The 116,720-nt window shown below is 37.5% G+C and overlaps 2 protein-coding genes across 6 annotated transcripts; both read right to left on the bottom strand.

Moving 5' to 3' along the window:
* Positions 1-17,544: 17,544 nt before the first annotated feature.
* Positions 17,545-19,506, bottom strand: sf3b5 (splicing factor 3b, subunit 5). Its single transcript, XM_038296132.1, has 2 exons — positions 19,350-19,506; positions 17,545-18,157 (listed from the first exon to the last, which is right to left on the bottom strand). Exon 2 carries the CDS (start codon positions 18,129-18,131, stop codon positions 17,871-17,873), a length of 261 nt encoding a protein of 86 aa, XP_038152060.1. The 5' UTR covers positions 18,132-18,157; positions 19,350-19,506; the 3' UTR covers positions 17,545-17,870.
* Positions 19,507-24,246: 4,740 nt separating this feature from the next.
* phactr2 (phosphatase and actin regulator 2) lies at positions 24,247-99,792 on the bottom strand. Of its 5 annotated transcripts, none has more exons than XM_038296133.1 (13): positions 99,616-99,790; positions 45,954-46,136; positions 42,136-42,210; positions 41,384-41,527; positions 38,917-39,171; positions 35,538-36,072; positions 34,012-34,190; positions 33,269-33,425; positions 32,875-32,930; positions 32,107-32,168; positions 31,841-31,978; positions 27,909-27,985; positions 24,247-26,855 (listed from the first exon to the last, which is right to left on the bottom strand). In XM_038296133.1, exons 1-13 carry the CDS (start codon positions 99,752-99,754, stop codon positions 26,840-26,842), a joined length of 2,016 nt encoding a protein of 671 aa, XP_038152061.1. In that variant the 5' UTR covers positions 99,755-99,790; the 3' UTR covers positions 24,247-26,839. The 5 variants fall into 5 exon arrangements, with proteins under 5 accessions (XP_038152061.1, XP_038152065.1, XP_038152064.1 ...); XM_038296137.1 differs by lacking the exon at positions 99,616-99,790 and adding an exon at positions 87,783-87,923; XM_038296136.1 differs by lacking the exon at positions 99,616-99,790 and adding an exon at positions 61,400-61,622.
* Positions 99,793-116,720: the final 16,928 nt, after the last annotated feature.

Genomic DNA, 116,720 nt, shown 5'->3' with positions numbered 1-116,720 from the left:
AAAAGAAAAGGTAAGATGCTAACAGATAATTACATTCATAACTTTCTTACCTCAGATGACATTATGCTTTATAGCAAAAGACCTTGGCAGTCCCAGCAAAAAACTGCAATGCTTCTCTTCTTCTTCAGTGCACAGGAACAACACTGACTTGAACTTATGAAAAAACAAACTTTCACAATGCTCCTTTAAAATCAATCTTTCATCTCTGGATATCTTTGAAATGTTACAATTGGTCTCTGCATGTTTCTTTATAATAACTTACCTTTTTCTGGTAAATTATGGAAATAGTTTTTCTTACCAAAAATCTCTGATAGATACCTAAAAAAGTCTACCTTGCACCAACGCATATATGATCATGTGAGAATATTTCAAGAATTAGTGGAGTATTTTATATCCCAATTGATTTCTTGTTTTATTTAGGTCACTGCTATGATCCAAGAACTGTTAAAATATGTTTACGACTGTATTACATTGATTTTGGTACATTTCTCCATAAAGGGTCCTATCAACATTAATATTTTTGGTTATTTTTGGTACATGCACAGCATCTAAAGCACAGTGCACGTTTAACCTAGGAGGCGCTAAAAACAAGAAGCTAATACTATTAAAAGCTTTTATGTTTTTTATTGGTGTTAAAACTCTTTAACTCATATATGAGCAGAAGCTAAAATATTACTGCACCGTTCAGATAGCTGTATTGTTGATGTTAAGGATTCTCTTGGATTTTTTTGGGGGTGTCGGTATCTAATTAATCTGATATAAAGAAGACACAACATCCATCAGGAAAGAGGAGCATCATCAGGGACAAGATGGACTCTGACCTCATTCCTTTTATCGTCTCTTTAAGACATGTACACTTTGAAAAAACACACAAAAGATGAAGTAATAACTGAGTTATATTTTTGTTAAATTATTAAACTACAGAGGGTGTTAAATCAGAAAAATGTTTCTTATAATAGAGTAGGAATAGGTCATGTTTAATCATATTAATATGTTTATAAGTGAAACGTTTAATGTTATAAAGCTCTTTCATGGCCTGTTGTCTCCCAATCCACGTAGCATATAAACACTTCATCCCTAAAAAAGATAGTGCTTCTTCTTTCTTATAAACTGATTTAAAGTATATATGACTGACAAATACCAACAAAGGTTAGAAATTACATTTCTTTATTTATTTTACGACTTACTGTGTCAGATAAATCTTTACAACAACAACAAAAAAAAAATATATATATATATATATATGTGTATATATATATACTGTATATATATACATATATATATATATACATATATATATGTATGTATATACGTGGGCAGAGAAATGAGAAATAAACAAAGAAATACCCCTTCTTGGTTCCTGGACATTTTTTTTTTCTTCGTCCCATTTTGACATTACTTTAGGAGTTGCAAATTTTGATGAAAAATGACATACAGTTGTGCTTGAAAGTTTACATACCCTCCAAATAAAGAAAATTATAAATTCACACCAGTAATTTGAATGTAGTAAAAGTAATAATAAATAAAAATACAAAATTATATTTATTAAAATCAAATAGGAATTTTAAATTTTTATTAACAAAAAACTGTCCCAGACATATTAAAGTACCGTCGTCATGAACAGTGAACCAACATACATGTCAACAGATGCAGGAGTCTTACTGACCAAATCCTGAACTTTTCTGTCATGATTTTCATCTTTTATCATTTTTATTTATTATTAATTTTGTCAATTTCTATTTATTTTACACGCAGCTGATTTTTCTGTCTGGTTTAAATTTTCAAGCACAACATTTCAATCTTCTGGTTTATTCCCTTGCAAATAAAATTTCTTCAAAATGTTATGCTTATTTTCCTTGAAAGAAAATACTTTGTTTTTTATGTGACTCATTATTGCTGCCAATTAAGCGGCTATAAGGGGTTTTTATTTATTTATTGTGTATGTATGTAGGGGGGGATTTTTCTTTATTCCATAAAAATGGCATTAAAAGTGAATTAAAACCTCAGAAATACTCTCTATGGTGAGGACATAAGTAATAGTGTTAACTACAACACTGAAGATTTGAAAGAGATTTATTTTCATTTTTTGTCAAGCGACTAAGTGCGAGCATAAAATGATTGAGGACTGGGGGATTATAAGCTGGTTTCAAATGAAAAAATGCTTTAGAAACTATTAACATTATATCCTACATTTTAGGACCATATTTTGATTATTTACAAATGACAAAATATAACATAAAAAAATAAGGATAATGAAATTCTCCACATTAAGCTATGATGGCTTATATCAAATATGAAGTTACGGATCTACATTATAAGCCTGCTGTTTCCTGTGAATAGTCTAAATAGCATTGTTCCAAAATGATTAAAGTAGTTTCATAATCAGCAGTATTTAATGATGTGAGCCACACAGATGCACAGACGTAAAGCTTGAAAAGCAGCAGGAGACAATATGAAATGGGACTTTTGTAATGATGTTGTATTTTATTCGAACACAATGAAGATGACTATCATTGGAAAGGCAGGATGGAGTTGTGCATCTCATCTGCTACACATTTAGAAAATAGTCGTAAAGTCAATTCTGTGACCTTATTCTACCATGTGATACAGTCTTGCAACTGCATGTGATCTGTTGTACCAAAACCAATGTCTCATTAATGAATGCTATTTTAAAAAGCATTAGTAATAGTATTAAGCTTTCTATGGAAAATGAGTAGATATAAATGTCACTTAATGTGTTCATTTTGCTTCTAAATAAAGCTGCTGTGAAGTTTCACTGTTTTGTTTAATGCATAAATAATGCTTTATCCTGGACCAAAGTGCAATATCTTTTCTCAGTGCACGCAGTGAAAAGAAGGAATAATATTAAGTAACATCAAAGAGTGTTGGAGCTCATAATATAGCCAGCAACTCCTTAGATTGAAGCAGTGAATACAAAAAAATATTAATATTAATATATATATATATATATATATATATATATATATATATATTTATATATAATTCTGATATGTCCATGATCCAACAGACTTGGAACAATTGAACTCCTCTCAACTGTTTTTGGCATTTACTCAATCATATTTAGATACTTTAACACAACTGTTCCATGTTAGCAGGGTAGAGGGTAAAACAATTGTGTTTAAGTAACTAGATATGATTAAGTAAATGCCAAATGCAGTTGAATTATTTTATACTGTACAGAGATTTGTTGATGACTTCATCGTTTGATTACTTTGTGCTTAAGCAGAGACACAACTTGCAATTGCAGAGTTGGACGTCATTAACTTTACTAAATTCTCCTGCTGTTAACACAAGTGTGCTGAAGCAAAAAGTCTCTAACTGACAACTGCATGGTGGAAAGCAGTTTAATGATACTCTGAATACTGATGTGAGAAAAAGAAAAACCTTTATAAAAAAAAATACTAAAACCCTATTCGGCAATCCCTTTTTATGCATTATCAGATCAATTTAAAAACAGATTTCTCATACAGAAATGCTAGGATATTGCTGCATCATAGCCTGCACAATCACGGAAAGACAGACAGTCGTCCAGGACACTGTGACTGAAACCTGCCAAAAGAGGCTAAGCCACAGAAGAATCCTTTTTAGAGTGCTGTGCTGTGCATGTCAATGAAACATTACCCAGAAAGAAGAAAAAAGTGAAAACATCAGTAGAACTGCAGCTTGGAGAAGATTATGAAACGGATCCAATTCATGAGCTTCTGACAGCGGCCCTAAACAAAAGGAAACAAATAAATGAAGGTGAAAAGAACCAAATGCTGACTGTTTATACTTCTCAGTACAATTTTAAAATGATCAGAATGAACTTGATTAGTCACTAATGGTTCACTCTTGATGCTAACCCTAACCCTTTTCAGTTTATATAATTAAACCTTCCCTTTGTTCTTCTTAAATTTCTATTTACATGTTTCTCCTGCTTTCAAAAACACTAAACAAACCAAGGAGGAATTCAATCAATTAGTATGTTAAAACTGTGATGTAGTTTAAAAAATAAAATATTTTCTTTTTCAGATTTGATTTCATAAAATCAAATTACCTCTCACTGTCTGTTTTCATAGTCAATTTCACTCTAGAATTGCATTGCTTAAGGTGGCTGCATGTTGGAGTATTTAATTCCCCTTTCTGACTATTACAGCATTTGTGTTGGAATTGAATTGAATAGAATTAACAACATGCTTCTGGCTTAGAACATTAGCTTAGTTTATCTATAGCACCAACTTAAACAAACAAACAAAAAAACTCACAATCTCAAGGTACAAAACAGAAAAAAACTTCATAGAAATCCCATCTGCAGGCAGCAAACCTCAGTCATTTTCCATTGAGCTAGAATTCCAAATTGGTAGTTGCAAACCGTACAGCTGAATGACATCTCTGCAGCTATATTGCAATTTAAAAACATTCTGCCTTCTGTGATTATAGCTATTAAATTAAGCTCCCATTGTCTGATACTCATGCATCATATAAAGGGACAAGCTGAGTTTCAAATGTTTTTTTTTATATAACTCATAACATTTCTATTAAATCATGCACAAGCACAACACAGAAAACAATCTGTCCTACATTTCCATTATATCCAAGAAGAAATTCAGAACTCAGGCTGTAGACAAAGTGGGTACATGTTCAATAGCCAAACAAGCCCTTACCAATTAGTTTTTCCTTTTTCTCTTACATGATATCTGCTCTGATAACTCTTGTAAAGGTTTTCAAAGCTACAAAATGAAGGATTTTGCATGCCAAATAGAAGTTCCTTAATTGACTATTGTTATATTGTTTTTTTTTTTTAAAGCATAAACACATTTATACATTACAGTCATATTCATAAAATATGAATAAAAATGTTATTTTCTTAGTTATTCTAAGCTTTTACAAGTTGCATATTTTCCACATATGATAAGGGTAGTTGAAGGAGGATGTAAATCTTTTTGCCTTGTTTACTTCTGACAAAAGTAGTAGAGAACTTTTCACATAATTTCCAGTATCTTTAAAATAAATGAATTTCGTTATAAAGAAAAAAAAATAAGATCAGTGTAACTTAGAAATGCAAGGAGATATGTATTGCATTCAAATCAAAGACAACTCTGTTTGTGTATATTGCTGCTGTACAGACGTATCTCATCTAATAAGAGCTGGCAGTATGATTACTCCTGTCAAAGCCATTATGATCAACTGCTTGTTGGCTTTACCCTATTTCTGCTTGGCAGCGCTGACATTCAAACTTGTTGCTGTGAAGGCCCCTTCCTCTCTAGCTAATCAGCTAAACCAACGACAATCCTCCAAATATGACCTAAGTGATCTTTTGTTTAAAAGGTCAAGAGTCATCCTGAGGGAAAAGTATCTTTGAAAATATAAAGGATCTTGTTTTGGAAATCTGTATAGACCAAAGATTTTCTAAATACTCTTTCCAGAGAGAAATAAAGGCCTTAGAGTATTCCGACACATTGAGTTTTCATAGCTAAACTGAAGTTCAAGTTTTAATTTCCTGGTATAGTAAGAGTACAATTTAAACTTTGGCAGATATCCGGGTACCATGTCTTGTCTCTGTCCCTATCAAGCACTGAGCCCGCCTGTCTCAATCTGAGCGTGTCTGTCTGAGCTCACTGTTGGACTCTTAGAACTCTGAACCTGCCTGAACGCCCTGTGGATTCCTTGAACCCTGGATCTGTCTGTTCCTGTTCGGATCAAAAACCTTGACTGGCCTGCGGACTCCTGGATTCCAGAACTGTCTGGTCTGATCTGTTGTCCCTGTTCCTACCTGCTCACTGAGGTTACTGCATCGGGGCCACTCTGGGCAGCTCTGCACCGCAGCGTGTTTGGCAGTCCATTGGCTGAATCCTACCTTCCTTGGAGAGGATGGACTGAACTGTTAAACCAGGTAAGTGACTCACCTGGATAATCAGCTCCCATCAAATGAACATCAGATGATGTCCTGAGTGTCAGTGAGTGGGTGGTGTCCTGCGAACCCTCTGCAGCCGCTGCAATCCACAGATCCACAGCTCTACGTCAGTTATGTTTTTTGTTAATAAATGCTTTGAACTTTCCAACAGGCTCTATGCACAGCTCCACTACTTCCTGAATTTAAAGCAGCTCCTTTGTTTCCTGTCTTTCATGATTGGATGCACTAATTAATCCAGGTGTGTATGACCTAAGTAACTGGCCAGACACACCTAGATTAATCAGTTCGTCCAGTAATGAAAGACAGGAAACAAAGGAGCTGCCTTAAATTCAGGAAGTAGTGGAGCTGTGCATAGAGCCCACTGTCTATCTGGCCTGAGTACTGGGTCCATCTGTCCCATTTTATGACAATTAAGTACATTATGGAAAATTCTGTTTTAGTTTAGAAGTAAAATGACAATAAATTAGGCAATGTTCAGATTTAAATTATAATTACTAAAAGGTTCTGCACATTTGCCGTGGTAGCATGTTGTCATGCAGGAAGAATGTCCTGGTGTGGGGTCCTTCCACATATTATGTAATTTTTTTTTCTTTCTCTATGCATGGGTTCTCTCTTGGTTCTCTGGCATCCTTCCACAATGCAAAAGCTTGACCGTCTCTCTGAATTGTACTGTGTATCTCCGTGTTGCCCTAAGCTGCCTGCTGTATAATGATACATGACCTTGTATGAACAACCAGGTGTGGATGCATGAATTTTAAACCAAAATAGTATAGGTCTGCTAATACTCATGTGTATCTTTAATTTACCGTAATAGCAACTTTATAGGATCCACTGAGTGGAGAGACACATAGAACAGGCAATGGTAAGGTATTTTTCATCAATGCAGACAGAGCATCTGCATAGCACAAGATTACATTGGTATTAATGGGCCATGGGCATTCACACTGGGTTTTTCTCAAATATAACTTCATTTTTGCCCATGTTGTCTATACCCAAGGGCATTGTGACCTCACCAGCTTCACAAATTGGTTCCCTGCTGGTCAGCAAAAGAGACAACTGGTACATTTAAAGTTATAGAGGACAATCTTTTATGTCTGAATGGATCATCTATATAAGTGGTCCTCCAAATTGTCAATCATTCTGGTGAGATGTTTACCAAAGGCCATCCTACATGCTCCAACCGTTAGCTATCTTTTCTGTGCATGCGCACTTTCAGGGGTCTATATGAGGTGAGCGACGGTTTCAGCAAGTCATTGAAGCTCACCTTTCTCACCGAGGTTCTTTGAAAATGGCCAAGGGTCATAAGAGAAAAGGTGTCAACGAAGTGTACGAGAAGAAAAGAAAGGCCTCAGAAGAGGCAGATATATCCTGGAATGCTTTGTGAGGAGAGCTCCAACAGTGGCTAGTAATATCAAAGATGGTGCAGGGAACGGTAAGTAAACTAAGTTCACTATAAAGTCTACTAAATAGTCCCCACTCTATATAGTGATTGAGGGATTTAGGGCTAGGGCAGAAGTTCCAGTACAGGGTTGTGCATGTGCATTTTTTTTAAAGTGGAAAGGCCGGGTCTTTAAAAAAAAAAATCACAAATATTCCTCCACAATACCTTCAAGCAGACTGGAGTCCATAGATAATCTGTGAGGCAGATGTAAAACTTAAAATTCAGAAACACAGTGAAATTTATTCTGATTCTAAACCCCAAAATACAAAGAAATATATACATTGAAAACCACAACAAATAAAATTATGGTAGCCTTAGTTCAAGGTTGCTTTTCTTTTTTTTCTTTTATCATGTTGTTTAAGTATAAGAAAGCTCTTTCCTATAATGCTTGAGGTTGTAGCATCCGTAAATGTAGGGTTAGACTTATTAAGCCCTTTCCTCCCCGCCTGCCATTGCTGCAATATAAATCAGCGCTGTGATCTGAATATATTGAGGTAGATTTGAGCTCAAAGTATATAGCTAATTGCAAATAAAGGACATGAATAAGGATATATCCTCTGCTCACTATCGTTATTTTTCATATTTTCAAATAAACATTCTGCTGGTCCTGGCAGCTAAAGCTACACTATATTGCCAAAAGTATTTGCTCACCCATCCAAATTATTGGAATCAGGTGTTCCAATCACTTCCATGGCCACAGGTGTATAAATTCAAGCACCTAGGCATGCAGACTGTTTTTACAAACATTTGTGAAAGAATGGGTCGCTCTCAGGAGCTCAGTGAATTCCAGCGTGGAACTGTGATAGGATGCCACCTGTGCAACAAATCCAGTCGTGAAATTTCCTCGCTCCTAAATATTCCACAGTCAACTGTCAGCTGTATTATAAGAAAATGGAAGTGTTTGGGAACGACAGCAACTCAGCCACGAAGTGGTAGGCCACGTAAACTGACGGAGCGGGGTCAGCGGATGCTGACGCGCATAGTGCGAAGAGGTCGCCAACTTTCTGCAGAGTCAATCACTACAGACCTCCAAACTTCATGTGGCCTTCAGATTAGCTCAAGAACAGTGCGCAGAGAGCTTCATGGAATGGGTTTCCATGGTCGAGCAGCTGCATCCAAGCCATACATCACCAAGTGCAATGCAAAGCGTCGGATGCGGTGGTGTAAAGCACGCCGCCACTGGACTCTAGAGCAGTGGAGACGCGTTCTCTGGAGTGACGAATCGCGCTTCTCCATCTGGCAATCTGATGGACGGGTCTGGGTTTGGCGGTTGCCAGGAGAACGGTACTTGTCTGACTGCATTGTGCCAAGTGTAAAGTTTGGTGGAGGGGGGATTATGGTGTGGGGTTGTTTTTCAGGAGCTGGGCTTGGCCCCTTAGTTCCAGTGAAAGGAACTCTGAATGCTTCAGCATACCAAGACATTTTGGACAATTCCATGCTCCCAACTTTGTGGGAACAGTTTGGAGCTGGCCCCTTCCTCTTCCAACATGACTGTGCACCAGTGCACAAAGCAAGGTCCATAAAGACATGGATGACAGAGTCTGGTGTGGATGAACTTGACTGGCCTGCACAGAGTCCTGACCTCAACCCGATAGAACACCTTTGGGATGAATTAGAGCGGAGACTGAGAGCCAGGCCTTCTCGTCCAACATCAGTGTGCGACCTCACAAATGCGCTTCTGGAAGAATGGTCAAAAATTCCCATAAACACACTCCTAAACCTTGTGGACAGCCTTCCCAGAAGAGTTGAAGCTGTTCTAGCTGCAAAGGGTGGACCGACGTCATATTGAACCCTATGGATTAGGAACGGGATGTCACTTAAGCTCATATGTGAGTCAAGGCAGGTGAGCAAATACTTTTGGCAATATAGTGTATATAGTTTATATAGCATCAGCTGTAGCTGAAGCTTCACACATTTTGGGGTCCAGAAATTATTAAAGCTGTATTTGTTGAGAACGGAATTAACAATTATATAAATAACTCTTTAAACCAACTTTCGGTTTTCAGCAGACTCTAAACATGTCCTTGTGGATGGTTATATTCCACCTGAGATCATTTTCATAACCCAGTTCATCAACTCCTGTGTGTGCACAGAGTGTAAATTATAGAAAAGGTCCCAAATTGTGTCTACTTTCAAAATCTCCCATGTACAATGTCACAATTATGTCCTAAGTGATAAATGTCCAACAGAAATGGTTTTCTTTCCACTCGATGAACACCTACTTAGGTTCCACTATGCTACAGAAATTCAAATATTGTTCATTTATTACATTCTTCATATGAGGTTTGACAAGTGTCATAAATGCAATATGCATTCTGCAAATGTAAAAATGTAATATACACTGCAACAGTTGTGACATCTGCACACATATGTCACAACTGTTGCAGAATGCATGCACGGAAATGTTCAAAGCTAGCAAAAGTGTAAAGCGGGCCTTAACCTTTTAGTTAAGGCACTCATTTGACTAAATTCTTTTTGCTTGTCTGATAAATCTGGGGCAGATATATCTGGACATGACAAACACTACAGCATCACATCAGGATACAGCATCAGGCACTTAAATAATGCATCGTTATATGGCACTGAAGCAAAACAGTGATGTAACCGAGGCTTTTGGATCCATTTCATGCTGTTCCTGCTATTCTCATCTAAGACCTTAAATAGTCAAGAATTTGATGGTACAGAATTTAACTAAAACATTAAAAAGCTCACATCTGATTTATGACTATAAGAACGTGTGAGTAGAGAATCTTTGAGAGTCAGCCCAGTGTGTAGGTGCCGTATTCTAGACAGCAGAAGCAGAACAAACGGAGATGTTTTGTGCACAGCACTGCCAAATCTGATTTAGCCCCACCTTAACACCGCTGCAACTCAGCACTGGTCTGAGCAGAAAATCCTCAGGCCGTTTCACTTGATAAATGGCCGGCCAACCCTCCACCATCTAACCGAGACAAACATAAAATTCTGCTTGCATGGCAGAAGGTGAGTAGTTGACAGAATTGCAGGAGTGGTGGTGGCCATAAAGTCACAGTGAGAAAATAAACTAACTCTGAGAAGCCAGCTGGTTGAACATGTGTCATTAAGCAAATGAGAGGAACGCTCCTTCTGAGTCCCACCATCCACAAATCTGTATCAACACTGACCAGTAGGCTATTTCAGTTTATCAGCTCAGCAACCAGCCATCACGGTAAAAGGACTACAGGGGACAGTTTGTTTTAATTCGCCCTTTCTATCTAGCTCTAGGCCTGGCGGTTGCAAATGTGCTTAAACTTACAGTGTGTGTTTAAATCACAGAGAATATCGCTCACTACGTTTTTCTTTCCCCCACTAGGCTATCACTCAGCAAGACAGTGGGGCACAGGCGCCATCCTGTCAAGTAATATTCCCATCCATCCATCCCTTTTCATTACCCTCACCTCCTGCCAGTGCTTAGGTGCACTTCTCCCACCTCTGTTCACTAAAAGATAGGCTATCAAAGTTTCATTATCGCACCTGTGTGACTACTATTTTACCACAGGTGCAGCTCTGGGAGAGAGAGATACACTGCATCCATTTGGTTGCTGGCAGAGCGTGCACATACATATAATTTACCTTCAAAGCTCGCAGACCCTTTCCCTGCAGTTCATACATGTGTTACCTTTTCTCCTGCAGGCTATTTAATTTCCTTATCAGCAGAAATAACATTTGGAGAGGATAACAAATAGAAAGATAACCCAGCATGATGTCCACGGTTGGAGTTACTGATGTCTACATTTAAACATTACTAGGTGCTGGGAAACTTACAGCTTTTCCTCAATTGACTACACACAAAAACTGTGGAAGTCTAACATTAAAACATTGTCCAGGAGGATATGGGTTGTGTTTCACATCAAGTTTGTGTGAGCAGTTACAGAACTTATCACCTGTCAGTCTGCAGTAACATCTCCAGAATACAAACACTACAGAGGCAAACCCATCAATATGGCCTCATACTGAAGCGCATTATTTATATTATATATCTGAAATTTATCAAGGTTAAGAGTATTTATTATCAATTATAAAGCAGTAGCTCTGTGCTGCTAGATGCTAAGCTGTAAAACTTGTTGTGATTTCTGGCAGGATATTTCGTCATGTCAATCTCACTATATGATTGGACAGTGAAGCACAATTTAACTTGAACGCATTACCACAGACACACAAATGCTTTTCTACAAGTACACACATCTGTAAAGAAAATATGGATTATTTTTATGAGATGCAGATATTTTATTCTAAAATGATTCAGATTTGACTCTCCATTGTTTTGCTAATCCAGATCATTACAGCCACATATAAACTTTGAACTGATGTGCGACTTAAACAGTCTCTGTGTTCGAATAGAAGCAAAATTGTATGTGATCATAATAATAATAATTGAATTTTATTGATCTCACACAGGAGAAATTTACCACTGCATTTAATCCATCCACATGGGGAGCAGTGGGCTACCACTGTGCGGCGCCCGGGGAGAAGTGAAGGGTTAAGGGTCTTGATCAGAGACCCAGATTGGAGGCTGTAGGGATACTACGGGTACTTGCAACCTTCTCAGAGCACAAGCGCACTGCTCTAACCACTAGGCCAGGGGCTACCAGCCAATGTGCGGCGCCAGAGGAGCATTCTGGGGTTAGGGTCTGGCTCAAGGAGCCTGGGTGGCAATCTGTAGGACTCGAATTCAGAACATCATGATTCCAAGGTCTATGCACTAACCACTAGGTGATCTCCTCCCAAAACCTTATCTCCCAAAATGATGCTTGCTCATAATTTAGCTAAAACCTAATTATGTGAAATTAATTGCTAATGCATGAGTGGTGCACACTGCTCTCCGGGGACCGCAAATGGCAGCCCACTGCTCCCCGAGGGGATGGGTTAAATGCAGAGAAAGAATTTTGTTGCCTTGTACTTTTGACAGTGTAATGAAAATAAAATGCTGGAAAAAAACAAAAAACAAAAAAACATTTGCAGCAGACTATTAGAAGATAAAGGCTTTCACAGTGGGCAGGGTGAATAAAATCAACTCTGTTGCAGAGGATAAGAAACTGGTTTTAGTGAGTCCTGGAAAAAAAAGAGAAAAATGCACAATGCATGTCAGCATTACTTTTAATTACTCCCCGTCCAGCTTACACCATTTTACTATGCACCACGGTGCAAACGAATGGAAACTAATAAAGCCTTATGTAATCTTCTGGGTACTTCCTGTTTGCAGGAATAACATTCTATCTACACACTTCAGATTGTGCCCTCCTACCTAGAGGATTTTTGCCAGCATATTTTAATAAGAGCAGATAGCTATAAAGGAGCAACATTTAATTACCTTATTTTTCAAACTCGTTCTCATGTTCTTCTCCCTTTGCAATGGGCCCCATTTATTCTGACCCCCCAAACTAAAAGCCTGTACAACCAACTGCCTTCAGAGGTCACCTAATTGGTAAGCAGAATCGGCTTATATTGTCATGTCAGAAGATACAGCAGTTCGCTGAAGGCCCCAAAGGTTTGTTAAGGAGCATCAGTGGATAAAAAGCATCATGAAGACTTAAGTAATACAGCAGATATAACCTTTAACTTGCTTGGGAAGGAAAGCATTAATCAGAGAAACAGCCTAAATATCCACAGAAGCTCTGGAAGAGGAGCTGCAAATAATTCACAGCTTAGGTAGGATAACTGATATGCATATCACCAAACTGACTTTTTAAAGAAATGGTTTGTTAGGATAAAGGCTTTAAAATGTCTTGTTTTTATTTTGTCACAAGCAATTGCATTTGCCACAAGAATAGTTTAACAAGCACACCACATACACCTCCAGCTTTATATATATATATATATATATAAACACTAATACATATATATTTTTTAATATTATATGTGCGTAGTTACACAATAATTAGACTTAGTGATGAAACAAATTTTTGTTAGAGTGCCATAATTAAGTTGATTAAGAGCTTTTAGACTTTGAGAAATAGCATAGTCCAATTTCCTCCTCCATGAAATAGCCTTTAATTTAAGTGGAATGGAGCTGCAATTTATTGATAACATGTTTTCTTTAATTTGCACAGCAACAAAGCTTTAAACAACTAATGCTAATCCCTTTTTAAATGGATTGCTAAGAACGCAACAGAAAATCATTTTGGCAAAATGATGATTGAAATCCTCCAATGGCCAAACAACATTTAGGGATACAGCAAACATGATGAAGAAGGTGCCTCAGTTGGAAGAGAATTTGTAATAAAAAATCATCACATAAAAAAATCTGTTGACTAAATTAGACTGAATATGTGCTATTTAGCTAAGAAAAATAGGCAAAAACCCCAGTCAGACTGTCATGAACACGGACAGATGGACCCAGTATTCAAGGAGAGACAGTCAGTAGGAGGGGCGTGCGGGTCACAGCCCAATCTCAGACACTCTGTAGTGGGAGAAACACATGTATGTGACCACGATCATCTGACAGAAGATTATCTAAGTTGGTCACTTACGTGGTTTAACAGTCCAGACCAAGAATGTCCCCAAGTGCTGCAGTCCCAGAGGTTATGCTGGAAGCCGATCCTGATCAGGGATCCAGAACAGACAGGAACAGACAGAACAGGCAGGATCCAGATCAGGCAGGAACAGAAACAGGTGGCAGGATCCAGACTTTCAGGCATCCACTAGCTCCCAGGAGGGTTCAGAGTCTGACTGGGACCAGAAGCATGACCAGGTGGTCATGCACAGGAGCAGACAGGATCAGGTGCAGATGAGCAGGCCCAGCGGAAGAGGGCAGCCGAGACAGGACGTAGAACCGGGACTTGAAGCAGGACTTTAAACTGGTCTCCTCCCTGGAGCCAGGCTTACTGCATAAAAACTGAACCTCCCCACATATTGAGCCAAAAACCCTGAGGACTCCGCAGGGGAGGAACAGTGGACGATCAGGAGACGAGACAAACACAAAAACCCTCTTTCCACTGGCTGCTAGGATCCAGGACATGAACCATGAACTAAAACTCCAACGACAGACTGACAGAAAGACAAGAAAATGCTCAGGCTGAACTGAATTTAAACCAGAGGAAAATAGGTGAGAGGAATAAATTATAATTGAGGCAGGGAGGGAAAACGACAGGTGAAAGGGATTACTAATTAAGGAGCAAACAGGCCAGATCATGACACAATCGAGTGTAAGGCAAAAGGGATTGAGCCTGAATGTTGGCTTAGGTGGTGATTATAAATGCATTTCAAAGTTTTCATGTCCTAGATAAAAAAAAAAAAAAACCTAAGTTGAAAAACATGCAATATTTTCCTACAGCACACTTAACTGAAACCCCAAACCCAAATACAACACTAAAGAGTAACAGCATAATAAGAAAATATAAAAAGTTTTTTAAAAAAAAGTGTTTATATGGAGCAAAAAAATTGAGAGTTTATAATTGTGAGGGGAAAAAAAAAATGTTCAACCAGTTATCAACATTACAATAAAGGAGAATGTTTTGAACTTCAGCAACCACTGTTTTATCTATATACGTACAGAGAGGTTTAATAGCCTCTTTCTTAGTGCACAGTTCAGAGATTCACACACAAAAAATTTAGACCTAAAATGTACAAAACTTATTAAAACTGGAAGGAACAAATCCTGAAATTAAGGATCCTATTTGTTTGTGAATCTTTATTTTTTTCTCTATATTTCTGTTCATTTCAACTTGCAGCGTGACACAAGAAAATATAAATGAAAAAAAATTGCTTAGGTCACTTTATCAAATTAAGAAGCAGGGGGGTTGTTTGGACCTTAAGCCAGCCAATTCTATTCCATTTAATTATTGCTTAAGGTAGAAACATTTTCAAGATACTGGAGGTTTGGAAGTTACAGGAAACTGATTGTTGATCCTTGCTTTTTATCTATTAGCTATCCACTTAGGATAGTTACTTAAATTAAGGTTTATTCCCTCTCTATTAAAAGCCTATATTACATATTCCTGGGCTCAATATTCATTGTTTTCACTGAGAAAATCCTATTAAGTTTTCTCTGATTATTTCTCTTGCTCTTGGCTCTTGAATCTTAACTCTTTCCTTTAGGGACTGGAAGATGACTCTCCTGTTAGCAATGGGTCAATTGTAGTTTTTGTTGTGTTGCCACTGAGTCTCTTTCTAAAAGATCCAGGGTAATAATAAATTCTTCAGACGATATCCAACTTTGATTCTTCACCCTTTTCTCCTTCATTCCTCATCCCTACCCCCTTAATCCCAGCCATAATCCCTACCACCTGCATCCCTACTATTCCACTAATCCATGTTCCTACTTCATATATCTCATATATCTTATTCTCACCTCCCATCTCTACCTCATTAGCACATCATTCTGGGCTATTCAATAGCTCCCCCTTACCTCATTCACCCTTTAACCTGCTTACATGCCTTTTTATTCATGTTCTTAGACTCTATGATCCATCGTGTCATTCTAGTTTCTTCCCTACATTAGAAATTAGAACAGTAAAAACTGTATTTGGGTACGGCTGCATTTGTGAGCAGTGGCATGTTTTGAGTCAATTGTACATCACATATTCTTCCCATATCAATCACTTTATCTGCTGTCTACTCTCGTAAGCACCTGTTTCCTCCTTTATCTCTACTTTATACATCAACAATCCTCTTTCTAGCTCTGTAAGAAAATATATTTAATCTTGGTTCTGTGTCTGAGAGCTGCTTCCTGGACCTCCATGCCTGTTTTTGTTTGCTCCACGGCACGCCGGCTGGTTTCATGTCTGATTTGGCACCAGCATCTCCCTGACTGTCACGGCCTCACAGCAAGGACAGATGGCAGAGACTTACCCCACCAAGAAAGAAGCACAGACAGACACCAACCAAACACACACCGCCGACAAGATGAAAAGCATAAGAATTTTCCTTTTGGCCTGCTGACCCGTGTCCCGGTCTGGCTATGACTCATCCTGCAAGGCTACATTTGTGTGGCTGAAAGCTTTGAATCAGCAAGTCAGACCTTCTGCTATTTTTCTTGTCATATCTCACCATTCCACTGCCCACTTTATCCCTAAAGACTTAGATTCTCAACTCTAAGTCTTGAAGCATGTAAAATGTCTCATAATTCCAACCTCTTATGTGATGTGTATAAACGTGTCCTGTGCCGACTTATAGAGGTTAAGGATGGTAATTTGTAGTTAAACATGTTATCAGTATTTTTTTCTGGTTTTACAGGGTGTCTGATATTTTGACAGGCAGACAAATCAATATACTAAGCATCAGAGTTAAAAGTTGTAATGATCACACCAGGCATGCAGTGTGCAGGTTGCTCTACAGAGTCATGCCTGAGTGGCTGCGTAGGTGGGCAGCAATATCTTGGCTCTGCCAGGCCAAATATATGCAGAACTATAGCTCAGATTTAACTAATAGGGTTTTTATTTTTAAGCTATTTAATGAGGGCACAGATGGACCTCTGGAACTTAAAATAGTGGAAAACTGTGAATAAATTCCAACAATTCAACAAGTGATTTATAAAACTCAAAGGGATATAGCGCAAATGTGTATTTCTATTTGTTTCAGTTATTATGGCTCGTAGCAAATAAAAAACCTTTCAATCAATTTCTCAAATGCTTATAAATCTTAACATTTGTCCATTGTGTTCAAGATAAAACTTTACAATTTATTCATGTTTCAGTTAGTTGACACTAACCAAAATCCATGAAAAAGCCTCAGTGTTGCCGTTTAACATGCTGTAGATCAAAAATGTGTCTTTCATTGTTATTTTTACAGGTATCCAATACCTTCATCCAGAATATATCAGGAATACATTTTAAAAGGGTAATATTTTAATACTTTATAAGTCAGTTTGGCTTTATCATAAGACTACATCCTTCAGATAACAGAGTATGTCATTTTTAAATACTCAGGTGGCTAATACTTGAAGCATTTTTTAACGGCAATGATTTTTTTCACGTGTCTTGCATTCATACAGTTGTGTTAAAGTTCACAATAATGGGTGTGCAAACATTTCATTCCTTAAAAAGGAAATCAGATTTAAACCAAACTAAGATAAACGGGTCGTCTTGAGAGAAAATATGATTACTGTACATCTAATGGTCAAAGGTTAGTCTGCCATGGCTTTGGCATTTTATTTTACATGTTACTATATTGCAAATTGACTAAATGTGAGCCTGGTGAATAAAAATAGCCATTGATTGAATACAAAACAAAATGTAGAAAACAGCATTTAAGTTTTATTAATGACAAAAAAACCTTGTATCAAGAACAGATAAAAATCACTCAAAACAAAATTTCACAGATGGTTGTGAGCCACATGAACTTGCTTTCCATTAACTTTTCTAGTCAACATAGTCATTAAACAGGCCCTTCTCTTCTCGATAAGCTGTTAAAAGAAAAGCACCTCATTTAACTGCTGCCAGGTAAATTATTTTCTGTTGTTTAAAGGGTTCATACATTTTTATTTTTTTTTCAGACATCATGTTATTGAACTCAAATGAGCCAAGGGGAGAAAAAAAAATCTACCACAGCCATAGTACTTTAAGCATCATCTGGTTTGTCTGCTGGAGGCCCACATGGCTGCAGCATCTTCTCCATCAAGTTAAAGCGAACGCGTGCTTTGCTCTCATTCTCAGCAACAGAGAAGTAATTGAGCAGGTCAAAGTGTCCCATGTAGGAGCAGTAAGAGTCACGGTGCTGGTTGACCAACCATTCCCACTTGCTGGTGTCGGCATGTCCTGTTCCGATGTACTTGGACTGAAGATGTTCCAGCTGACTGTGGATGTTGTACCGGTCCGTCATTTTCACCGAGATTAGGCCAACAGAGTCTAAATGGAAATGGGTATAAGAAAAATAAAATAAAAACACTTAATAGAAACTCAAGAAATTGTTGCACCTAATAACCCAAATTCTAGGCCTGTTCTTCAAAGTATGCCTAAATAAAAACTATGGAAGAAAAATGAAAGCCCAATTTGATAGAACACACCTCTACTACATTTACCTTCTAATGTAAGAGCTGCTGCAGTCTTTAAATTTAATACATAAGACTAAGCATTTTACTTTTTAGCATAGTAACAAAAAAGCTAAAAAAAAAAAAAAATGTGGCATCCAACTATACTGATATCAGTATAATACATATGGATTAGAGGAAATGTGAGTAACTGAGAAAATGTGAGGAGTGGAAGAAGTCAGCTGCTACAATAATCTCTAAAAGGTGTTTAATGAAGATGTAACAAGCAAACACCAACTTTTATGTGAGATGCTACACAGTGGTTGAATAATCTAGAACTTCAGGGGGGTTTGCAATTCAGTTACTGAAATCTAAATACTATTTCAGTGATTATTAAATTTGCATATAAGGCATGGAGTAGTAGAAAAGAAAAAATATAAAGCTTTTGTTTTTTTAAATAATTTTCTATTTATTGTCAGCTTTAAATCTACCTGTATACATCTAGCACCTAATCATCACAACACTCCTCTTTCTTTACAACACTACCTGGAAAAAATATAAACCTTTTTGGTCAATGCATTGTCAATGAATTCGTGAATATTTGTTCGTTATTGTGGAAAACAATAAAGAAAACAACAATGAAAGAACATTTGAAATATGTTACAGATTTTTATTACGATCATATTTTTAAACACCCTAAAATTTTACCACTCTAGGGATATCAGTGTTGGAGGGAAACCTAAACAATAAAGTTTCTAACCTGGACACTGATCGACCACCTTCCTACCATATTTAGATAAGTCCGCGTTTGTTGGTAATCCCACAAACAAGGCTACTGGTAACCCAGTGTCTTTTTACACGTATAAAAACAAACCCATCTCTTTATTAAAGCATCTTTATTTTTAGAACAAAAGAAACCCCGCAGTATTATTCTCAGGTGCGTTTTGTGTGCGTGCTAACGTGGGCAAAGCTAGTCGTTTTCAGCCGACACAGCCTTTAATCTCAGTTAATCTACATCGTAAATCCTGGTTTTGATGTGAAATAAGTTTTAAATTGTGAAACATACTTACACGAGACGCAGGATATCCCACGAATAATCAAAAAGTTAGTAACTTAACCAATTTCGCCCACAATCACGACAAGACAGCTTTCTTCCGGTTGTTCCCCTGCGCTTGTGATCGGGTGAAACAAAGCCTCCAATCTTAGGTTCCTCATCGTCACTGCTTTTTTTTTCAAAACACAACATTTCAAAGCAGGTAAATGTTAAAATAATAAATTATTAATTAGTATCCAACATACTCCCGGCGACAAAATATAATAAGCTCAAATACTCGAACTCAACCCTATTTCTGACATTTTTAATTTGAAAAAACTTCCTGGATGGGAAGCGAAACATCTTTAAACGTGGAAACAAAGTCCAGTGGATTTTTATTTAACTTTTTGGAAAGACTATGATAGATGACTGCGAGTCTTCACCAGCAATAAGCATAAACAATTTGTTTTTAAGGATTTTTTTAATTTTTTATTTATTATGCTTTATTTGACTTAAAACATACAAATGTTATTGTTTTTTTTTTCTTGTTAAGAAGGAAACCACATATACAATCTTATTTAATCTTATTTCTAAAACTGCTTGTTTAAGAAATGTGCCTCAATTTGAAATTAGATTTGCAGTAAGCATTAATGCTCCTTCATAAAACATGGTTGTCTGTAGAAAATGGGACGGACGTTTGCAGTGCACTTACGGGGCGCCCTGTAAACCGATTCATCTATTTTGTTTCAGCAGATGTCTCCTCATTAAAAGGCCATATGTGGCAGATATGACAGATGTTTGAATGCCTTTTTATCCCCCCATCCATTTGCTGGAGTGCTGTGCTGAGGAGAGATGCAAGCCTAATTCTGCAACAACCAACTGTTGGTCTCAGCCAAAGCTCGGTTGCTACTAGCAACTGTAAATAGGATTATTCCCCAGCATTGAACTTAAAGTGATGTGTCAAATTTGTGACATAAAGGAAACTTTAATGCTTTCCGTTTCTAGGAGTTTTAATAGATAGTAATATCCTAATATTAAATAAGTAATTTAATATATTATTTCATTCCATATACATATTACAGCTCTTAACAGCTCTTTGCTAAAGAACACCCATTTTTAGAGGCTAGCAGATGGACCCATCTCTCACCTGTGTCCACTTTAATAAATTAAGATGCTGGTTAATGGAACAAGAACAGACCCTTGCATCTCCAGAATATGCTGCATTTAACTTATTTACTGAAAATCATCCGTCCTATTTGTGAAAATGTGTGTTTTTAACTTTGTAATGTCTTCCTTGCATTTAATTGTTTGTTTATTAATTAATTGTGTTGTTTTATTAGATGCTGATCAGTGATTCTAGTTTTACAATAGATTTTTTTAAGAACTTTAAAAAAATCTATTTTACCAGCTTAGTCCTTGGTTTCTTCTTAATGTATTAATAACATAGACTTGGGGAAATAGAATATACTCGTCATGAATGGTTGATACAAGTTAACTACAATCAACAACAATCAAATTCTCCAGTATTTATGTCCATATTGCCTCTTAACATGCTCATAATCTCCAACCTCTTGTATAAGAGGCATTTCATTCCTGTGAAAACTATGAGCAGTGTTTGACTTCTGTCAGCTGTAATTTTATTGCCAATATGGGTGCAGCCGTCCTGAACACACACAAAAACTGTCTAAAATGCCCATTGTTACAGTATATTGACGTCATATTCCCATCACAGAGGACTTCTCACAGCGTTTGCAATCATCTTGTGTTGTTCCATCCATTACAGATGCATTCAGCGCTATTTTAGGGATTCCAGCTGTGTTGGTTCTGCTTTTTTTGGAAAATAAAAGCATGACATGTGAATACCCCTCGAACATCACCCTGTGACTTATTTAATGATGCATGGAGGCTCGTCATCGCCTTCGTTTGAGGGAATTCATTAGATTCATAGCATCCGGCACTTAAACTGTTTATTTGGATTCAAAAGTACCTTTGTTGCATCTTACGTTTTCTCTCATAGGTAACTAATTACAACATTTCTTTGCCTGTCTGCATTCATTCCTGTTTGGAGGCTTTTTTTTTCTTTGACAGCTCATACTTTTCTCTCCCTTAGCAGCTCAGGCAAATGGTCCAAAGATTCAGGACTTGCATTATTAAACACAACACCTCACGATCTCAGCAGCCTAGGCCTATTTTTGGAGCGATCTAGGCTAATTCCCAATAAGGAAGAAAAATATTTGTAATAACAGCAGGCAGACAATAACAGACTAATAACTGGGTGAATAAAAAACGAAAAGGGTACCTCCCATCTTTCAGCATTTAGTTTTAATTAGCTTACACCATATTTTTTGACAGAGTGAAAATAATACATGAAACGCAGGAGTATTATGAGCAGTACGACAATTGTATTTCTTGTAACCGTGGGGAGCTAAAGAGTGATGGCATCTGTCTGCTCCTCTCTAGTCTAGCAGGCTCACATTATAACCAAGACCTACAGGCAGTGTGCAGGGGAGACACTCGCCTTTCTATGAAGGGAGGGAAACTTAATTAGAGCTTACATTGTGTGTGTCTGTGGGAGGATTTCACAACCGAGAGAAGGGCCATTCTAATTTGTTTCTGCATAACCAAGTTCCTGATAACATGTTTTCTAACATGCAGAAATGCTGAATCTGTAGGGAGATTGTTCCTAAAAAGCCCCCTTTTCAAATGGTCTGCCTGTATTTAGTCATTTACATCTTTGCTTATATCTCGTCCCCTCTTCGCTTTCCCGTCTTGCATCTCCATTTTTCTCCAGTTCCTCAGCACCTTAAATGCACATTCTATTAAAACCTTTAAAGCCTGTCCGAACAGATATTTGTAATTATGAACTACAGGTGCCTCTCAGTAGATTGGAACATTCTCCAAGACCTAATTTGTTTCAGTGCTGGCATTCAAAAAGTTTATCTTTTTTCCCAATTTTACATTACATACTATCAATAAGAAGAGGAATTGTGGTAGAGAAATGTTTGGCATGAACTATTATGAACGCTTCATAAGGAGGGTTAACCTAAAAAGCTGATTGATGAAGCTACTCCTTTACAGAGCACTGCATTAAAGGAAGTGTATGGAAAGTTGAGTGGAAGGAAAAGTTGTTGAGGAAAGCTTATTTAGAGGGTATAGATAAAGGATCCAGTACCTCTCCTGGTGTCGGCCCACGGTGTTTTACTAAAGTAAATTCCGCCATTTACAGTAGCAGCAATTTAAAATTTCCCTACTTTCCTTGATGGGCCTTGGCTGGTCCTCTACAATTCCCTTGTAAACATCAACCTTTGTACAAAAATATTTTTTTGTCATGATTTGTGGACATTATGATCTAAAGAGAGGCATTATTTCATGGTAAGACCCTGTAACTCAGTGAAAGGGTCGAGTCAGGTTTTTTTTTTTTTTAAATGCACGCCCAAAAGGCCAGTGGCTGGAAGTTGAGAAGGGATTTAGCTGGGATTCGCAGAGGAATATGCTGCCATTCGGCTGGCGTTTGACTGGGAAGGGCCATTTTGAATGGCTACTACTGCATCTAAAAATCTTTGTGGTCCTGATGCTTTTTATCGGCCGACAAGATTTTTGAGATGCAGTTTTGTTTTTTATTAACATGACTTGTAATAGTAGTTCTCTGGTTTAATAATGGCCTAATGTATTTGATGGCAAACAAAATGCCCTGACCTAAACCTCAGAGTATCTGTGTAGAACAAAGCAAGAGAGCAGAAGCATATTGAGCTTTTAACATCTCAGCAGATGCTAGATTACCTTCATCGTACCGCATCACATTGATGCAGCAATTCATTCAGACTGAGCCATGACCAAGTACAGTTTCTAAACTGTTTCAATCATTTCCAAAGATAAGGCTTTAATTTTATTTAATTTTCAATGTATTTGAAATTCCGTTTCATACGATATTCCTTCAAAAGGATGTTCAATCGGTTGGATCGGAAATGTGTGGGAGGGCCCACAGCAGCAGAAAATATGCTCTTCCATTAAGATAGGAATCACAGCACTCACATCTTCCTCCTACTGCTACTCAGACCCATAAAGGGGATAAAGATGTTGGTGCTGTCACAGAAGAGGTTATCTGTTTCACATAGGCTTAAATCACAGTAAGACTTGGTTTAAACCCATATGCTCTACAGTTTTGTTCCAGAATGTTTTAATTTAAAAGAAGGCAGGAAAAGGCAAAATAAGTAGACATGGAAACCCCATATATGTTTTCATAACTCTTTATATACAAAACACTATATACAATAAGGATGTAACAGTAGCTGTATCTGGATATATGATGAGATCATTACAGCCAATATTTAGTAACAAACTATGTCAAATTATCTGAAATGTCTACCTGCTTTTTTAGAAGAAACCCTCAGTTTGATTGTTTTCAAAGCTGGAGAGGTTTAAACTATATTGACTATTACAGTAATATGCAAGTTGATGGTTTGAATCAACATCAAATCAAAAAGGTTTCTGTCTGATCATAAGAGCATTCTGGAATGTTCTTCTAAAAAGTGATAAAGGAGGCAACAAGCAAAATAACAAGATTTCTTTTTTACATTGTAAACGTTTTTATAAACCTATGGAAGTTGGCAGATGTTCTCAGTTATTACAAACTGCTGCTTTCACCTGTTTAAGTGTTTAAGTCTATGAAAATATCTAAGACTTCTTCATTTTTTGTGAGTACAAGTCCAGATTTACTCTGTTTATATTTGTTTGTAGGTAGGATGAGCTTTAAGTTTTTGAAAGCCTCTAATATTGTGTTCAACTACATGATTAGGCAAAAATCATTTAAGTTTTACAATTTTTTTTTTTTATTCGTCCATTAAGACAATCTATTTCCAAACCTACACTAAAATACATAATCTTTGGAAACTGAAGAAATTTAAATAACTCATTCAGCTTTTTTTTCTTTTTTAAATGTATCCTCTAGCTCTAGATCTTCATAAATATTTCTCACTAAGAATGATCCTATTTCAGTGTTTGTATAATGGTTAAATACAAAAAAAAGCTCAGTGATACTTAAATGATCTTAGATTATTTAAAGCTTAAAATCATTTTGGCTTTATTAAAAAAAAAGTTTTCTGGAGGATATATTATCTGTCCAACATTTGGGGAAAAGTATTAGATCTGTGGGTTTTTCGCGCATATTATATATGCAGTTATTGTTTTATATGTCAATACAACGAGGATGAAATGAGACAAGAAAATATTTACAGTAATGTGTAATATTGGCAATAAAATGGATTTCATTGTAAGCACATGCTTGATACACCCTCAGTGCAAAACAAATAACAACACAGACATGAATGAACACTGCTCCATTTCTGTACACGGTTTTGTTTTGCAGCGTCTGCAAACTGAGGCACAATGTCCGTTTTTACTTCATTTCATTTTAAAATCAGGATGGATATTGTGGAGCTCCAAGCTTCAATAAAAACAAAACAAAAATGACGAAAAAAAATGTCCACATTTGAATCTTTTAAAGGCTGTGGTTACAAACACATGCCTATCAAAAATAGAAAAGCATTCAAGCCATTTAATAGCAAATAAATGATTATCAATTAGACTAATTTCACTACAAATTTTTTCCACAAAGGAGTACATTTTTGATCAAATTAACCAACCATTCCCAACAAATTGCACAAATAGCTCCCTGATTAGTAAAGAAAGAAAGGAGCTTTGGTAAACAGATTTTGTTGTGTGTTTAATGACCTTCCATGTTGAGCCGTTTTTATAACATTTTGGATACCACGTAAAAACCACTTAGGCATTACGGATTCCGATTCTGCGACATGGCGAGGATTTTTTAACAAATTAGTTATTTTCTTTTAAAATCTCTGGTTTCTTAAATTTTAGGTTAGATTCTTTAAAGCCCATATTATGAACTTTGACAACAAATATATAATAATAATAATAGCTATTTATCACAGCTTTGTCTGGCATCTAAACCCACCTGAATCATGCAGAGTTGAAGCGCCCCAGATCCAGTTTAAAACCTTGTTTTCAAGTATTCCAAATGTCAAAAAGCTGTGAAATGGTCATTTTTTCCCCAGAATAGTGTGAATTTATGCATGGGTTCTAATCCCGAAACACTAGAGCCAAAACATTGATGACTATAATGCTGAAAACAAGATGCTGTAGGCAAATCAAAAACGAAGGAACATGTAAATATAAGAAAACCAATAAACAATGCTTAATGTTTCACTGTTGATATTAATGAAAAATGTAATCAGCCAAACCTGAAAGATGGTAAAATAAAACATTTTGCCCTGACTTGAAAGACTAGAAACTCTGGTAAACATAGCTTTCTAGTGGCTCCATTATTGGCCAGATTCAAAACCTACTTTATAGAAAAAAATCTTACATTTTCAATTGAAAGACAACTTAGATTTAAACTCCTACATCTTATTTGGCAAAGACTCCTCTAAATGAGACGCCCCAGCGAGAGGATTTAAATGTAAAACTGCAATTGAAAGAAGCTGTAGCTCCTCCAAACAGCAAGCCACTCGTGTTGTGATCACTAGTTTGCACCCAGCAGCTCGGCATAAGACACATCACGTAAAATGAACACTGACGACGTGCTGAGGAGGCAAGTTTCGAGAAGGCTAATATAATTTACACTTTACTATTCAAGCTTCTGGTTTTCACTTCTTCAAAAGCTTCAGCAGTTTTATATGCAGCAACTGAACAATCCCTGTCTTCCTCACACTCTTTAGATCCCCATCTAAAACCACTGTGATATTATGCCCCCTAGTGGCAAAGTTTGGAGCATGTAAAAAAAAAAAAAAAAAAATGGTATTTCACTGTGAGGCACATCACAGCAGAACAAACTGCACACCCTTCTGAGCAATCTGTTCCACAGGCACTGACATCATCCTGAAACCCCCAACCATCCCCATTTCCTTTTCCAGGAGGACGCCCATATATGGGCATTTACAAGCACACCATTCTGTATCTGAGCCACAGTCACAAAGGCAACGTTGCTCATCTTTCCAAACTCTGACCTCTCATTACAAGGCCTGAAATGAACAAGAGAAAAAAGATTAAACAAAAACAATAAAAATACCAAAGGTTTTATAATCTACAATAAATAAGAGGTCCTACTGAGTGAGCTATACACAGCACTGTTCTCATCATAGATATGTGCAAATATTTCCTAAGTGCCTTAACATGGCCTTGGCCTTAAGACACTTCTTCAGCTGTCATTAAAGACATAAATATGTATCAACATGAGCAACAGATCCTCTTCATAGATGACATCTTGGATTTTTCTTTTTTTTGTATTCAGGAGAAGTCAAGTTGAGCGATGGTGGCACTGTTTTTATAAACATCCCACTATCCTTTGACAGAGATCACCCTGACTCATCCATCTCGGTCTATTCTGTAAATGAAAACTGGGCCCTCCCTGCGAGGACAGGCCAAGGTGTCTGTTTCAAAGAGGTTAACAGGTTTGAAGAGAAATAAGGTGAAGATGTAGACAAAGGAGAAGTGCGAGAGCCGTAGGAGCACCTAGGGTCGATGGAACCTGAAAACACAAAGCAGACATTTATCACAGCTAAAAACAAGCAGACAGAAAAATGCTACCTGAAACAATTCAGATTCTTTCTTGACGAATAAACATAGTGTTCCTGCTAATAGTCCAATGTCATACTTCTTCAGATATTAATTATTTGATATGTTTGTCAGATTCCTAAACATGGGTTTAGATTTAGCAGTGTTTATTGGCATTTGGACAACTAAGACTAATTAAAAAATTCTGGACTGATTATTCTACATTTTACATCTTTTCATTGTCTTAATTTTGTGAATATATCTTTTTAAATTTTCCCTTAAACATTACGGATGGTCGACTCTCTCCAGCATTTTACTAGTCATCTCATTAACAAACAGCCTCCAGTGTATATTTCTGCTAACTTTAACAGATTTTGAATTAGTTTCACAGGAACAAAATCTATTTACTGTAGGTCATACTCCAGTTAAACATACATGTATTAAATTAAAGATGTAATATAGAACAAAAGTCATATTTGGAGGTTTGTTCCATTGATATATTTTATACATCAGGTGGAGTTTTTGTTTAAAATAAAACAAAGGTATGAAAACCTTATACCGGTAATTACTAGTTATTATTAAACTTTGACTTTGCAAGACTTTTATTACTCTGATAATCTGACAGAAAGTAAATCACTGAATAAAGGTTAAAGTCCACTGTTTGTTTGATGCTGTAGGTTATTTTTGCTGCTTTTTGTAGAAATTGAATTTCTAAATTAAATTAGAGCTCTATTATGGGGGATGTAGTCGAGGTTTAGATCTAAACGAAAAGCCAATACTGCACAGGTCTAAACATTTAAGAAAAAAAGCTGAACTCCAGACACAATCAGTGCTGGTGGGTAATGAACTGAAGCTGATCCACCATGACTTTAATAAGGATAGCTGGAGACGCTTTAGGGGAACACAATAACATGTATTGATCAGCGAGAGCTAATAAACAGCTGGACTTGAAGATTTCCTGAGCTTAACAACCGATGAAGCTTCAGAGTCAGGTTATGCTTTGGAGCCAATTGACTGCAGGGGGTACCTTGTAAACTGTTTGCTGTCTTCATGAACCTCCATCTCCCGGCTCTTAAACTCATTCAGCTCCTTACGTATAGCAGCCTGGGGGACAGAGCACACACAGACACAAACAGGCCATGATGAGAAAGTCTTTCAATTTGGAAGAGATACCTGGATTACAGAGCTAACCGACCACAGCGGGTTCCACAGGTTTTTCCTTTGGACTGACAACCAGTTGCTTTGATATCTTATTGAATCACTTTTTCATGTATTATTTCTAAACCTTTTTAGAACACCATGAATCCACACATTTACTATGCATTTCTAAAGACAGGCATGCAGAAAAACAGCCCTAAATCAGATGCGTGTTGACAACCATGCGCTGTAAGCAGCATTGTAAGGAAAAGTGCCAAGAATCCCATAAGCTGCTTCTTAGCGAACCTCTCCAAATAAAAACCATTACACACCATCAATCTACATGTCAGCAGATTGTTTACAAGCTATTCCATTAGAAACCCTCTTATGTCCTCCTTCAACAAAAGCATTATATGGTTTGTTAATAACTACAAGCACTTTGATAGGAACAGTGTACTTGTGTGAACTGAGACATCAGGTATATTGTCAAGTAGGGAGGAGGACCTGTGATTCTGTGGGCCATGGAATCCATACTAGAGTGCATGGCATGATCTACTACTTTAAATTGGTAAATTAGTGAATTGGCTTAATATAAGATGGAGTATTAGGGCCAGGTTATAGGAATATTTATTTTAATTTCGAGAATAAAGTTGTAAATTACGAGAATAATGTTGAAAACTAACAAGAATGAAGTTATCATACCACAATCCATTTCAGAGGGAAAGCTTCGAGCTTCGACCAGCATATGGCGGCCGACCAGCACCACCAAACAGCAACCTGAGTCCACTTTGACATACAGTACTGCCCAATTTGATGCTGGTGTGCTAAAAGATTTCCTTATTTGAAGTATAACTTCACATTATTCTTGACATTCATCATTTTAGGGAAGAAATGGCTTCTTGTAAGAGTTGTCATAAAATACAACTTTATTCTTATTAATATTACGACTTTATTCTCATAATTTTATGACTCAATTCTCAGATTAAAAAATGAAATCTCTAGCCTGGCCCTAATACATCGTGGTATTAATATAAATAAACTGAATTTAATTGAATTAAAAACAATTACAGATAAAAAAAAAACCCACAGCCTATATAGTAAAATGAAAAGTCGTGCATTGTTCGGGTGTTTCAGTTTGGTAAACCCCCCAAAATATAGCAATTTCAAAATAAAAACATCCATTTATATCTCAGTCCAGAGACATTAATAGTATGAAAAAACTTGTGGATAACCTGGAAAGAAGTAACAATTTGAAAGTATCGCAGATCTGGTGGTTCAGGATAGCATCCCTCTGTATGCTGCAAGAGTGCTGTTCTACTGGCAAAAAGAGGCTTTAGCAAGTATTGACGAACAGCTATTATTAAAAAAGGTTTTTACTGTATGTCCCCTTTACATTTCTGGAGGGGGATTTCTTTTTCTTGCAGAAATTACAAAATAAATGCTATTTAAAATGATAATTAAAGCTCAGTCATAGTGAGATTATAGCACTATAAGGACGTACATTTATTTCATGTCTCTTTGCATATTTGTACAAGAAGTCTTAACTTATGCAACACAGTTACGTAAAACAGAAACATGACAGCACAGCTTAATGACCGAAGATCCCAGGTAAAAATTTTTGTGAAACCTTTTATCTCATTCCTATAATTCCTATAACTCTTCTTTATTGGTCCTTATCAGATCTTTATTTAAAATATTTGATGGTTAAAGTGATCACATAAGACACAAACAGGGAACATCTAATCAAAGTTATCTGGTACCTGCAAATTTCATTACAATAATATATTTTCCTGAGGAACAGCTTGATTTTTTATTTAATCTAGAATAAAACATAAATGAATGCAGTGAGAACCCGAGTACATTAATGTCAATCACTGCCCTACTCCTCATTATTTTGCTCAAAAGCTTCTCAAAAATAAAAGCTTACAAAAGTCAGCTGATAAAGCCTAAAACAAAATGATACTTAAAAGCAGTAACTCCAATAAAGCCACATTATGGGGATCTCTGAAAGCTTTCATTCAAGAACAGATATGGGCAAAACAAATGTACAAACCGTCTTTCTGATTTATCCACTCAAAGAGCGGATGCTGATAAAAAAAAAAAAAAAAAACATAAGCCGGAAGGATATCAGAAGCAACTTCTGCAAAACACAGAGTTAGAAAAATGATCAATTAAGTTCTTGCCCAATAAAGAAACAACACCTCATGGTGCCGATGACCTGCTTCTTTATATAGCTGACCCAACTAATTCCATATCACAACATATCACATTAAATTAGAAAGTAATTCACTGAATTATTTAGACGTCATTGTGACACATGATAATAATAATAATAATAATAATAATAATAATAAACGTATAATGTCTGATTTCCCTCCCTATCTTTCTTCCAGGCATGGCAACCATAATAAAACAACAGCTTAGCATCATATAAGACCCTCCAACAAAGTGAGAAAGTACCTAAAACCACTTTTTTTAATCCGGTTTCCTGCCATCCCTTGATAAAACCAAGTCAGTCTGGGAGGAGGACCTGCAAACTCCCCTCACAGAGGAGGTGTTGTCAAAATCTTCAAAACCAGTCCATGATTCATCCCCATGTTTTAGACATTGCCTTAGTTAATTTAAGATGTGACTTTTGTTGCATTACACTAAGCAAAATGATCCAACCAGCGTTACATGTCACCCCAACCCTGCCACAGCTTCTGGGAATGTCAATTTTTTTTATCCATGTGGGGGTTATATCTCTGATGTTTTTTCACAGATCTGCCATATCAAAGCTATTTCTAAGCCAACTATTTGTATTTTTGATGTTTTAAAGATAAGATTATTGCTATCATTAAAGCCTGGGCTATTACTATTGCTTTTGCTTCATTAAAAGGAAAAAGGCTTATTCTCCATCACAGGAAATCAGACAAACGTCCAGTGTTTTCTGAATTTGTTTCAGAGATGGTCTCCTGAATTTCTCTAGAAAAAAAAAATAGCTTAAATAGGAAAAAAATGCCCTCAGAGGTTTAAAAAAAAAGTGGAGTATTTTCTTACACTTTCCCTCACTTGGTCAAAAAAATCTCTAAAATCAAAGTTATTTTTTCCTAAAATACTTCTACATACCTTTTACTGTGACTATAAGCAGCCTGTCAGCTCCTTGTAGTGACTGCCTATGTACCTATGCTAAGGAAAAAACAAACTGCCATACAGTAAAAGTGCAGCAAAGCGTTTTCACTTTATCATAAAGCTTAATGTGAAACACAAATAGAATCTACCAGGCTTTGATTTTCCAAACAGATTGGTCCGATGGGATTAGGACCACAGGGGCTGCACCAGAACCTGACACAACAACCCATTTGACATTTTTCAATCCTGGAATTGCTTCTGCATTTGATTCTAATCTCTTATAATCAGGTGCACGCTGTGATTAGTGTTCGATGTGACCCAGTTCTAACTTTGCATCTTGTGTGCAGTTCCTAATATCAGCAGTGGAGGGCAGAATTGGCACAAAAACAGAAATGTGATTAAAACATCCAACAACCACATCATGCTGCAAGAGTGGTCTAGTTTGGACAAAGAATTTAAGCCGAATAAACAAAGAAAACTTATGGATAAATAATTTCATGCTATTCTCGGTACAAGAGAAAAACTACAGGTCGTGTAGGTTTGTCACAAAGCCAACATTTACTGGTCCTCTAATCTCACTAATCTACATAAACCTAAAATCTTATCCTCTTAATCAATAAAAGGGACCCTCTTGTATAATAAAATGTCTTTTAATATAATAAGTAAACAGAAGTGTCAATAAAGACAAACAAAAAAAACTATCATCAGTACCTTGTCAGCAGGAGTGAGACGTGTCCATGGTTTGTCTGCCTTACGATCGTAATCCTTAGCGTCCGTCACCTCCACATACTCGTTAAACCGCAGAATCCTGCGAGCAATCAGCTCTGCCACTGTAGGCCTCACACTCAGCTACACACAGAGAAAAGAAAAAAATACAGTTTAGTAGAAGCACTTTTTATGAAGGGGAAATAAAACTGAAACACTGAATGTCCCAGTTCTACACAGACTGCTGTGTGTGCACTCAGTGTTTACAGTACCTTTCTGGTGAGTCTCCTTTTAATCTCTTGCTTGGCCTCTTTCTCCTCATCTTCGTTTTTTTCTGCATGCAGAGAGTAAACAGACTAATTTCACTGCCATCATGTTTGCAGAAAGCTGCTTCTTTTATTCAACATGGGATTTCCTATCTCCAAATACACACGTAGCTCTAAGTACTTAGAGCCTCACCTTGATAAACTTCTGAAGAAATTCAAACTTAAATTTGGTTTTATTCCGATTAAGGAGTCACTGCAGGTTACATGTGAGGACCTAAGTTAACTCCCCTTCTCCGTCTGCCCACAAATCCATCCATCCATCACTACCAGAGAATGATCACTAACCCTGCTTTGCTTTGGCAAAGCAAGCAGTGGAAATGCATTAGCATTTTCAAGATGCATACCACGTCCTCCCCCCGAAAAGATTCAATTTGTTTATCACACAACAAGATTACATAGTGAAATTACAAGACTTGATGCATCAGTCAATTCCCATTTTCAGCTCATCATCTGTGCTTAGGATGAATTTATTTGCTCTGCAGTAGGTAAACAGGTTAAAGTAGGCCTGAAAATTCTTATGTGTTCATATTTATATGTTGAGCTGAAACTCGGAGGGAAAAAACAAGAAATTGACCAAAATCCTTTCAATAAAGATGACTTGTCTGTTGATCTCTAGCCTGAAATGCTTTGGTTTATAAGCCCAAGTCTATCACCAATAACTATAAACTCTATCCTTAACATGATGAAGATTAGGAAAGCGTTTTATAAACATACGTTTGAGGATGTTTCTCTGCTCCAGCTCCTCTGTGGTAGGTCTTTGGCTCAGGCGTCTAAAACAAGAAGATTATGCCAATGTACCATTTTACAACGGGCTAATAGAAATATAACTGAAACATTTATTTGACCGCAGAAAGAAGAAGAAAATCAAATATATTTCTAACACATTTAATATGTATTTAACCCCATTTGTTATTAATTAAAAGAATTCCACTGCAGTTTTTAATCCTCTTCAGAACTCTGCTGTGGATCATTTGTACTATTACACCACCCACGGCTGCACCATTAAATAATTACCAATCTGTTATTGTCCCACAGCTGAGCCAAATCTATGACAGGTAGCACCTACCCACATTTTCACAGCATCCTTTTTTTGTGTCAGTGTCCGTACCTGACTAATTTGGAGCCTATCTGCTGACGGAGCTCGTGTCTCTCTGTCTCCGAGCTCCTTGGCAGAATGTTTTTCTCCTCCAACTCCTCCTTGCTGGGTCGATTGCCCAGCTTAATGTTCAGGGTGTCTCGGCGGCGGATCTTGCTGGCCAAAGAGTCTGACAGAGGGATGGAGGTAGACTAAATGAATTCTTAAGGCCTCAAGAAACTGAAATAAAACTTCATATTAAGAATTTAGATAGAAAAAATTAGCAAAATGTTAGAAAGAGAAAAAAAACAACAACAGTGTCTTCGAGGGGTTTAATACTCATGCATTTATAGTTATATTACTTGATAATGTTAAAAATACCCATAATATCATGGCTACTGAGAAAAACTTAAATCAAAATATCTGAAGTTGTCAGTTTTGGTAGAACATAACTATATAAAAAAAAGCTAAATTACTGGTTAATCAGATCATAAGTAACTGAACAAATGTAAATAATAATCAACAGAATCCATCCATCCATCCATCCATCCATCCATCCATCCATCCATCCATCCATCCATCCATCCATCCATCCATCCATCCATCCATCCATCCATCCATCCATCCCCCTAAATCCAAGTTGGGGTTGCAAGTGATTCATAATGTCTAGCACAACTTTGACATCACATTTTTTTAACCCTCTATGATTTTTATGCCATCAACTTGGTGAATTTCTCAGGCATATTCAAATACATATCATTAAATTTACGTCATACTGTTTGTGTATTCATCTTCGTCGTCTTCATCGTCATCGTCACCCCTGTACAGGATTGGTCCATCTGAATCAGAATCACTAGTCTGGCTGTCTCTTGGCCTATCAGGGATAACCGTGACCTGGACCTGATCCATCTTCACACTCTGGCCCGGCTGCTTTTCCGATTCATCCTCCGTTGACCTGGACAGCCCATAAACGAGAGTGAGCAGATATTTTGACACCTCCTATATTCTTAGTTTATGCACCGACAATTAATCATAGGTTAATCTCTGCTGTATCAATACCTTCCAGAACCATCTGTAGCTGCACATAAAACTGCAAGTTAATCGACTTATCTCTGCAACAACTACAGAAATCTACAGAGTGAAATGTTCACATTTGTTTTCAATTCAGAGTGAATAAAGACTGTTGTGAGTATAACCTGTCAGCCATAGTAGAAGACTCTCAATTTAATTTAGGACTTTAACTAGGCCATCCCAGCAAAGAAATTGTAACCCTGTTCAGGGCTGTTTGTCTAGTACATGATAAACTTCTGCTTTGGTCTTAAATGTTGATATTTTATCTTAAATGCAGATATTTCTTTCAGGAATATTCTGTATTTAGCTCTAATATTTCCCATAACTCTGACTGATTAACACTCTTCCTGCTAAAAAGAAAAAAAACAAACAAAAGCATCCTCACAGCCCGATCCTCTCAGCACCACGATTCATATGCAGTGTTACTTTTTCCACACGCAGCATTCTGCCTGTAGGCCAAGAAGTTTTCCCTCACCAGAGCACCTCTAACATTAGACATGTCGTCTGTATGGCTGGAGGAAACTATAAATTGGATATCAAAATAGGCTTTAATTTAACAGTAGTTTTGACAAATCCTCCTGGTTGCTCCTTTAATTCATGATCTTATTGCCTGAGCTAAAGTTCAGTTGACTGAAAAAGCATGTTTTGTTATTTTCAAAACCCTCCACCGTTTTCACATGATAAAAGGTCACAGCTCCAGGAGATGCTCAACATTTAAGCTATGTCTTATAACATAACACTGCTTTAGGCGTCTCCACAACGTTCCTGACTTGTCTGCTGTGTTCTTTCGTCTTCCCGATGCCGTTTGTTCTCTAATGTTTTAAAATAAACCGTGGAGGTCTGCACAGACCAGCTGAAGTCAAGTTTCACAGAGGTAGCCTTTACTCATTCTGTTAGTTTTTAAGGCTTTTGGATTTCATTTGGGGGAACCACGATACAGTTAATGAAAATGCATACATTTAGATTTCTGCACTACAGTTTTGATTAAAATAGGAGTAAAAGGTTTCTATCGAGCTGAGGGATCTCTTTGAGCGTTATGCTCATTTTTGTTTTTCTAAACATAGAAACAGCTATAGGTGACAACAGGACAGGAATCTTACTATAATAGCATCAGAAACTGTGGCGATAATATGCTGGGAAATATATTCATGCAAACTTTAGCAGTGAAAAGTCACACAAACAAGATCAGGCACTAAGAAAGGGATATAAATAATTCTATACATGGTTTTACCTTGAGCCGTTCTCTTTACCACAATCTGCTTCTCTTGGTTTTTTCACGTCCTCCCCTTCCCCCCTTTCTGTCCCTTCAGGTGTCTCCCCCTGTGAACTGTTGTTTTTCTCTCCTGTGAACGACGTGTCCTCTGTAGACTGGTTGATATGAGAAGACTCCTCTGTGGTCTCAAAAGCTTCAACCTTGTTAGTCTCTTCTTTTGAAGTATTGTCGTCTGGAGCCAATTTAGGCTCTTGATCAGGTTTAGAAGCATTCTGATTTCCCTCTGTCTTGCTTCCAGACGTTTTGGATGAAGGATGCTTTTTGTCTGAGGAGGCTGGAGATGATTTTAACTCCTCAGGCTGACTAGGAGTCTCTGTGGAGGTTTTCTGAGGTTCAGATGAAGAACCTGGAGTGTCTGATTTCCTGTTGGTCTTTGGAGCCGTCCCTTCAGAACGGGCCGCTGCATCCTTGGATGCCCGAGAACGAGGAGTTGAGGTGGTAGTGGAGGTGGTTTTACTTGCAGCTCCTGTCTTCTTTGGAGCAGATGATTTAGCTGAGGAGAAAGTAAAGAAAGCAAGTAAAGAAAGGCTGAAATGAACCACCAGGATTTGCTCCTGGAGAAAGGCTGGTTGTGAATACCAGTGTTAATTGGTATAGAAGTTAGGTTCCAGCCTCAACAGGTTACATGTCCTGCTATGGTTGAATGAAAATCACACAAAAAAAAAGTTTACAATGAAAGATGGCAATAATGTAAAAGGATGCATTACAACTTGAAAAATTAAAAGAGATATAATCACAGCATGCATGTTGTTTGAGTGATAGAGTTTCAGAAGTGGAGTGGAAAAACAAACCAAGTAACTGGAGCAAAGTAAATGTATGGCAGATAAGGCTACTGGTTTCTTTCATTCTGAACATGCATCAACTTTAGAAATAAATAAAAAGGTAAGACATCATCACAAAAGCAAGGCAACGATGATATGATTTAGATGTATCGCATTGCCAATGTCTCCCATCTAGGTATGTTCCCTCTGCAGTCTGATTTCAAACAGAAAATAAAGGGTTGATGAATTTTGGCTATTTGCAGCAAAGAATATGATTGCATTGCCATAATGTAAACACACATGAAAAGGCTGTGGTAAATGTGCAATTTTTCACAAGGCAAAAAACATCTTTTCACGTTCTATAGCAGCAAACTTCTAGTCAAGAATGTTGGTCTTTCTCAGGGCCTGTTTAGACACAAGTATCCCTACACAACAAAAGCTCAAAATTTATTTTATAAACTGTAGGAAGAAACTGAATCAAAAGGAGATATCATTGGACAAGAAAAGGGAAAAGGAAACGCTGAACCAGACACAAAAAATCTCTTTAAAAGACTAATTTATGAGCTACATCAAACCTACTTTTCATCAAGCAACAATATTCATCTTAGCAAGTGCATGTTTTCAGCTGGTTAAATGACTGATCAAGTTGGTACAATCTTAGCAGACTAGCCATGTGATCTTCCAGCCGTTTGAAGGTAGTATCTACAGGCAGAAAAAAAGTGCTTTGGCTTATAACTTCGTATTTTGCCTCCAAACAAGGTATTAAGTAATTATCTAAATACCAAATATGCACACAATTAAAAGTGGATCAGGATAAAAAGTACACTGTGCATTCTTTTAGAACACGTTTAACCAGAGACAGTGAGGGCTTTTTAGAGCCTGCTGCCAGCTAAGATGTTTCAGGAGGTAAATATTTAAGTCCTCTTTAAAAAAAAAAAAGCAAAAAAACCTACCATTATACCTAAGGTGATATGGAATAATAACTGCTTTTTGAGGGCTTTTGTGGTCTCTTTGTGTTCAAGTAAAAGAAGGCAGAAAAGAATAAACTGAAAATGTTTGAATGTCAGACAAAATAGAGGAATATTGTATCCTCATCTGTGGACTCCACGATACAGCGGAGGTCCGACAGACAAGCCTATACATAATTTCTTTACACCCCTGCATAAAACTCCTACATGAATAAATTTGGTGTATTAAGTAGTGTTTCCAGAGCTTCACAGAAACCTTCACTTCTTCTTTTGAAGAAAGAGATAACATAAAGGATACTCTTCTTCAGTTGGAAGGCTGGTAATCCCCTCTGTTAGAAGGAGGAAGCAGCCCATGCCAGTAATTTGACCTGACTACAGTATTCCTCAGAGTATTCATACCCTTGAGAATATCACATTTTGTCATGTTACAACCACAAACCTCAGTGTGTTTTATTGGGATTTCATGTGACAAACCAGAACTAACCTGCACATAATTGTGAAATTGCCAGATAATGAAACTATCAAATGTTTGTTTTAGAAATAAAAATCTTACAACTGTGACATGCTATTTTACTTAGACCCTTAAATCAACACTTAAAAGGACCACATTCTGTCCCAGTTACAACTAAAAGTTATTTTGGTCCAGAGACCAAAATGCTTGCCCAGTCTTATTTTTAAAAGTAACCTTAGGATAAATTTCAAGTCTAACCATAGAATCTAAACTGGTTTGCACCCTAGCTCTGTCCATCTTGCTCATTGTGTCCTTGGGCAATACACTTCCACTATATAGCCTGGTGGTGGACAGAGGGTCCGGCATGGCATGTATACGACAGCCTCGCTTCTGCCAGTGCGCCCCAGGGCAGCTGAGGCTATAATATGTAGCTCACCAGCATCAGTGTGTGCTTTTTTGCAAAAGAGGGAGAATGACTGAATGAAAGCGCTTTGAAGTCCCCTAACTTTAAAAGGTGCAATATAAGTGCAGGCCATTTACCATTTATACCATCGTATCAAGGCTATACTTTAATTGTGACCCTTCTATTGTACATCTGGCTACATGTTAAAGGTTGCTGTCCTGTTGGAAGGTGAAGCTCCACCTGGGCTTTTTTTTGTTGTTTTGTTTTTTAGCATTGCTTTGGGTTTACCTCCAGTCATCAATCTATCTACCAATCTTTTCAATAATTCCTACCAGAGTCCATGGGCTGCAGAAAAGTAGCCCCACAGTGTTATACAATACTATACTACACTGCGGGGATGGGTGTAAAACCATGTGTAGTTTCAGTTTTGCCTTGTGGCAAGTGCGCAATTAAGTTCAACTTTGTTCTCATTTGGCCTTCCACTTTTCTTGAATCTCTGCATGACTTGTTAAAATAAAATAAAATAAAAATAATGGTTGTAATAGGCCAAAACAGGGAAGCCCTTAAGGGATGACTTTTTTAAGACACTAAGCATACAAGGATATGGGGTGAGAAGGTGTGGATTGATCTATCAAAGGCCCAGTTTTTTCTTTTTTATTGTTTGTTCTTTAGAGATACATACATATTGTCCATGCAGGGAGGCAGACAGGCGCTCAAGGGACTACGGGCTGCAGTCTCAGTCGGCTGAACTTACCGACCCCTCGACTTGTGGTGTTAGTGTGTCGTGGGTTAGCTTTAGCCTGCAGAGATGTGCCGGCCTTGCCTGTGGTTTTAGTTGTCTTTTTAGCTCCTGGAGTACCTTCTTTGTGTCTTGTTGCAGTAGTGGTAGTGGTGGTGCCACCAGCAGCTTTGACAGCAGTGGCCACAGCAGTACTTTGCTGTTTTTTAACTGGAGCATCTCGAGGTCTCACCTGAGTTGTCTGGGCAGGGGGTTTAGTAACGGACCTCTCTGAACAGTTTAGAAAAGGGGAGGTGAAAAGGAGGGAAAGTGTGCAGATTTTATACAATTATAAAGAGAGAGAAGCAAGGAAAGAGGAGCACACAGTTATGAAGAGATGGACTTGCATGCAGGCAAGAACAGACTGTGGAAAACAGAGTTAGACAGCGGTTGTGTTGTTAAAGAGCTGCAGCCTTTAAATAGACTTTGATAGATGACCTATGTGCATTACTTTCCCAGCGTCTAGTATTATGGTATCTGTTGCTTTATTTGCCAAATTTGCTCCCTTTTGGCATTCTGACTATTGGCAAATTGCTACGAGTTCAATACTAACAGAATTGAGACAAAAACAGCACAACACTTAAGCAGCATCAGTCCAAAGAGCAAAGGCTACACGGATGGGAAGCATTAGGAGGAGGAGATACTGCACTGATGTAATGGCATTATCTGTTTGAACACATTAGACTTGCTCATTGATCCCTCAGAGAGGTCACTGTCAGCTACAAAACAAGGACAGAGCCGAATGCAATGACAATTTCAAAGCCTACGAAAAGGCTGAAATAAAAATCCTGAAAAACAGAGATTAAATAGCTAAAGAACAATACATAGAGCTAAAGCAACAATGACCCAATTATTTTCTACACAGCTGATCTTAGCATTTTCCGGCCAGTTCTTATTACACACAGAGAAACTTTCTGCAGACTGGAATTGGTAGAAATGACCCCTGGCCACATATGATTGGTAACCGACTTTTCTTTTTCCAACTCTGCTGCCAAAACTACCGTTAATCCTCTAATATTGGCCTGTATTCATTAGCGGCCAGGTCTCTAATAATGGCCTGTGTCGCTGTCGGCGGAGGTAAATAATTTTTTTTAAAAACTTTGTTTCGCAAGTCAGTTCGGCCAAGATTCCTTTATGTGTCTTTTTTTTTCTTTTCATACTGCCGTGCAGAAAAATTGCAGCTGCTGGAAGATGTCTGAATAATGTTCTGTATACCATTATGGTAACTGTACTTTTTCAATAAATGAACCTAGTATTTTATAGGTTTAAGGAGACACAAAATCTAATTTTTATTTATTCCACTGGTGGTCTGTTTTGATCAAATAGAAATAGAGGCCTGCCTCTAATTCTGGCCTCCTTCCAATAATGGCCTGGACCAAGATGTACCTGAGTGAAATAAAGGCCCCGTCCTATATTAGAGGATTTACGGTATTCATTGTCACTACTGCCAGCTAATGTCAACAACAAAGGTTTTTTTTGTTTTTTTTTTTTTTTTTGATAGAAATGAAGTAGAAAAGATGAATGAAAGATTTAGATGTATTCCAATAAAAATTTTACAGGCTAAAAGGCAGATCAGAGCTGTTAAATTGATGATTAGGTATTGATGATATATTACTAAAGCTTTTATTTTTCAGTACATCAAAAACCATGTAATAACAAGGTAATAATATAGCAAGACACTAATTTACTTGGTAAAAAGAAAAGCTTTATTTGAAAATTACCCCAGAATTATTGTATATAATTTCAAAGTAATTACCTGCTGTAATTATTTCCATTGTATGTTATGTAAGAATGGAGACTTTTGGTGGGAAACTACAACTAACTACCATTAACCACAAAACAGTTGCTATTGCTGGCCACCACTGAACAATGGCTTACAAAGTAAATTGTAACTTATGATCAGATAAATAAAGCATTAGAAAACTGAACCTAAATTACATATAAATAAGAGTTTAGTCAAGAAGATTTGCTTGCTGTGTTCAAGCTTTTGTTTTTCTGTTATATGCCAAGTAATAAACTGCATTTTACTAGATAATATCACATGTATTGCTGTCAGTGAAATGACGGTAATAATGGTTTGAAAATCTAAGTCTGATTTTACTTTGTCTGCCTAATATTTGAAACACAGCACTTACCAAAATTCACCATAAAGGTTTTCTTGTTACCTAGTAATATAGTGTAAACTGCTATGGTATTACCATGTTATTACATGGTTATTGATGAACTGTATAAGAAAGCATTACCAATATATTTGAAAAGTGCATCTATGCATATTAAACAGGGAAATGTGGTAATAAATATAATATAAATAATATAAAAAGCAGGAGTTCTGTCAAGTCCGAACTGTCATTAAGAGAAGTGGAGGCAGTAGTTCCCCCGGCCACTACAGGTTAGAGCAGGGAAGTTTAAACAGAAACTGATAAAAAGAAGAAAACCAAACCACCTGATGGTTTTTCCTCTGTGCTGACTGGTCCAACAGCTTGTTTGTCAACACGACCCTCAGGAGACTCGATGTCCACTTTGACTTCCTCTGGAGTCAAACTGGATGATGCATGGCCGTTCAGATTTTCGCTACTGATTGGTTCGTCTGAGGGAGAAGGAGAGAGTAGGCCTCTGTCACACTTTGAATTCATTTTAATGAAAACAGCAGGGAAATGAATGAAAAAAAATTTACTCAAGCCAAAATTTTCAGATTTCACATGTACAAGGTGTTACTGATATGTGACATAAAACACAAGATAACTCAGGAAAAAACATGCAAGTTAAAAATTTTACATGCAGCATATAATTTGCAGGTTTGCATTAGTGATGCCTTATGAGAATATCGGTGAGCTGATCAGCTTTGCCTTATTAGGCTAATAGCACCTAGAGCCCTAGAAAAGGTTACCAGTTACCAGGGCAACAAAGTCCCACATGACAGACAACCATGCACACACACTGTCACATCTAAAGATGCAATTTAGTGTGGAAGATCAACCCAACATGCATGATTTTGATGATTTGGACCTGCAAGGTTAAGCCAGACAACACATGAGCAAAAAGATGTTAAAAAAAATACAACAAACCAAAAACACATGGATCCACTGAGAGAATTTGCGAACGGCAAAAAAAAATGTCTGTTGGGATTTTCATCTTGTCTAATCCAACTGTGCAGGCCAGTACAGCCAATAAACACATGAGTAAATGGAGACAAACCTTGCTCAGGGATGAGGACCCCTTTCTTGATGAGCTCTTCTCTAGTTTGTCTGGTGGAGATTTTCCTCTCTAGAACTGAAATACGAAAAAGTAAAGACATGTAATACGCTTTCATTTTAAAAGGGGCCTGCTCATGTACTACCACTTAGTGAATTTCTCATCTGTTTCTGTGTACTTATTGATGCAATTATGGCACCCTGTTAGCCTATCATATTTCTGTATTTCACACTTTGGTTGTGTTTCTAAACAGAGAGTTTACCATAACAAGACCATATGAACGAAGGAACGATATCGCAAATGTGTGCAATGAGTACACAAGGAAAGAAACAATCATTAGAGAACCATATTATTATGTCTAATGAAACAAAGCACGTTAAATTCAACCAGCAGAGGTGCAAAAGAAACAAGATACAAAGTTTTTTGTATACAAACAAAGAGAAATAATACAAGAGTAGCCCTCAGAATGCAAAATGAACATTGGTGTTCAATGAATTGAAAGCTAAAGCTAAAAAATCATTCAGATTTCACTGCCAAGTACTTCCCATGGCTGGTTGTGATGACAAAAAAGTTTATAAGGTGATCAATTAGTGTTTAAAATCTATATTTTACAGACAGACATCGATGTTGATGTCTTCTGATTCATTTTGGTGCAAAATGTATTTTCAGACTAAAAAAGGACTAAGCAAACACTACCCACAATAACCCATGGTATGTGTACTGTTATGTAATGATAAATATGTTTTTTTCTAACTAATCATACTTGGAGGCAATTGGATACATGGGCTGAGCATATTGGATAGCTGATACCGCCCCCAGTCTACTGTTAAATTACAGGTGCTGGTCATAAAATTAGAATATCATGAAAAAGTAGATTGATTTCAGTAATTCCATTTAAAAAGTGAAACTTGTATATTATATTCATACATTACATACAAACTCATATATTTCAGATGTTTATTTTGTTTAATTTTGATGATTACAAATGACAACAAATGAAAATCTCAAATTCATCATATCAGAAAATTAGAATATTACTGAAGACCAATAAAAACAAAGGATTTATAGAAATGTTGGCCAACTGAAAAGTATGAACATGAAAAGTATGAGCATGTACAGCACTCAGTATTTAGTTGGGCCTCCTTTGGCCTGTATTACTGCAGCAATGCGGCGTGGCATGGAGTCGATCAGTCTGTGGCACTGCTCAGGTGTTATGATAGCCCAGGTTGCTCTAATAGTGGCTTTTAGCTCTTCTGAATTGTTGGGTCTGGTGTATTGCATCTTCTTCTTCACAATACCCCATAGATTTTCTATGGGGTTAAGGTCAGGAGAGTTTGCTGGCCAATTAAGAACAGGGATACCATGGTCCTTCAACCAGGTACTGGTAGCTTTGGCACTGTGTGCAGGTGCCAAGTCCTGTTCGAAAATGAAATCTGCATCTCCAAAAAGTTGGTCAGCTGCAGGAAGCATGAAGTGCTCTAAAACTTCCTGGTATGTGGCTGCGTTGACCCTGGACCTCAGAAAACACAATGGACCAACACCAGCAGATGACATGGCACCCCAAACCATCACTGACTGTGGAAACTTTACACTGGACTTCAAGCAACGTGGATGAAGTGCCTCTCTTCTTTTCCTCCAGACTCTGGGACCTTGATTTCCAAAGGAAATGGAAAATTTACTTTCATCAGAGAACATGACTTTGGTCCTGTTTCTCTTTAGCCCAGGCAAGACGCTTCTGACGCTGTCTGTGGTTCAAGAGTGGCTTGACACAAGGAATGCGACAGCAGAAACCCATGTCTTTCATACGTCTGTGTGTGGTGGTTCTTGAAGCACTCACTCCAGCTGCAGTCCACTCTTTGTGAATCTCCCCCACATTTTTGAAGGGGTTTTGTTTCACAATCCTCTCCAGGGTGCGGTTATCTCTCTTGCTTGTACACTTTTTTCGACCACATCTTTTCCTTCCCTTCGCCTCTCTATTAATGTGCTTGGACACTGAGCTCTGTGAACAGCCAGCCTCTTTAGCGATGACCTTTTGTGTCTTGCCCTCCTTGTGCAAGGTGTCGATGGTCGTCTTTTGGACAACTGTCAAGTCAGCAGTCTTCCCCATGATTGTGTAGCCTATAGAACTAGACTGAAAGACCATTTAAAGGCTTTTGCAGGTGGTTTGAGTTAATTAGCTGATTAGAGTGTGGCACCAGGGGCCATCAATTTTGAACCTTTTCACAATATTCTAATTTTCTGATATGATGAATTTGAGATTTTCATTTGTTGTCATTTGTAATCATCAAAATTAAACAAAATAAACATCTGAAATATATGAGTTTGTATGTAATGTATGAATATAATATACAAGTTTCACTTTTTAAATGGAATTACTGAAATCAATCTACTTTTTCATGATATTCTAATTTTATGACCAGCACCTGTAATTAGACCTATACCTCGCTATGAGACCGAAGGCATCTTTCTCAACATAAACTTTGTTAAAAAATGTAGCAAATGAGCACCCATATAAATGCTCACTAGCTGCTGTTTCTGTTCTGCACGGTGATGTAATCAGTGTTGCAATCATAAACACTAGGGACTTTCTTTTAACTGATATCATACTCAGACATAAAGTTACACCAAGCTAATTAGTCAATATCCAATCCTAGTACCGGATCCATGCATCGCTAGATATAGTACTGACTAGATCCCTTTTAAGACTTTCTTGCCTAAAGGCAATACGTTACAAAATAATTATTTGATCTCACGATTACCATCCCATTGTAATCCAAATTTCCTGGTTCATAGGATCATTTGATTCAGGATCAGGAACAAGATATTTCCCCATAATAGCATTTGTACAGATTGTGTTTTCCAGAGGAAAAAAACCCCCCAAAATTTTCTTCAGCATCTCAAAAACTTGGTATATCAAAAGGAAGTGGTAAACAAATCTAGAAGTAAAAAGATATTTGGGCAACTAAGTGAGACACACAGCTAGAACATAAAAATTTAAACAACATAATCATCAATACAAAGTTTAATAAGTTAATGAAACTCTAACCTGTAGCCTCTGTCTGAAAAAGAAAAAAGTATATAATTCATTCTTAGGGTCATGCTGTCACCTTTGTGGGAATGCATAATTAGCTGTTAAAAAGCAAAAATTATGTTTGATTTATAACAATATTTATATGCAATGCTGAGAGCTGCAACAATGCATGACCCAGTATATCAGTTTCTGACACAGAGCTGAGGTAAACTCATGACAGACTTTTCTTTACCATCTAACCTGCTCAGTTTCTCTTCCTATGTTGAGTAAAACACATGTCTGTAAGCTTAATTCATGTAGAGCTGCCAATTTTAAAGCAATCAGCATCTGCCTCTCTGCTAACTATTGTAAGTAAACAATACAATTAAAAATGAAGTTATTCTAAACAAAAAATGGATAGGATAATCAAGCTTGTCCCCAGTAAAATATCCTTAAAATAAGCATCCAAACTGCATAAATCAAAAAGCTAAATATTACACAAACCAGATATGGAAAAAAACAGCCTCTGGTGTTTCCATTTTTTCCCCGTCTATTTTATTTCCTGACCCGCAGCTCAGGCATATAACCCAAAAAATTACAAACAAACCATTCAACTGTTTCCTTTTAAAGCTCTTCAGAGAGTTATAATGGTCCAATTCATGCTTAATGTTCCCCACAAATTCAAAGGTACAAGCTGTGACACTGGCCAGACTTTTAATTGGAGAGAACAACTCAGCAGTCAGTCATTTATAGCACACTGTCCAAAAAAAAGAGAGAGAAACTTTACAGCTGAACATTTCCTTAACTCTACCTTTGGAGAGATCCTGGAACTTGTCACTGGTTTTCTTCTTCCTCCACTTCCAGGGTTTGAACAGCCTACCCAGCGTCGACAGCTTGCCTCGTTGCTGCCGTGACCCATGGGCATTCTGGGTATTGGAAGGGTTGTCCACCACCACATCACAGCTGGCCACAGATGATTTCTCTAGGCCATCAACTAGAAAATACAGGAAAAACAAATGCATATTTATTAAGACCAACATGCCTAACCCTTTTTTATATGAACCTTTTATTGTTGATATTACGATGCCAACAGCCTTTATTGTAGAGTGGCATATAAAGACAAAAACTTCTTACAATAGGATAACACTTAAAGTATAGAAAAGAGATCAATCAATTCAACACAGTGGAAAAGGGCAAAGACGTGTTTTTAGAAACTCAAGCAGATCCAAGTAAACCGCTTATTATTTCAAATTCATTTCATTTATCTAAATGAAAAAAAAAAAATCAGGCTTTATTTTCCCCAACTGGGCTATATGATTTAATTTTTTTTAAAGTTTTGAATAAAATTTGAGCTGCCACTGCTAAATTTTTAAACTCACACCAACACCTCCTTCTTTCACATATTTTATTTGAGCAGCTAAGCACAACGTATTAACCAAAATTATAATTATCCAATGCTTTTATACATTGGATACCTGGATAAAAGATTCATAATCATATGATAGACAATCAGAACAATGATTATTTTAGTGAGCTTTATTATAATTACAAAAATGTATGCATTTGAAAGAATTTCAAGTACAAAAACTATTTCTCTAAAGAACTCACAAAACATCACTGTGCATTGAAGGAAGTAGACAGCTCTAGACGTTTCCCTAGTAATTATTCCTTTTTCTCTGCTGAAAGCGGTCAACTATAACAATCTATAAAGAACCCATCTTTACTGTAGTGCTAAGCGCTGCAACACACATGTGATTGCTTGACTTTCTCTCCCTTTAAATCACTGATACTAGAAGCTCAGAGTAGACCTGGCACCTATTGATCGCCACCTTTATCGCTGTAGCCTGATCTCCTTTGAGCTAATAGGGGTTACTGCACACATGCACTTCACTCTGCTGGAAAAAAACTGTGGAGTTTGATGCTTTTTCCATCTTTATATGATGGCAGAGGTTTATAGCAAGTTTTTTTTTTTTCCCACAAAGAAATTTTTGCCTGTACAACTTAATTCTTAAAATAAAATGTTCAAGCTACAAAAAGTTTTGAGTATTAAACTTTTTAATTAATGACTTAAATCACACAATAAATAAATAAATAAACAAACTGGAATTCAGATTCCAAATTAAATCAGACTCCTCTCTGGAAGTAAGGCAGAAACACCTAGAGTGTCTTGTTTATTTTTCAAAACACACACCAATATCCACCAGTAGTTACGGTTACACTCCTGTGGTTCCTTACTAATCAATTCAATAACAAATCAAACCTGTAATATAAACATATTAACAATCTCAGGATTAGCTATTAAATATATCATCTTGTTGCAATTTTATTATCAACTGACATAAAGTTGATTTTCCCTTCCCTTCATCCTGGAGGATGAAGGGGAACGGAAAATTTGAAGGTGCATTATTCAGGTTCTTGGTAAATAAGGTTTAAATGGCCAAAAAAATCACTTCTGCCTTAAAAAAAAAATCAATAGATGCTTGCATACAAAACCTGCCAATCAACATTTTGGTTCATACGTAGCAAGTTTGGTGTCCATCTAACAAGCAACTGAGAAGTTATAGATGTTTAGATTAAAAATAAAATCCAGGCAAACTCTTACTGTGCCATTTTGGAACGGTTCAGCATAATATCTGATATTTGGAATTTAATCTTGAAGTCTAAAATTTGGAATGCTGATACGTAATTAGTTATAAAAACACAGCTTTCCTCACAAAAATAGGAAGCTGTATTTTTTTCAGGACTCTTTATTTACACAATATATACCCAAAGCTAGGTAGAAAAAAGAAAGCCTGAGGACAGGTGGGAGTATCTAAATAACCGTTTGTCCAAACAGGGAGCTTCATAGCTCTTTGGACAGGACACATTTTACAGAATCCAATGATATGCACCTATTTGAGATGGACAAAAGCTTTAGCCAATCACATGCAAGAGCAGGACAGATTTTATGTGCTTTGCTGGGGTTTTTGGAGGACTGTTTGTAATGGCCAGCTGCAACAGATCAGAGTTTTGCTAATGAGTTTGACTCCCGTCAATTCAGTATCTTGTTGGCTTTCGTTAGCAAAGTATCATTGCGCGCTGCTACATGTGCTTTTGAAATGAGGCCCACTGAAACACAAACTTGGTCTTAAATTGTATTTTTGGCATGGTGTGGGATATTAAATTGAAGTAGATAGTCTTGTAGAGGAGTCTCTGATGAAAATCTGGACATTTAATTGTATGTCAGTGTAAAAGTTAGTGAGCTACAGGCCTATTACTGTATTGCTGCATTGGAGCTGCAGCCCCCTTGAAAGGGGGCGCTCGGACTTATCTGGCTAACAGAAAATAAAAGTAACCAAAGATCAGCCCTCTATAGCAAATGGCCTTAAAATTATTACAATCTCTAGCTGCAATGAAAACACAAATGGAGCAAGAGTTGTCAAGTTATACACTCATAAAACCCGATTCTCTGCTGATGAAATGGTTTATCCACTGCCTGATCACAATACAAGCAACAAAAAGCCACAAATAAATGGAATTTCCAATTGAAATCCAGATTTTTAAATGAGTCTGGTCATTTTTACATTAAATTAAATATTCATTGATGCTCTGCATTTAAAAAAAAATTACAAAGACTTAAACAAATGAAGAACTCAACTTTTATCTTTGATGTCAGAACTTTTTTGAACAAATGTGTGCGTATTTTTCTAAATAGGAACTCAAAGATAAAAAAATCTTTGATAATTAAAGATGAGAAAACAAATCTGTACCACAGAGACATGAGCAGGCTCTCCCTAAAACAATCGCTAAGACAAAGTCTATCGCCTGCACACCAACACACATTTCCGGTTCCTGTGTTGATATCAAATCACAACAATAGCTGCAGCTCAGCAGCAGCATTGTGCAAGTAATGATGGGAAAATCAGTAGCTAGAATGCATAATCACCATAAGACCAAGTACAAAACCTCTTAAGGGCTAGGACCAAACAGTAACAATGGAAGCATTACTTTCTGGGCAGACAGAAGAAACACACAGAAAGCGCGCTGAAGTGAAAGAAACCTTGAGTCAAGACATCATAAAAAAATAGGAACAGTGAGAAAAGGAAATTAAAGTTCAAAGTTTAGGTTCTCTTTGTAATTCCAAGAAAGGACAGGATTTAAAGATAATTGTAAAACATAAACCATAAAATATGATTTGGTGAAATACCCTATTTTTTATGGCAACACCAGCTTTACTCATTTTCATGGTCATTTTCTCCTGTTAAACATGATATAGAAAACAACATCATCTACAAAAAGTGCTTAAAAAAACAGACTTGAGACAAAGTCTTCATGAAGCAATACAAGAAAATGGAAATCCAAATCACTGACACACACCCAGCACATAAAGCATGACCTAACACTGCATACACATCACTTACTAAGTAAAAGTCATTTAATTCTCAGGATTTCAATCTTCAGAGGCAACTAATAACCTTGCAATCCAGAACAAATTTGCACTTAACTTGAAACCCAGAGGATTAGAAGGTATATACTTGCTTTCTAACTGACTGTAATGTTGTAATGTTTTCATAAACCATAATCAAAAATGTTTTAAAACTAGGGCTGCAACTAACAATTATTTTGCAAATCGATTAATCTGTCGATAATTTTTTGGGATTAATAATCGAGTAGCAAAACGTTCCTTAAAGAAGACTTTATGAAATTAAATTAGGTCCATTTGAGTTCTGAATAGAGCACATTGACACACAAAAAAGTGTAAATATTTTTTTCACAATTTTGGTATAATTGCCTGCTCAAGGTGGGTTGCTCTGTTAGCAAGAGACGTTTTAGAGTCTCGACCACTAAATTAGGTACCGGTAACGATTATTTCAATAATCGAATAATCACATTAATTGTTCCAGCTTTATTTTAAAACACAAACCACAAGACATGTTGCTTCACATCTATTAAGCAACAATGACATTTAAGGACAATAAGCCCTGCTTTTATAATATTTCTTTGTTTACCCTTTTTTTTTTAGAAAGGCTGAACAAGGTCTGAGACCTTTCGAAGCCAAACCACATATTTTCACAATTTAGGGGTTAGCTAAAATGAAAACAGCTAATGTCTCTGAGTAGATAAAGCACAAACAGAGCCACTTCCTCTCAACTTTGCTCAACATTGCTGTGCTCCACCTCACATCACCCCTCGTGGATCAGAGAAAGTGCCAGTTTACTGGTCAGGCACAGTGCAGTAAAGGAAGGTGCTACCTGGAGAGAGCAGGGAAAGACAGATCTATGTTGAGATGTCTAGGTCACTTGTTTTTTCCAAGATGGGGAGGGGCTTCTTCATGAAGATTACTGGCACGCATAAATTAAATGAAATACCACTTTGTTTATGATTTTAATTAAAGGTGAGATATAATTTAAAGTTCAAAAAATTGATTTAGCATGACTTTTTAAACATAAAGTTCCTTAAATATTCTTCCAACAAGCTCAGAAATGTCCCATCTCTATGCTGATGATATTGAGCTGTGCCATTCAGACAAATGCTTGGAAATCCAAACACTGTCTTTCCTAATTGACATTTTCTGGCATCAAGCAGTAATTAACTACTTAAGCGATTATTAGATATCCTATATGAAACATCACACTAGAGCTTTATACTTGATTGTTCAGCCAAACCTCTCGAGCTCAAAACGCATAGGTATAATCAAAATGTAGATTTTCCGTTTTTATTTTTTCCTTTAAAATATTGTAATGGCCTTTTTGTTTTAAAAAGAGTGGGTCACAACTGTACATTTCCATGCATTGTTCAGCTTTTAACCAAGCTGTGCAAAAAAGGCAATACTAAACATACAGCCAGAGTTAAAATAAAATGATTTAGACTGACACAACGCAGTGCAGATTAAAATACAACTTAAAATCAGATTGTCTGTCTAATCAGTGCGAGTCGGGGTTTTCTTGCAACAAAGAATAAGGAAAGGTTTTACTCTCTAGATTTGCATACATTAGAAACTAACAAAAAAACTAATTACATCAAAATGTGCTTTAAATGCTGGCTGCAGGGGACCTGAATACAATAGCACACCGCACCATTCAGATTTTAAGTTTCTTTTCATTTTAAAAACTACGCAAAATTTTCTCTCCACCTTCCAGGTGTTTGCTACTTTGTGTTGATCCATAACCTGAAATATAATTTGGAAATTGCTGAGGTTTGTAGTTGTAGCTAAACAGAGAAAATGTTCACAAGTGATTGTGTGTGGATGGAACAGCCTCCACTTCATCAGCAAGCATCTGTTTTAAAGATCTTTACTTACTCGGGTTTCACTTTCACTTCTACTTGGGTTACTTAACCCTAAAATCCATTTAACCATAGAGTCTGTTTTTTTAACTATTATAGGACTACCAAATTATTTTTCGTCTTTAAGCTCTCCATGTTTTAGTCAAAGGATTTGGTTGAATTCATTTACAAGCTACAAAACATACTAAACTTTTTGCAAGAAATGAATAACCGTGCGACACATTTTTCCTGTGAATTTTACAGAGACATTGTTTTTTATTTAGTCATTTTTAATTTGAGTCGACCAAGCCAGGATTGTGAGTCAGGGTTTGGATATACAGTCCATGTGGCAACGGGAAGGCTAATCAGAAACATAACCTGTGACACAACCAAGTTCTTTCTGAGGTAATCCCCCACTGGGTTTTATCCACTAATACAATTGTTACACAAAGATATCCTTTCCATGTGATAAAAATGAATAAAATATTAGAAGCCTTTATAGGGCAGTTTGTCCAGAATCATATTTCATATGTTTTTCTGCACAGAATTATTCTAAAGGTGTTGTAGTAAGGCCAGTGTGTGTTTTTCTCAGAAGTTATAAAGGCGACATGTGTTGAGGACGAGGGAAAAGGGAGAGGCTTGTTTCCTTCCTTCACTGCAAATCACCAGGGAGAGAAGAAGCAGACGTCACAAACAGAGGAAGAGGGATGGAGCTGAAGAAAGAGGTAAAAACATACAGAGGAAAGCAAAGATTCGGGGATAGAAGGAGGGGGTTTAACCCTGGGGTAAGTTAAGTAAGTTGTAAGAAAAGAAGGCAGGGAGGAACAAGACCATAAGCTGAACAAAAAGGAAGTATTGGATATGAGTAGATCGAGGGGAAAACCAACCAAGTTAACATTAGCTACAGATTTAACACTTAGGTCATTGCTTTCTAATATAAAACCCAGAGAAGCACAGCACACATAAACTTGTAATACTCACAGGGCAAAAATCTTGGACGTTGAATAAACCTCATGTACTATTTGGACCATCGCACTTGTTTTGTAATTGCAGACAGGAGGCAGAGGGATACCAGTTTCTATGTTAATACTCTTTCCCTGTGAAGTTTCCTGCTTCTTTAGAACTGTAAACTTACCAAAATGTAAGCACAGCCCTGTACTCTTAGCTAATTCATGGTGCAATCTTTAAGAGCAAACTCATTATTACATCAGACAGGTTTTTACGGGGAAGCACTGCAGGCTGGTAGGGGCTGACTTAACAGCTGCCGGGGCCGCATAAACGTCCACTGTGTTTCCATCCTGTGTCATATGTCCCTTCCTGTATCTTACAACCTCAAAGTGTTTTCATAAACTGATGTAAAGAGCGACGTAACGTTTACTACAAACAGAAATCTGCAGGAGGTAACCATAAGCAAAAGGGAAAAAATAGAATGGGATTTTCTGTTTTATCAGACATGCTTTTTTGGGATGGGCAGTACTTTCATTGTTTTTAACCATGTTTGACAGGCAAGGCAAGTTTATTTATATTTCACATATAGTAACAGGACAATTCAATGTGCTGTCCCCGAAAAAACAGAAAAGGAAAACAGAAAAAGTACAATGCACTACTAAATAATTAATGAATCATGAGTTATTAAACAAGATAAAATGAATAAACAGAACAACAAGATAAAATGAAAGAAAGACTTATGCTAAACGTTCACTTTGTTTCCATCCTGTGTCATTTGGCCCTTCCTGTATCTCCACCTCCAAGTGTTTTCATAACCTGGTTTAAAGTGCACTTTTAACTTTACAAACTAAAATCAGAAAGAAAACAGTAAAAATAGTAGAATAGAGGTGGAGGTTTTGGTGTTTTGTAAATTTCAACAGGATGTCACCATGGGATGGGTTTTATCTCCATTCATTTTACTGTGTTTATAAGGGGGTGGAAAAACAAATACAGCTCATACTGTAGGACAATGTCAGAAAAAAAACAACCCAAATTTTCCTGGCTCTTCTTTCTCATCTTCATCATTATGTCCCTAGTGATAGTCATTGTAAGGATGTAGAACTTTAACAGTGAGAGGAATGTGAGACATATCGTTTCTAAAGATCTCAAATCGTTTGATACCAGGTTCCCCTTATGTGACATCTGTGTGATTCTAATCATTAAACTCAGCTAAAAAAAACAAAACATTATAAGTTAATGATAGTTCTCTGTCAGTAAATGGCAATTTAAAATAAACCTGTCAGAGTTGCTGCAGTGTGGACCTTATTCTCATACTTCCGCAGTTTATTGCATGAGATAAAATATTGTAAGACTTGATTCTTAAACCCTAAATCAAGTCACAAGTTATAAGCCTCCAGGGTAGAGATCCAAATCAAGTATAAAATATGAGGGTTTGTAACTTACTAAAAGTGTGACTCTAGTCGGAGATTCACAATACAGCCATCATGTTTTCCTCTTTATCTGTTTGGGAATTATAATTTTAAGACAACCTTCTGAGTTGAATTTATATCAGTGTCACAGCTTTGATTCAGGTAGATTATGGATTTCCATTATGTCATAAAGTTTAGTCACCATGACAGAATCAGAGTCTATAGTCAAATTGCCCATAATTACCTCTTCAGTGTACACAGATCCATTCACAGCGCCAGAAATTTTACATTTATTTTATCTTTGGATTTACATTCATAGATTTTTTTCCCTTTTCCTACACAAATGTGCTGCTCTTATGTAACACACTCTCTTCCTGCTTTCGTTCACAGCACTCATTCATGCTGCAAGCTACCCGCTCCAGGGTCTGGATATACTGGAAATTTTAACATGTCATAGGGGTTCTGTTCTGTGATCCATTTCAGGGTCTGGGATTGGTTCAAACCCACATAATACGCTACAGAAACTGGACTCCGGGACGGTAAAGGGCATTTTAAAGTTTTGGTAGGATTGCTCTGTCATTCATCAAAAATTAAGATTGTCAAGCTAAAGACAGCTGTCAGAAGTAGAGATGGACCAATGCAGTTTTTTAAGCCAGTTACAGTGGCAGCCATTCAAATTGGGCCTTCCTATGCCAACCGAATAGCAGCCCACTTCCCTGCAACTCCCAGCAAAGGAGTTGTATTATTTTTTTTACTCTGACTCCACCCTTTTACTGAATTACAGGGTCTGCCCAGGAGATGACGCATCTCTTTTTGGTCTTAATCTCCACAAATCATGACAGAAATAATATTTCAGGACAAAGATTAATGGTTAAAAAAGAATTATAGGGAACCAGCCAAGGGCCCATCCAGGAAAGTGGGGGAAATTTGATTGGGTACTACTGTATTTTCATGTCAGTCTAACAGATCCACAATGTGTGCTTTCAAATTTTTTCAGCGATTTTTCAAGCCAGTATTAAACTTTAATGCTTCATTTACATGCTACAAATGATATCAAATTTTACCCAACTCTACATTTAAACAAAAAATTAACTTTTGCTAATTAAAACAAAACTTTAACAACAGATAGCAGTAATATATTAGCTTAATCTGATCTCAAGGTATGGCGGCTGAATGCAGCCATGAATGAGCGAACACATGCACCTAAGGACCAAGACTATTACAACAGAGGGAACCCCACAGGGCATTTTACGCCTTCAGAGAAGGCCTAAGAAAATCTGTAGCAAAAAAAAAATGTATTTAAAATCATTGTAACATGTGTTTAATTTAATTAATCTATTCAATTTATTATCAAATATCATAATTTAGTGATAAAATAAGTTTAAAACATGCATCTAATCTGCTTCATAAGATTTAATCTATCCCTGAGTTTTGAATTCTGCTTTCTTCTTTCCACTTTTAACTTGTTTGCCAAATCTGACATGCTCTTTACGATCTTGCAGAATAAGAATTCCATTCAGTCCATTCAGAGTAGCAAAGCAGATTTGACACACTGAGTTGGGGAAGTTTTCTCTACTCACCAAAAATTTTTGGGTTTTTGAGTTTTTACAAACAACAACCATAAAGACGAATAACAAACGTTTCCCTGGGCTATAATGTCAATCCCATGAGAATAATAGATGTTTAGTAAACCGGCCTGCCTTATTAGATGAAATTGAAATCCATCCGCCACTCTTTCTTTGTAAAGTGGGCGATGGCAGTGTCGTACAGTTTGTCCTTTGACTTGAGTTCCCTAAGAAGCCCTTTCTCTATGGAAATCAGTACCAAAGCACCCAGGCGACCCCATCCAGTACTGTTCCTGGCATGTGTCTTGATCTGCTTAAGGCCAAGATAGAAAGCTCAACATAGGAGGCGGACACAGGGACTAGTCAAGACCAGGAAGTCAAGGTAATAAAACTGCTGTATGCTCTCTGTCAGATATTTCTGTCAGAAAGTGGAGCAGGTCTCCTTCCCTCAAAGTTTAACATGTTGTATATGACTGTCAACTCCATATTTAATCTGTGGAGGTCAGAATTCGCTCTGATGCGATCTACCTGCTCACACTATAGGTCTAAAAACCATGTGGGACTCAGCTCCACAGTGAGATGGAGCTGCTCGGACTCGTTTATCTGGAAGCCATACAAAGAGAAGGGGAATAAGAAGCTCACTAGAGTGAAACGCGCTGCCTTGGCAATTTTGCAATTTTGTGCTGAAAGCCCTAAAAAGAAAAGGCAACAACGTATTTGGACAAAGACATGGCTGATCAAATGTGGCTACTATGGTCTGTCAATGTTACAGAAAGAACTGTATTTCACTCATTGCACCCCCGCCATACTTCTGTGTTTACATCTGAGAGGAAAGAGAAAAAGAAGAATCCTTGTTTGCGCATGCCTACTGAGCAATTTGCCCACGACGGTCGGGAGAAAATATAACATGTTCGATTTTTTCCCGACCTCACGATTCCTGATCGGTAGGTGGTCGTGGGAGGCTGATCGGCCCTCGTTACCCCCTGTACCGCCCGGCTTAAGCACAGGCTCCCCTCACTGCTGCATCCTGAGCCCCCTGCTGTTCACTCTGATCACACAAGGCTGCATCCCCAGGTTCACCAACAATCACATCGTGAAATTTGCAGATGACACCAGGGTGGTGGTCCTCATCAGAGATGACAACAACCAGGACTACAGAGAGGAGGTGGAGCAGCTGGTGACAATCATCAACTTTAACAACTCATCAACAGCTCAGATGTAGAGGCGGTCAGCAGCACCAAATTCCTGGATATCACAGACAACCTTGAAAAGCTCTGAACTTCCACATCAATGTGTTTTTGCACATTGATATAACAAACTTTATTGTCCGTTTGTAAACAGAGAGTGTATACAAAAGGAAATTCATTTTTGTACAGTTCTCATGACATTTCCATTTTTCAGAGTTCAGCAGTGATAAAATGTAAACATTGTTGGAGAAAAAAACATAATGGAAAACAAAAACGCATTGATATGGTCAGTTTGATGCAGAGTTTGTGACATGAAGAGTGGCTGAATGTCAATTAGACTTCACCAGCAGACTAAGAGCCAAACTGAGAGCCTCGTCTTTGAACCACTGCACCAGTTTTGTGCAGAATTTGTTTTTTCTTTGCAATCATAACACAGCTCTTGCAAGGAGAGCAGAGATTTTTTATGTTCTATGTTTTGTGTAACATCTAACAGATATCTTCCTTGTTGTCTATGTGTTTTTGACCAAATTAACATCACTTCAATCTAAATCTGCCATCTTATAAAGATGCACTGAAGATGGTGGAGAGTAATTAAATTATAGATGGTGAGGCAGAAGAGTCGGTTTCTCCAAATGTCCACAATGTAGGTTTACAAATATAACAGCTTTCCACGTCCCTTTTATTTTATTTATGTTTAGAAGTTATTTTTGTTACTAGGCCAAAAACTCTGTCACTCTCCTAGTTTACATTGCATACTATATACTAGTGTTGCACCGATACCAGTATCGGACGGGGCCCCGATACTGGCCTAAAATGGTGGTATCGGTATCGGCGAGTACCAACAAATCAAGCACAGATACCATTTTGAGAGCCATTAGTTTTTTCAACTATTGTCATCCACTCCTGGTAGGCAATAAAAAGTTCTACTGGATTCACTTTGTATTAGATATTTTCCTGATTCCCAAAGGTAGGCAGCAGCTTGACAAAGCCATGATGGCAATTATTTTACATTATTATGGCAGCGGTATCGGCCGATACTGCACAGCCAGGTATCGGTTATCGGTATCGGGGCCAAAAAATGGCATCGGCGCAACACTACTATATACTGGATGCTGATTATCCTGTTGACCAAATTAGATTAAAAGCTTTAGCTAATGTGATGATAGCTTTAGGCTATCAGTTTATGTGTACGTTTATAAGCCTATATTATTTCACTAAAATGTCAACCCAGCAGTTTACATGGCCAGAAACTCCCAGGTAAGTTTTTTCTCTAAAGTCCAAACCAGAGTAACTATTCACCACAAATATAACTGTCCTATGCTTTATGTTCTGATGGGACATTGTTAAAAAAGATGATGTGAATTATTCCAAATTCTAAAAGGAAAGCACAACAATTTAGAGCAAATTACCAATTTTGTTTGTTTTGTTTGCTGCAATTTCTTTTATAGGATTTGGTAGTTTTGATTTAAAAAGAAAATAACTTAGAAGACCATCTCTATTTACCTATTAAAAGGATACGTAGGCCTACATCTGAAAAGATTAGAATATATAAAAAAAAGTCATTTTATTTCTGTATTTTGATTTTATATTTCACTTTTTTATGTTTATTTCTATTAAATTTTGATTATTAGGGAGACATAATTTTTAACAAATAAATTCTGTTTCTTGCTTTTTAGTTTTTAATAAAGAAATATTCTGTAGGTAAAACATCTATCAATACATTGTACATTATGTGCATTAAATACTTGATTGGGATGATGAGGGGATTCGATGGATTACTTGATACTTTTGCATCTTTTGCATCAGAATAAAGGAACCGGGGCTGAATTAGTAAAGCCCTTATGACTTTAGGGATCTACTGGCCCCTCAAGCTCATACACCTTGGTCTTAAAACTAGGTATTGGTAACTCTGGCACTGTCAGCAGGTTCCAAGCTCTGCTGGGAAAAGAAATGAGCATTTTTATAGAACTTCACAGCAAAAAGAAGTAGAACATGCTCTAAAATGTCCCAAAGGCAGGTTCTGAGACACAGTTGACCAGCAGATAACATTATTCCTCAAATCATCACTGACTGTGGAACTTAGTGCTGGATTTAAGGAGATAACGATAATGTGCCTTTACATTCTTCTATCAGTCCCAGGACCTTTGATTCCAGAATTCAACTCAAAATTACGGGTGAACAAATTGAATGGTTTAAACTGGGTGATCGATGATATGCCAATGCTTGCATATGAAACCAATCTTATTTTATTTCACAAAAGGTCTAAAAACCATCTACTGTCAAAGCTCAAAAATATATTTGACTACATCTTGTGCGGTTAAAATAAGTGTTTATTGTTTCATAAGTATCATTCAATATTTTACAATAAAATATTGAACATTTTTAAAACTTTAACCTGTGATTAGCCAGAAAACTGCAATCAATGCACCTACTAATATGATGAATGCACCAGCTGCAGAGCCCATTTTCCCAGATATGTCTGTTTATGACCGCTCTAGAAGCTGCGACTCCTGCTGCAGTTCATTCCTCACATTTCCTTCCCAAAACTAAATTGACTTTCTTTTAAAATTTTCTCAAAGTTGCAGCTCTTGATGCTTTCATCACACTGTTTTCATCCACTCAACCTACAAGTCATATTAGTTTGCATATGTAAATTACTGACTGTTGGCAAACTCTGTCACCAGCGTTCCTTATAAATTTTAACTAAATATAGTAGCATGAAATGTCCAACATAAAACTGTGATGCAAATCTGTCCTTAAAATCTACTTAAGTGAGGTTCATATTTTCAAACACCACTTTCAGTATTCCCTCACCAGTCTCTCAGAATACTTTTTTTTATTGGGTCTAACTATAAAGGAATCAGGTTTCCAATAGGTTGCTGGAGGTTGTTTAGATCAATGTCAAAAACAATTATTACCTAAATCAGTCTAACCCATACCGATGATTTTTTGATTTTTTGAGGTCGATTCTTGAAGTTAATGTTTCTATTTCTTCATTGACGTGATAAAAAATGACACTTCAATAAATGTTAAAGAGGTCTCAATTAAGACAAAAAGAAACATGTACTATCAAATCGAAGCACGTTAAACATAGATGGCCAATAGAAGGAGCAGCAATGCAGTTGCTTTACATGATCTCCAGGCATGGATGCTGAATGCACACAGAATCGGCAAACACACTGACCTATATATCAAAATTTAAAAATTATGAAAGTATTGGGCCGGCTTATCAGTCAGCCGACAAATCGGTCACTCTCTAGTTTCACTGCTTCCTTTTCAGCTCTGCCTATTCATTTTCATTGGGACTAGGATCCAGGTTGTACAGGGGTTAATGGAAAGCTTTGAATTTGTTCTCCTTCAACCAGTTTGTGACTCATTTAGCATCAGAACCAAAGTCTTGAAAAACCTATGTCTCCATTTTCAACCTCCTGGTTGATTTCTTGAGATATTTCTTAATTGTTTTCATATAATGTTTCCTTCCACCTAAGGCGATCTATTTTCTAAAGTTTGCAAGTCCCTTCAGGACAAAAACACCCCCATAAAATCATGCTGCCACCACTGTACTTCACAGTAAGTTATGTTGATATCAGGGTTGTAAGCTTCATCCTTTTTCTCTATTTACATTTAAGATCATCAGGCATTGCTTCAATCAAGGTCTGACTGCATTGGCAAGTTGTAGGGAAAAAATGCAATGCATTTAGAACACCATCATCTTTGCAGAGCTGCATTTCAGCCCACGTGGAAAAGGACTCAAGGATAATGACTAACTTCAGCTAGCACCTTCACAAATCCCTTTGTTCTTGTTTTTGGGGTGAAAGGCACATCTTGCACAAAACACCTTTAGATGGATGAAATAGATGCAAATATTGTAATGTATCAATCATATGCTTACAAAGCCCTGACTGCATGGCAGAGTAATCATAGTTTTATGTAAATAAAATATATGTCTTACCCTATGCTGGAATTTACTTAAATTAACATTTTTGGTTTCAAATGGATATGAAACAGAACAACTTTAGTTTGAATCTTTATGTTGAATCTGATATCCTTACTGCAGAGAAGTACATGCTATGGGAAATATTAGTTTTGCGTATTAAAAAATAAAAGAAGCCTCAGCGCTGATACCAGATCAGATGAAAACTGATTCATATTCCAGCCTTCTAACTACATCTTTAACACTTTTTTCAGACTCAACAGGTCTTAGATTTGAAGACTAAAAGTTGATCTCTGCAGTGCCAAATCTCTAAAGTTGTGACATTTCCTGATAAAGCTTTTCTAAAAAAAAAACAAAAAAAAAACAGGCGTGAGTTAATTGAATATAGACATATTTAACTTTAATCTGCCGCCCTTTCTTTTTATTACCATAAGTGCTCTTGATCTCTAACTCTTTAATGCAAGTGAAAAGTAAAAGAATTAATTAGTTCAAGTTAAGATTTTTGCATGAATAAACAAACAAGACTTTCAGCTCATCTGAACCACAGAGGTTGCTGCAAAATTCATCAAGTTTTCATTACTTGGACGCAACAATGAAGCCGTAAAACAAGCTTTGGTTATAAACCTCCAGCGCCTGCTTGTTCACTGGCTGTTTAACTAGTTTTTATGACAGCTGGGTAACACAGCCAGCGATAAATTTAGAAACACACACCCTGCGGATAAAGATGCGGGGATTGGTTTTACGCACATCCAGTTCGCTGGATTAGCACAAAGGGCTTTACTTTAGCGGTTTGTTGGAAAGTTTGAAGTTTTTCTTAAGTGAAATAAAACTTAAACTAAACAAAGAGAGCGAGGAGGGGGGTGGGAGAGTAGACTTCCTGGGTAAAGATAGCGGATTGTGTGTGAGAAGAGGAAGGCAGACTGACATCACACTCACTCACTCACATGTAGAGAGCCAGAAAACACACTCACCGCTGGCTGACTGAGACACGGCAGACACAGCTGTCTGACCCATATTATCCAGCTCCAGATGCGGGCCGGACCGGGTCTTCCCGCACCCGCGATCACGGCTTCCTATCCCCGCATAAGCTGCGTTGGTAGCCGCCGAAGCGCGTTCATGTCAATAGAAGAAGTTGATGGTCGAGGCGCAGGAAACTTTGCGCACACACAGACTGAGCGGCTCTCTACGTAATGATTCCCCTCCCACCTCGTCCTCCTGTGAGCGGCTGCAAAATGCCTCTCATTCCGTTATGCAGATTAGAGAGGCTGTCACCAGAGGCGTAGCCAGAAAATCCTAATAGGGGTGGCCAAAAGACACCAGTACAGAAGAGGGTTAGGGCCACTGGAAAAAAAAAAAAAAGTTAACTGATTGTTTTTATTTTATTTCAGTTTAATATGGGAAAAAGTCAGAATTCTGACTTCTTTATTGTTAGAATTCAGTCAGAATTATGAGAAAAAAGTCAGAATTCTGAGATTAAAGTCAGAATTCTGAGATTAAAGTCAGAATTCTGAGAAAAAATTCAGAATTCTGAGATTAAAGTCAGAATTCTGATAAAATAAAGTCAGAATTTGAAACTGAAGTCAGAATTCTGAGAAAAAAGTCAGAATTCTGAGATTAAAGTCAGAATTCTGAGAAAAAAAAGTCAGAATTCTGAGATTAAAGTCAAAATTCTGAAATTAAAGTCAGAATTCTAAAAAAAAAGTCAGAATTCTGAGAAAAAAAGTCAGAATTCTGACTTTTTTCCCATACTAAACTGAAATAAAATTTAAGTCAGTTAACTTTTTTTTTTTTTTTTCCAGTGGCCCTAACCCTCTTCCGTACACTAGAAAGCTCAGGGTCAATCTACACTGTTCTAACAGGAACCAACACAGCATCCTGCACCAGACTTAGTTTAGAGAACTGATTCACCCCAAAAATTTGCATTCACACATTATACTTGTTCACCCCAACGTTAAACCCAGAGCTGCACTTTACCCCTGAATTCACCTAATTAATTACTGGAGTCCAGCTTTGTCTTATCATCTCTTAAATGCAGGTGTTCTGTCAAAGCCTTTGTGACCCAGCAGCATCATAACGACCAAGGAAGAGCGCAGACATAAAAATGTGGGGAGATTTCTAAAAGTTTGAGTTTTTAATTACCGATAACCAGAATGTTAACTGATCAACCAATCAGACTAAAATTTAAGGTGTATGACAAACCTTTAAACTTGATATATCTACCTAAACCTGGGGTCGGCAGTGGCCTGTGGATGTTTTGACCTTCTAGGGTGGCTCCTAATGGTTTTTGGTTTAATAGTTATGGTTAAAATTGAACAAATAAAGTTTTTGAATACGGTAAATTAAAAAAAAAATCAACATTTTTTTTCAATGAATTACTAAATTTATGCTCCCCAACTAACTAAAATCAAAAGGATCAGTAGCATTTTTTTTTTTAGATCCATGTTCATTTTTTTGGGGAATTGAATGGATGTAAGTGCATTTTTGTTATACCGGTACATTATTTTCGACATAAATCAACATCCCTTAGAAGCAAATGTACCCATCCTCTTTTTTTGCAAAAAATAAAATAAAAAATTGCTTTGCTTAATTTTAAAACTTAAAAGCACAACAACAACATTCCTATAGTAAATATTTATCAAAAAAACAGTTATTCTTTTTCCATAGATCAATTAACATTTGGGATGTTGAAAAAGTGTCTGTTTTTTTAGGTGGACAGAGGCAAAAAAAATGTAAACTTAGATTTCGAATATTGATGACCCCTGTCAAAGACAAACAGAATAAGAATGATTATTAGTTAGCGAAGCAGCAAGGACTTAAACCATGAAGGTACTGCAGAGATCCAGAGCTCAGGTTGGAATATGTTTTAAGAAGTCTGGTCTTTATAGAATAGTTACAAAGAGAAAGTCATAGTTAAAAGACAGCAAATGTAAGTTTGCAATTTGGCACAAGTCATGAAGGGAACACAGTAAACATTTGAAAGAAGGTGCTCATTACTATTTCTTTGGCTTCACGGGGAAGCTAGAGGGCCTTTATAGGAAGATGTATCAACTTAAATACAGGTTATTCCTGGACAAAAAGCAAACTTAGATAATGTAAAAGACTTTCAGATTTGAAGGATGTGATATTACCAAAACTGATAAAACTTCAAACTACATTTGGAGGGCTCTGTATTTAAAATGTATCTGAAAATGTATAATGTTTGCATATCCCTTATAAGGTAACTTAGGGCAAGGATGCATGTTAATGATTAAGGAACTTATCTAAAGCTGATTGATCTCATTAAACTAAATATTAATTGAAAATAGGTCCTAAAATTTCTCTAATATCAACAGGATCTTTTTATAACATAAGGGGCTAAATCATTTTTTACAATAAGCTGAATTGAAAAAAAAATGTTACAGCATTATCTTTTAACAATTTATGGTGCTAGTTGTATTAAATACCAACAGAATTAACAAAAACAAGTTTTCTCGCACATTAATTAACTTATTTATAAAATATAACAAAACAAGTACCTGTTAGGTTACTTAATAAAATAATGCATCGTGATTGTATAGAGATGTAAAACTATTATTTAAAAAAAGGGTATGTCGCTAGGACATGCTGTCAGAATTTTTGCCACTTTGTTTCAATGACATAAACAGTAACTGTGATATAACTCTCTGTATTTAGTGTAATCCAGTGTTCAGTGCTGGGAGAGACCATGTGCTGCTAGCAGTGCTGTTAAACTAAATGTTCTGGTTGCTCTCAGAAGCATTTTAAAACTTGGCTCTATGGAATGCATTAACTTACAAAAGCCCTCCCTCCTCTACCAAGCTTGTAAAGCATGTATTTTTCAATCATATTACAAACATTTTGTAATGCCCTCCACTTTTCCATAATCACATCCCCACCTTCGAGCACATCAGAGAAGTTACGTTGCTCCGCCATGCAGCCCTGCTAAATGGGCACTATTTAGGTGATAAAAGAGTTTATTGAGTGTTTATATTTACAAGAAGAACAGCATAAAGTGCATTCTGCATCCTTGTCTCTATTAAACAGTGTAACTAATCCTAGACCGGAATCTGGATCGATTCAGGCTTCTGCTATAGCGAGCCTCTGCTCTGGCTTTACGTCTCTTGCAAATACCAGAGAGGTTCAGCTACAGGATAAACAGCACTGTCCTCTGATGGACGGCGGTAACATTACAAAAAAGGGGCCTTTTAAGTGAGTGTTATCCATTAATAGGATGAAACGCATTTTAATCTAATAATTTAAAAGCCAATTATTTGTTTACATCCCTACTAAGAGAAAGTCATATTATCAGTTTACCTTCTGTCAATAATGTGATGACTGCACAGATCCATGCATAAAGTTCCAAAACACACCATAAGACCATAAAGCTACTTTTCAGTAAACTTCAGAGCTTAAGAACTGTAACAGTAATTTCTTAAGCTTTAGGAAGATTTTTTTTTTTTTTGTGGCCAATTTTGACTTGATTTAACCTCACGTTTCATTTAGTAGTGACTAAAAATGTAATCGCTGACACTGGGAAGACCTGAACCCTGGTCTGGAAGCTGCTCGGTAAAATTAGATGTTACAAAAATAAAATCATGGCCCACATATTAAAGGATCAGTTTTACATTTGCAAAACATATTCAGTTAAAAAAAACAGTTGTTTACACACACTGTGTAGAAGGATGCTTTTTTTACTCACTGACATTAGATAAGACTAAAAATGTCCTTGTTTAGGTCAGTTAGGATTTCCTACAATATTCTTAATCACTGAATTACAGATTTTTTCTTTTCTTTAAGAAATCAAGTTGTGCTAAGTCTCCTTCTTTTTCTTTTGTTATTAATGCCTTCTAAACCATTTCATTTTATTTTAACAATGCCCTTTAATTCTAAACTTTTTATTTTATTTTAATTTCATTGCACCATTTCCAAGATTGAATGTCTTGCATTTACAAATTGGATACAGATTCAGCCAGTATCTTCAGTAGGTCTTGTGCTTTTGTGTTGCGGTGGATTAACACAGTTTGCACCAGAGCTAGTTCATTACTGGGACATCAAAATTATCCCTACTCTGTTGGATGGCTTGACATTCCCATGGTGATTAAGCTCACATATAAATGCCCCAACATATGACACTTTTAGGCATCCTAAAACTAGCTACCGGACTTGTGGAAATCCAAATTTTTTTGCATGCTACCTTGGCTGTTTGCTTTGATTTTATTATAATGTCACACATGAGAACAGTGTTCTTGATGTGTGTCTTAAAAATACCTTTACAGGCCTTACAACCTCCATATGGCGTTCTCATTTGTGCTTTCCCATGTTGTTTAACATCAGTTATTTTAAAGGCAAGTCATAAACCAGAAACTTATAGACAGTTATCTTTTATCCTGGCATTAGGTTAATAAAAACCTGATTTTAGATGTATTGTACTGATCACAGGTTGGGGTTACAGAATACATCAACCTTGTAGTAGAAAATTAGTTCTTTTCTCTACTTCTAAAGGGAAGAATAGTCCGGCCATTTCTACACGAATTCGCATTGACTACAAAAGAGCAAATTCAGGATTATCAGACTGTTCTTAAGGCCTGCACACACAAATAATGCTAATTATTTTAAACAAACCTCCAGAGATATTTTTAATCCATCATAATTAAAAAATTTTAAGGTCTGGAAAATGTCAGTGGCTTCAGACTAGTGACAGTACAGCAAGCACTGCCTGCTAAGAATTCATTATGAAAGTAGAGAATGGCAGTGAACTCTGCTGTGTGTCACACGCCGGACAAATCAGTTTATTTGTTAGCATAAAAGGAGGATACCATAGTAATATCAGGTTAACAATCGAAATACTATTACCACATTCCAAGCCGAGCATCTCTGCCTGTGACTTAGGGCAGGAAAGTGTTTTAATGTGAAAGTGAGTGCATGAGGGACAGCTTTAGCCATCAGTGTCAACAGAGTGTCAGCTGAAATCTTGCAGAGCCTCTCCTGATAAGTGAACCATCATTACACTACCATGCACAACTACATGCAAAACTACAACTTCAAGGAACATTGTATACACTTGTGCACATTTTACAGTCGCTCTAATTCTTCTAATCTAAACCTGTGCTTGCATGTTTATATAAAGTTAATTTTAAAGACCCCCTGCCCCCCCATATAATGGCAATGCAGAATGAATCGAGTTCCTTTTAGACCAATACTGCCATCTAGTGTACATAGGAAACAATTTCAAATCAACAAAGATGTTTCCATTCTCATTGCTCTTATCTTTTCTCAATTTGGTCATGAAAGAGAAAATAATGAAGGCTTACATAATCAAAATAGAAAGCCTATTGACAAGGAATACAATGCAAAATAAAAAATCAAGCATCAAAGCATTAAATTCCTAGCAACTGCTAAACTGCTTTGTAAAACATATATACAGTACTAGATACGTTTCATACAGCCATGTGCTTTGTTTGGAGTAGCATAGAGTAATTTATTTCATATATCCTTTGGTGTTTAAAATAGATGTGCACTGGGCACAGCACTGGCACATGAGTCTTTATCATTCCGCCATCAGGTTTGTCATAAAAGCTTCTTTCAATACCCAACACTGCGCTCTGTATTCATATTTCAACTGGCCCTCCCTTCACAAACGACGTACAATTTATTTGTTCATCTTAATTTACAAGACCCTTCTCGGCCGCTCTTCACTTTATTTAGGTCACCTTCTTCATCCAAAGCCCTGTCACTTACAACACCCGGTCCTCACTTCATCTACAATTACTTATTCCCAAAACCAACGCTACTTTTGGTCTTGCTTCTTTTCAATCTTCTGCCACTCGTGACTGGAGCGCTCTGCAAAACATCCTTAAACTGAATTATCTAATTTCAAATTCATCGTTCAAAACAATTGTTATTCACAGAAACTTGCAGCTGCTTCTCTACAATGTCAGTTTTGGGTTGTCTGTTGTGTTTTAAATTGTATTTTATGTATGTATTACTAGTGTATTGTATTTAGCTTAGGTCTTCTGTTTAAATTGTGTTTTATGTATGTATTATTAGTGTATTGTATTTATTTAAGCCCTACTTCCATTTTCCTAAGAAATTACCCCACTAGACAGGCCGCCTTTGTAAATAAAAACTTCTTAATGACTTGCCTGTAAAAATAAAATAAATGTATAAAAAAAAAAAAAAAAAAAAAAAAAAAAAAGGTAAAGGTAAAGAGACCTTAGTTGCGTAGCCATTACAGATTCAAGCCCCTGGCCCATTAACCTCTGCTGTATATATATATATATATATATATATATATATATATATATATATATATATATATATATATATATATATATATATATACACAGAGGAAATCTAAACATACATCTTAGTATTCTACACTTCTCAACTGTTAGTTTAATCACAATGTCAACAGGGCCCTGTTAAAAATTCCATTTGGGAGCAACTGAGACTGCCAAACTCTTATAGGAAGATCATTAGTGAATCAGATGGAAGATGCAGGAAGTCCTTCAGGAGGTGGGAGGATAAAGACAGAATGGGGGATGGAAGTACTTAGAGAGCTTAACAGAGCAAAATGACTGTATTAGCATTGACTGTGATGTAAGATCATACACTTCTTCTGATTGGCAAGATTGATTGGAGGCTATGTTAAAGAATATTTTATAGATAGACATATGGAATTTATAATACATACACAAATTATCTGGCTTAGTGTATTAAGAACATTTGTTGATTTCCATTGATTCTCAGAAATATTCAACCCTTTCTATGCCCTAAAAATGACAATAACCATGACCTAATTATGGGTGAGTGGTGGCCTAGTGTTTAGGGCATAGGGCTTTGAATCCTGACGTTGCGAGTTCGATCCCCCGCTCCCACAGACTGCAACTCTGGCTCCCCAAGCAAGACCCTTAATCCCACACTGAGAGAGTTCATTTTATTGCTCTGTACTTGTGACAGTGTAATGACAATAAAACATTGTATTATTTATTATTAGCAGCGCTTACTTAACCCTAGCATTGACCTAAACACAATTCACAGCTTAGTCCTTAACCTAACACATATATGTAAAATACAGGGGTTACAGAAAATATTTAAGACCCCTTTAGATATTGCATGTAGCTCATTGTTTCATTGCAGCCATTTTCTAAAATCATTTTTAATTTTAATGAATCTACATTAAGCATCCCAATTAGACAGGAAAATAAATGTTTATTTGCAAAATTCTTCAAAAAGAAAGACTGAAATATCACATGATCATAAGTATTCAGACCCTTTGTTCACACTCCGTCCATTTCTTCCGATCCTCAACTGACAGGGTTCTGCTCCTTAATTGGAGTCCAGCTACGTTTAATAAAACTGATTGGACTTGATTTGGAAAGGCACACACCTGTCAATATAAGACCTTACAGTTCACAGAACACGTAAGAGCAACTGAGAGGTGTAAGGTCGAAGGAGCTGCCCAAGGAGCTCAGAAACAGAGTTTTGGCAAGCGACAGACCTAACCAACTTTATCAAAGAACTTCTGCTGCACTCAAAGTTTCTAAAAGTACAGGGGCCTCTATAATCAATTAATGGAAGAAGTTTTGGAAGAACAGAACTTTTCCTAGACCTGGTCATCCAGCCAAACTCTTGGTGAGAGAAGTAAAGAAGAACCAGAAGATCACTGTGGTGGCAGTAGGTAGTGAACTATCACTGTCACCAGTTGGGGTTTTACGGCAGAATGGCCCCCAGGAAGCCTGTCCTATGTGTAAGACAAATCCAAATAGTTTGCAAATCACATGAATGAATCTTAGACTATAAGTAAAAAGATCCTCTGGTTTGATAAGACTAGGTGGTATGCATGGAGAAAATCAAGCAATGGCCAATACAGTCCCAACAGTGAAACATGGTGGTGACAGCATCATGTTATGGGGATGCTTTCAGCTGAAGCAACAGGAAGACTGGTTCTAATTGAAGGAAAGGTGAATGCAGCAAAATAGAGATATATCCTGGAAGGAAGCCTCTTCCAGAGTGCTCAGGACATCAGTTTTTCAGCAAGACGAAGACCCTAAAATAGCAAAGGAGTAGCTTTGGAAAAACTCTGTGACCATTCTTAACTTTCCCAACCAGAACCCTATTCTAAACCCAATTGAGCATCTCTGGAGAGGCCTGAAAATGGTTGTCCACCTATTTCCACCATCCAACCTGACATAACTGGACAGCATCTGCAAAAAAGAATAGCAGATGATCTCCATATCCAGGTGTGGAAAAACTGCATCACTCCCAAGAAGACTCTAACTGTACTTGCTTAAAAAGGTACTAATTGAAGGGCCTTTAAAGGGGGCTGAATACTTTCCACTGCATGTGTATGTGTATGTGTATACGTATGTGTGTATAAATGCAGCAAATGGTTGCAGATACATTATTGTTAAAATAGCTTGAAGCGGTTTAAAGCATATATAGGTCTTAAATAATTTAGGAATATAACAAAGTACACTGTTTAATCTGACATTTGGAAATTTAAAGGTATAGCAAGACTTCACATGAATAAAAAACATTATCAGCCACATGCTGATGAAGGTTGTCAGTCATCCAGGTCATAGTAATTCCGTAAAAAACATTGACATTCTTTTGAGGACCAGAATGTTCACATTCTGGATAAAGAAAATAGTGTTGGGAGCTGGAGAAGTTCCACCTTTCTCCAGCAGAGTCCGCCGTGGATCCTTCTGAGGGAGCCTCCTGCACAGCTGCAGCCCATCAAGATCATCAGAGGATCCACTATATAAGCTGTCTTCAGACCTTGCCTCAACGCCGCAGTGTTGATCCAGTTGGTCAGCGCCTAAGCCTAGATTCTCTGAGAAACTTTGTGACTTTGAATCCAGCCTGGATTCTAATCGTTGTCTCTGTCTTCCAGGAAACCAGTGTCTCCTTCGTGAAGCTCAGGAAGAGCTAACCTGCCGAGCCGACCCTCTGAGCCAAACCTGAAGAATCATAGAGAACTTCCATGCAGCTCAGGACTAAGAGCTGGAAACCCCTAAGCCAAGGTCTGTTCATTCTAAGACGTGAGACGCTGAAGCAGCAAGCGGACTCTGCTGATGAACTCCTCTCCAGATCCAACAGTGACTCTCCCAAAGCTAACCACAAGAACCCTCAAGGTACAATCAGTTATCTTCAAGAAAATCAAGCTTCAGCTTGCAACGCTAACTGAACTGTCTCTCACGCAGACTCCGGTGAACCGGTGTCCAGGCCCAAACCAAAACCAGTACATTCTGTGTTTGTACTCAAATAAACCGTTTGAACTTTTATTCTTGTGTCCGTCAGTGGTGTTCTGCATACTTGGGTCGCTCTTAGAGAACCCATCATGACAGAAGACTGCGGCCAAACTCAAGGCCCAGCAGATCACCTCACTCGTCGATTGGAGGAGCAGGATGCCCAAATTCAAGGACAAACCCAAACGCTCCGTGGGTTTTACCGCCTGGTTGATACTCATAACCATATGCTACAGAGTTATGCTAATTATTTGAACCGCGCTAATGCAGAGCTGGTTTAATGGTTTAATGCAGAGCTGCGTACTTTGAAGCAAAATGCTAGGAAACTGGAGAGAAAATATCGCTCCACAGGCCTGCGAGAGTCCTTCCTAGTCTGGAAAAATGGTTTACTGCTGTATAAGAGGACTCTTTGTAAAGCAAGAGCAGCATACTTCTCCTCATTAATAGAGGAGAATAAGAATAATCCTAGATTTCTTTTTAATACAGTTGCCAAACTCACCCAGAGCCATAGCTCTGTTGAACCGTCCATTCCACCTGCTCTTAGCAGCAATGATTTTATGGGATTCTTTATAAATAAGATTGATCTTATTAAAAATAAGATCATAAGCACTCCTCTATCCGCGATTGTACCTGAGGTAGTCATGGAATCTGAACCGGGTTTAGACTGCTTTGATCCAGTTGAACTCTCTGAATTAGCAAAATTATTGTCTTCATCTAAGCCTTCAACTTGTATGTTAGATCCAGTTCCAACCAGGTTATTTAAGGAGGTATTCCCTTTGATCTCCTCCTCCATTTTAGATGTGATTAATCTATCTCTGTTACAGGGATATGTACCTAAAGCTTTTAAGGTTGCTGTAATTAAACCTCTGCTTAAGAAACCGTCTCTTGACCCAGATGACTTGGTCAATTATAGACCTATATCCAATCTTCCTTTCTTATCCAAAATTCTTGAGAAAGTAGTTGCCAAACAAGTTTGCGATCACTTCCACCATAATGAACTTTTTGAAGAGTTTCAGTCTGGCTTTAGAGCTCATCATAGCACTGAAACAGCTCTGGTGAAAGTCACTAATGATATTCTCATGGCCTCAGATAATGGACTTGTATCTGTGCTCGTCCTGTTGGATCTTAGTGCTGCATTTGATACAGTTGACCATAATATTCTTTTAGAAAGACTTGAATATTTTGTTGGAATTAAAGGAACAGCACTAGACTGGTTTAAATCTTATCTATCTGATCGAATTCAGTTTGTTCATGTTAATGATAGATCTTCAACACGCTCAAAGGTTACCTGTGGAGTACCACAGGGATCAGTGCTAGGACCAATTCTCTTTACTTTATACATGCTCCCAATTGGTAGAATTATTAGACAGCATGGGATTAATTTCCACTGTTACGCTGATGATACCCAGCTATATCTGTCTATAAATCCAGATGAAGCTAACCCATTACATAGATTACAGGCATGTCTTGAAGACATAAAAACCTGGATGACTCTTAACTTTCTGCTCCTGAATGCAGACAAAACAGAAGTTATAGTCTTTGGACCAGAGTCTCTGAAAAAGAAACTGATTAGCCAGTCACTTCATTTGGATGGGATTAAACTGATTTCAGATAATAAAGTAAAAAAATCTTGGTGTTATTTTTGATCAGGACCTGTCATTTAAATCCCACATCAAAGAGGTTTCTAGAATTTCCTTCTTTCATCTGAGGAACATTACAAAAATTAGAAATATCCTGTCCAGGGGTGATGCTGAGAAACTAGTCCATGCATTTGTTACTTCAAGGCTGGACTATTGTAATTCTTTACTATCAGGAAGTCCACAAACTGTAGTTAAAAGCCTTCAGCTGATCCAAAATGCTGCAGCCAGAGTTCTAATGAAAATTAAAAAGAACGATCATATCTTGCCTATCCTGGCTTCTCTTCATTGGCTTCCTGTTAAATCAAGAATAGAATTTAAAATCCTCCTTCTCACATATAAAGCCTTAAATGGCCAAGCTCCATCTTATATCAGAGATCTGATTGTTCCTTATGTTCCTAACAGAGCACTTCGCTCTCAATCTGCAGGTTTACTAATGGTTCCTAGAATTTCTAAAAGTAGAATGGGAGGCAGATCTTTTAGTTATCAGGCTCCTCTCCTGTGGAACCAACTACCAGTTTTAGTCCGTGAGGCAGACACCCTGTCTACTTTTAAGGCTAGGCTTAAAACTTTCCTTTTTGATAAAGCTTATAGTTAGGGTGGCTCAGGTTATCCTGAGCTATCTCTATAGTTATGCTGCTATAGGCTTAGACTTTTGGAGGACATAGGGACCCCCATTTCATCATTCTGCTTCATTCTCTCTCTGTTCTCCTATTCTGCAGAATCTGTTAGTTCAATCTCTAACCTTCTGCTCTCTCTGCTTTTCCTCAGAGTAGCTTTGCCTCGTCTGTTCCTGTTTGGCTGTGACGTCATCCTGGAAAGAAACATCAGCTGTGCTGCTTCTATCAACACCCTTGTTTATAGATGTTGGAGATCGGCCTGTTTTCCAGTGTGGTCCTGTTTCTCTGACCGTGACTGAGTGGATGTGCTCTCTTCGTCCTCTGGCATGGGAGCTGCCTTGGAGCTCGTCTGCCTGGCTGCGTGTTTCCTGGACGGGGCCGCCTTTTACAGCTGCTTTTTGTATCTCTGCTTCTGTCTCCTTGAACCCCAGTCGGCCTCGGCAGATGGCCGCTCACACTGAGCCTGGTTCTGCTGGAGGTTTCTTCCTGTTAAAAGGGAGTTTTTCCTCTCCACTGTCGCTACAAGCATGCTTAGTGTGGGGGATTGTATTTGAGTCAATGAGTCGATGCAATCAACTGGTTTTCCTTAGATAGAAAACTTTGTATCAATTTGACTGTATGATCTGGTTGAACTGTAAAGTGCCTTGAGATGACATGTGTTGTGAATTTGGCGCTATATAAATAAACTGAATTGAATTGAATTGAATTAATGCTGCACCAGCACCTCAACCATTTCCGGGTCCAGTTCCACCTCCGAGGTCACCAGCAGTGACGTCATCAGAGTTCCGCCCAAGTCTTCCAGAAAGATTTTCTGGTAACATGAAAGATTGCAAAGGATTTTTATTTCAGTGTCGTTTGATTTTTCAGAACTCTCCAGGCAGTTTTTCCACAGATTACAAGAAAATAACCTTCATCCTTTCTCAGCTAACAGGAAGAGCCTTGGAATGGGCTCAGGCAAGATTTGCCACCGACGATAGCCTTAACTGCAATTACTCAGATTTCCTCTCTGAATTTACTCAGGTATTCAACCAAGAGACTGATCAAACCATTGACTCTCGAGCTCTTTTCAATCTTAAACAGGGAAATTCTTCCGTGGCTGAATTCTCCATCAACTTCCGGGTTAAAGCGGCAGCTTCCGGATGGAACCAAAGCGCCCTGAAGGGAGCCTTTTTCATGGCTTTAAATTAACACATTAAGGATGAGCTTGCAACCCTCGACGAACCTGCTACCCTCGAAGATTTAATTCGTCTTACCATTAGATTGGACAATAGAATCCGTGCCAGAAACAGTTCTAAAAAGCAGGGGACACTTTCTCCTGTCTCACATAACGTGACTGTTTGTTCTTCCTCTACAGAGCAGCTGCCCATTCAGAGACCTAAGTCCCAGTCTCTACCGCTGCCCATTCAGGCCTCTCATTCGGGTGAAAGAGATGTCGAACCCATGCAGGTGGGACACACGAGGCTCACCCCAGAGGAGAGACAAAGACGTTTTCTAAGCAAATTATGCATATACTGTGGTGAGAGTGGACACTTCATCGCTTCCTGCCCGGCTAAATCAAAAGCCTGGGCCCGCAAGAGGATCTGAGGAGTCTGGCGGGCCAAATTAACACTAAGAAATCTCCTCGACTGTTACTTCCTGCCACGTTGTTTTGTGCTAACCAAAGCCTTTTTTTTCTGCATTCATCGACTCAGGCTGTGAACGGAATTTAATCGATTCTAACCTCGTCCAACAACTCCAAATTGAAACCATTCCTCTGACTCAGCCTCTTAGTGTTTCTGCAATTGACGGAAAGAGACTTCACCAAGTTACCCATCAAACTCAGCCCCTCGAGCTACTTCTGTCAGGTAACCACCGAGAAACAATAACATTTTTTGTTTTTCCTTCTGCATGTTCCCCTCTGGTGCTTGGTTTCGAGTGGTTGGAGAAACATAATCCTCACATTAATTGGACAGAGCGTCACCTGGAATCATGGTCCATCTCATGCCACGAAACATGCCTCCGTTCAGCTGCCCCCTTGGTGGGGTCTCCTAGAGGTGGGGGGGAGATGGACTCTCCTGACCTTTCTTCTGTTCCTTCCGAGTACCATGACCTAGCTCCTGTCTTCAGTAAGGTCAGTGCGACGTCCCTACCTCCACACAGGCCATATGACTGCGCCATTGAACTTTTACCTGGCGCACCACTACCTAGCAGCAGGTTGTATAATATCTCCAAGCCTGAAAGAGAAACCATGGAAAAATACATTAATGAATCATTAGCTGCAGGAATAATCCGCCCATCTTCCTCTCCTTTGGGCGCCGGATTCTTCTTCGTTGGAAAGAAAGACGGCTCTCTGAGACCATGTATTGATTACCGAGGTTTGAACCAGATCACAATAAAGAACAAATACCCACTTCCTCTACTCGCCTCTGCATTCGAGCCTGTTCAAGGAGCCACAGTTTTCTCCAAATTGGATTTAAGGAACGCATATCATCTTCTTAGGATCCGAGAAGGAGATGAATGGAAAACAGCCTTCAAGATTCCATTGGGCCAATTTGAGTATTTGGTAATGCCTTTTGGTCTAACTAACGCTCCAGCATGCTTCCAGGCCCTCGTAAATGATGTTCTCAGAGACTTTTTAAATGTGTTTGTCTTCGTTTACATTGACGACATACTCATTTACTCCAAGAACCTCGATGAACATAAGAAACATGTCCGTCTTGTTTTACAGAGACTGCTGGAGAACAAGCTGTTCGTAAAGGCCGAGAAGTGCGAATTTCACCAGTCTTCAGTCACCTTTTTGGGGTTTGTGCTCGAGGGCGGCCAGGTAAAACCATCTGAGGACAAGATAAAGGCAGTTTTAGACTGGCCAGTTCCAGAGAACCGCAAGCAGCTACAAAGATTTCTAGGCTTTGCAAACTTTTATCGTCGGTTCATCAGGAACTATAGCCAGACCGCCCTTCCATTAACTTCTCTGACCTCTGTCAAACGCATTTTTCAGTGGACTCCTGAGGCGCAGGCTCCTTTTGATAAATTAAAATCTTTATTTTCCAGAGCACCAGTACTTATGCAGCCTGACCCTGCTAAACAGTTTATTCTTGAGGTGGATGCTTCAGATTCTGGAGTTGGAGCAGTCCTTTCCCAGAGACTTGATACGGATCAAAAGATCCACCCTTGTGCATTCTTCTCCCGTAGACTTTCTTCCGCTGAGCAGAATTACGATGTGGGAGACCGAGAGCTGTTGGCCATCAAGCTAGCATTGGAGGAATGGAGACATTGGCTGGAGGGAGCTGAGCATCCGGTTCTTGTTTGGACTGACCACAAGAACCTAGCCTACATCCAATCAACCAAGCAAGCCAATCCTCGCCAATCCAGATGGTCCATTTTCTTCTCACGGTTTAACCTCATCATCTCCTACAGACCCGGATCCAAGAATGTCAAACCCGATTCTCTCTCTCGTCTTTACTCCGTCGATCATCCTGAGACACCTGAACCTGTCCTTCCGGCTTCCTGTACAGTGGGTGTTGTTAACTGGGAGATCACTGACCTGATCAACTCCGCCCTGGCTACTGAACCTGATCCAGGTAACGGTCCAACTAACCGAACCTATGTACCATCTTCCGTCAGGTCCCGTCTCATCCAATGGATGCATGCCGCCAAGTTTTCTGCTCATCCAGGGGTCAGCAGAACAATTACTTTTATCTCAAGACGCTTCTGGTGGCCTACCCTCCATAGAGATGTCAAGGAGTATGTGTTGGCCTGCTCCACATGTGCCCGTAATAAGGCCTCACACCAACCTCCTTCTGGTCTGCTTCAGCCGCTTCCAGTGCCCTCGCGCCATTGGTCCCATATCGCCATTGACTTTGTCACCGGCCTCCCAGTTTCTCGAGGTATGTCCACCATTTTCACCATTGTAGACCGTTTTTCGAAGGCCTCCCATCTTATACCCCTTAGGAAACTTCCCACGGCCTTCCAGACAGCCCAGCTCCTCATCAAACATGTATTCCGGTTACACGGCATTCCCCAAGAGATCCTCTCGGACCGAGGTCCTCAGTTCATTTCCCAGGTTTGGAAGGCTTTCTGTTCTGCTCTCGGCTGTAAACCCTCTCTGACCTCTGGTTACCATCCTCAATCAAACGGACAAACAGAGAGGATGAACCAGCAGCTGGAATCAACCCTTCGTTGTCTCACCTCTACCAATCCCGTGGACTGGAGCCAATTTCTCCCCTGGATAGAATACGCGCACAACTCCCTCAGATCTGCTTCCACTGGTCAATCTCCCTTCCAGGTTAGTCTCGGCTATCAACCACCACTTTTCCCCGCAGACGAGAGAGAGATTTCGGTCCAGTCAGTTAACCAACACATCCGCCGCTGTCAGAAAATCTGGAGAGAAACCATCGCCATCCTCAACAGATCTTCAGAGACCAACAAACGCTTCGCCGACTCCAGGAGACGTCCCGCCCCCGAGTACACTGAGGGCCAAGAGGTATGGCTGTCCACGCGGGACATTCCCCTTAAGGGGATGTCCCGAAAACTCTCGCCCAGATTCATAGGCCCCGACAAGATCTCCAGAGTCATCAGCCCATCTGCCGTCCGTCTCCAACTGCCTCAGTCTCTCCGGATTCATCCAACCTTCCACGTGTCACAAGTCAAACCTGTCGTCTCAAGTTCCCTGTGCCCACCTTCCGACTCCCCACCACCCGCCCTGGAGGTCGATGGTCATCCAGCCTTCACAGTTCGACGCATCGTGGACTCCCGTCGACGAGGTCGCAGATGGCAGTACCTCGTCGACTGGGAGGGCTACGGACCGGAGGATCGCCAGTGGGTTCCGGGCTCGTACATCCTCGATCCTGCCCTTATCGAGGAGTACGAGCGTTCCTGCCCTTCGACCTCTTCCGGACCGCCAAGAGGCGGTCGTTGAGGGGGGGGTACTGTTGGGAGCTGGAGAAGTTCCACCTTTCTCCAGCAGAGTCCGCCGTGGATCCTTCTGAGGGAGCCTCCTGCACAGCTGCAGCCCATCAAGATCATCAGAGGATCCACTATATAAGCTGTCTTCAGACCTTGCCTCAACGCCGCAGTGTTGATCCAGTTGGTCAGCGCCTAAGCCTAGATTCTCTGAGAAACTTTGTGACTTTGAATCCAGCCTGGATTCTAACCGTTGTCTCTGTCTTCCAGGAAACCAGTGTCTCCTTCGTGAAGCTCAGGAAGAGCTAACCTGCCGAGCCGACCCTCTGAGCCAAACCTGAAGAATCATAGAGAACTTCCATGCAGCTCAGGACTAAGAGCTGGAAACCCCTAAGCCAAGGTCTGTTCATTCTAAGACGTGAGACGCTGAAGCAGCAAGCGGACTCTGCTGATGAACTCCTCTCCAGATCCAACAGTGACTCTCCCAAAGCTAACCACAAGAACCCTCAAGGTACAATCAGTTATCTTCAAGAAAATCAAGCTTCAGCTTGCAACGCTAACTGAACTGTCTCTCACGCAGACTCCGGTGAACCAGTGTCCAGGCCCAAACCAGAACCAGTACATTCTGTGTGTTTGTACTCAAATAAACCTTTTGAACTTTTATTCTTGTGTCCGTCAGTGGTGTTCTGCATACTTGGGTCGCTCTTAGAGAACCCATCATGACAAATAGGTGGTTTGAGAGGGGCGTGAAGGAAGCCATCTCTGTTAAGAGAGAAAAAAACAACTTTAAACAGAGGTGGTGGACTCAGATTCTAGCTTCCAAAAACATACAATTCAATCGTAGATCATGATCCCTTCCAGATATATCCAAACCCCCCACCCCATCACAGAGGAACGAGGGACCTACCTGAACAATGCCTCCTTAACGACCGACTCTTAACAATCATAGACAGGTTTCAGGTATTACAGGAGACAATCCCCCCCTTAACAGTAACCCCCCCCTTTTAACGACCGACCCTCAGAATCATAGACAGATTTCAGTTATAGCCGGCTAACGATGGAACCAAACGATCCATTCATCGGTTACCATTTGCATGTTTCCAAGCGATACAAGGCTTTGTCTATATAAGACTCAAACTCACTGCAGATCCAGACATTTGAATTGAGAAAGCTTCCTGGAGAGGTGGCGAAACGTCTTCAAATCTTGGAAACCAAGTCCAGTGGATATTTTTTTTACATTTTTTACGGATTGTCAGCCACCTTAACAGACACACCAAATAGGAATACTGTGAATTAGAGACAATAAAAAAAAGACAATAAAATTCCCTTGGTAATTCTGTAGGGGGCTGTCAATAAGAATTGTCACAGTTATTTTGTTTTCCATTTGCTCAAAGTAATGTATGTGATAAAAAAAAAAATCTGGTGTGATCAAACCAAAAGTGTTCATTTTGGTTGACAATGAAAACACAAAAAACACCTTCAGGCTGCAGGTGTGCTTGTTTTTAGCAGGGAATCCCAATAAAAAATCCAGATTTTTCAGAGAATGCAGCCCTGACTATGAGGTTCCTGAACTGGTGAGAAAGTTTCATTCTTTACATTCTGACAGCTGATTTATCAGTCATGTTCAGCAGTGGAAGGATCAAAACGTCATGTTAAGCTTCCCAAGTCGGTCTGTAACTGGCTGTAGAACCTAACTGTAGAAATGACTGCTTCAGCAGCTTTAAACCATCTGTACAGTTTAGTTACTTATTTACTTATTATCTAAGATCCTTATAGATTTATCCATGATAACAACGCCCATTTTACCTGTAACATATGCAACGTGGAACAACCAGAACAAGAAATATATTGTATTGAATGTTAGAGAAATGTACATTACCAGTTTCATAAATTTAATGTATCAGGGTTTATGAATGTATTTACATATATGATTTATTTTCAGCAAGTTTGTCCTAAGTGTCCCAGTACCAAATAACAGAGATCAACTGAAGGAGTGAGTCCGTTCAAAGACCAAAGCAGCAGAAGGAGACAGCAGAGGTGCCAGAGAAGTGGGGCCAAAAGGAAGGAAGAGACTCATCAAATATTAAGTAGTAGTCTCAGCAGAACAAGAGATAATAATTGTTTAAGTGCTATTTTTTCAGTACCTTTCTCCTCTCCCTGACTTATTTATTGAACTCAGTGTCTTCCACATTATAGTCCAATAATACCCCCAATACAACTTAAAGGCATGCAATTTTACAACATTAATCCTGCTAAAACAGGAAAAAGGACTGTTTTGCACATTTTTTGTCTTTCACAACTTTAATCTACTCTGAGTTACTAACAGAGTAGCCTTTAACAGTTGTGTTCTCAGATCGCCACAATGGGACGAATCAGAACTGGATAAAGAAATCCAGTTCATGTGCTGTACTATTGGCTACTATTCACAAGTCATACATATATTTGTTACTAATAGATGACATGTAAATAAATAAATGAAAAAAACATGCTTCAGGCTCTATCTTCTTAGACAGCTACTAGAATACAATTTTCTCCCACATAAGAAGCAATAAAGCCCCAGTGGAAAACTGCTCTCTACGATCCATCAATTAAATCAATACGGGAGGAGTTGTGCAGTAGGAAAGGACATATCATTTTTCGCTTTCAAATTTTGACGAATTCATCCGCCGCAGCATCTTTTCTGTGCATCCAAAACCCTTACCACACATATCCATTAGGATTAGTTACCTCTTCCCTCTAACCATTCAACCTCAATTACATGTACACAGGCTCTGAATAACTAATAGAGTAGAGTCGGTTATAACCAAATACTAAATTATTAAACACAGTGCGTTGCCTATTAATACCTAGTGAACTTGAAATGTTTTATAAGGATGTAGACTAACACGTCATTGGGCATGATGATTGTGACCTTTTCAAATCTTAATGTGGTAGCGGTGATCAGACAGAACAGCAGTGCCCTTGCTATTGGACGTTTGTGGGTTTGATTCCAGATTCTGAGTCAAGGAGGGAAGCTGGGGCATCCACATCTCAAGTGGAAGAAATGGTAGACAGGACTTTATTATTAGTCATTCTACAGTTTTTGTGGATAAGTGTAAAAAAAAGAGGTAGGAGACAAAGCAGGCATGTGGGAATGAGAGTCATTGTAGTGGCAGAGTTATTATTTGGGGATCCTGATCAGAGTTTACTGGAACTCTCATAGTTGAGGCTCATTTGATAGGAAAAGATGGCATTAATATCTGATGGAGGGTAAAAAAAAGATATGACACAAGGGTTAAGGTTCACCTTCACAACACAATCAATCTGTAAATACAGAGCTACAGCAGAAATGTATTAGCTGAGATTAAGGCATATTAATGCATTTAATAATTGGCAAAAATGTATTTAGATGTAGAAAACTTCAATAGACCACATCTAAATATCCTCCACTTTAGAATTCTGCATAATTCTATGTTAGTCCGTTATATCAAATCTAATTCTATTGTGAATGTATTGTGAAAAACGTTAAACATAATTTATATCACTGCCATGCAATGCAACATAAATTATTTATTGCATGTACATTTGTTTAGGTAACTGGTTTCACAAATTATCATTCAATATTGAACTTATTGTCCATTAGAATCGTCTCACTCCGCCCACCAAATAGAAAGGTACCCTCCAGTTTTGAAAATAAACCTTTATCTCCCTGCGTACAACCTCATACGCCCTCATCCATTTTTAGCAGATCTTATCAGCCCAGTATTCTAATATAAGACTAATGTAAGCGACGAGTTCTGTTCCTCCTCCTCTTCACGTCTTCCAGTCAGCTTGCCTGAAATCCAATCTCCTGTTTGTTGTATTCCATTCAGCGCAACCCATAAGCTACCATCACTGCTAAAATGTTGTCTGCATAAATCAATAGTTGACATCCTGCCAGACAGGGCAGCCAGAACAAAGCAAGCCTGAAAGACATAGAGAAGCCGAAGCTGCACCGGCAGGAGAAGAGCTTTACACTGTGCAGTTACTGATAGTAACCATAAGAAAAATAAAGATCAGGGTCCATGGAAAATATACAAATATACCATGAATAAAAATCTTAGATTGTGGGACTTGGGGAATGCAAAAGCCAAACATGGAGAGTTAACACCTTTTATTTCTGTGCCTGCTTGTTCCAGCTTTATAAGATCAAATCTGCTCACATATAGTATTATCCCTTGCAAAAATGGTTTGCTTCAGTTTGTCCATGTCATTTACTTGGCTATGTTGTGAGGCTGTTAGCTTTTTTTTTTTAGGCCCAAAACAGGTTTGTTTTAAAGTAGACCTCAGTGGTTGATAATAGTTTCTTTGGCTACTGTCCAGCAAGCTTTTGCTGACACACCAAGATCTGGTTTACAATGGTGTCAAAAGTACACACTTTTGTTACTTAACTAGAAGTATTGATACTGCAGTTTAAAAACACTCTGGTAAAAGTTGAAGTATCAACTTGACCTCTTTACTCAGGTAAAAGTGAAAAAGTATGTGCTCCAAAAACTACTTAAAGTATAAAAGTATACAGTCACCTTTAAAAATGTATTTGAGATAGGGCCATGGGTGAGGGAGGTGTTGTTCGTCTGCGTATCCATCCCGCTCTCGCCTGTGTCCGAACTTTCAGACATTTCAACATCTTTTTCTAAATCTGACATTGTAGCATGGCATAGACAATTCACGTTTGCAGTTTGAAGAACACCTGCTTGCTTCTGATGATTTCCTTTAGCTAACCAATGAGTGTTTGCGTTATACAGTATGACTCATCCAATTACGCTAGTTTTCACTACATGTGGATGGCGCCAATGATCTGCATTGGATGGCGCACATGACAAGAAATAAATATTTATAAACATTAAACCGAAGCCAAGAGTAACGAGTAACGTTTGTTTAAAAAAAGAAAGGAATAGAAAGTACAGATACTTGTATGAAAATGTAATGAGTAGAACTCAGAAATAGAAAGAAAAATAAGTAATGGAGTAAAGTATAGATACATAAAAAGTGTATATAAGTACAGTAATGAAGTAGTTGTACTTCGTTACTTGACACCTCTGCTGATTTAGCAGACTAAGCCTGAAAAGTTTTTTTTTTTAACATTTAAAGCTCAAATCTTAACACTGGGTTACAGGTGTAATGCAACTTATGATATTATCAGATAGGAGCCCAAGAGAAACATGCTTTAAAAAAAAAGCAAGCATGCTTGACATCTACCTGTCAAACAAGTGGATCAATCCTAAAGTTATGTTGATTTACCAGAGCGGAAGTCACCTCTCTATCAAATATTAAAGCCTGCAGGAGTAAGGAGAGGTATCTCACTCAGCTGCATTTGTGGCATCACTGAAGCAGAAGGTGTGGCTTTGTTTCTAAGTTTAGTGGCTTGAAATGCAGAAGTGAAGGTCCTGTCACCCCAGGTCGTTGAAGTGTCACTAACTGATTCTATCGCCAAAAAAAAAACGCCTTACAAAGAGTCCTTCTGGGTTTTTTTTTGCTTTTTTTGTCTCACTTAAATGCTAAGTAATTTAAACATATTTGTGTATAAATGTTGACTTTATTTGTAAAGGGTTAGGGTTGAACACCTTTGAGTTTATTTTTTTTTTATTACTGTTTAAAAGCTCATTTCTTCATTGCTGGGAAAACTTTTTTTTTTGGCTTTTGGTTTCTTAGTTCATACTTGTGATCTGTTCTGGTCTTGTGGATTTATTTCTGTCAGAGCAATATTTTTCCCACCTTACTTTGTGGTTTTTGTGTTTAGCTCATCTTCATTTGTGTTCATTATGCTGCCCTCATGTGGTCTCCTATAGATAATCCTTTCCACTTGTAAAGAATTGCCAGCGCATTGTGTCAAAGGACTTTTGTGTGCTAGAGAAGAAGAACATTGAGCTACAGATTATTCTGACCTGCAACTTGGGCAAGGCAGTTATAGGGTCATCTCCTGCTTCCAGTAAATCGCGCACTCAATGGCTTAAACCACAGATTGAATTAGAAAATTGTCTACGTCAGGACACGGTTTGCACAGTACCCTACTGGCTGCTATTCTCCACGGAGTGCAAGGTAGCATAGGATAAAATCAAGTAACGGTCATTTTAAAAACCTAAGTTTAAATGGCAATATTTTAAAAAGAAATGTTGTTTAGGCTACAAACACGAGAGAGAGCGTTTAACCAGGCAGTACTCATCATCCAGAATAGTTTCTATGCTTTAAGCCATGTTGAAAAGTCAAATGTTAACTCATCTTGGTAACTCCGATATCATATATTTTTTACTCTTTCCAGTGTAAATTACAACCTGAGTGGGTGTTCATGAGCAATTTTTATGTCAGTTTTGGTATTTACCATATTTACGATACCACATGAAGGCAGCATTATGTTCTCATCAACAGCTGTTCTTAATCCCCTAAATCGCTCACCTGCATTCAATGCCATTCTCCACTCTCATCTCAGGATATAATTATAAATTCACTGTTTTTTATTGCTGATTTCTCCCATTAAACTACCTTTATCCTGCTCATCCTGCGATTCCCTTATACATAAATTACCTTTATTGTGTATAATTTATTAAGTATTTTAGTTTTCAAAAGAAAAACAGACTTTATGACCAAGTTGAAATAACTGTAGTGGACTCAACAGCTGCCATCAAGAGCTGCAATGGCTGGAAAGGAGTCGTTCACATCAGTATTGTGTTGTTGTTTTTTTTGTCTTTCTCCTCTAGTAGATCTTTTTTTCATTCAGGACACATGGCAGGGTTTTTGAACATCATCAGACAGTTTAAAGTCAATCAAATTTAAATCTGGACTTTATGACATAAGAAAAATACTTTTTATGTTGGCTGTTCAGTTGCAGACATTCTAGTGGAAATCCTATTTTTGTCCTAACACAGGTTCAAGTTCAAAATGTGATGAGCCGAGATTATTGAGGATTAGGATGTGGTAAAAAGGCATAAGTCATACTACGGTGAATTGGGTCAGATAATACAAGGCCCTCAAGCAGCTCCCATGAATGTTGTTTTTTCTCAGCATCTCTCTTCTCGTTGCATCATGAATGAAATAGAAAGGTGATGCCTGAAGTTATGTGGCGTTTGTGATCTCCTGGATAAGATGTAGAAACACTCTTTGAGTAATTCTGGTAGGATCTCACCTCCTGGGAGCGTTTGTTACTTCTTCATGTTTTTTTCATATTATGGTTGTTGTCACTACCCGATCCGTACCATCAGCTTATCTGCGCATGCGCAACCACATATACATCTGGGTCACCTTCAATTTTATTTTGTAATAAAGCACTATATTACGTTTATATAAACTGTCACAGTCTTGGTTTTGTTATGTTTATTTTGAGTATTCAGCTTTAATTTGCTTCTTGTCTTAGTGTTTAATCATTATTTTCTTGTTAGTTCCTGTCTTCCTGGTTTTCCATTTGTTGTCCTCTGCTGCCCTCTTGTGTCCTCTTTCCCAAGCTCTGTTTTCTGCTCTGTCCTCACCTGTTTTCAATCATCTCGTTAGCCCTCTCTTTGTCTCTGTCCCCTTTAAAAGCCCTCCCTCTTCAGTTCCTGTTTGCTGGTTCCTCGTCTAACGTCTGTCTGCTTACCTCGTCTCTCCCTGGCTCCTAGAGTTTGGTTTCCCCTGATGTCTCCTTGGTTCTGGTTTGTTGTTATTTTTGTTGGATTTCTGATTCCTGCCTCAGTTCCTGTGAACCTCATTAAACCCACCTAAATTCACCTCTGCCTACTTGCCTCTGCATTTGGGACCTCAATCCAACACCAAACCCTGACATAAACCCCCAAAATAGTAATCGTACTAAACTCTAATGTTTTAGAGGGTAATCATGTGCTTCCTGAGAAAATAAATACTTCAAAATCCTTTCTGTTTTATCACTCGTCTGTGCCCAATCTGTACAGGAAACAGGGTCCTATGCTATTTCCAGGAGCTAACTTATTCTGCTTTGGATTTAAACATATATATATTCTTTTTAAGTTTAAGTTTCCCTTTTGTATTAACATTATGGTATAACCTAAAGAAAGAATCAACTATAATGCAGATACACATGGTTTAATCATATTTTGCTGGACTTCTCTGAGCATGTCCGATGATGACGTCAGACAAGCAGTTTAATTGAGAACAGGTAAAAAGCATCAAAATTGTCTCAGAAAAAGTAATAAAAAAAATTAAAGATGTGTATTAGCATTCTTTAGTATGTTAAGGAATAAAATAAGTAATTTTAGTACCATAATTACGTTATTTATGGAGACCCGGATGTATATCTGGTTGTGCATGCGCAAATGAGCCGATGCTACGGATTGTGCTTCCTGGAAGGATCGGGAAGCGACAGTTCCCACTGGGTTACTGTATAGAGCCACACAGCCTTACAATTAGCTTTGAAACCATTTAAAGAAATTGTTTTGATGAGGGATGAGGTAGGGATTTTTGAGATATTTTAGCTCACTTTTATGTCACAGGTTTTGTTTACAAGTCTAGTAGAGGTCTGGCAATAACTTTCTAAAATGTTTGGTTAATCATAATGTACCAAATATGTATACCAATGTATAAGTATATTTGCTTATTAATGAAACCACCATTGGAAGAATGTATATATACATTTACTCATTATTTGTGTCTCACATAAAAATTGTGACCAAAACATAGGAAAACTGTAGCATGGCACCATACTCCTCACACTGCTATACAGTATAGGTTTGTGCCCCACCACTGAGTTCATAGCACAGGCAGGCACTCAGACACTTTACTATGCGTGCTGCAGGAGTCAAAGAGGCTACTTTGCCTTGCAAAACGATGATTCACAAATTTGCAATCACAACTATTTATTTGTTTTTGCAGCAAACCCACGCCCCTGTGAGAAAACACATAACTCTTCAGAGAGACCAAATGTGCTTAGATCCAAGTACAATAAAGCTTCCCTCTAATTCCAACATTTCTGTAACACATTTCTGTATATTTAAAGTAGCATGAAGGGAGTGCCTATGATAAGGCTTATTAATTAAATACTAAAGAAAAAAAGGGATACTTCCACAGCGTATTCTAACTTTATACCAGGAAATGCTTTATAAGCCTTTGCATAAAAAAATGAGGACACACAACTGGGGAAACTATACAGTTAAAAGGAGAAATATACGTAAGTGTGGACGATTCACCCTTAAACACTGCAGCTGAGACTTGTCCCATCAAACACACTGACAATGATGTGACAAACTCTGTAAACAGTAGTTAAAATATGCTACTGTAGATAATGCAGGCCTGATTTAGCCTGCAGATCTACTCTGCCTGAATGATACTCACTGATGAGTATCATTCAGGTACTAACTGATGCACTGATGGCTATACAAGCTAACCCTATTAGGCTTTATTAATCATAACAAGCGCCCTTCATCTTTTTTTCCCCCACACATTTTTTATTTTCTAAGTGTTTAGAGATTTTACAAGAACAGTAATTTGAAGTGAGGTGTGCAAATCCTTATTTCTTCATGGTGATTAATGTGTCAACAGCAAATCTGTTTCCCACAAAGCAACAAAAGGCCGGTGAAGAGGAAGTGAAAGTTATTAGGTGATCTAGCTTAAGCATGTGAATGTTAATAGCCTAAATGTGTTGTTGTGCTGCGTATTTTCCATGGCTGTGTCTTGTTGTTCAGGTAAGCCCAGAATATCAGCTGCTACATGTTGTGAGCAGTGCAAGAAAAGCAAGCTTCAGGAAGATTAATACCATTCCATTTTTAACAACAGCTTCTAATGCAAAACAATCAAACTTCAATCCTAGAGATTCTAAAGTCTAAAGCATGTACTGAGTAATAAGTTATCAATCAAGTTGAGTATTTGAGAGGAAATGGAGGAGGAAGCATATGATCTGTGCTCTTAATAAGTGTGTAAGTTTGAAACAGTCAGAGACATTTCATGCAGTGACACTCACAGCCAGACAGGGAAGTAAATGTTTTTATATATATACACAAGGAGGAAACTCACCATCATGTTCCATGTTTTGTCCAGGGGGGAGTATGAATAGGAGTGTGAGCTGATCCTCGCTTCTTCCCGACACACTCGACCTCTGTGCCACCCACCCTCCACTAACTCACCTCCTCCCAGCTCTCCGACTCTGTACGTCTCCTGTGCTTTCTCTCCTCCCTCTGCCTCAGTGCGATTCCCTCCTTCATTGCCCCGCTCCCTCCCTCCCTGTTTCCAGCCTCTGTGTGCTGCTCCTCCTTCCCTCCACTTGCTCTGATGAAGAGCATTAAAAGTTAATGTTTGTTTCCATCTCAGGCCCTCGCTCTCTCCTTCCTGCCCTCATCTGATACGTCTCATCCTGCATCTCATCCATCTTCCCGACTGTCAAGGATTTTCCTACTTGCTCATTTCTCCAAGTTTATGTATTTGTGTTTCCCCCTAACAAATGAAATTCCAAAGTGACATAGAAAGAATAAGAAATAATCAGACACTTTCAGGGATGAACAGGGAGTATGGTGCACTGCAAAGTTAAGGTTATTTACAGGTGCTGGTCATAAAATTAGAATATCATGAAAAAGTAGATTGATTTCAGTAATTCCATTTAAAAAGTGAAACGTGTATATTATATTCATACATTACATACAAACTCATATATTTCAGATGTTTATTTTGTTTAATTTTGATGATTACAAATGACAACAAATGAAAATCTCAAATTCATCATATCAGAAAATTAGAATATTGTGAAAAGGTTCAAAATTGATGGCCCCTGGTGCCACACTCTAATCAGCTAATTAACTCAAACCACCTGCAAAAGCCTTTAAATGGTCTTTCAGTCTAGTTCTATAGGCTACACAATCATGGGGAAGACTGCTGACTTGACAGTTGTCCAAAAGACGACCATCGACACCTTGCACAAGGAGGGCAAGACACAAAAGGTCATCGCTAAAGAGGCTGGCTGTTCACAGAGCTCAGTGTCCAAGCACATTAATAGAGAGGCGAAGGGAAGGAAAAGATGTGGTCGAAAAAAGTGTACAAGCAAGAGAGATAACCGCACCCTGGAGAGGATTGTGAAACAAAACCCATTCAAAAATGTGGGGGAGATTCACAAAGAGTGGACTGCAGCTGGAGTGAGTGCTTCAAGAACCACCACACACAGACGTATGAAAGACATGGGTTTCTGCTGTCGCATTCCTTGTGTCAAGCCACTCTTGAACCACAGACAGCGTCAGAAGCGTCTTGCCTGGGCTAAAGAGAAACAGGACTGGACTGCTGGTGAGTGGTCCAAAGTCATGTTCTCTGATGAAAGTAAATTTTGCATTTCCTTTGGAAATCAAGGTCCCAGAGTCTGGAGGAAAAGAAGAGAGGCACTTCATCCACGTTGTTTGAAGTCCAGTGTAAAGTTTCCACAGTCAGTGATGGTTTGGGGTGCCATGTCATCTGCTGGTGTTGGTCCATTGTGTTTTCTGAGGTCCAGGGTCAACGCAGCCACATACCAGGAAGTTTTAGAGCACTTCATGCTTCCTGCAGCTGACCAACTTTTTGGAGATGCAGATTTCATTTTCCAACAGGACTTGGCACCTGCACACAGTGCCAAAGCTACCAGTACCTGGTTGAAGGACCATGGTTTCCCTGTTCTTAATTGGCCAGCAAACTCTCCTGACCTTAACCCCATAGAAAATCTATGGGGTATTGTGAAGAAGAAGATGCAATACACCAGACCCAACAATTCAGAAGAGCTAAAAGCCACTATTAGAGCAACCTGGGCTATCATAACACCTGAGCAGTGCCACAGACTGATCGACTCCATGCCACGCCGCATTGCTGCAGTAATACAGGCCAAAGGAGGCCCAACTAAATACTGAGTGCTGTACATGCTCATACTTTTCATGTTCATACTTTTCAGTTGGCCAACATTTCTATAAATCCTTTGTTTTTATTGGTCTTCAGTAATATTCTAATTTTCTGATATGATGAATTTGAGATTTTCATTTGTTGTCATTTGTAATCATCAAAATTAAACAAAATAAACATCTGAAATATATGAGTTTGTATGTAATGTATGAATATAATATACAAGTTTCACTTTTTAAATGGAATTACTGAAATCAATCTACTTTTTCATGATATTCTAATTTTATGACCAGCACCTGTACTTGTCATGTTCCAGCAAAAGCTTTCAATGTATTATAGCTATCAATGAATTGACTGACTATAGGGGGCTAAATATATGTCCAAATTACTTAGTCAAAATATTTTAAAACTAATGCACAATTTTTGCACCCGGTTTACAAAAAAGTTTTACTCTGTGTCCGACTATCCTGTTTATCAAAATAAAGACACTTTAAAGGTTGTACGGGTTTGGCTTAAAGGTATTGATGACAATCTTTTATTTCCGGGTGGTTCATCTAAAAAAGTGTCCCTCCTAATTGTCAATCAGTCTGGTCATATGTTTACGTAAGGCCGTCCTACGTGCTCGTCCCTTTAGCTATCGTTTTCTTCGCATTCAAGCTTTTCTCACTGCGGAACAAGTGTCTACAAAGTGTATGAGAAGAAAAGAAAGGTAAGCCTGTAAAAGCTATGAGAACAGCAACATTTAAACAGAGTATGCACGTGGAGAAATGGGCTCGTGCACGCTCTCACACGAGTTTAATAGGCGTTCCCTATCAGACGCAGGTACAGGGTTGTACATGTGAATGTTTTTTTAGAGTGGAGAGGGTGGGTCTTTTAAAACATTCAAGAAAATCTGTTCTATTAATACCATTAATAGAACGGATTTAACAGGTAGGTATACTTTTGTAAGGTACTGGATCTTTTTCCAAATGTTTTATCAAAAAGCAAAGTACTCATTTCATATTTTTATATGTCATCCTTTAATATAAAGAGAATATATTTAAAGGTCTGTATTCAATATTTTCTTACCCAGAGTGATTAGATCTATGACTCTGAAACTGTATTTTGTAATTGTTTCTTTTTATTATATGTAAATAGTTTTTATAAATTACATTACAGTTTGTGTTTTGCTTTATGTTTTGTGTTAACTGAATTATTTAACATTACACAGATCTCCCCCTGTATTAACTAACACTCAAATATGGCAAAATATAAACAACAATGCGTAAAAATCAACATCAAATCCATGTTATTATATAGATTTTCGATAAGCTTATAGGTGTATATATTTTATCTTTTTTATTTTTATCTCTATTATCTTGTGCAGTTGGATGTGTATATATATATATATATATATATATATATATATATATATATATATATATATATATATATATATATATATATATAAAACTGTAACGAGAGTGTGGGGTGTGGAGTTGTTTTTTTATAATAATTACATCAGATATTACATCAGAGGTATCTTGTTGCAGCACATTTGGTGTCAGTTTACTTCGTAAACAAAACCTCTTTCATATTGTTTTAGTCTGATTGTTGCTTAGTAACACAATAAGCTTATATCTAAGCACTAAGGCACCCTTAATGACAAAAATAAACAAAACACACACTGAACACAGATTAAATGAGTACAACATCTGCACAAATTTGCCACACCAGCTAATCAATGCTCAGAGACTCTTGAGAAAGACACAAGCCTCAAAGCATAAGAGATTCCAGCCGGAACAGATAGATGGTTGCTTTTAATTTTCATTCCAACACAAACAACCTAAAAACACTGTTGGGTGAAATTCGATACCATTAGGACCAATTTGCCCAAATATTGATGATCCTGGCCAAGCTTGGTTTAACACAAAATGGGTGCATTAGGATGGGTTTGACCTTCTATATTGGCTTAGGGATTCACAGCAATAAATGGGTTATGGTCTAAGTTAACTTCTGTCCTCTTCAGAGCATTTTTAATCAGGCAATATTCTGTTAACTGTTGAGATTTCTCAGTTCACATAGAAGGTTCTGATTACATGAACTAACAGGTTCTATGACTAACTAAATTTCGTATTGGTGGCGGTTATATGGATGTCCAGATCTGATATTGATCTCAAAAATTGGTCTAATATTAATGAAAACACTTATATCAAAATACATTGTCCTGCATCTAAAATATTTTATATTAGAAACATTTTGCCTCTAATCAATGTTTATGTAACCCATTTGTTAATAATACATAGGTCAGATTGTTGTTGACTATTGTCACTGTTAGAAAAATATGTGATCACGCCTTTTCTAACGCTCTACCATATAAAATAAGTGATAAAAGCATGTGTAACTCATTTTGATATCATCTTTGGTCAAATATCAGTCAACACTCAATATCGTTATTGCATCGGAAATGAAAAATTTCTATGGTGACGCCTCTATTACTAAAGTTACTTTGATTTATAGAATTTCACTCAGATAAAATTAAGTAAAAACAGAATAAATCTATAATATGGCAAATTTCTTTTCTTTAGATGCACACACTTCATTTTGGTGGTACATTCAAAACCTAAAAGGCCTCCAACTTATTGGAAGTCCCTGTTACATGGACCCAACTTGGGCTGCAACTGATAACAAATTAATTAATCTGTTTATTTTTTTTGATTAATTGATTTATAATCGGATAGCAAAAGGTTCCTTAAGGAAGATTTGGGAAGTTAGACTACATGAAAATAAAGCTTTTCCACTTGAGAGTTCAGGGTAGAGCATTCTGACAGACGAAAAATTTTTTTATCTTAAAAGCAAAATCTTTACATATTTCTTTGACACTTTTGGTATAATTACATTGCTCTGTCAGCTAAAGGCACATTTTAGAGTCTCTATAGTCTAGTTAGCGATTAATCAATTATTTTAGTAATCGCTTAATCACAATTAATGCGATTAATTGTTTCAGCCCTAGACCCAACTAAATTTTTTTGTGGGAGAAGCATGGTTTCTGTCTTAGCGATTGTGTGTTTTATAAGTGGGTCTGTGTGTGTGTGTTGGGGGTGCTTGAGAGCTGATGTGAACACTTTTACACTATCTAAAGTAAGACAGACATAATGTCCATACACCCATTAGGTTATTGACTACATAAGAGCAGCTATACACAGTAAAGCTCAGAGCTACTTCCCTTTCATCAGTCAGTGTAATTGCTGGATCTACTGCAGCTTCCAGTTCCCTTTCTTCAATTATTTTTCGCTCTTTTTAAACTTTCATTCACTCATTGAATCTATATCTCTAATCTCTACACCGGTTTCCTAAGATGTGAAAAACGTGGCGCTGTTGTTCTTGTCTTTTTTTCAGTGGCACCAGCGCTTCTAATCAACCCACTATGTCAGCATGACATTTCCATTACGCACAAACATGCATTTATTATATGAGCGCATCATTATAGGGGGCTGAGCAGAGTTGAGTTAACATCCTGCTCATTTGCTGCTGAGGCGTTTTTATAAATATTAATAGAGTTAAAGGCTTAGTAAGTAACCACAGAGTTACTGATAGACTGATGAAGGAGGAGATAAGACAAAAGTGAGACTTTGACTTTTTAAGCATTTCTGCAAGGCACTCTTGGCAAAAGGAAGAAACAACTGGCTTATCAATGTCATTGGCACCCTCCTCTAAGGAAAAACACAAAAGGGGAGTTGTTTTGATCCTAGAAAACATCAACTAGATCAGCCGGTGATTAAAAAGAACAGCTTTTTTTTAATTCTACCAGTTAATGTGATATTTTATTGTATCAATTGTGTCTAAAAACAGGTCAAGACTTAATAGACATTACAGTGATTACTGAATGTTTGGAACCTACTATGTAAAAGCATTCTTTATCGCATTTCTTCTTTAAAATAGAGTTTAAATAAACATATAGCAGCCAGAGAAATGCTTCGTATCCTCTTCAGTTTTGAAAATTGGGGGTGAGCTATTTTAAATAAAAAAGAGATAACAATTTGGTTCACTGGACAGTGTAAAGTTTTCAGTTTTACTGCTGATCAAATTAATCTTAACATGAGCTTTTTTCTGTATTCCTTTATTAGCTCCTCTCATAGAAATGTGTCACTGGCACACTTGTTTATTGTTTCTCTAATGTTGACACAGTGCCAAAAAAAAAGCATTAGCACCTTTAAAGCTTTATTTATTAATGGAACAAGGGACCAAAACTAGAGTTGTTTTAATTTGGTGATATTGAAGGATTTATAGGCATGAATGGCCTATTTTAAGGTCAGGCCCTGAGCTGTTGATTTGGATATAGGAAAAACAGTAACTAATAACAGATATCAGGAAATTCTCCATCAAGATTTTCTAGTAAGAAAATTATGGTTGCATTAATTACTGTAAATCATCTAAGTTCTAGAAATGCAAGGGAGCCCCCAAACCATCACACTACCACCACCATGTTTGACAGTGATAGCATGATATTCTTTTCATTTGTAGAGGTACTACAAATGAAGCTGGACACTCACCTTTAAAAAGTTCTACTGTGACTTGAGGGTAGGTTTCATATGCCATAAATGTTCAGATATAATTACACTTTAAGTATCAGCAACTAATTCCATCCATCCATCTTCTCCCGCTTATCCAATCAGAGTCAGTTGGGGCCGGTGCATATCTCTTGCAGTATATGTGTGAAAGGCGGGGTACACCCTGGACAGATCCCAAGTCCGTCAGAGGGCAACACATAGACACACAACCATACACGCACACACTCTCACAATTAAGAACAATTTAGAGAAGTCAATAAACCTAACAGTCATGTGTTTGGACTGTGGGAGGAAGGCGGAGTACCCAGAGAGAACCCACACATACACAGAGAGAACATGGACACTGCATGCAGAAAGACCCTGGACCTGGAATCAAACCCAGAACCTTCTTACTGCAAGGAAACAGTTCAACAAAACCTGCAACTGATTCCTCCAACAGAAAATATTTTTTGTCTTGCTCTAAGAGTGGCAGAGAAAAAAAATACAATTATTACAAACTGAAGAAAGTAAAAGGGAAAATGACAGACAAACAATTTGCCGGTCCAAGAAAAACCCTTCAGTCAACAGACAGGCTACCAATAAGCTTTTTGAGTTCTAAATGTCTTGGACTAAAGGTACAAATGGAAACTATATTTTCTTTCAAAAGCAATGAGGTATGAAGATGTGACTTTTTTGTAACTATATAGACACTTATTTACTCCTAGTGTTTTACAGTGGTATGTGGGTTTATTTACCCCAAAACTAGATATTTATAGACACTATAAATTCTCACTATCTGACATAATTCCCTTTTTAGGCCACTCATCATAACCAAAATTAGTTCTGGGAAGGAATTTTTTTTTTTTTTTTTTTTTCAAAAAGTCAGATGGCCACACATATTTCCTTATTGCAGTGTTACCCTTTATAATTTACCTTAATACTGTCCTATATGACTTGGATCAAACATTTTTGACTGTCTTCCCACAGCTTTTCACAACAGACTGCTGTGATTATGGCCCATTCCTCCCATCAGAACTGGTGTAAATGAGCCTTGTCTGCTCTCCACCTTGCTAAAAGATACCTTTCAAATCTAGCTCACAAATTTAATGAGGGACTGAGATCTGGTATTTTGTGTAGGACACTGAAAGCATAGACTTATAATCTTATGGTTTTTCCTGAATTGCTAAATGGCATAGCAGCCTTTAGGAAAAAAACTGTTTAAAAAAATGTATTTATCTCATTATTCTGGAATTTAGCAAACAGAAACTTTTGTTAAACCTAACTCATCTAAAGAAATTATGAGTTTGATTTAACCCCAAACTGTATATTAAAATCTGGTTTCAACAACAAACACCAATATAAATGGTTTCAATTTCTATAATACCAGAGGTGATTAAAGATCTGAAGTTGAAGCTAAACATGTTAAGTTGAAGTTGTGAGCTAAACATGTTGAAATGAATAGTTTTATAAGGTTTCTGTTTCGGAGCTGAGCTTTACCTCAGAGACTTAAACAGAAGCCATAATGCAGGCTAAGGATAGAGCGTGTGTGGGAAGTGAGGGGTAAAGAGCTGCTATCTGCACAACACAATATTTTAACAAGTAGTGATTGCCGACTCAAAAGGGCTGTAATCTATGTTATTTTGGAAGGATACCCAAATGGAACTGAGCTCTTTTTTGTCTTCTCTGCAGCTCTCTCCTCCTCCTACATAATAACCACATTCATGCATTCTTTTTTTTTTGTTCTTGGCTTCATTTGTTATTTAATTTTTGCTTCTGCTCTTTAACTTTCTTCAATCTTCATTTTTTTCTATACATTTTGATCCATTTGTTCTTTCCATCAATCTTTTTTTGCTGGTGCCTTTTATTTCCCTCTAATTAACAGAAGATAGAGATTTGAGGAAGGCATCCATCTGGAGGATAATCTGTTATCAAGAAGGAGCAGCAAAATGCCATCTATGCCTCATTGATCTTTAGACCTGAAAATATGTAAACTAATGTACGCAAAAATGTTCTAATGCAGAAAGAATAACAAGGCAATGCTGCCTCTAGCTTTGTAAGCTTGTGCAGTCCTCTAAACAGGATCTTTATAGTTTATCTTGCATCTGAGTGCAGCAGCAATTTAAAATGTTAGCTTATAAAATTAGACAAAGAGCTTTTACCTTCATAATCAGATGGAAGTTACCAGGGGAATTTGCAAATCTCTTTTGTGCACAGTTGATGATATTTTCCTTTCTTTTATTTAAATAAGACAGAAGAACTTTATCATTTGCAGAGGTGTCAAAAGTATTTATATTTATTACTTAACTAGAAGTATAAATCCTACTATTTAAAAACACTTTTGTAGAAGTTAGAGTATCAACTTAAGCTTTTTACTCCATTAAAGGTGTAAAAGTACCATCTTTAAAAGTTCTTAAAGTATGAAATAAAAGTAATGCAAGAAATAAAAAAAATAAGGACAGATGCTTTACTGCACTACCTTATTGAGGGTACATTTTTTCTACATTTCTAGACGATAACCTCCTTATACTTAATTTTCTTACTTTTATACCTAATGGTAACAGTGACAAATATAACTTTGGATCATCTTAAAAAAACAAAACATTTATTTTGGTGCAGCACTGAATCCAACCACAAAGAAATTAACTGTCTGGATGAAACAAATTATTTTGACGATTTTATTTTTTTTAAATACCAAAATGCCTTAACAAGAAATGAGCTTCACTGAAACAAAACTAATGAGTCTTTTTTTAAATGTAAGAAGTAGAAAGTAGAGATAATTGCAAAAATATTTAAGGAGTAGAAGTAAAACGTTGTCTAAAAAAATAATTACTCCAGTAAAGTATAGATTCATAAGGTAACAAAGTATTTGTATTTTGTTACTTGACACCTCAGATAGTTTCAGTTGAAAAAAATGCTGTAGTGAATTTATTTTCTAAGGAGAATTTTTTATCCATGTAGTCATCTCATACATGCAATCCCTTGAAAAACAGTAAAAAAAAAAATTTTAGGGTTTCATTTAAAAGGTGAAGCTCCCATCTTGTATTGATCCATTTATCTATTTTAGTTGAAATGAAAATGACTTGCAACCATTGAAACCCTCAAACCTAGCTCCTACCATTTTTTTAAACATATTAATTTGTTATATAATGTTTACAGTATGTTAGTACCTCCATAATAATGAGGAACATTTGTTCAGCATATTGAACCCCTTCACAAACGATAGAAATAAATTTTGCATTTTATTTTGAAGATTTAAAGCTATAGTGGAGGATTTTAGCAAACCTTTGAAAAGACCCGCCTTCTTCACTTTAAAAGAAAATGCACAATCCTGTACTTGCTTCTGAGAGGGAATGCCTATTAAACACGTGCGAGAGCATGCAGAAGCCCATTTCTCCTTGTGCACGCTCTGTTTAAAATATGTAAACATATCAGCAAAATGATTGACAGTTAGGAGGACCACTTATTTTGATGATCCACCCTGAAAAAGAACATCCTCCACTATACCGTTAAGGCTCTTTAAGTCTGAAAAACAAACGGTGAGGCTGAATCACAGTTGTTTTCTAAGTGAAGCTCCCCAAGTCGGAGTTGGTTTGAGGAGTTTTGTTATCAGCTGGTTTTGGCCCTTTGTGTTTCACCAAGTCCAAAATCAGCACAATCCCTCTTGAATGAGGTTTATGGAAATGCTCATCTTTTTTTTTTTTTTTTTTAGCAGGACATGTCCAGCAGCATAAATACCTGCAGGGAGTGGCGGCCTAGTGGTGAGGGCATCAAGTAAGTGAGTAGAATCCTGAGGTTCTGAGTTCAAGCCCCACTCCCACAGACTCTCTGCACAAGACCCTTAACCCCACACTGCTCCCTGGGTGCCCCACAATGGCAGCCCTCTGCTCCCCAAGAAGATGGTTTAAATGCACAGGTTAATTTCTCCAATGTGAGACCAAAAAAGTTCAATTATTATATTATTAATGGATATGTTATCAGTTTGCTAAGCAAAGTCATTGTGCTTAAATATCACAAAGAATCTACAGAATATTGTAAAGAGGAAAAAGACGCCCCAAGATCCAACAATGTGAGAAATGACACTATTACCAGTTAACCATTAACACGCCGCACTGGTTCAGTAATTCATGAAAATTATGAATTAAATTTACTGTACAACACATTATTGTTGTACATTTTTGTTATAGAAAGAATTGTTATTTTAAGTTAAAAGTTTCTAGGAAACCTATTATTTTTGTTACCTATAAGTCATTTTGCACCAAATATTCAAAACATAAAAATAAAGCAGCGAAATAAAGCAGTCTATTCAATTAATCTAAAGATCATATGCATTTTATATTTTAAACTATACTAATGTATTGAAGTTATATGCTAAAGTATTTAAAATGACACCAAATACGCCCTTTTAGTGAATGCCTTACAACAAGATCAGAGTATAATAAGGGAATAGCGCCCCCTTCTGAGAGTTACTTAAATATTTTAAATTGTTGACAAAATATAAAAGAAAGTTCAACATTTTTAACTAAGATTTTTAAAAAATGTTGCCCATGCAGTATTAAGGTTAGACATATTAAATATTAAAAACTTTTAATATTTTGGGACTGTATATGAAAGGATTAGTAAGAAACATACACAACTATATTTAAACTTATTCTTTTTCAGGCCTTCAAACTATATAACTTAAATGTTAGAAGCAAAAAAAAAAAAAGTACCTTTGGACATCTAGTTTTCTATCTCCTTGACTCTGCAACCATTTCCTGCAATTAGGCCTACAGCTGAAACATAAACACCCAATACTTCCTGTGTAAGACTGGCAGAAGAAGTAAAAACTTCCCCATGACAGTAATGCTTTAATGGATAAATCAGACTGCAGAATATGGAGGATCTCATAAGAAAAAGCAGTGCATTATGATGATATCAACACATCAGCGATGGTGGTAAATGGATACAAGGCTTCAGAATGAGGCTAAAGTAGTGGAGATGGCTTATAGGAAGTGGTTTCAACCACTGACACAATAGATAGGCCGGTTTGCGCTCTGCAGCAATGGGCAGAAGGCTGCAAAACTGTCACACTGACATTTAACAAAGATGCCGAGGACTGACAGGTGGTTAAAACCATCGCATACACCGCTGGTGCATTTGTCTTTTTTTTTTTTTCTTAAGTTAATTTAATACCCGCCCATAGACCCCGCACCGCTTTACTGTACCGCCTGCCTGCACAGATATTTCATGCACATAAAACAGTGTAAAAGCATTAATTTAAGTGGAATATCTCAGCTTAGTTTAAAGTTTACATTTATGAAAAACTTCAATTATATCTATATAACAAGAAATCACACCAGCTTTAAACTAGAAGAGTCTTAAAGTTAATGCAAAATGTGAAATATAAGCATAAAGGAAGTGACTTAAAATAATCCATAAAGACAAGCAAGGATTCCGGTGTCATATAACAATATCTATCAGGGGCCGCCTACCTGAGCGGGCTCCCCTGAGCCTGCCTAACACTCTGGAGCGAAATCCTGAGGTGTCACTTTGTGAGCGATGCCTGGGAAGAGGCATGAGCGGTGCAAAGCGCTTCATCTCTGGGTAGGTGTCCCCTTCCTCATCCTCCATGGTGTCCTCAGTTAGTCCGCCAGGGGAGAATCAATAGAGTGAAGCTTCTCATGCACTTGCAGGGGCCACACTGGGCCCCTCCTACTCACTCTCTACAAACTTGACTTGCCCTTCTTCTTCTTCTTTTTTTTTTTTTTTTTTTTTTGACACGTGTTCAAGCATCTTCTTTATCTTTATGTTTTTACAACTACAGTTTTAAACCTTACAAAACCTAAAAAAATGTATTAGGAAGTGTTCTTTATGGCCTAATTGTTAAAGTATCCCATCATAAATTTAATCCCTGTTCAGACAATTCAAATATCACAATTTTCAGTCTAAAAATACCTACTGGTACACAAATGGCAGAATGTGAAAGCAAAATTGTAGAAAATGTTCAAATCACAGTGAGTTTTGATTTTAAACGCTAGGTGTCGCTAATTCACCGCTCTAAGCGTCCATATAAACATTGAGCCCTGCTCGAAGAGGTAAGTGCTGAGACGTCTCACTCCCAATAATTTTAAAGCACCATTTTGTTTTCATTCTACATTTTAATTTCCTAGTATCACAGTAGATCAAAAAAATAAAATAAAAGAGATAACAAAGTGCTCTAGAGAGAAACAATGGTCTTACTTGCAAAGAATCAAATGAAACAAGTTAATGTTAGTATAAGTATATATATATATATATATATATATATATATATATATATATATATATATATATATATATATATATATATATATATATATATATATATATATATATATATATATATATATATATATATATATATATAGGTAAGATGTTATTGAATATGAAGGACCAACTCTGCCATATTTAAAAATAAATACAGAAATAAATAAATGCTCATTAAATGTATAAGCATACAATTAATTGCCAACAAAAAAGTGAGACATAAATGTATATAACTCTTAATTAGCTTCTTTATTTATTTGCCTTTGTAATATTTACCTTATTTATTTTTCTGTCCTTTATAATCTTCAACTTTATTTTTTAATTACTTATATTTTTAAGTATTTATTTATGTGCATGTTATAATATTTTTGTCTGTTTTATTCTTCCTTTGTATTTTTTTACCTTAGTTATTTCTTCGCCGCTGTTTATTTCTCTCTGCCCTTTTTACATTTCTCTCTGCCCTTTTTACATTTCTCTATGCATTTATGCCTCATTATGCAAATGAGGAGGGGGTGTGTCCTAGAGAGTCAACTTCTGCTCATTGGTTGGCTTGGCGGTCCATCTCCTTAACTCACAGAGCTCAGAGTACTAAGTTAAATGTTCTCTTTTCTGTTGCTGTTGTTCAATAAAAGTACGTTTTAAGATCATTTGAGGCGAGAACCTTATACTTTTAAGCATCACCATATGCCCATTCACAGATTTAATGCGTAATTTAAAAGAAAATGTGACGAACTTGAGAGGACCGTGGCAACCAGCGGAGCTCCGAAGCTGACGGCAGCCAGGTCTATAGCCAGGCTATGATGGCAATTTTTTGTTGTATTTGGCAAAGTTTGGCAAAGTCCCTACTCAAGTTCTAATGACTTCAGACTCGACATCAGACTCTCCTCCTGTAGATTCGACCGATGTAGTAAAATGCTTACCAACACGCTTCACACACGGTTATGCCGAGAGAGGGCCGCTGCAGATGTGCTGTGGTTAGACCTGGCTGCCGTCAGCTTCGGAGCTCCGCTGGTTGCCACGGTCCTCTCAAGTTCGTCACATTTTCTTTTAAATTACGCATTAAATCTGTGAATGGGCCATATAGTGATGCTTAAAAGTATAAGGTTCTCGCCTCAAATGATCTTAAAACGTACTTTTATTAAACAACAGCAACAGAAAAGAGAACATTTAACTTAGTACTCTGAGCTCTGTGAGTTAAGAAGATGGACCGCCAAGCCAACCAATGAGCAGAAGTTGACTCTCTAGGACACACCCCCTCCTCATTTGCATAATGAGACAGAAATGCATAGAGAAATGTAAAAAGGGCATAGAGAAATGTAAAAAGGGGAGAGAGAAATGTAAAAAGGGCAGAGAGAAATGTAAAAAGGGCATAGAGAAATGTAAAAAGGGCAGAGAGAAATAAACAGCGGCGAAGAAATAACTAAGGTAAAAAAATACAAAGGAAGAATAAAACAGACAAAAATATTATAACATGCACATAAATAAATACTTAAAAATATAAGTAATTAAAAAATAAAGTTGAAGATTATAAAGGACAGAAAAATAAATAAGGTAAATATTACAAAGGCAAATAAATAAAGAAGCTAATTAAGAGTTATATACATTTATGTCTCACTTTTTGTTGGCAATTAATTGTATGCTTATACATTTATTGAGCATTTATTTATTTCTGTATTTATTTTTAAATATGGCAGAGTTGGTCCTTCATACTTGAATGCAAAAGAAAGAAAATCAGCAACAGAAAATTCACTAAATAATAGAAAATAATAGAAAATAAATAATAAAAAATCAGCAATAGAAAATTCACTAAATAATAGAAAATTAACTAAATACCTGTGCTCAAAACTTTTGTGTATTTTTACAGCTCCAATTAACAACAAATATCCTCTCTAAAAAACAGATTAAATTTAAACAAAGAGACCTCTACCATGAAGTATGGTTACTGGCTCAGAGAGACAACTTCAGGCTTAACCCTGACTTTCCACATATATATGCTTTTTTTCCTTCAATCAAGTAGATAAATCTGAGGATTTCCCAAACTAATAAGTATTTTCCTCTTAAAATAAGATTTTTACATATTATGAACTCAAAATAACATAATGGAATTGTATGTTTTTTTTTCTTATTTCAAAACTGAATAATCTTATTCCATAGGTAAACTGTCTTAGCCATCTGCTAAAATGAAGGTAAAAATACACTTATTTCAAGAAAAAATGACTTTTATCTACATTTTTGCATTGTATGCTTCCAGAGCAGGTTCAACAACCACATTAAAAGGGACACTGGCCCCTGTTGCCCCCTCTCTAGAACCACACGTGGTCCCCGTCGGCAAACACCGATGCAGTCAAAACCTGTGGACGTCTCACTAGCTGCTCTTCTGAAATCCTCGGATCTAACATCTTTCCAACAGACGATCTTTGTTGGTCCTCCCGCACTGCTGTCTCCTGGATGTGCTGAGATGTGCTGAGGGCTGCGGCGCAAAGAACACACTCAACTAACCGGGAACTCCGTCCTCTCATCTAGGACCCAGAAAACTGGAAGGTAAAGTGTGTTTTTATCGGAGGGAAAAACCACTGAATCAAACCATTTGCGTGTTGTTTATATTTCTAAATTCCCCCCTAATGTTTAACGAAGCTGGCTAACTCCAGTCCCCTCGGTTAGCCGTGTGCTTAACGCCAGCTGTAGTTACCTTAGCAAATCCACGGTAGTTTTAGGAAGGAGATTCACACCACTCCAGATATTTGCTTGCACAGTTAGCTTGTTTTTAGAGAACTAATCCTATCTCTCTGGTTGCTGCTAACGCAAAAACGTTCAAAATGTTGTATTTTTCCAAGTTATCCAGCGTTATCTTAGATTAGCCTATTCCTAATGCTATTTTACCCGTCTGCTGTCGGCTGTAACTGAAGGCTCATTTTTATTATTTTACCTTCTACGTTCCTATTTTCCTAATTTGGTTACACAGGATCTAATTTTGGGGTTTATTTTAAGGGTTTTGTACATGGTTATCATAGCTGCTGATCTTATCTGCTTTATTAAACGGTGGTTTATTGGTAAAAAGTTGAACAGAAACCACCTGTCCCACAGTATAACCTCCAGATAATGAGGCCTTTACAGTCATTTTCTTTCTACTCCATGACAAATTAATGCCCAATCCATATCTGATTCACAAGCTGACACTTTCCTGTTTTGAGTACTATTGTCTAAAGCTATTTTTCTAAAAAAATAAATAGTTTTTATTTCTCTTTAAATCAGCTATTGGACACATCTCATAACCTTCATTTTTGAAACCAAAAATAAGGTGTTTTTTTTTGTTCTAGTTTTTTTATTTAGCATAGCACCATATATTGCTCTGTTGTTATGGTGACGGCAACCATCTTCAGTGTGGATGTTAAGGAAACAGCTCAAAGTCAGCTACCTTCAGTAAAACTGATGTGTTAAAACACTAAGCTTAAAGGAGAGCACAGATCTAAGGAGTTATTTAAAAGGAAATTGTACTTTTAAAGCTACAGTGTGTAATAATTACAGGGATATACAGTCAGAAATGTAATATATTATACATAACTATGTTATTTATCATCATCTACGAGCTCAGCCTCTTAACCTTAATATTTGCGTTGCCTTAGAATTCGTTATTTATAATTACATAGGAGCGGGTCTCGCAGCCATGGAGGCAGACATCTTTGCGCTACGGCAGCGCAGAGTAGGGTTGGGAATTGAAAAGATTTTCACGATTCCGATTCCTTTTTTGATTCTATGAAATGATTCGATTCTTTATCGATTCTTTTTTCGATTCCAATTTGGGGAAAAAAGGAGAACAAACAGTTTGATTATCAGCATCAACTTTGTTTACTTACCGTAACTATTGCACAATCTTACAAAATCAACAAGATCAAGATGTCCACAGGAAATGTGAAACTGGAGTCACATCTGTGTTTAAATGAAAAATGAATACAAGAACAAACTTAATTACCAACAATGTCTAATAAAATAATAATAATAATAACCTATGTTAAATAACAAAAAATTCTAATTATAAAACAGTAGTAGGGAAAATTAACAGTTCTTTTGCAGAAAGATGAGCATATCTGCTTTTTCTGGAAGGATACGGGATCTTTCAGCGCTTAAGGTGTCTCCAGCCGTGGAGAACACCCTCTCAAATGGGGTGGAGGAAGCCTGCACACAGAGGTAGTTTTCAGCCAGTCCAGATAGCAAGGGCAGCGTATCTTGCTTGTTCCACCACCACAGTGTGGCGCTATCCCTGCAGGGGATGGAGGGCAAGCTTTTATAGAGCTGGATTTCCTGATCTACCCTCTGGGCTAAGGAAAGACAGGGCTTTGATTCACAAAGTGACCGCAGCTCGTTGTCTTCCTCCTCGAATAGTTCTTCCAACTTGCGTAACATGCGTAACTTACGTAAAAAACGTGACGTAAGTCGTGCTCCCCAGAGCCGGCGCTCTAGGCTCTGGTGCTGCGGGAATCGAAAAAAGAATTGTTCAGCGAGCTGCCAAACGATGCCATGGAATCGGAAAATACGGAACCGGTTCTGAACAGGAACCGGTTTTCGATTACCATCCCTAGCGCAGAGCCAACAAACTAGCGATTGCGAGATCGCCCATTACGCTAGTTACGAAAGTAACTACGGCAAGTTGAGAGAGATGAACTGAGACGGTACTGAACAATAGATGGCAGTATTATGCCTGAGAATACTATCTGTAAAATGATCTATGTAAACAAACCTCATCACTTGAGAAGGTAGGTGATGCGGACGTTGTGGAAGACATTTTGTCCCGTAACGCTCGCTGTACTGTTGGGGGGGAGAAGCGGTGGGGGGGAGATGTTCATGTTGCTGCGGTTTGCAGTATGGACGTTAGATGTCGCTAAAAATTACACACTGTAGCTTTAAGTCTATATATACATTCAGGCCGTGGAAGGGAATGCATTTAAGAGCTGAAAACAGTAAAGTAGAGCAAATTTACACTGTTTTATTCCTTTGCACTTTAAAAAGAAATTAGGAAATCTTGTCAACCTTTTGGAAAACTAATATGCTTTTTACAGATCATACAAGATTGAAATTATGGCCCTTTGAGCTTTAACTGTGTGCAGTCAGGATTGTGAAACTAAAGGGGCGTGGCTTAAAACCTACAGCAGCAACCTGAGCAGGATGTAATATGTGTGTGAGGGGGGAAAATCTGACCTTAATGCAGGCTTCCAGATCTACGTTGTGCACCGTTTTGAGCATCATCTGGGTCAGATTCTGCAAAGCAGCTTATTTTACAGATCAGAAGGACTCTGGAGGGTCACACTATGTCTGAGGTACAAATTCACTACGGATTTTTTTTTGCATCTGCAGCCATCTTTCTTTTTTATAAATAATCTATAAGGGTTTTTTTTTTTTATGAAAAAAATTCCTAACCTGCAGCAAAAGTTGAATAACATTTTTACTTCTGCAATATAACCTCTTTTTTCCCCTTAATGATAACCAGAAAAACAACCAGTTACAGCATGACAGTATTTACACTAACTTGATTCGGAAATAATACAAATATAGAAAAAGAAATCAATTTTAGAAAACATTCTGTAGTTTAAAATTCTTCCTTGTCTGGAGCGAAAAAGATGACAAAATAATATAGCTCAATCCCTTCTAACAGTCTCAGCCCCTCTGTCATCTGACCAGCGGTTCTTGCAGGTAAAAACTCTGAACCCTTTTAAAGGGGTCTTTTATTCTTTGACAATTCTTTGAGGATGTTTTAGATCACTAAATATATAAAATTAGTAAGGTGGAGGCCAGTATAACCGTTATAAAAGAATGTTCCGTGGATTACTTTCGTGGTTATTCTATTTCTGATATATTGCTTAGTTTAGTGAGTGTGTCTTTGTGTAGTTGGCTGGTTGAACAAAGGGTGAATAAGTTAAGGCTTATTATTCTCTAATAGATGGAGATCTAGTTGTCCGTAAATTTAAAATACAGTGCAGACAAGGGTGTGGTCCTTGCAAATGTGTTCAGCAGCAGTCCTATCCAGTTTCTGTCCTTTTGGCCGCTTTGCATCATATCTTCTTTGGTGATCAATTAGAGTCAGCAGGGTAGGTTGGCTCTGGTTCTGGCTAGTTTCTGCTCTGTCGACCATGTGCAATATTCTGATTACAGACAATTGTTTAGAGTTGCAGTCACCTTTGGCCAATACAATGTTTTGAACTCAGTATTTTTACATGTAATGTAAAAGCAGTTGGACTGAATCAAAAAGCATAAAGTCCGCACAAGGAATGAAGCTCGGATGAGACGGAGAGGAAAGAAAAACATAGGAATGTGTCGCAGCTGATATCACCATGACAATATTTACCAGTGTTGTCTTATATGGTGCAGCTCTAATCAGGGTTTATTAACATCAAACTACAGTTTTGACTTTGCCTTTTTTGCGGGAGACCCATTTCTAAGTCTCTTCTCTAATTGTAACTTCCACTGGCAGCTCGCTGTTTTGATTCCTAGCAATCAACGCTCAGGTGAGCCTCTCTATGGAGGAAACTGCTGGCTGATGGAAGTGGGAAGATAAAAATAGTTCAATTTGTAGTGATTTTAATACGATCATTCTCTTTCCATATTTTTTTTTCTTCGTACTTTTAATCCCAGTGGTAATTATTTTAAATAGCCCTAATCACAACTTTATAGATTTATATTTTGTGATGACCTGCCAAGAGGGATCAGAGGAGAAATGGTTCACCTTTAACTCGTTGCCTCTTTTTCGAAGGGTTGACATTTCTTTAACATGAGGTATAGATAACACCCATGGGAACCAAAGGATGAGGTCAGGATTGATGTTTTTCTAACTTAAGAGACACAAATGCATACATAGAAATAATTATTAGATGCTAAAGTGTTAGATTGGATTGTTTTTATTTAGAGTTATGCGTTTTGCTAAAGTAGGATCAGATATCGGCTACAGACCACTGACTGGTTCATCTATATATAGCGTTTATTGCCGTCTCTTCTTCAGAGGTGTTTTACCTGTTAGGTGTGACTAAAAGTGTTTCTAAGGCTTCTGGGCTTGTTTTGCATCAATTAAGCACAACAGGAATGGCCAGTTTTTCTTTTCAGATCTGTTTTAATAGTTTTTACCAGGTTGTAATAAAACCCACGTGTTCTGATCATCTTATTCAATTAGGAGCTTATGGTTGAAGTTGCAGCCATGTTTGTAGGTCTGCAGGACCTGCTGTTTAAATATAAATATGGTTCCAAGGCAGGCATATAAGTGAGAGTTCAGGTAAGTTTAAGATGACATCATGCAGTTTTTTTAGTAGTCATTTGGGTGGCAAGACGTACAGAAACCAGTAAAATAAAAAAATATAAAAGCAGATTTGAATGAAGATTATTGTCACCTTTTCCTTCAGCTTTAACGTCCACAGCAGTATCAATAATTACTTGGACATAATCAAAGTTATGTTGTGTTCCAGTATGAGCTGATTTAACCAACCCCCCAAAACACACAAAGCAGATTAGCAAGTCTTTTATATTTTTTAAAGAACTTATAAATATATGTATGTTTTAATTTGTTAACTCCTGCTTTACACATTGCTGCAAAAATGTATCAAACACCTTGAGACAGTAGAAAAAAAACAGACCCCAGTTACGATATAAATACCAATTAAATTATACCCATCATGTTTTTTATTCTACATAAATTGGGAATGTAATGCTTTGGTCTGAATTTTTCCTTGTACAGCTGTTTAGCTGTTTGTTTCATTTATTTTCTTACATTCATCTGTCAGCAGCTTGTTTTCGATGCAGTTTCTTTAATTGCAAAGGAGGCGCTTCACACTCTACCCCCCACCAGGTCGTGGCACGTTCCTTTTCACCTCGTTTAGCCATATTTTTAGTTCAAATAGCTTAGATACAATAATGTAGCTGTGCTGACATTTTTTTTTTTATAATCTATTAAAACATGTCAACAGCTGTTGTGCTACAACTGACAGTAAGTTTTATAAACGCATCTTAAATATGAAAAGGTTAATTTAAGTAGTTACAGAAGCAGTTTTGATCCTGGGAAACTGTGAAATGACTTATGAGGTAATACACCCTGTGACTAAATATTTCAATTCCTCTGCTTGTATTTTGGCCCCTTAACTTTGCCTACAAATATATAGCAAAATGTGAAAAAAAAAGACTTAGCAGTTCCACGGCAAATATCATGACATAATGGAGAACAAAATGTACCGGTAACAGAAAATGGACTCAAAGTAAAGTAATCTAAAGAGATCAAAACAAGACACTAAAAGACTGAATACATTTTCGTTGACATTTAGATACTCCGAAGTACCAAAATGTATTTAGTAATGAAACTGTGGATTTTGCGTCCTTTATATCTTTCAATTATTTTATGTTATTAGGCAATTCTGAGATTTTACAGTAAAAAACTGTGACTTAAAAACAAGCTGCATTGTTAACCTGCCTGCAAGAAGAGACTGGAAGTATCAAAAGCTGACCATGTGCTTTACAGCACGTATGGAAATGAATGTTTTCACATTTAGCTTAAGTCTGAAGTATGGTTAACCCGCAGGCTAATTTAGTATTTTCTTGGAAGGGCCACTGTAAGGAGGAAACATGACGGTTTCGGTGGCATCTCACTAAGCCAGTCTGACCACATTCCTCATTTATATGCTGGGGTTCTCACTAGGCCTGCAACTAACAGTTTGCTAATTGATTAATCTGTTGATTATTTTTTTGATTAATTGATTAATAATCGGTTAACATAAAGATTGTAAACTGAATTTAAGAAAGGTGAAGCTAAAACTGTGCCACTTAAGAGCTCTGGATAGAAGGACAAAAATGTTTTTTACCCTTTAATGCAAACATTTTTTCATATTCTTTACAATTTTAGTATAATTACTGCTTTTTCAGCTAATTGCATGTTTTAGAGTTTCTATACTCCAGTTAATGTTTAATCCAAACCTAAATTAGTTGACGATTATTTTTAATACTTGATTTATCAGTAATTGTTCCAACTCTATTTGTCATTACACTTAATTTTAAACATTGACGGCGATGCCCAGGAAGATGTTCAACACTTTATAACTTTTTTTGATATTATGGGGGTAAAAAAAAATAGCAACTGATTTAAGGCAAATGTAAAAGGGAAAAAGGGTCTCAACATAAAACTTTCTCAAGAGAAGATGCCTGATGTATTCTTCTTTAAATGGGTAAATAATCCAGAAATCTAAGGTTAACAATTGCAAAAATATGCAACACTTGTTTTAGTATCAGTATCATGCCAAATTAGTATGGAATCCATATACAGCGTTTCAGTATTTATTGGTGTCGGAGCATATTTATTTTTGACAACCCTAAAATGCGAGTGATTCAAGCTATTCTCGGATTATTGTTTCTCAGTTAGATAGACAATTCTCTTTATAAATGAATGAAAATAATGGAGATAAGAGTGAAGGTTTAGAGTCTCTTATATATATTATTTTTTTTCTCTCTTACAAAAACTAAAAATATTTTAATGATCCCGGTAAAGATTCTCATCTCGATGGAAAGAAAGGCAGTAAAAGAAAAGCTTGTGTGTACGTGCCATCGAAAGATAAAATAACTGACTCACAGGGACTTCCCCATAGAGTTTAGACATAGCTACTGAAGTTCCTGACTTCACTGACATCCTTCAAGATGAGAGATATGTAGAGATACCAGATAATCACCCAGACATCTGAACCAATTGGTTTTCTCTGCTTGTGAATAAATAGTGCAAATCTAAGAACTCTCCTATCTCTGTCTGTAAACTTTTTTGAGCTAAGTAAAAAAAATGTTTGGGGAACATTTTTCAAGACTAAAAGGGGAAATTCTGCAATTCCTCTATTTTCTATTGGGCTCAAACTACTACCTCTGTCAAAGAACTGGCAGAACATTTATAACTTTTAAAAATAAGCCACTACCTATTGTAGAACAGTTTTAAAGGGGTCATAAAATGATTCTATAGGGTACTTGGTGCTGGTCCTTAAGGTCTCTGAATAGGGTGTGCAACATTGGTTGGGCAGAAAATGGCATATTTGCTGTTCTATGAGCCCTAATGCAAGCCTGGTTAAAAGCCCTAGAATGAAACGACAGGTTTTCTTCCTTTTATGGTAAGATCATGAATATTTAGATGAGCTGTGCACTGATTGGTTGATTTACAACAAGTAAAGCTGCTGAGCAAAGACGCATCATAGCAACAAGCACTCACTCACTAAAACATCAAATTGTTGATATGGTAGGGTGACCAGATGTCCTCCTTTTCCCGGACATGTCCTACTTTTCATACCTAAAAAAAATTTCCAGGGGGAATTTCAAAATCGTCTGGGATTTTGGTCGACTACAGTGTGGCACGTTGTCGAAACAAGTAGCCAGCGGGGGACGGGGCGACAGAATCCGACCCAGTGACGGTAGCCTGGACAATGGCGGCCCCGTGCTTCCCCCCGCCTGCCTTTTATAAGGCCTTAAGGGCTGGTTATACTCCCCGCAGCAGTGTGTTGCAGTGAGCTCAATGCAGACATTTTTTATTTATGCTCAATATTGTAGCATGGGCTTCTCGATACGCTGGGTCTAGATACGTTCGAGGCAACGGAGGGACATGACGGCGAAAAAGAGCGGGGATCCAGGTGGGAAAAGGGTCCCAGCGTTCTCACATACCTCTCTCTTCTAGCTGGTCCAACTTCATGAGTTGTTTTCCGCCATTGCGGTCATAAAAACAAAACAAGCGACCTCCTGTCTGCGGTGACCTGCAATTTGGGAGAGGTGCAGCAGAGTGTCTGCGGAGGGGTCAGGGATGTCTTTTTGTTCACTGCGACACCTAAGCAGACGACCTAGTTTCGAAGTATAAATGAGCCTTTCAGCAGGCCTGCTTGATACCATGGTAAACATACCGTAACAGGGTTTTGGTTCGATCGCTCCGTCCCCCACTCGGTCCGGTCCAGTCAGCGGCCCTGCAGCTCATTTTATGATGGAAGTTTAGAATTGTGAGATTTGCAGAGAAAAGAGATGCCGATGGGGTTTGAACTTCCCTCTACGTCCATTTCACCCACTGAACTATCGTTATTCATCTATGACAATGTAAACTCAGTTTTGCATTCTATTAAACTTTTAAGGAATGATTTGCAAAGTTTGGTTGCAAGGTGGCACAGTTTGCAGCATTACTGGCCTGTAGCAGGAAGGTCCTTGGTTTGAATCCCAGCCTATGGCTCTCTGGGTTTGAACATTTTCCCCGCACATTCATGGGCTGGCTTACTTCAGGGACTGGGGTATCTCTGGGTTGCCAGTGGGTGGACTGGATGTACCAGGATGTACTCCACATCTTGTCCAGAGGCTAGATGGACAATGATTTTTTTTTTTGTTATTATTATTAGAATGAATTGGATATTTTTTTAGGTTGTAAATTTATTGTTAATTCATGGTATATTTAGCTGCCAAAAACTAAAATAATAATTTTGAGGCTAATCTTCATTGTTCTCTTTGATACACGAAAGAGAAAAATCATAGAAGCTACCAGCATATACAGTGTTTTCCAGACTATAGAGCCACAGCCACTATTTTAAAAAAGCTGAAAACGTACATGTATAAGTCGCACTGGGCTATAAGCCGCTTATATATACTGAACTTTTTCCCACCAAACCTGCAGGGGGAGCTCTACATATATCCCCTGACATAGGGACAAAGAAGAATGCTAGCTCCCGTTAGCTTTTTAGCTTGCAGCAGTAAGAGCTTCTACTGAAAGATGGGGCTTCATCCGCTCTTTATTTCAGCTCTGCAGGAGTTGAGCCCAGTCTCTTCATTGGTTCGGCAGCTTTAATGCGGAAAATAAATGGCTAAATGTTTGAATTCGGGACATTTATTTTCCGTCGTGCCTGCTGCTAGCATGTTCTTATGCTAAATGAAAATTAGCCCCTTATTTTTTCACTGCCAACTTTGACTTCCCCCTCTGACGGTTAGGAAAAACTAACAGAAAAGCTGCACCTTCTTATAAGCCGCATGATTCAAAGCATGGGAAAAAAGCAGCTGCTTATAGTCCGGAAAATACGGTATTAAAATCTGAGTGTTTTACTTCATATACAGGTGCTGGTCATAAAATTAGAATATCATGAAAAAGTAGATTGATTTCAGTAATTCCATTTAAAAAGTGAAACGTGTATATTATATTCATACATTACATACAAACTCATATATTTCAGATGTTTATTTTGTTTAATTTTGATGATTACAAATGACAACAAATGAAAATCTCAAATTCATCATATCAGAAAATTAGAATATTGTGAAAAGGTTCAAAATTGATGGCCCCTGGTGCCACACTCTAATCAGCTAATTAACTCAAACCACCTGCAAAAGCCTTTAAATGGTCTTTCAGTCTAGTTCTATAGGCTACACAATCATGGGGAAGACTGCTGACTTGACAGTTGTCCAAAAGACGACCATCGACACCTTGCACAAGGAGGGCAAGACACAAAAGGTCATCGCTAAAGAGGCTGGCTGTTCACAGAGCTCAGTGTCCAAGCACATTAATAGAGAGGCGAAGGGAAGGAAAAGATGTGGTCGAAAAAAGTGTACAAGCAAGAGAGATAACCGCACCCTGGAGAGGATTGTGAAACAAAACCCATTCAAAAATGTGGGGGAGATTCACAAAGAGTGGACTGCAGCTGGAGTGAGTGCTTCAAGAACCACCACACACAGACGTATGAAAGACATGGGTTTCTGCTGTCGCATTCCTTGTGTCAAGCCACTCTTGAACCACAGACAGCGTCAGAAGCGTCTTGCCTGGGCTAAAGAGAAACAGGACTGGACTGCTGGTGAGTGGTCCAAAGTCATGTTCTCTGATGAAAGTAAATTTTGCATTTCCTTTGGAAATCAAGGTCCCAGAGTCTGGAGGAAAAGAAGAGAGGCACTTCATCCACGTTGTTTGAAGTCCAGTGTAAAGTTTCCACAGTCAGTGATGGTTTGGGGTGCCATGTCATCTGCTGGTGTTGGTCCATTGTGTTTTCTGAGGTCCAGGGTCAACGCAGCCACATACCAGGAAGTTTTAGAGCACTTCATGCTTCCTGCAGCTGACCAACTTTTTGGAGATGCAGATTTCATTTTCCAACAGGACTTGGCACCTGCACACAGTGCCAAAGCTACCAGTACCTGGTTGAAGGACCATGGTTTCCCTGTTCTTAATTGGCCAGCAAACTCTCCTGACCTTAACCCCATAGAAAATCTATGGGGTATTGTGAAGAAGAAGATGCAATACACCAGACCCAACAATTCAGAAGAGCTAAAAGCCACTATTAGAGCAACCTGGGCTATCATAACACCTGAGCAGTGCCACAGACTGATCGACTCCATGCCACGCCGCATTGCTGCAGTAATACAGGCCAAAGGAGGCCCAACTAAATACTGAGTGCTGTACATGCTCATACTTTTCATGTTCATACTTTTCAGTTGGCCAACATTTCTATAAATCCTTTGTTTTTATTGGTCTTCAGTAATATTCTAATTTTCTGATATGATGAATTTGAGATTTTCATTTGTTGTCATTTGTAATCATCAAAATTAAACAAAATAAACATCTGAAATATATGAGTTTGTATGTAATGTATGAATATAATATACAAGTTTCACTTTTTAAATGGAATTACTGAAATCAATCTACTTTTTCATGATATTCTAATTTTATGACCAGCACCTGTACCATACAGTAGATCATCAAAGATCCAATTTGCTTTCCCGCTTACTTCCTGAGATATCTACACATGATATAAAATATAGAGTCTAATAGTCTACAGCTTACACAATTCCAACATTGAGATGAGCTGAAAGGATATTATATGAACTTTATAAATACAATTATAATTAAATGTGTTTATCTACCTCTTTCAAATGAAAGGTTTGTAATACAAGGTTCCGGTAAAAAAAAAAAATGCTAATTTCCGCTTGGATAGAACATTTAATAGAATATTTTTTATTTTTTGGACAAAATCGTTCAGCTCTACTTTCCGACTTAAGTCCCTGAACCGATCATTGGTAATTGGATATCATTTGAAAAGGATAAACATTTCTTTACATGCTGTGCACCATTAAATCATCACTAATGGGGGAAATGTTTTACCACATGTAGGAACATTTTAAAATTGGCACATCTTATCTCATTTATCAAACTTTTCCAGTGACTCATGGCAGCAAAAAAGAAAATAGTTTTTATAAAACAGTTAATGGTTTTCTATGCAATAGGGGTTTAAGGTCAGGTCAGTAGCTATAGGTTTGAACTGGCACTGAGATAGAAACTGAAACACTGCAATGGAAAGAAACGTTTTTTTGTTTTTGTTTTTTTTGTTTTTTCCACCGAACAGGTTTCATTGCTAAACTGGTGCGGGTGCTTTTCTTTCTACCTACATTGCCGCAAACACTGACCTTAAAAAACTGCTGCTATATCAGCTCCATATCTTTGTTGGGTCAGGCAGAGGAAAGATTTGTTTCCACCTCATGGTGGGGAGTTCATCTAGACCAAAAACAGTTTTAATTTTATCAGCAACAAGTCTTGAGTTAGTATTAAAATACACAGAGTCATACATTGTTTATTTTTTTGAATATTAGATAAATAATGAGATATGTTAAACTAACTAAATTGAAATCATGTGCAGCTAAATAGGGGAATGTTAAAGAAATTTTAACAATTATTTGAATAAAGTCAAAAATCAGGAAAGGGAGTCATTCAATTGATTTGCTTTCGCTTTTTTTCGGAAACCTATTTTGCAAATCCTAAAAAGAAAATAGAGTTAAAAGTTTTTTTCTTTTCATCACAGCAAAGTCTAAAATATAAGTAAATTTTGCTTAAAATTGACACATTTTCCCCTTAAATTGAGCGGCTAAGTAAGAAAGTTCACCAGTAAATAACAATTTGTAAAGTCTTCAATATGTTCTTCCATAATCTCTAAATCTCTTATTTTAGAGGCTGTTCTGCAGAAGCACTAGACATGTTACAGTAGCTTTAAATTTCTGCACAGCCTGCTGTCTAATTGTCAACAGTCGCTGTACAGGTGGAGCTGCTGCAAAGGAAAGAGCTTTAGCTACATGTTAGCTATCAACACATACAATATCATTTTATTCAATTACTGTGATATGACATTTGGACAGATTTCTGGTATTTAGGCATAGGCTGCAGTCTGCTGTTACAGCGTTTATCACTGACTGACGTTCTGAGCTCCGTAGCTGTACAAAAGCTGCGCAGCACGTTAAATGACGTAATCCACAGACAGGGAGCGTGTGCTCTGCTTCTATAGGCTGTGCTGCTAAGCTTCAACGCAGGCAATTTTAGCCACAAAATGAGCGCCATGATAAGGTAACCACCGTCTCAGTTTTAAAAAGACTGTACCCGGCTGATCCTTTCTGAGATAAAGGTTTGGTTCAAATTTTACTATTTTCCACGCTTGCTGTGCCCAGAAAAAAAGAGCAATAGAACAGAATTGGAAAATAATTCAATTCATTTCAGTTTATTTATATGGTGCCAATTCACAACACAAGTCATCTCAAGGCACTTTACAGTTCAACCAGATCATCCAGTCAGATTGATTCAAAGTTTTCTATCTAAGGAAAACCAGTTGATTGCATCAACTCAATGACTCAAATGCAATCCCTCACACTAAGCATGCTTGTAGCGACAGTGGAGAGGAAAAACTCCCTTTTAACAGGAAGAAACCTCCAGCAGAACCAGGCGCGGTGTGAGCGGCCAAAATAATGAGAAGTTCAAAAAAAATAAACCGACTTTCTACAAACTAACCTATCATTGTGAAGTGCTGTGTCAATAAGGTTTTTGTCAAAAGTTAGATTTTTGCAAACTAAGACATTCAGTGTGTATTTCGAGAGCTAGTTGTAAGTTTAACTTATTTATTATAGTTATTTCTGAACGTAGTTGTTCGTCCTTAGGTGTGTTTTTCTTAAACATATTACAGTCAATCCCAAAAAAAAATAAAGGAGACAATGATAAAAAAATAAAAAATAAAAAAAAAACACAGAAAGAGGCTATGGACTGAGGAATATGAGGACAGAGATATCTTAACCTGTTTAAATGTTCATTTAATTTATTGAGCATGGAGCTCCAAAACTATCTTTATAAAACTATTTATTTTATTACTATTTAAAACGAATTTCAAAAATCTTATATTGCAGGATTCTCTTCTGGGCCTCCTTGGTAGTTTTTAGATGCATTCATATTGTTTATATAAATATTAGAATTATATTATAATAGTACTGACCAACATTTTTTTATATCTTGTAATTTAAGTTTTGGACCTATGATCGA

Source organism: Cyprinodon tularosa, unplaced genomic scaffold (genome assembly GCF_016077235.1).
Source record: "Cyprinodon tularosa strain WSP-4 unplaced genomic scaffold, ASM1607723v1 ctg368, whole genome shotgun sequence".
NCBI classification, from domain to species: Eukaryota; Metazoa; Chordata; class Actinopteri; order Cyprinodontiformes; family Cyprinodontidae; genus Cyprinodon; species Cyprinodon tularosa.
This window is presented reverse-complemented; position numbering and strand designations above follow the sequence as displayed.

Coding starts and splice junctions, on each gene's coding strand:
- sf3b5 (XM_038296132.1), bottom strand. CDS start 18,131: ATGACGGACCGGTACAACATCCACAGTCAGCTGGAACATCTTCAGTCC.
- phactr2 (XM_038296133.1), bottom strand. CDS start 99,754: ATGGAGGATGAGGAAGGGGACACCTACCCAGAGATGAAGCGCTTTGCA. Junction 39,172..41,383: donor CACAGAGGAAAAACCATCAG/GTGGTTTGGTTT, acceptor TAAACTGTTCAG/AGAGGTCCGTTACTAAACCC. Junction 34,191..35,537: donor GGTAAAGAGAACGGCTCAAG/GTAAAACCATGT, acceptor TGGGCTGTCCAG/GTCAACGGAGGATGAATCGG.